General features: G+C 35.5%; 3 protein-coding genes and 2 long non-coding RNA genes across 5 annotated transcripts; all 5 read right to left on the minus strand.

Annotated features, from left to right (window-relative positions):
- Window positions 1–1130: 1130 nt before the first annotated feature.
- Window positions 1131–2915, minus strand: LOC145675398 (52 kDa repressor of the inhibitor of the protein kinase-like). The gene has a single exon (XM_081745801.1). It carries the CDS (start codon window positions 2913–2915, stop codon window positions 1131–1133), a length of 1785 nt encoding a protein of 594 aa, XP_081601927.1.
- A 39207-nt stretch (window positions 2916–42122) lies between these two features.
- On the minus strand, window positions 42123–83151 carry LOC145675399 (uncharacterized). The gene is made up of 8 exons (XM_081745803.1): window positions 81248–83151; window positions 80227–80379; window positions 79519–79791; window positions 77102–77431; window positions 75677–75912; window positions 73214–73373; window positions 71418–71473; window positions 42123–45991 (listed from the first exon to the last, which is right to left on the minus strand). The coding sequence occupies exons 1-8, from the start codon at window positions 82092–82094 to the stop codon at window positions 45137–45139; spliced, it is 2910 nt and encodes a 969-aa protein (XP_081601929.1). The 5' UTR covers window positions 82095–83151; the 3' UTR covers window positions 42123–45136.
- LOC145675684 (uncharacterized) lies at window positions 45992–55734 on the minus strand. The gene is made up of 2 exons (XR_014129182.1): window positions 55360–55734; window positions 45992–46237 (listed from the first exon to the last, which is right to left on the minus strand). It is a non-coding gene; the product is annotated as an uncharacterized LOC145675684 (long non-coding RNA).
- Window positions 83152–95372: 12221 nt separating the features above from the next.
- LOC145675864 (uncharacterized) lies at window positions 95373–109399 on the minus strand. Its single transcript, XM_081746635.1, has 3 exons — window positions 108428–109399; window positions 105877–106025; window positions 95373–95697 (listed from the first exon to the last, which is right to left on the minus strand). The coding sequence occupies exons 1-3, from the start codon at window positions 108789–108791 to the stop codon at window positions 95410–95412; spliced, it is 801 nt and encodes a 266-aa protein (XP_081602761.1). The 5' UTR covers window positions 108792–109399; the 3' UTR covers window positions 95373–95409.
- A 21475-nt stretch (window positions 109400–130874) lies between these two features.
- On the minus strand, window positions 130875–137179 carry LOC145675591 (uncharacterized). The gene is made up of 3 exons (XR_014129162.1): window positions 137078–137179; window positions 133614–133777; window positions 130875–131640 (listed from the first exon to the last, which is right to left on the minus strand). It is a non-coding gene; the product is annotated as an uncharacterized LOC145675591 (long non-coding RNA).
- Between the last annotated feature and the right edge of the window lie 7000 nt (window positions 137180–144179).

Genomic DNA, 144179 nt, shown 5'->3' on the forward strand with positions numbered 1-144179 from the left:
AAATGTAGTTATTGATATTTTCTTTTGAATTATAAATAACCTAATATATCTAAACGTTTACCTTTGTATGAAATTAGCGGTAGTATGAGTGTGACATAGTTTTACATATGGGAACCTAAGACAGTATTAAAGAATTGTAATTATTTGCTATGCAAACATTGAACAAAGTATTTGGAGATATCATTAGAAGCCATTGGTCATAAATAACGATTATTGAACATAAATTCACGCTTCAACTGAATTTAAATCTTTCCGTTTGTCCATTGTGGCTTTTCGATATTAACAAGGGTGAGTGAACCAAAACTAATGACATTGGAAACTGAATCCTGAGAATCTCCTGAGAACTTCGATTGCATCTTAATTTGATTTTTTTTTATTTTCCGATATTTATCCAAATTTCAAACAAGAATTGCAAATGCAGTATACATTGCGAATTTTATTAAGAACAATGACTCCAGAAACTATAATCTTTCTCAGCTAGGCTGGGTCTAGGTGAATCAATTTTAAGCATTTACCTGGATCCAGGTCAGTGTTGTATGGGTTGGCATGTGTTTAGCTGCAACCAGTAGCGTAGCCAGGATTTTTGTTTGGGGGGGCCTTAGTGTTGTTATATATATATATATATATATATGCGTTTGTATATGTTTGTCAAGGTAGTCATTTAGGATAAACTAGTAATAAAACGAAATATAATAAATTAGTTAATATACCGTAATAAATTTATATAATATGTTAAACTGCATTAGACAGGTAACAGAAATAACCACGAAAGTAATCCAATAAGTGAATTAAAACAGAATAAACAATGAGCAACGATCGAAGCTGCGTAATTACTAGTAAAAATGTCCTTGCCCAGTGGTAGACAAAGGTTTTGCAGGTTTCAAGTTGTTGCAATACAAGATAAGAACTCAAAAAGAAAAATAAGAACTAAAATATTCTCTAAGGGTAATACGATGGATCTGAAGTGACAAACAAACACATTGACAAAAAAAAACTTTTAAGAAGAAACATTTGAAACTGATAAGAGCACTAAAACATAAATTGAAATTATAATATCTATATGAAAAATAGTTATTAAACTACATAAATAGCCATTCTATTCGGGATAAGCATAGCCACTCGGATAACCATTACTTAAAACGTAGTCTCCTAGAGCTCTGTGCATATCGGTTAACGACAGCTTCAATGTCAATTGAAATATCTCTGTGCACTGTCATAAGTGTTAGAGCTGTCAGTCGATCTTCGTTTGTTTTGTTTCTCAAATAATTTTCAAGTCGTCTTAATATAGAGAAAGTTCTTTCCACAGAAGCTGTTTTAACAGGAAGCACTGCTAAAATTGTGAGAAGGAGCTTTATGTTTGGAAACATTTCCTCATCTATTTGTTGTAATTTCTCCACTACACATTTAGGAACACGAGCTTCTTTCTTCCAATGTGCAACCCATAAATTCCACTCGGCTTCTAGGATATTAATAATACTGTGATGAAGATCTTCTTTGTAGAACTCAATTGTAGGCAACACATCTTTAAATTCCCTACACGATGTTTTAGTAGGGAGCAAACTGTCAAGACCGAGTAAAATAAGCTTGTGATTTGAAAACCGGGATTTCAGTGCACCCAAAATTTCATCTAAAAAAGGAATAAACACTGATCTTCTATAATATTCTTCAGGTGTTTCAGCTTCTACATTAGACCGGAACCTTTGAGTCCCTACTCTTCTTGGCATGGATGGAGTAACCCCTACTTTGCTTGACATTTCCTCAGCGTTGATATATAGCTTCCGAAACTCATCTGTTGCACTTTCTCTCATGTTACTTATTGTTTCTTTTACGAGACTCACTCTTGACATAGCCGATGCTAGATCTATTTGCTCTTTCTGCAAAGCTTTGGATAATGGATATGTTGTCGAGAGAATCTTTGACATTATTGTCAGAGCAATTATAAAAGGGAAATTACACACACTTGCATGAAGAGTCTCGGCTTTTCTGGATACATCGCTTTGTGTTCCTGTATTAATTTCTTCTAGTGCTTTAACAACGGAATGAAATGAATCTTTAAATATGGCGATGGCATCGTGTCTCTCTATCCAACGAGTTTCACAATAATCATGAATTGATGAATGAGTCAGTCCATCAGCTAAAAGAATGTCTTTCAGAATTTTCGACCTTTTAGCTGACGCTCGGAAAAACGTACACACTTCAGACACAGTTGAAAAGCAATTACGAACACAAGGACATTTTGCCGCATCACTTAAGCACAAGTTTAAGCAGTGCGATGAGCAGTGTGTGTAAACAGCTTTAGGGAACTCTCTCTGAATATGGGATTGAGCTCCGTTAAATGATACTCGCATTGCTGATGCACCGTCATAGCCTTGACCTCGTAAATAAGCTAATTCAACACCCAGCTGAAGTAGATTACTCTTAATTGTTGAAGCAATAGCTGATCCTTTAACGTCATATACAGGAACAAATGTAAGAAAATCTTCGCGAAGTCTTACAGTGTCTCTGTCAATATAGCGAACACATAAAGAGAATTGTTCGATACGGCTAATATCAGTTGTTTCATCTGCCAATACACTGAAGTATTTGGCACTCCTTAATCGTTGTATTATTTTATATTGGATATGACATCCTATTATGTTTAATAGTTCATTTTGTACTGTTGGACTTACGTACATAGCATTTGCGCCCGAATTTTCTATATGATCACTTAGAAGAGAATCACCTCCTCTTGCACGGTAACGCAATAAGGCGCGGAAGTTTCCGTCATTGTGAACAGGATCCTCCAGCGTCAAACGTCCTGAATCCCTATGCCCACGAAGTGCTATTTCCTGTCTTCCGCATAATATTAAAGTCTCCACAATAACTGATAAAACAGCTTTGTTCTTCCCGGTATCACTTACATCTTTACTTTGCATTTGTTGCACAACGTCCTTTTGCTTACCGTCAAAAATTTTGAGAAAATTTTGAGCTGATGTTCGTGAATGTTCGTGTTATTTTGTTCTAGCATGTTCATCAAAAGTTTCGATTGCGTCTTTCCATTTGTTGAAAGGTTTCTTTACTAAACTTTGAAGTGTTTCATGAGAGCCACTTCCTACGCCGCCTTTGAAAAATAAAGAGCAGTATTTGCAAAAAGCGCCATTAAGTTTATCGGAATATGCCAACCAAGAATACCGCTGAAACCATCTGACTTGAAAAGTTCTTTTCTTAGACCCTATCATTTGAACATAGCATTTATGTGAAGCAGAAGGTTCCCACGTTCTTCGTAACAGCATTTCCTTTTCAACGTCTGTAATATTTGATTTTCCAATGAAAAGGCCAATGTCATTTGGAGCGTACACGTCGTCCTCGTCCTTTTCCTCAGTATAGTCACAGGGTTCTTGAATTTTTGATATGGAGGTCGCACTGCTCTCTCCACTCTGCAAAGATATAACGTGATGGCCAAATCAATTTCATGTATGTTACATCATTTGTACATAGAATGATCAACAAAAAACTAATATAATTTATCAATTTTTAAGGAAGATATTAAGGAAAATCTGCAACTGTTCCATTCAGTACGTATAATTCTAAAAAAAATCTTGGGCATGGGCAGGTGGTAGGTGGTCTTTCATTCGTAACTTTGCTCCCTGATTTTTAAAGCGAACGTACAAATTTTTAGTGAAAAAGAGGGTTTCCATCTCTCCCATGTATTCACACTTCCACCTCTCCGAACAATTGCATACATTTTCGTGAAGTTTTTAAAGTATCATATTAAACCGAATCTTACTATTTCAAAATTACAGAGGTCGAAAATAGAACAAATGATAGTTAAACATACATTGCTTGGGGGCCGTAGTCCCCCAGAACCTCAACTAATTTGACCTAGCTTTCCAAAAAACCAATATTTAAACTAACATCAGTATTTGTTTGCAAATTTTACTTTGATTCAGTTAAGAAACGCACCCGACAGAATGAATTAAATATAAAATTGAAGGGACGGAGAGTGTGGGGACCCAACTCGAATGATTTCGCTCATCTTCCAAAGGAATGTCTGATACCTAATATTCGTGTGCAAAGTTTGGTTTGATTCGGTGCAGATTTCTCGTGATATTTTTTTAATCCATGAAAACTAGTTTATATAAACTGTGGATACGACTTTTTAGTAACACACACCTTGAATTTGCATTTTTATTCTCTATTTATTTATTTTATTTTTTTTATTATAACAACGGATCATGAGGAAGCGAATAGAAAAGCCTAATTCTTCTGCTAGTGGGTTAAAATTTCCATATCAGACACTTTCTTAGATTTATATATATATTATATCCGATCATAAACAAAAGAGATGCAAAAACCAGCCTAGTTAGCCGGTCCTAAAATGTGGGAAAATGGAGGATGGATGAGCCAAGTTACTTGGCGACAGCATGTAAACATTGGAACAGAGAATGGAAACTTGACTCACGACCCACTGACCCACAGCCCATCATGACCTAAAACCAACTTGACCTACGGCACATCGTGATCTAGTATGACCTATTCTGATCCAGCATCCACGAAAACCCATAGTTATCAACTCTTACCCATGATCCACGCCCTTTTCTCCACTGACTAGAATTTACATTTGTATTAAAACAAGGATGTAAAATTATCATTAAGCGGAGTTTGAATTTCTCCAGTCAAACACTCAAGCACCGCTCTGTTACACTACCGGTAGATGTGACATTTACGATATAAATGAAATGAAACGAAATCTGTGAGTTTTACGTTCCACGGTTATGCCGGTTAGGCTAAAGGAGACGGTGATGATGAGTAATGAATGAAATGGTGGAATGAAGAAAGTGGAAGGAAACGGGAGAACCCCGAGAAGATCCACGCACACGGTGTTTGTCCGCCACAAAGTTCAGTTGGCGGGGGCTGGGATCGAATCCGGGACCCCAAGCACCAGAGGTGAACGCTCTACCACTGAGCCACCGCGGCCTCTCACATTTACGATATAAAATGGTAAAGTGTTTATCATGGGTCAAATTATTCAATTTAATTATCATATATAATTATTTCCTTGTTGAATTACTGATACTTTTCATTGCAAAATAGGATGAAATGTTAAAGTCTAAAATCAAGATAAATGTTGGTCGACGTAAAGGGGAAAAAACTAAAATTTTCAATATAATTAAGCATACCGTACAAACTTAAAATTTCCATGTAATTAGGATTAGCACAAATTATGTCTATTCTTCTCACAACTCTATAGCTATATTGTCTTGTGCTCTGAGCGCACCACATAATAAACACAATCTCCATCAATTAAAGGTAACCAAGAAAGTTCTGTCACTTTTTCACTTACCACCTTCGAACATCGATATGTCACCTAAGACGTACACGGAAGATCAAAAATAGTTCCCATCAGCATCGACAACCTTCTGCCAACGTTCTGGAAGGCCACGGATTCCATCGTGTAGAACTTGGTGGGTCGTGAAGCGAAGAAGTCAAGTGCATTTTGCACCTCTACTATGGATTAAAACTGGCTTCCTCTAAGGTGATTGTCCAAGGAATCGAACAGGTGATAATCGGACGGTGCAATGTCCGGGGAGTATGACGGATGCAATGGTGTTTCCCATCCAAGACGTAGAGTGGTGTCCCGGGTCATCCTAGCCACGTGGGGCTTAGCGTCGTCCTGTAACAGGAGGACCCCTTTATGATTCAGAAGTGCTGGTTCCAGAGTTTTGAGTTTTTCTTGAACACGTCTCAACTGCTGACAGTACACAATTGCATTGATGCTCTGACCAGCTGGTAGCAGTTACCGATGCACGACGCCGCGAGCAGTCCATCAAACACACAGAAAGACCTTCTTCTGGTGCAGTGCTGGTTTTGGCTGTTTTGAACGGGTTCATGGGATGCTAATCAATGATGACGGCGCCGTGGAGCTTTGTACTGGACCCATTTCTCATCACATGTCAACACTCTTTCCAGCAATGGCTACTTCCTCAGACGAGACACCAAAGAAACAGAGATGACTCCTTGCATTGCCTTCTGGTCCGGAGTCAAATCATGTAAGACCCATTGACCCAACTTGTAGTGCTTCCCAAGTTGATGTAGGTGGTGCTGAATGATTTCTTCACTTACTCACACTGAATTGTAGTCCAAGTTCCTCACATATCTTACCATTATTCGCCTCAATTGCTCCCTGAAGATCTTCATTTTCCACATGTGTTGGTCTTCCGGCACGTGATGAGTCTTCGAGTGTTTCGTCACCGTCTTTAAACTTGTTAAACCAGCGTTACACTGTACGCGTAGTCACGATAACCTTACCAAAGCACTGGCATATCTGGAGTGGCGTTTGACCCCAGTTTGAATCCGTACAACATACACGCCCCTATGACGCTCTGTGGAGTCCCATGTTCACTCTGTCCCTACGTAAGTTTATGGTGTAACTGAACTGTCACAACCAGATATTATGTTGGAAATATTCATACCAACAACTGACCGCCTTATCTCCATTCGCATTCAACTCACGATGTGAGGGCCAATTGAGCACAGACGTACACGAAAAGCGACAGAACTTTCTTGGTTACCTTTATATTATAATAGAAAGCAATGGATATAAAATGCGAAGTACTTTCTCAATTCTATTACAAATGTGATTGACCCGGACTGGCAAACTCACTTATCTATTTATAGGTAGATTATATTTCAGACCAGCACACGAAACTGAAGTTTTCGTGGGTAAGTTCTTAAAATTCTGACTAATCTAAGAGTGATACAAAAATGTTCCGGAATTCAACTCAGGATATTTGTTGTAAAACACTAAGGATAACTCAGAATAGATAGATTTTTTTTTTTTTTACCATTTGATAAAAATACTTACTTCCTACATCTAATACTAGATCATCTCGAAAAATATTTCTGAAGTTCAGTAAAATTTATATACCGTGGATTCAGGGGTGACGAACTTAATCCGCTCTGTAACGCTGTTCGTAAACCAAAATATTTATAAACCGAAATTATTTTCACATTGATATTAATGTAAATGCAAATAATCTGTTCTAGTCACTAAAACATGGTACTGCATATATATTTTTAAAACATTTTAAGTGCGTTTTTGTGAAGTGAAAAATATAGAATGGAAATAGCATGATTCTTTTTAAAGACAAACAAGTAACACCAACATTAAACGAAACAGCATGACAGCTAAACAAACAAACAAATTTGTGATTGTTACTATTCATCTCAGCGATTCCAAAACTATGAAGTGGACAATAATATCGATCAATTTGGACATTTTATTTTTCACACCCCCTCCTCTCATGATGAGGGACTAAACTTGGACCTAAACGGCTTCAGGATTGACCTATTCATCTCAGCAGCCCCTAAAACTTTTAATCTCGGTCAATTTGAATATTTTACTTATCACCTCCGCACTTCCCCTTCCATGCCAACGGAGGGGGGTAAACATGAACGGCTTCAAGATTATCACTATTTATCTCAACGACCCCAAAAGCTATGGATTCGACACTTATCTCGGTCTATTTGAACATTTAATTTTTATCTCCTCATGCCGATGGGGATAAATTTGCGCTTGAACTACTTCGGAATTTCTACTATGCATCACATCGAACCCAACACTAATATCGGTTTTATTCGATTATTTTTACATATCAACCCCTACCAACTTTCCATATATAGAGAGTCCTCCCCCCATTAAGGAGAATTTAAAAAAATAATAGCACATGTTCTCCTTCTTTTTAATAAAGAGTTATACTGAATTTCAGCACCCTAAGTTTAACGGCTGGTGAGACACTCATTTTTTTTCGCAAAAAATCGAACCCGCACTTCCCCTTTAGGATATGTGTTTTAATAAAAGCGATATAATAACACCCCAGTAGGGATTAGGGCCTGACTATATACCAAACGTCATTTATTTGGGTTTGACATTTGGCCATGATTATTACGCACACATAGTTACATTCATTTTTTATATAATAATTCATATATTGCAGGTGGTTAAAAAATATTTTTCTTCCAGTAATCAGCTCCTCTAAAAATGCACAGGGGCGTCCCGAAAACTAAGTAGTATGTCCTATTGCTATTATTATAGTACTATTACAAATATCAATATCCAAAAGTGCCTGAGGTTCAAATTTTTTCCATTTTCCACTTAGATCTACTCATCTCAGGTAAGTAAATAAAAACAAATGAAAAAGGAAGAAAAATTGAGACTTTGAAAGTAAAAAGTAGACAAACTCACAAGTGTTCAGAAGATGCTGAATACAATTCACTGAGGAGAGGGGTTGGTGGGTCTGAGTGGATGGTAGGTCGCCGTTGGTCACGTCCTGCTATCTACGACCCACTGACCCATTCCATCTCTGCGCTGGTAACACAAATGAGGATAGACGGCTATTGACATTTTTAAACAATTACCGAACACTTGTTTTCAACGGAATTTAAATCTGGGATCGTTTGCACAAAGGTGATTACCAATACTAAATAATAATAATAATAATAATAATAATAATAATAATAATAATAATAATAATAATAATAATAGGTGTCCGACTGACGATACGACCCGGGTTCGATTCCCGGTGGGAATAGAAGAAACTTTTTACTTCAAGCCATAAGTTCCAGAGGGCGACACAGCGGCTGGAAATTGTGGTGCGCTGACCACATGCCCTCGTAGAAAACTGCGTAGCAGACTCTGGTCCGTTGGGGTTGTTGAGTTGGAAGGTTTAGTTTTAATAATAGGAATAATAATAATAATAATAATAATAATACTTACATCTTTCTCTGAAGTGCTGGCTTCTTTAGATCTGTTTTGTTGTTTCTGGATTGCTGTTCTTGCACATTTTCTTCGGCAAAATTGATACCACTGGTGTCTGCTTTTCGTTCTATCCACTTTTCTAAAACGTTTTTTGAGTTTTTTTTTTCTGAATTATTATCTTGTTTAGATTGTTGTCCGTTGCTTTTTGGTTTTTTTGCTTGTACATTTTCCTCGCCGAAATTAACAGAATTGTCTTTCTTCCGCTTTAACCACTTTTGTAAAAGGTTTTCCGCCATGATAAACGCAAAGTTAGTTCTTATTTCTACACCTGAACTGTTCTAACTGATCAAATATCAGAGATTGCTGTGACTATTTTAGTCACACGCTACAGGTCTTTACTATTGTTTTCCACCTTCCTCTGTAAATAATTTTTCCTAAAATATTTTTTGTTTGAATATAACCAAAACAACAAAGGAAAATCTTTATTTTTACTGTTTCTTTTTTTTCTTTTTATTGCCTTGTAGGTTAAGAAACCTACCTGCTGAGCATTTATCGAAATCAATTGATCGCCGCTTAATGCCAATTGCGGCTACTAGTAGAAGTGAATAGTATTAAAGGGAACCTCGGGAAGGGTGCCCAGGTTCCTTGCTGTAGTTAATCCTATTGGGAACGGCGGTAGTTGATTCAAAATGTACGATGATAGATCACGTGTTTTGTTATTTTATCCAGGTCAATGATTTCTTGGGCTCAAATATGTCCACTCCCTCCTAACCCTTGAGCTAAGGTAAAGATTAAATGCTTTCGGAACATCCTTTTAGGATTAGAAAGGAACTGATTATTGTCAGTATTTCCTGGTTCAATCTGCAAACTTTGGCTTTGGGTCAAAGAAGATACGTGAAAACTGTGGTCATTGCTAGGTCAAACAGTACAACAATAACTTCAAGGTCACGTCACCATATGCGTAGGCCCTCCTCACTCTCTTTCCATTCTTTCCTTTGAACAGCAGGGATTCTTGGAAACTTCGATTTCCATACCTCCAATATGTAAACATTTTTAAAGAATGAATACGACGTTGGCAAACACAACTTGTATAGGATAGGAACTATTTAGTGTCATATTTTGCTTTGAAATGGAGTACATGAAAGGAAATTATTGTTTGTTCAGAGATAAAATTACAAACATCAAAGTACCAAAATACATTGTCGGAACCCTTTGGGAGGGCCCGGCCTTCCTGGGCCCTCCCTTCCCTACGCCACTGGCTGCAACAGATTTAACATTGTTTTTTTTTTTTTTACTATCAATAACCCGAGACGTCAATATGGCATAGAGATGGAAAACTCATGGTATCACAAGCCTGTGTATCAAAGTGAAGTACCTAGGTATATAAAAGTTACAACATAATTTAATAATAACGGCCGTCTGAAATTTCATGCGATTTCTCCAAACATGTCCATTAGCAAAACTTATTATCCTCCGTGATTCCTTGCATTTGAGTGCTGGTACAATCAACATATGGTACAATGGTCATAGGCGGAGGAGGTAATAGACATAACAGTGCGTTTTAAATGTCATAGTTACTTTAGAAGAGCTGGACTCCTGGTTGTCGATATACTATGAACGATTGCGGCATCTTTATATGAAAGGTGTTTCTAGTGTTTATGAAGGCAATCGGAGAAACTACGTATGACATTTTTGCTTTGTATATACTTAAACACAAACAAACTATTTGCTGTGCAAAAGAATATATTCACATAAAAAAATGCATACGTGTTACAGTTTCGCCAACTAATACTTTGGCTTGATCAGACACTATGAGATACATGAGATATGTGCAGTCTTATATACAAACAAGACCTGGGACATCATGCTTCTGATTGGCTCCTGGCAGCTGCCAATCAGAAGCAAGATGTCTCAGCTCTTGTTTGTATATAAGACTGCACATTTTTCACGTATCTCAGGAGCCAATCAGAAGCAAGATGTCTCAGCTCTCGTTTGTATATAAGACTGCACATTTCTCATGTATCTCATAGTGTCTGATAAAGCCAAAGTGTTAGTTGGCGAAACTGTAACACGTATGTAGTTTTTAATATGAATATATTGTTTTGCTCAGCAAATAGTTTGTTCGTGTTTAGAGAAGACAATTCGTCAAAATCCAAAAAAAATTGGGTGTACCACTCTTCTTTCACAAGATGTTATTTTTTTTTTCAAATCTTCAAGACTACTTATTTGTCTATTCTGACTAGTGAAGAACCATGGTACAAAAGCAAATTAGAACAATCGCCGACAAATATGGTCGATGTTATCATGCAATAGTAAAAAACGTTTAGCATGTAAACGTGTAATGGTGTGGAAATACGAACCAGTTGTCTGATCGTCGGCCGAAATAGTTTCTAACGAAAAGGATTGTTCCAATTCGCCGAATCCAATTGATGATGAGACCACTTCTAGGATTCGACTATGAAAAGGACAACAACTGATAATTTATAGAAAATTGGGGAATTAAAATGCAACATTTTCAATTCACCGTCTGAAACTAGTGGTCTTTCAAGAGGCTGGATTGTTACAACTTTGCTACAGGCCATACAAAAAGTAAATAGTCAAATTGAAGTTTTATTGGACATTATGTATCTATTAGTACGTGGTGCTAGTGACAGGGTTTCTTGTGAAGTCTTGTGTTGAGTGTCAGCCTATAGTGCCTATTGAGGAAGTTGACGCATTTGAGATACTAACGGTCCCAACCTTCCGCAGCACAAGTAGGAAATAAAATAAAGACAGAACACAAAAATAAGTACGGCTAATAGAGCAATATTATAGGAGTTCTACTACTTCGTGCATTAAGTTTGCTCGTGCTAATGACAACATAAATATATGTGAAAACAGTTGAAGCCATAGATGATACAGGATCCACATTACTATTACCAAGATTACCGGATTCCATATATAGATAATAGATAAATAAGACCAGGGAGATTGAATGTTAAGAATGTGTATTTTATGTAATGATAATTGCGTTTTCGAATGTCTTCGAAATTCTGAAAAGGGTTTCTTTGCCGGCCAGTTGATGCCAAACACTGATTCAAGCGTGTGTGTGTATTCTAAACTTGCGAAGGTTGGCTCTTTAAATTTTAGAGATGAAATTTAGATCAAGGAGCAGGTATGTATTTCTCGGTCATTAGTAATAGGACACGGGAATGATGGTAGAATAGTAAGAACATTGCTGATAATTGTATTACAGTTTCATGGTAATGATAGTTGATATGCTCCAGTTGTAGTAGGGTCTAAATTCAGTACAATCTTCTTTTGCTTGGGAAAGAGCAAGCCTGTTCCTTCATCACAGCGAAATGCGCAATACTTGCTAATTTCTTCAATTGTTGCACACTGAAATGAAGTACGAGCTCCACCGGGTGATATAACTGAGTTCCTTTGGTAGGCTGGAAGAAAGCAGAAACCTTCTTCTTTAAGATCTCATGTAGCTACAGACGTGGACAAATTATTAGCAATTTTTTGAAATTCATGCAAATTTGTTGATTTATTGCATTTCCTAAATTCTGTTGAAGAGAGCCAGTCATTTGTGAGAGACAACATGACAATGTTATCACTAAGCGACATTTATAAGTTATGTGCGAATTCTTATATGACAGGTAAGTAATGATTCATCCACTAATCTGACGCAACATGAGGACACGTGGTTTCCAGATGAGGAATATTTCAATGGAGGAAAAGCTTAGGGGACAAGTAAACTCGTATACTGTGATAAAATAGCTGATAATATTTAATTAAAAAGCCTTTCTTGATAGGAAAAGGACTTACTGGAGCAGTTACTAGTTCATTTACGAATTTCTTGTGTGCATGTAGCGTGGTTCAAGTGCGATTTTGTGTGTTTGCTTGAAGAGGATTCTTTGAATTGTTGTAAACTATGGTTTTGGAGCAATGGGTAAGAGAAAAGTTGTGTCGTCAAAGAAACGAGCGATAATTTGGACTGTTGAAGTCGAAAACCATGTTCAAGTTAGAGAATAGAGGGAACCTAGGGGTCAGTGCACCGTATGTTACAAGTTTTGCACAAAACTTTTAAGTCGTGGGAATGCACTGTCACCAAAACGTAACAGTGCTTGCGGCGAAAATTATCCCTATCAGCCTTTGCAGACAGACTGCTGGTAAGGGAATCAAGCAAAATTCGTTGAGTAACTTCTACACAACTACAGGGAATGTTCGCAAATGCTGGTGTCCATGTTTCATCGAAAACTGTTTGTCACCGACTGATTGAGAGAGGGCTGAATCCTAGGCGTCCCAGAAAGAAACAAAAACTGACTCCGGCGATGGTGAAGAAATGGTATTAGTGGGCCAAAGATAACCAGGTTTGGACTGCAGATGATTGGGGAAAGATATCTTGATATTTTATTTGTTATTTAATAATTTAATCTATCATTTATTTGATAATTTAATCTATCATTTAAATATTTTGATAGATTGCAAATGTACAGGTTGCCTGCATTGTTGGTTACTGAACGAATTCTTATGCGATTCATGTGGACTTCATAATTTTAAAGTCATTAAAACATAATTATTTATCCACAGGTTTATTCAGTGATGAGACCATAATTTCTGTAAAAGAGAACTCCCAGTGTGTAAGAAGAACCAAAGGCGAAGCCTTTAAGGCAGATTGTGTAAGACAAAGTATGAAATATACTACACGAATAATGGTATGGGGCTCATTAGTGTGAAAGGAACGGGGCGTCTCTATGTAGTAGAAGGAAACATGAAGGCAGAACAATATCAAAAAGTTATTACAGAAGATCTTTTGCCACAGTTGCGTGAATGGTTTTCATCTGGGCACCCGATTTTATTGCATGATGATGCACCATGCCACAAGGCTTAGGCTGTTTCCAAGACTGGAACAGAAAGGCGTTAGAGTCCTTCCGTGGCCTGAAAATAGCCCAGATATGAACCCCATAGAGTCTTTGTGGGCTTCCTGAAGAAAAAAGTTACGAAGGAGCACCCAACTTCAAGAAACCAGCTGATAGAAATAATGAATGATGTTTATTTATTTATTTATTACATTTTCCGCCGTAAGAACTTAGCGTTCATGGCTTCGTCAAGAGATACAGTTACTATTACAATTATTAATAATAATAATTACAAAAGAAACGCTACAATTAATAATACAATTATATATATATATATATATATATATATATATATATATATATATATATATATATATATATAATACATTATATATAATAATAATACAAAATATATACGTAACAATAAAACTAAAAGTGTATTTTTAGAGAAAATATAAATTGTATCTAGTTTTATATATTTCAAAATTCAAATAAATCTTAATATTTACATTACAAAGAAAGATCACACTGAAGATGTTCATCTAAACCATAGAAAAGATGTTTAATTAACAATAACTTGAGGCGCCTTTTAAACTGCAAGTTTGGCATTCGTTTGACACGATCTGGTAATTTATTATAAAGTTTTATTCCTATGTGGTGTAACGAATTTTGAGTTCTTGTTAGGCGGAAATTTTGTATATGAATATGATTGGTTGTTCTTGTGTTGTATTGATGTAGGTCCAACGCGTGGTGATCTAGAAATAAAGCAGTTTTGCTTTACGTTAATAAACCACATACCAGAACGAATCCAGGCACTGCACCAAGTACTGAAATACTGTAACAGTATGTAGAATGTAGTGAGATCCAAAACTATTCAGATATTAAAACATTTACATACGTATGCTTTCTTTAATTTGTGATTTTCTTCAATTTTCACCTGAAAATCCTTAAATTGCTAATAATTTGTCCACGTCTGTAATTTACATATAGCGGAAATTAAAATGCCCTGATCACGTTTCGCAAGAATTGAAGGTTGATAAGAAATGATGCAGGTGGTATTCTGATACCTGTATGATGCACTTACCAATTCATATACTTCGGCTGGACCATTATCCTTATTTATCAGCAATTTTAAAACAATGCTCACGACATCCACGAAATAAGAATATCTTGCAATGGGAACTGAATAATATTTAAATAAATCAGAAACGGGTAGAGCCAATAAATAAGAATTTTGACATAATCTATTTTGAGGTTTATTGAGGTCTAGTTTGAGTTCACATGGAGAAATCATAGAAGGTGGTATGCGTTGAGAAATGCAATGAGTATTGATTGCCTGATATTCCGAATCTTCATTATGTTGAATTAGCGAATTGTACAGTCGCATAACAGGTAGACAGGAATAAGTATTTTCTTTCAGTATCATTTTCCACTGCGTGATTTAACATTTAGGTGTGTTTAATTTGCATTCTTTTATTCAGTAATGGAGGTTTTAAGCTGAACATTGAAATTCTTACTAGCATTTACAAATGGAACTGAATTTCAATATTCTGAGAACATTTCAGATTTCATGGCCTCAACTAGTGTTAAAAACAACGTTTTTTTTCTGTGAAGTCTTTTTAATAAAAAACTTCGTTCTTTTTCATGTTTTTTTTTCAAATGTTTTTTTTCTGGCAACTATTATTTATTGATTCATGTTGCAGATTATTGAAATAATCAACAGAATTTGAGTTGAAGCCCTCGTAACATACAAATCCTTTGTTTCTTTGTACATATACGAGTAAACTTGTGTGATTATTCCTTTCGGACCCAGGTCATTTTTGGCGTTTCCCTACATTTTCAGCTTGTGACTTATTGCTCAAAAAACATTTATTTGATCGATATAGTTAAGGCCTTGTTTTCTAGAAAATGGATCTAGTTATTTTTTATGTAATTACATTGTACTGTTGCAAACGGGTAGGAAATTATTGAGGGAAGTGTAGGGGTGAAAGTTATACAAAAATTCCATAACCGAATTTCAAAATCTTTTGTATCTAGCACTACTGGTGCCATATGGGTTCAAGTCACCGAAAAAATTAATCTGGTGTATTGACAAAGTACACCGAAATCCTGAAGTAGCTGCCTTCCATTCAAGGAGGGAAAGAAAAAATTCTCTGTCATCATACACATGAAATTTTTACACTTTTTACGAATCAGAAATAAAAATCAACAGATATGCCGGGGCTACAGCATCTCTAATTATCATATTGAAACTTTTTATGTTGTGTTCTGTAGGACAAAGATAAAGCTTTCAGGTAATGGTACGTTTGTTTCAATGTAGCCAACAAGAGGGAAATAATAAAGGGGAAAGGGAATTTTTCCGAATTTTTCACCTAAAATCGGGAATTAATTGTTTTGGCTGATAACACTCCCGTCAGACAGAAGAAAACTGTCTGAAAATAAATCCTGATACGCCAAGGATATATCCTACGAGTATCATCGCGATATCTAACAAAGCAAGCATGAAATTAAAAAAAAATATATCATTCTACCTCAGAAATGCACTATTTTCTTACAATTTACAGAACATGGTTTATCATAAACATTAACTGTACTTCCCCTAATTATTCTAGTGAAACTTTTATGATGCGCTGTGTAGGCTAAGGATGAGGCCTTTAGACACTGATACATTTGTTCGAATGTAGCCAACATTAGGGGAATAATAGAGAAAAGAGAGAATTTCTTCTAAATTTTCGCTTAAAATCTGGAAATAAAATTTTCTGTAGTTGGCCACACTGCTAGCAGACAAATAGAAACTATCTTAAAATAAGCTTTGTTATCCCTGTAATAATCCTACAAGTATTGGGACGATATTTAACAAACTAAGCATGTCAATAAAAAATATCTCATTCTACCTAAAAAAAAAAAACAGTTATCTTAACACTTAGAGAACCAGGTCTACTATAAACCTCAACTGTACTTCCCCTAATTATCCTATTGAAACTTTCTATAGTGCCCGTGTAGGGCAAAAACGAGACTTTCAGATACTGGTACGTTTGTTCCGATGTAGCCAACAAGAGGGAAATAATAGAGAAAAAACCGATAATTTCCCAAAATTTCCCCCTAAAATCTGGAATTCAAATTTTCTGTAGCTGGTAATACTGTTACCAGACAGATTCAAACCATATTAAATTAAACATTGCTACACCGCTAATATATCCTACAATTATCATGGCGATATTTAAAGAAAAAGCTTTTAATTGCCAAAAATATATTATGTTAAGCAGAAAAGTAAGGAAAAATTAGAAAAATATATCTCTTACATTAGCTCTTAGCTGAAATGTCAATTTATCACTGAAGACGAGGCGATACAGAAAATCTTCATTGTTATGCAGCAACATTTCATTTGCGAAATTGGCACGTATACCGTAGTCTGTAGGCTTTAAACCTGTAGCAACTGCAAACGATAAGGACGTAGTTGCAAGCGTCTCCTTAATATTCTTCACACAGACGGTTGCACTGTAACTATACATTCAATCTTTATTAAAACACAAAAAGCTTTCTTCTCTTTAGTCTCCATCTTTGCTACTACTAGCTCTTTCAGACAGAGGAAACAGTGCATGTGCATGCGTGCGTACATAACTGTTTGAGTTGGTCTTTTATTTGGTAATAGTTATAATTGTAAGTTAATCGTAATAGATACTACAAAGTTTCAAAACCCTAATATTGATTTCGACACACCCTGCTTTGATTAAAATTGAGTCATCCTATATTCATGTCTTGTATGTACATATCAGAGCTGGCCTTAGGGAATTTGCCGCCCAGTGCAGTGGCATCATTTGCGGTATTCCCCTTTCTCCAGAAAGAACAAATCTTAAAACTCATGATTTCAAGTATGCTACTCCAGTATGAACAACAAAGGGGAGGAAGAAAAATGCACTCACACTCAGAAAGACTTAAATACTACAAATACTATCTCGTTGTGTCTGCTTTTTCCTTTAAATAATAATCTATTATGTTAGTGAAGATAAACCAAACACACCTCAAAAATGTAACCCTTTTTATAGAATTTAATATCGAGCTTCAATCTCAATATATCAATTTGCAATTGCTTTTTTATCTTTATTTCTTGGCTTTACTTCTACATCTGTTATTTTTTAAACTTGTTTCCTCTTTCAGTGATAAGAAACTTCTTTGTAACAAAGAAAAGACTAGCTATCATATCAGAACAGTGATAACTAACTAAATGGAAGAGGTGTTCGAGAATTGAGTTCTTGCATTTGAAAACAATCAAGCAATTTGTGCTGGGATTTATGTAACCATTTGCTATAGCATTGTCCATGTGACCTTAAACTAATGAAACCTAAACATGAACTTATGAACGTACTATTCAAATAGAGGCCAAATTAGTAAGTGTAACTAACATCATCATGAAGTCTGTTTCCGACAAGAAATACCGGTATTTAATTTAAATAATATACTTATGACAGATTTTGTCGAACCCTCCAAACTTGCCACTCCATGCAAATGCACGTGCTGCACATATGGTAAAGCAGGCTCTGCATATCAAAAATTCGCAAAATATCATATCTTTATCACTTACAGTTCCCGAGATATGGCTCCTTTAATCTCCCGAAATTCGAACTTTTTGGCCAATATCTGAGGAACGGTGGCCAGCTGGCTAGTAGCCATTAGACCAGTGGCAACCGGTTACCATTTGCTACCAAAATATTTACTATTCTCTTAGGTATTAATTAACACCAATACCACCTCACTATGACTAACCGTTCCCGTGATATGACTCCTTAAATCTCCGGAAATCGGCCATTTTTGGGTCAATATCTCGAAAATGGTACGAGTGACGCGAAAAATTTAACCACTTTCTCACATAGTTTTTTATGCTCTATCGAATGCATGGTTCAAAATTTGCAAATAACAGACAGACAGAGACATAGAGAATTCAGTAACAAACTTTTAAAGTTCGTTGACTAGAAACTTGCCAAATAAATATATTCTAAGCTTAGTTCGATTTTCAAGGGTAACGAAATTTTAACCTCAGATTATGCGATTTAATGATACTTGTCAATTGGTCAACAATTGCTAATGAACAATAAGAGAAAGTATGATTGTTTGTTGTAGAACAAATTTCATCTTTAATAAAGAGAGAAAGACTAGTATTTTAATTGCTTATGGGCAAGGATAGTTTTATACAGTCTAGGGTTGTTTTGGTTGTCCTAAGTTAGTAGACGTAGATAGAGTATTTATATTAGCTCGCCTTATGTTATTGGTTGGTGTCCTGAATTTTAGCATCCTCTCTAAAGCCAAGACTATATGAAACGTGGATCCATAGCTTAATGTGAGGTCCAATCCATATGAATTCCCACATGGAATCATACAGTTCTATCGCCCCGAAGGCACACCAATCATATAACCATGAGGGAGTTCTGCGCGTTAAAATATATTATATCGATTAAGTTCCAAAGTATTTTTTATTGGCACGCGATTTTCTTTGTGTAATGAATTAATTTGCGGAATCATAGCAGCTCACTTCTGGTGCGAGGATATCTCTTTCCATCCTTCGTCGTATGAGTCTTTGGCTTACAACATCGTGTCCAGACGTTTTCTCGTTTTTTTTTAAATATTACGGAATACCCAGGAATTTCCGCAACGGACTTTCTAAATACCCACCGAGGCAAAATTCTTTTGAGCTCAAGAAGGATTGGCAAAATTTTAGCAGTGATGCGGAATTCATCTGATATCATCACTGTGGTTAAGGTTCCACTAAACCAATTAGCCTATTTAAAATCATTTTCATTTAATAATCATCTCCTTTAGGCTAAACAACATAATTATGGAACGTACTACAAGAATTTAATTTTCCCCGCTTCAATCAGTTTACAGTCATTTGTCTACAACAAATAAATACTTGCCAACTAAAAGCAGTAACTAAACAAGAAATACAAAAGTTCAAGCTCGTAACTGGAATACCTATAGTTATTTCTTTGTACAGCGCCGTTTTTCATTAAATTATTACTATTCGCAAACGAAACGAATAAGAAATATATGAATATTTTGTTTCGCCATATACATCCGTACTTGTAATAAATAAAAGAAAACGAGAAAAAGGCAGGGCAACAAATCTTAAACACAAGCCTTAGAATAAGAGGGCCAACTTACTATACGGCTCAATAAATTACAGGTAATAAACACACCGCTCAGAATGTGCCGATCCCGTCAATGACACACATGTTCCACCAATTTTCCCCTTTTCTATTTCTTTTTTGTATTTTTCATTCTTTGTTCTACTTTCTTTTTTTATAAAAGTTATCGTAGAACATCTTTCCAAATCTGAGAAAAAGATAGTTCACCCCTAATTTCAATGAACTAACTTCCATTATTGGCCGTCGTATCACAAACACAAAATCTTCAAAACATATGTAGTATACCATATTGGGTAAAAATTGAATAATTTTCACAAAAGTTACAGAAAAACGTATATTTAAAATATCTGGTGACAATGTATTTTAACCTCTCACTCTAGACCGATTCTAATTTCTTGCAATAAGAATGATTGCGAGGTCCGAAATGCAATGTACAATTACTGCATCAAAACCAAATAATATTCTGAGATGTCAAAGAAGAAATTTACTTTATCATGTTATATAATCTCAACTATCGCTCGTGCCGTGCCTAAATGGGATGTAGAATGCTCTTTGACACGATATTAGTTGCTTCTGTCTATTATCCGGAATAGACAGGAATTATATAACAATCATGCGAGAGGTTGTATTATAAATCATGAACTAAACACTTACTATTAAAGTGGTCATTTATTGCCATTAATTAATGTTGAATTACGTGTATTTTGTATGTTTATGAATCGTTAGGCAACTGTTTGATCACATCAGATAGACTGCTGGTTATTCATTCATCTGAGAGCTATGTGAGCTGTAATACCACATACCTTGACGTTGATGGAATCGAACTCATGGACTCTGAGTTAGATGTCAGCGGTGAACCACAGTGGAAGGGTTTCCACTGAGAACGTGAAGTTGATCCTCTATAGCTGATGTCCCAGAACTGATCCTTCTATGGGTCTCCAGGAACTGATCTAGATTCTCTTTGACATTACCTTTTTATGTCATTTACTAGACGATGATCTTGTGGTTTCTTTCCTTACCAAATTTCGATGTTATTACATCTCTTTGCTGAAACCGTAGTTTCTACATTGTCTCTCAGTGACCAAATCTCCAAACAGTCTACGTTTGCGATTTCCACAATTTTACCCAACTTTCAGAATATGTTGGTGTTAACGTAAATTTTAAAGTTTTACAATTTCATCTTGCCTCAATGTTTGTTTACATTGTGTTGACACGTGCAGACTCGTGTCTGTATCGTTACTTCATTCAAAACAAACAACCATAAGCATAATGTAATTTTATTTGTTAATTCGTCTGTCTGCATGATTTCTCATTTCTGAATGTAATTCAATTTTAAAATATAATTTAATTTTCATCTTAAGCCAAATAAATGAATTTAACATAGAAATTTATATCTGAATTTAACGTTCCTTGACACGCCCCCTCTTCAAACTGAGGCATCCCCGATGACGTTTAGATCTTATACCTAAGATCGTTTCTCAGATATCACCCTGTATAAAATTTACACATTTATGATCTTATTATTTCATAGCACTAATTACACATATAAATTTTCGTAAATAAAAATTTCAAAATGAAAGCCAAAAATTTTAATGTTCAAATTGGAAAAAGAAAAATTTTAGTTATTAATTCTCGCTATTTTTTCCATGTTCAGTCAGTCTTTTTATAATATTACTAAAAAAATTATTCTAGATAGCATTCATCTGCATTCATGTGCCATCTAGCGTCAAAACACACAACTACGTGAGTCTTTTATGACCTCACATCCATCTGATACTTTAAAAATCTATCCATCCTAAGTCTATTCTTAGTAGATTTTTAAAAGCGAACACACAAGAAATTTTTGTATTCACAAACATTTAATATGTTAATCACACTTTTCACTTCTATAATATATTGATTTTTGTGATGTAATTAATCGCACGAACACTGAACTTGCACTCTTTGTTTTAATAATCTTGAATCACTTCAAGCTACCTAGTTGGCAACTCTGTGTCAACGTATTTCTGTGTCAATGCTGATTTTACAGATTCACTTTCTTCTTTTTTCTTCTTCTTCTCCCGTTTCCGCTTAACCTTGACTCCGTGTCCATTTCCTTTCCACGTCTCTAGACGAGTACGGCCTTAATTTACATCTTTCCACAATGTACATTAAATACAATTCCGTCATCACGTTAAGTCGTGATATATCGGTTTTCCAACACACTTTCCGATGTTTTCCAATCACTACACTAGTATTTAAGTTAAATGTGATATTACCATCCCAATCACTCTTACTATGAAACCAAAAATCTCCAATGTGATCTTAATTTTAGTGCAATTATGTGTGTGTTTTTTTTAATAATGTGTGAGACAGTGTTGTATGATTTTTTTTCTTTTTTTCAACTATTTGTACTGTGCATTTCATCGAAACTTTATTAGGTGAGTACCTAACTCTATTTTTATAACTATTTTTATTACTATTAGTTTCTATTTACTAGTTACTATTTGCATGCTTATTTATAAGTCTACATATTTCATTACATATCTACATGTTTACGTTAATATTTTTATATATGTCCCAACACATATCCGTTTATTTTAATATTATTATTATTTCAATTATTTTTATATCTTATCACTATTAACTGTAATCAAAACACATTTACTGATTCAGGGGTTTCCACTGAAGAAGATCCGCGTTTCCTCAGATCTTGGATTAGGCTGTTGTTGTTCAACTGCGGCCCTGCTCACAGTTCTTCAATAAATCCAATTTGCTTACAGTTAACTAAATTTCCATATCTATTAAACATTTTACTTGATTTACTGCTATAATTATTTTTCCTTTTCAAATTATTAATTCATTTTATTGCTATATTTATTATTATTATTATTATTATTATTTCTCAAGATCACGATTTTCTCAATACTTCAAAATGTATATTTTTTGACAAAATCGGGTTTTCAATTTATCAACGAGGTTTATATCCTATACCGTATAGATCGTACACTTCTAATCGCTTTGTCGAGCAATTATTATATACGTCCTCATTTAGGGATATATGTCATAATCATGGTTAATATACTTCAATGTTTTTGGTCGATGGCCTGTCAACTAAAAAAACGATTCAAGTTAGCGTCAAAATCTAATGTATAATTAATAATCTTAATAAAATCTTAATATAATCTTCATATTAAAATAAATATATTGCCAAATGGCCCAACTTTTGAAACGGCGTCCTTGATCAGTTATATAAACTTGATATTATAACACGTGTCCGATTGTTCTATATTTCTTTAGGGTACTTTTATAGACTGGTATTTCCACGTCTTATTTATTTCCCCTATAATAATTTATTTGTAAGCTTACTTAATAATCTTCTTTTATAACTTATTTATATATATCTATATCGCTTACTTATATTTATATATCTAACATATACTAGCTAGCTTATTGTATTCTTCTTACTATTCACATTTATAAAATATAATAATTGTCATAATCCAGGTATAATATATTAATTCTAAATTAGTTATATTCTTAATAGTCTAATCCTTGTTAAAATTGACACTATAATATTCGTATGTTAATGTGCTACCTATTCATCTATCATTTTTCTCCTATTCTCATTCTCTGTCCAGATCTTTCCTTCTCTACTCTTTCCGTCTCTTTCTCTCATTCCTTAATTAAGCGTATATGATTAGCTTTTTTAAACTCTTTATCCCATTCCTAGGTCTTTACTAGTCTAACGTGCTGCTAGATTGAAAAACCTATTTTCTCTATTTCTCTTTTTATTTAACATCTATTTTCCTTAATGTCTAAAACTCTCTTCTTTTACTACTATATCTAATTTTATTATCTAAATTTAATTATAATCAGAATTTTGTTCTCGCTAGATTATACGCTAAATAGGCTAGATTCACAGAAAAAAATATTTCCACTGCTTTACGAAGTGATAGACGAGGCATTCTTTGTGTCTCTTCTTCATCCTATCACCGAAGACTTATGTGCTTTTTTTATAAATAAAAATTCTCTTGAGAGGTGTAGACAAATCCTACTTCAGCATCTAGAGAATGTGACTTCCTACCTACTTAGATCTTGATCTTTTGAGATGTTTGCCTAATTTCACTATTACCTCATTAATTAAACTAATTTTATATCTTACTAATCGATAAACCTTAATTTCATCAATCATTTAATAATTTCGTTCTATCTCGCCTCTTTCTGATGTTATTTTCCTGCTAGCATACTTCTTATATTTCCATTCTTCTTCATGGTCACATTTCTTAGTATTATTAATTTTACTTTCCTTGAAGTTTAATGTATTAATTATTGTTAATTATTAACTTAATGTATTTTATATTCTCTATGCCATGAAGACAGTAATTTCTATGTTTATATCGAAATATTTATTTCTTTTTCTTTTTAACTTCCATATTTTAATACTAATTAGAAATAACCTTATATATTTTAATAAGAAATTACCTTCACCATTTACTAAACTTAACCTATAGTTATATCTTAATACTAATTTTAAAATAATTAACCTATTTACCTATACTACGTACTTAAATCTATAACTATTTAAATATATATATATCTGCCTATCCCCTTAAATTAATATCGAAAATTATTACTCCTAAAAATTATTTACATTTGGACGAACTTATCCTCCTATATTTACATATCAAACAGCGGTGAACTATTATCAAAACATCCAAGCATTTCGCTGGATAAATAACAATGGTGACAACAATGCTGCGTTAATGACAACATTTCTAATAGTATTAATCCTAATTCTATATTCCAGTAAGAGCGGGCGGTGCGGGTTAATTTTTAGCCTAACGACTATACTTAACATCTACTGCGTTCGCCTGGAATCGCAACAATGGTCGCTTTCACCATATCATTAGCAAATGATTTATTTCTTACAACGAACCTGTCCCGGGAATCAAACCAAGGATCGCTTTCAACCATGCCAATAGTGTGGTAATTTTACAATATAACACAGCAACATATATTTTAATAATTGAATCCTCCGGGAATCAAACCTAAGGCGCCTCCACCATCTCAACTATCGCTCGTGTCGTGCCTAAATGGGATGTAGAATGCTCTTTGACACGATATTAGTTGCTTCTGTCTATTATCCGGAATAGACAGGAATTATATAACAATCATGCGAAAGGTTGTATTATAAATCATGAACTTTATTTATTACCATTAATTACTTACTATTATTACTTACTATTAAATTGGTTATTTATTACCATTAATTAATGTTGAATTACGTGTATTGTGTATGTTTATGAATCGTTAGTCAATTGTTTGATCACATCAGATAGACTGTTGGTTATTCATTCATCTGAGAGCTATGTGAGATGTAATACCACATACCTTGACGTTGATGGAATCGAACTCATGGACTCTGAGTTAGATGTCAGCGGTGAACCACAGTGGAAGGGTTTTCACTGAGAACGTGAAGTTGATCCTCTATAGCTGATGTCCCAGAACTGATCCTTTATGGGTCTCCAGGAACTGATCGAGATTCTCTTTTACATTACCTTCTTATGTCATTTACTAGACTATGATCTTTAGCATAATGTAATGTAATTTTATAATGTAATTTTATTGTTAATTCGTCTGTCTGCATGATTTCTCATTTCTGAATGTAATTCAATTTCAAAATATAATTTAATTTTCATCTTAAGCCAAATAAATGAATTTAACATAGAAATTTATATCTGAATTTAACGTTCCTTGACAATAAATAAAGAATATTCAAACTTAAAAGGATTGTACTGCTTTTTGCCCACCAATTTAAATAGCAATCAACAAATGGCATGAGTCAAGAAAACTTAACCCACGACCTATTTCACCCGCAGCCCACTATTACCCACCACGACCCATCACCCACGGTGACGCACTCTGCTCCTCCCACCATGAACCTCTCTCCCACCACCCACCATGAAACACTCTCACCCATGATCCACTCCCTCCTCCCCACTGACTAAAGAGTTTACACTTGTTATAAAACAAGGCTGTGAAATTATGACAAATCGGAGTTTGAATTTCTACGTTCAATCGCTCGAACACCGCCCTGTTACAATACCAGTAGATCTGACTTTTACGATATAAAAGGGTAAATTGGCAACCATGGGCCAAATTGCGATCGTTTATGTAAATTAAATTAAATTTATATACATAATTATTTCCTTGTTGACTTGCAGATACCTTTCAGTAAAAAAAATAGGATGAAGTTTGAAAGTCTGAGATTAAAGTAAAGTAGACCATCGTAAAGGAAAAATACTAAAATTCCCTATATAATTAGGCATGACATACAAATTCAAAATTACTCCATAATTAAGCTTACAGTACAAATTTTATGTCCATCTTTTCACAACTTCATGGCTTGATTGCGTTATGCTCTGAATGTTGCATAAAATAAATACAAGCTTCAGCAGTTATTATAATAGAAAGCAGTACGCATAAAATGCAAAACGCTGCAGTTTTTGTTTCTCAATTTGTTTCTAAAATAATATCGATCCTTTTAAATTATTTTTACAAATCAACTCAGTACCAATTTCAATATATAGAAATACCTCCCCTTAATAAAAGAATTTTAAAAATGCTAGCGCATGTTCTGTTTGTTTTTAATAGAGTTAATATACTGAATTTCATGGCTCTAAGTTAAATGGCTTGAAAGATACTCCACTTTCTTCAAAAATTCGGACCCACCTCCTTAAATTATGTATTATAATGAAAGCGATACGCGTATGATAACTTTCAAATTGAGATTGGGGTTCTAATTATATCCCAAAAGTCGTTTCATTTGCAATATGCTATATTACAAAGCTGTGAGATATTTATAACTTTCCCAGTTCCATATTCTTTGCAATAGAACGTATTTTTTGTTAAGAAACAATTTTTCGTTAACAGGATTCGAACCTACTCTGAAGTATAGTTCTTCACGCAACTCCGATACGTCAGATACTAAACCAAGAAGAGTTCAATCTAAAAGTTGTCCATCTTTGAATATTGTTTCTTTGATGATATATAGCACGTAGAAACATGAATCTTGTATGTGTGTCACCCAGTAAGCCAGATTTTGATTTAGCTTCTCTTCTGTCTTATGTGATTACTCCTTCCCATATAGCAATTACATATTTACTTGACTGCGACCGGATAGTGAATATCTCTACTCCAAAGGATCATGTTACTGTGAATCGATGGCAAATAGATTTTCTTGTCAGGACAGATATGAGGGACGTAGAAATTCAAGGTATGTTTGGAACTTATTTTCTTTCGCCATTTAGGTTTCCATAGCCAGAAATGAACAATCACATAATGGAAAAAATATTTTGTATGTAAATAACAACTTCATGTACAAATTGGAAATGTCTTAATCGTCTGCACAAACTTGGATACAACAATAATAGCAATATAATAATAATAATAATAATAATAATAATAATAATAATAATAATAATAATAATAATAAATGCTAATTGTAAAATATGCTAGATTGATTTCCTTTTCCCCTATACTCTTGTAAAACTAGTCAATAAGAATTATCGATTAATTTTACAAGAGTAAAGGAAAAAAGGAAATCAGTCTAGTATATTTCACAATCAACATTTTTTTATTATAGACAAATGTGTATTTTATTTCAAATAATCTGGAAATTTATTTTAATATATTAATATTTGTATTCTAATTTTATTGATTAGTAAAATGTTATACTTGAAAAGATATAAATATATTTAAAATAATATTTGCCAAATTTAGCAACGTTATCAATCTTTTAATATTTTTCTTCGTATATGAACATTGAGAAATGCAAAGCGAACATTTTTTATACAAATCAAAAGATGTGTCAGCAGTTACTGGAACTATACAGAAGGCATGCCCCTACTCGAAAACTTGATTCCTAATCATTCACTCCGCACGGAGTTAAAATCAGTAAGAAAAGTGTAGCAGTTCCCATTGGCGTAAGTAGAATAATTTCCTAGGGGGGGCATGTTAACTTAGTTCTGATACAGGGAATAGATTTGAGGGAAAATCTTATATATCAATACACGCTTTACCCTCATACCTATTCTGTCAACCAATTCAAAACTTGGTTCAGTCAGTTCCTATACTCTATAGTATTTTTAAAGATACATTTGGATTGAGTGATTTTACCCGGGGCCACTCCAGAGGGATCCAAAGTTGATGGGAGGAATTTCTGGAGGAAATTTTCCTCACATTCTCCCAATTTTTCCTGTTCAAGTACATTATGGATCCCAATTAAAAGCACCTCTGGAAAGCTTGTTTCATGCTAAAGAAAATGAACTATAAACAATGACTTTCCAATGAGTACTGTTGATGCAATAGCAATTTTCTTTATTCTAACAGAGTTAATGGGTCCCAGGGCCTTACTCCGTTGTTCATGGCACCAAATTTTTTGTGCATGATCAGATTTTTTTATGTTTATCGAATGGACTAAGTTTCATTCGGAAGTTCGGATAACATGTTCATGTCCCTTCCTTGCCAATTTACTCTTAAATCTAAGAGAAACAAATAAATATACAAGCAATGACATAACCTAAAATGATAACTTTTTAAAAATCAGCTATAGGCTAGTATTATTTATTTCTATATTTAAAGTGTAAAATCTTTTAGTTTACATTTTACAATAAGTCGTTGTCGTTTACTAGAGTGGCAGCTAATTACACAAACCATTACCAACAAAGAAACGCAATCATTTTTATACATGAAAGATTTTTCTAAAAAAATAATAATGGATTGCAAAACTATCATATCGGAGAAATATAGCTGGCTAACTTCCCGTACGACTTACATACTAAAAAAACGGGGGAATTAGAAGAGAAGCAGATCAACAATACGGGAGAAGACTTCTAGACGGACTAGAGAGACAGCAACAGCAATCAAATTTGTAGTGAAAACATCCGGTTTATCTAACACAGTACCTCTAATGTTCCTGGTAAGTATAGGTAAGTTACAATACACTAAAACTCTATGTCCTATATAGTTAAAGTCAAATAAAATTAGTTCTCTTAGATTCTAACGCGCAAGTGGGAGTTGCATACAAACTCAAAATAAAAAATAATTAACTATATAAAATCTAAGCTACGCATTCATACATTGCAATATTTTTAAATATTAATATAGCCTAATTGCTTAAATTGCAGGTAGCTACACATTCTTGTGATTGTATAATGTTTTTTTCTACACCGTCAAAGAAAACTTGAACAAGACCATTTAATACCTCAAATTTACACAATCAAAGGAGTATTGTTCAAGACACTTTAACAAGAGTCTCGAATAAACTTGAAACAACTTTTACACAATCATAGAGGTATTTGAATCATGTTTTATCGAGGCTGACGAGAAAGACAGGCTACGGTGCAACGTAACACGAGCGTGACGTCATCAACTTAGTCCGACTCACTTTTCAAGCTGAAGAGTGGAATTTTAATTTTAGTTCCCTGGTTCTACCACAGGTTAATTTCAGTATTTCTTAATGTAACAGCAGTATTGTATTGTATTTATTTTCATCCTTTTTCATACATATTGTTCACAACGGGAACGTATGTGTTGGACACGTCACAAGAACACTGAATGTGTACATATGTATACATTTAAATCTACATGCAATATTAAAATAGTGTGAATTTATGTAAAAAAGAAAGATACAAGTTTTCATTATTCCTATTTAGATACTTCGATATAAAACAACATAACAGTTAATAAAACCTTACATTATAGATATACAATATATATATACTTTAAACCTTATTTACTACAGACGAGATATTCTTCTGCAGATAGAAGCAGTGCTCGAACAGGTAGTACTTGACCGCTTTATTGAAACTGGATGTTTGTTTCTTAAACTAGAAGGAAGTTTGTTATAAATATTCACAGCCATAGAAAAAGTACTATTCTTATGTACTTTTAAACGTGAGGACTCTACATGAAGATCCGACGCTTGTCTTGTATTATGCATACGAATATCTGAGTTCAACCGGAAGCTGCTTGTACCTATCTGTATATCTATTCTTACAAATTTTAAAAGTTCATATATATATATATATATATATATATATATATATATATATATATATATATATATATATAACATGGAAAAAGTAAGATTTCAAGATATTTAAATAGAGGTTTACAAGAAATTCTAGGTTTACATCCGCTCATAAACATTAACCCTTTGGGGATCCCATGGTAAAACTTGTACCATACGGGTGTTTCATGGTACATTGCGTTATAACTCTCCTATTTGAGCTTTTTCGTCCGTTTTTTTTTTTGGTTTGTTTTTCAAGTCCAGAGGCATTGTAGAAGACATTACGTATGGTTTCACACCTTCCTGCGTCGAGACATAGGAGGTGATGACGTCATAAGTCTAAAATTTATATTTTCGTGTAATACTTTTTTTGGGGGGTTATGTAAATTATTTTTGGCGAGCTTATTTTTGCACGTAGAAGATTGAAATTTTGCACAAACATGCAGTCTACCGAGTAGTATTTACCAGATTTTTTTCAGATTTCTGCGTTAAAACAGGGGCGGAACCAGAGGGTCAAAAGTTGAAAAAAGGAAAATTTTTACCAAAAAATCCCGTTTTTCCTCATTTTCCCGCCTTAGATACATGATGGAGACAAGTGAATGGTACCGTCTGAAAGGCAATTCTATTCTGAAGAGAATGATGTGCGACACATGGCCCTAGGATAATTAGAGAAGTGTCAGGGAATTTTGATCAAAATATACTTCTGTATAGGGAAATTTTGGACATTTTCGGTATCATTTTTGTGCTGGCTTATTTCTGCACCTAGAAGATTGAAATTGTGCACAAACATTCAGTCCACCAAGTAGTATTTTGCAGATTTTTTGATCAGATTTCTACGTTAAAACAGGGGGGTACAAAGGGGCTAAACGTTGAAAAAGGGAAATTTTTACCTAAAATCCCTTTCACGGGATTTTCCCGCCTTAGATACATGATGGGGGCAAGTGAATGGTGCCGCCTGAAAGGCAGTTCCCTTCTGAAGAGAATGATGGGCGAAACAAAACCCTAGAGTAATTAGGGTTGTCTCAGGGAAAGTTTAAAAATTTCTCTCTGTATACGGGAATATGGGACATTGTCGGTATATTTTTTTTGACGGGCTTACTTTCGCACCTGGAGAATTGGAATTGTGCATAAACATTCAGCCCACGGAGTAGTATTTACCAGATTCTTTTTGAGATCTCTGTGTTAAAACAGGGGGAATCCAGGGGGGCTAAAAGTTGAACAAAGGATATTTAGACCCAAAAAATCCCGTTTTTCCTCATTTTCCCGCCTTAGATACATGATGGAGACAAGTGAATGGTACCGTCTGAAAGGCAGTTCTATTCTGAAGAGAATGATGTGCGACACATGGCCCTAGGGTAATTAGAGAAGTGTCAGGGAAATTTTATCAAAATATACTTCTGTATAGGGCAATTTTGGACATTTTCGGTATTATTTTTGTCCTGGCTTATTTTTGCACCTAGAAGATTGAAATTGTGCACAAACATTCAGTCCACCAAGTAGTATTTTCCTGATTTCTTGGTCAGACTTCTGCGTTAAAACAGGGGGTACAAAGGGGCTAAAAGTTGAAGAAAGGATATTTAGACCCAAAAAATCCCGTTTTTCCTCATTTTCCCGCCTTAGATACATGATGGAGATACGTAAGTCATACCTTCTGAAAGGCAGTTCTATTTTGAAGAGAATGAAGGGCGAAACATGATCCTAGGGTAATTTGGGATGTCTCAGGAAATTTTTTACCTGCGATCATGGTGTTTTACGGTAATTTGGGGCATGGTGGGAATTCCTGATAAAATTTCTCCCGCCCTTGGTGTTCAAGATAGAAACTTGAAATTTGGCACACACATTCAGCATACCAAGTACTATTTATCCGATTTTTTTAGATGGCTACGTTCACACAGGGCCGCTCCAGAGGGGCCCAAAGTGCCTGAAAAAAAATTCCCTCCGAAATTTTCACTTTGACATCATTTTCCCCGCTCCTGGTATATGGTATGAGCATGCAAGTGGTATCATTTGAAAGCCAGCTCCATTCTGAAGAGAACGAGGTATGAACCATGATCCTAGGATAAATAGTGACGATGCAGTAGCTGATTGATGAAAGTCTAAAAAATAGCCCAAAAACCCCGGATCTCTTAAGGGTTAAAGCTCTCTTTTGTAAAACGAATATGGAATTTAGCAGTGCAGTACATCCCCAGAATATAATGCCATATTTCAATTTAGAATGAGAAAGTCCAAAATAAGTTGTGAGGAAAACATGCTGACTGACACTATTTCGTAAAAGCTTCAACACGTAACAGGTTTGAGCCAATTTAATAGATAATTTTTGAATGTGAATTTTCCAATCTAATGTATCTGACACGCATAGACAAAGAAATTTGATATCCGAGACGTAATTCAACGTTTCTCTTATCTCGTTTTTTACTCTTATCTCGAAACGGGAGAACCACGAGAAAACCCACGAGCACGATGTTTGTCCACGACAAAGTCCACACGGCGCGAGCTGGGATCGAACCAGGGACCCCAGGCACCGGAGGTGAACGCTCTACCACTGAGCCACCGTGCGTATAGATACTATTAAGTATGTCGAATTCAAGCATCATTGAAATTGTTATGTGTAAATTGAGGTAAATTAATAACTATTTTCGTCCAATAGAAAAATTCTGGGTAAAGCCAGGTTTGCTTCTGGGAAGGGGCCTAGGGCTGCTCCTATAATCGAGTAATCGATAACAATTCGATAAAATTTCAAAACCGTTTCGTCGATAAAAAATTTTAATTTTATAGAATTATCGAACTTTCGAGACTCGAATTGTTTGAGACTCTCGAAATGTTTGAGACGCTCGAAGTGTTAGAAAAATTCAACGAATTTGAGAGACTCGATTTGTTTGAAAGCAGCAAATAATGAAATATCTGGAAGAAACAATGCAATCGGTGTTATCATTGGTGTAGGCCGACATATGTACTACATATACGCATTATGTTCATTTTAAAAGTTGCCTCTCTTGAAATGAAGTAAAAGAAGAGTTTCTACCCACATGTCTTTAAGACCACTGTTGATGTATGTTCAAGGATTAAGTAGTCTGTCAGGGAAGGGAGAGAGAGAGAGAGGCAGAGAAACAAACAGACAGGACAGAGAAAGGAAGATAAAACATGCATCACCAGAAAAGGATTGGAATCCAAGATACCATGGGCCTTATCCAGAGTCATTCTGTCCCGTGATTAGTGACATATTAAAGAGTTCATCTAACATGTTTCCTGCAGCAGTCAGGCATTTAGTATGATGCTAATCATACGCCAAAACGACTCTGCATAAGGCCCCATTAATCTACAAACTGCCACTTTACCGTTTGTCAACAGGGTAGGCAGAAAAAGGAAAGTTTTTTTTTTAATCTGGTTTCGAGGATTTAAATTAAAGTTCTGGATGCAGACGGCTTCTCATATACCGTAGGTAGAGGTAAGGAAGTTCGATAAGGCTGAAGACTCATCGAACTTTGATTTTGAGAATTTATTATTCGGTACTTGAAACCCTTTGAGTATTTGAGATTGTCTAAATTCCGTGTGATATCTAGACTTCGAGTATCATTGAAACAAATTTTCTGAATTTTCGGTGCGAAGCTCACTCTAGATCGCGCTGTGTCTTTGTATGTGATTTCGTGATGTCCAAAGATAACTTTCGAACAGATTGTATGTTTTTGATGGAACTTACTGTAAAATGTTCCTCTTTGCTTTCGTCATGCACCTGTTGTTTTTGATTGCCTTACGACAAAGGGAACTCTCTCGGATTCGAGTGTTTTTTCTTACTTTGAGCGTATTCGTGATGTTATTACTTTTATTAATATTACGGTTTTTCAATATTAATATTACTACTACTTATATTACCACTATAATTTTCACTGTCCTTTTTAGATCTGACGTTTAATACGTTTCAGTAGTATATTTCAGCCTCTTTCCTTTCTTCATACTAGACTTCATAATATCTTGTGTTATGTGAAGTAGGTACATTTTACACCAAATTATTGATATGATTTAGAATAGTTCAAAATTATAAAACCCAGTTAAATTTGGACGAGCTCCTTCGTAGCTAAGCGGTTAGCGTACGCGCCCTTGGCGTGGGAGACCCGGCGGGAGCTCATGTGGTTTGGATTTGAAGTTAATCAGTAGGTCCATGTCTCATATAGCCTCGCTTCTGAACGGGACGTTAAGCTCAAAATTAACTACAATCAAAAAACGCGAATACTGCAATGGTAATAGAAAACTAAATATCATTACATTACTAAGGATATCTTTCTATCAAATATTTGCTGCATGGAAATCCGCCACGTTCGCCTTTCCTGTTTTTTTTTTTAACCACCATCTTGTTGTCCTCAATTTTCTTCTTTGCTATCATTTTGAAATGTCTACGATCATGTACTGTAGTAATACATAACGATTAGAAGTCGGTACTTGAGACCGCCTTTCTATTTTTTATGCGCCTTTCTATGAACAAACTTTCCGTTTTGCGCCATGTTGAAATGAATATAACCACGTACCGAGTAATCGCACACATTCTCCTTTCCGATAAAAAGGTTCTCAGAAGAACCCTCATTTTTGCCGTTTTCGAACATTCGTTTTGGCACACGCCGAAGCCCGCCCCTCATGAAATTATAAGCCTGTAACTGTAGTTGACTAAGGTCAGTAATCGTGTAAAGAATCACTTGATATTCAGTTTATCAGTTTAGAATATTAGCATGATTATGCTTCGTCACTTTCCCATTGCCTCCATTTTCTTTTGGCCACCATGTTGAAATGAAATGGTGCGACTGTCAACTTTTATTGTGCCGGTTCTGTTGTCTATCGCACTAAATTACGGTGTTAGTACCTGCAAAAGCGCATCGCTTTATGTGGCGCCCTTTGCATGACACAGACACACACACACACGGCATGAGCCGTTACTTTAGCCCGTCCCTTCTTATAGATTTTGCTAAAGAGGAGAGAAAATGGGTCAGAATGGATTGCTCGACGGCTTTAATGTTTGAATCCCATTTATTTGGGAAACCATGTTAACATCTAGTAGTATCCATCTCCTCTCCTATGTGGTGAAATTGATAAATTCTAAACCTTTCATATTACAGGTAAAATATCGAGCATTAATAAGCACTTTTTTCTTCACACCTGACATAATTATTATTAATTTCCGCATTGTTACGGACACTTAAGATTTCATGCCAAACTTGCTATCAAAGGGGCTTAACTTGAACTCCGAAGCTAGGGATCCTTGATTCGAATGTCATTCATGCATGCATATTTTTTATTTTTTTTTTTGCATTTTTAGCCTCGCTCGAAAGAGACGGGCCTATAACCACATCAAAAAAGAAATCATGTTTGACAAAATGAGGTAACATTCGAAAACTTTTGAATACTCGACTAATGAAGTTTCGTAATGGTTCCACAATTGATAATACTCGAAACTTCGATAATATTCAAACTTTCGTTAATACCCGAAACTTCGATAATATTCATACTTTCAATTAGTGATGGGTAGTTCCAGAACGATTCGTTCCAAAAGAATGAATCTTCTAGTGGAATGAAAGGATCGAATCTCTGAAAGGAATAGGATTGACTGGGGGAATCTAAAGACGAATTCGCTCAGCGGAAGGAAGAGACGGATTGAGACCATGGATTCGGTTAATGGAACTAGAGTACAGAAGCAGAACCAAACAATGTAAGATCAAGAGCAGACCCAGTTGATGGATTGATATAGATGGAATCAGGCAAAAGCAGTACTGCGAAACAGATGGACAATGTATGACAGAGAGAGAGAGAGAGAGGAAAAACGGGCCTACTGCGCATGCCTACAAACAGCCAAGCCTTTTTGTGATTTTTGTATCCCTTCTAAGAATATTTTGATCACGAAACTCTTCTACCAATGAAGGGAGTAGGGAGGGTGGCAAATAGCCTTATCAGAATGTTTGTTGACTTTCTTCTCTTCCACAGGTGTTCAGGATTACCAGGTCTACTGATGTTTTGCATTACAATTCGGAAAATGAGTTTTTTTTTGTGTAACCTATATTGATGCATCCTACTGTAAAATTCACAATCGATTGTTTGATTGTGTATTAATATTACAATTAAAGAGAAAGGCTATATGGAATAACCCTCTTTTATAAAGTGAGATTCAAAACATTACTCTGGCGTTTCTCAAAGGCAAGCACCGTCATTGGGATAGAAACCGGAACCATACGAATATTAACCACTTCGCTTAGCTCTAAGTTAAACTAAAAGTTTGTTTTACTACGAATAAAATAATATATCAAGATCTACCAACTCTCCCATATTATGCGGGAATCTCCCGCAACGAAGTAGCAAACTCCCGCATAGTCGAAATGGGGTAGAGGGAAAGTAATCTCTTAACATATCTTTTCTTTTAAAAATACCGTAAAATTTCACCTAAGTTATTTTTCGGGTGAAATAAAGTATACATTGAACTACAGTAATAGTGGGTACCTGTTCCCGATTCACAGGCCCACATTATGCGGGAATCTCCCGCAACGAAGTAGCAAACTCCCGCATAGTCGAAATGGGGTAGAGGGAAAGTAATCTCTTAACATATCTTTTCTTTGAAAATACCGTAAAATTTCACCTAATTTATTTTTCGGGTGAAATAAAGTATACATTGAACTACAGTAATAGTGGGTACCTGTTCCCGATCCACAGGAACCTGTTCACCATCATTAGATAATTTTGTGTTGGACACGCACAGTAGAAACTAACGGATCGAATTTAGGGCCAAGCTGTGTTTACAGGTGTGCCTGTGTGTGTGTGTGTGAGAGAGAGAGAGAGAGAGAGAGAGAGAGAGGGAAGGGGAGGGAGAATGAGTGAGTGAGAGACAGATAGTCTATCCGTCCTCAGATGGCTGCTACTGTTATAGTGTATATTTCGAAAAAAGTCACCCTGAATTCTTCTGAATTGATGTAAAACTGTTACGTATTTTAAGCCTATATTATTCGTCCAGGAAGCAATCTGCCCCCTCCAAACTACGCTTCTGGATCGCAGTAATAGATTTATTTCCGTTTTACATCTTCATCATTAAACTCTGTGATAATTTCAAAGTTTCCCCCGGATAGGCTTACCATACGTCCGGGATTCAATCCGGAAAATTGTCTGGAATTAACTAATTTCCGAAATTTAAGGGAAATAGAAGGCCATTTAATTTCACTGTGTTTGGTCAAATGGTTGACTTGCAAATTTGTCTTGTGCTGATATTTGTGAAAAAATCAGTAGCGATAAGGTGTTCTTCGGAAGAATACCCCAAAAAATAATTTAGAAAATAACTAAGACAATAATATAAAAATTTATTCTAAGTAATACTTCCTGTGTATGTGTGTGTGTGTCTGTCGAAAAAGCAGTCCCTTTCTGCACGCTATCCTTTCTCCTCACAAATACAACTTTGCAATAACTTATCAGATGATAAAAGTTGTCTGATTAGTTTGGCTGCAAGAAGAAATCATTGGCTACAAGAAACTTTCATAATATTCGTACTTTCGATAATATTCGTACTTTCGATAATACTCGAACTTTCGATAACACCCGAAACTTCGATAATACACGAAAGTTCGATAATACTCGAAATTTCGATAATACCCGAAACTTCGATAATACTAAAAATTTCGATAATACCAGAAACTTCGATAATTTCAAATGCTCAAACAGTTTCGAGTAACCAATGAAAACTCGATAAATTTTTACTCCGGAAGTTCGATAGGTCCTCAGCCTTATGGAGCACCCCTAGAGGGGGCCGGCCATTCCTGGCCTCCCTCTAGTTTTGCCTATGGCAGTTCTAGAGAACTTATATAAGACTCATTCGCTTTCCGTCAATGTTATGGATATTTTCATTGACTGTTTTTCATATTCTTCCTTGCTTCTTTGCTTAGGATTTGAGACAGTAAAGAACATGCAATGAATTTAGCACTGTGATTTGTCATGGTTTACTACTGCAGACATAAAGATATGACCCAAGATATATTTCGCAAAAATATTGATATTTTTTAAATGGAATGTGACATACACTTCTTGAGGTTCAAAATCTTTCTGACTATTTGGATTTAAAATAAGTTGAAAACGATCGAGTGTACCTCCTCAAACATAACCAAAGAATTTGCTTTTCTCTTGAGGTATCAATTATACGACGCGAGAGGAAAATTTACTTGACAAGATACGAGGCAAACGAGCTTTTTTCAACAATAGCAAATACACTTTCAGACACATCACCGTTATGACACTAAAAATGATATTAAATCTTTAAGTTTAACGTCCCACATTATGCCAGTTAGGCTAAAGGAGACAGTCACAATGAGAAATGAGTGAAATTGTGGAATAAAGAAAGTGGGAGGAACGGGAGAATCTCGAGAAAACCCACGAGCACGGAGTTTGATCACCACAAAGTCAACATGGCGCGAGCTGGGATCGTACCAGGGTCCCTAAGCGCCAGATGTCAACGCTCTACCACTAAGCCACTGGGTCCCCACCGTTACGACGCTCTTTAAAATAAGATTTCCATGCTACCTTACTAGCATCTGTTACTGTTCAACAAGATAAGATAATTGTTAGATGATTAATTGTTTGGTATAATAAAATCTCAATCGCCGGATGTTGGATAGGAATAGGTATGCATTAGTTGGCATTCACAAAATGGCGATCTGTTGGTACGGAATACTTTCCAGGCTTAAGAAAGGGTCTCGAGTTTACTATCCCATAAAATTTTAAAACTTGATTCTCCTGAAAATGGGATTTTCGGTATTTTTAAATAAAAATGGAAGTTCTTTTCACGCAGAGGTAAACATGTATTATTCAACGAGAGTATTGCTGCGTAAGTATTGACGTTTTATGGACCTGCGTCCTAATGATAGTTATTGTCAAACCATTACAAACGTCAACTATTTCTGAAATGCGACATGTAAAAACTAGCTAAAGAGAACACGACAAACCCTCATTCAAATTGTCATTTAAAAAGTTATGGTCAACTCCCCCAGAAAAAAAAACTAAATGGATTTAACCACTTTTGATCATCAGCGTCCCAATTCTACAATTTTACTTATTTCTATCTCTACCAACTGCGAACTGAGCAATTTAGGTTGAGTGCTGGAGCTAATTATATGACGTTAGTTGATATCTCCATTTAAGGTAGTTCTCCATTTTGACAGATGCATTCTGCTTTGAATGGTTCAGTTTTCTGTTTTCTGATAAATTTTACATTGAGGCGATTAACAGATATTTTGCGTGTAAGAAAAGATTTAAGAAAAGATTGCGTGTAAAATTTAATTTGACAATGATTTCCTTTTGCACATATGAATTGCATTAATTCAGTCATGAATTAATTTGGATAAATATGTTCAATGAAAAATTAGTTTTGTAAACTTTTGATTGACTCTCCATAATAGAGAGTAGGATTTTATATATTAGCTGAGCAGCTTAAGTTGAGAAGCAGAGCTAATTACGTATGTGACGCTAGCTGATATCTCCATTAGGTAGTTCTTCATTTTGACAGATGCGGACAGTTTTAAATGATTTTAGTTTTGTATTCTTTTTATGCTATAGTGTGAAGATGAGGAAGAGAGTTGAGTCGAAAGACCTCTACATTATATTTTCCTCATACATTTACACTTACATGCATTTCCTTCTTTTATTTTTCTTTCCTTTTTTCATGCTACACTTTTCACTTTTCGTCCCGTCCATGTGTGTCTTTCTCCCTCTTTCACTTTCTGAAATGCTTTCCCGATTTTGACAGTAACTTTTACGTTTCTTCAGTGGTCCAAGTGAGACGCTATGGGAAGTGATGGGCAGTGGAAATATTCCCGGTGGTAAGAAATTTAAAAATGGGAATATTACCGGGTTTTCTCTGGCCTATAAATTCCCAGGAAGGGGTTTGTTTCCGTTTCTTTACTTTATCTTCCAATTTATATGAACAATATGACTAATTACTTTATTTGAATATATTATGACCTACCACTAGAATTGAAAGAATTTGGAGGTTAAAAATTTAAATTTTTTTGACAGTACTTTATATAAGTACTGTAGACAGTAGGGCAGTAGGGAATTTGTAAACCGTAAAGGTAAGTAGAAGTGATTTATGTGAGAAAAGAAAGTGCATTGTTAATAACGAAGATAGAAAACAACGTCCCCTACGGGACTCTAACCCGCCTTCACTCGCTAACGCTCGTTCGGAAATGTTGTCTAGATTTAATATCGGTAACGTAATTTTACGTATGAAACAACATCGGAATACAATATCGCAAAAAAGTAGGTGAAAAATCTGACCCGCCAAAGGTAAAAAATCGCAAAAAGTAGCAAAGTACTAATTTGCAAATGATAAATATTTATCCGCAAATGTTGACAAAATGGTAGGACATATGTGTTCTGGCAGTTACGCAACCTAATTTGTTTATAACATTTAGAAATTGAATGTTTATAATATCAGTAGTAGAAATTTAGAAACTCCACTAACATGTACATTTAAACTGTATAGCGGTTTAAAAGTATGTGGGCCTAGTATATCATTTTTGAAACATATTTACCTTTTTAGAACATATTGTCAATAAATATCCATTTTGCGTTCTCTCTAAATAAAATAAAATATTATTAAAATAACATCGTTCAGAATATACATTCTAAAGAGTCCCTTGGGGACAACAGTTATAATATACTGTGACATAAAAACGGGTTTAACTTTGAAATCATAAAATAGTAATGCAATGCAATTTTCTTTGTGATTGTACATAAATACCCACTTTTGGGAATATTCCCAAAATATATCTTTCCGGGAATTTACCATCACTAGGTATGCGTGGTATGCCATATCGCCTCTGATTTTTCAGTGATGAAGGCATACCGCCTCTGGTTTTTCAGTAATTAAGACATACGATCACTGGAGAGTAGATGCTAAACACCTTTAATCCATCCATTTTTATACACAGTAATTGACAAAGAGCTTTGCACGTAAAAGGATTTTTTCTTATGTAGAAATAATTTGTAAGTTGACAACATTGACATATTAATTATCTTTTGCCTACCTTTTGTTTAAAAATGAGGTTCATTCGAAGAAATGCATCTAGTTTATAGTAATGAATAGTTGACTTTGTCAGCGTGGGAAAATTTCCAAAAACTTTCCCATGGGAACGTTCCCTGGGCGTTGGTTGCTTAGTTGCTAAGCTAATATACGTATGCCCATACTCTTGGACAGCTACCAGCTATAGAAACAAGATGAAACAAGCTTTTTCCTCTTCTTCGTCTTCTTATCTTGTATTCGCTAGTTATTTAAACCCCTCGCCACTCCTGTGATGAGCTTAAGCGGAATGAATGTGTTTGTGTAGATCATTTCGTTAGCAGCTATTGCAAAGGAAGAATCGTCAAATTAAAAGTGGCATCGTCAATGAATTTATTAGATAAGCTGAATGTGCCATCAATGTTACCCTTCAAAAATTGCGAGATCTGGAGATTGGCGTACCATTTTGTATTATAAACTGTGAGATAATTACAACGTTATATGGTAGGAAGGCATGTTTAACTTTTGAAGGAGGTGAAAAAGTGATTTTACCAGGACGTTGTGCTAAAAAATTGAAAACAGACAATGGTGCATTATTAACGTAGTTACAAAGTGCAATTGCATGTTTAACTTATAAAGGAATGTAGATTAATGTATCTGGACGTAACATGCACGATCTTGCATTTACTGAGTTAGTATATTCATCCTAAGTGTATGGTGGCATGTAAAAACAAGATGAAACATGAATTTTCCTCTTCAACCCTCCTTTTCATGCATGCGCAGCTATCTGTATGCATAGCAGGCCCATGCTGGGCCACCGGGAAATGTCCCGCTGCGCCCTCCGAAACATCACATTATAAATAAAGGTGCAAGTTATTTTATAACAAATTCTTACAGTTGTTATTGATAGAAAAAAAAAGGTACAGTGCACTCTTTACATAAGGCGCCCTTGCGAAACCACACCAAATATAAACGGTTTTATTTATTCTTTTATATGGCACAGTTGTGTACAATCAATACACACCATTACTCTTGAAGAATCCTTGAAGGGTACAGTGCACCCTTTACTTAAGAAGCCCTTGCGAACCCACATAAAAAATAAGTGGTTTTATTTCTTCTTCTGTATTGTACAGCTCTGTAGAATGAATTCATGCTGTTACCGTTGATAAATGAACATATGAAGGATACAGTGCGCCGTGCGAAACACATTCCGCCTTATGCAGAGTCGTTTTGACGTACGATTAGCGCCATACAAAATGTCTTACTACTACTGGAAATATATGTTAGTAAATCTCTAGTATGGTACTAATCACATTTCAAAACGACTCTAAAAAGAACCATTATAAATAAGAGATTTTAGTTGTTCTTCTGTATATCAATTCTGTACAGTAAATTCAAGTAGTGGTTATTGGTAAAGAACTTGCAAAGGGTACAGTGCGTTCTTACAACAAGCGGCCTGCAAAATATCACATTATAAATATTTTAAAAATTCTTCTGTATACCAGCTTTGTATTATACTTATACAATTGCTATTGGCAAAGAACAGGTAAACGGCACATTCACTTTCAAAAAGTGTATAATGTAAAGCCAGTAACGCAATTAATATTCAGGTTTATTTGGTAAAATAATATAGCGGCTTTTAGTGCTGCTACTCATTTATTGCAAAAAAATCATTAGCTGAGCGCAATCGAAATAGCGAAGTTTAAACAATTCAAATTTTTATATCTATTCATTTACAAATTTGATTATTTTAGTGAAGTATTCAAATAATCAGCTTATTGTACTCTTATTTCTAAAATATAGCTATATTGATTTATGGGTTACTTTTAGCTTCATTATCTTTGACAAAAATTATTACATGAACTAGAAAGTGTTTCTCTGTGTAAAGACGTTCTCACAGTTTATCTACTTACGTTACTGAACAAGTTTGGTGATTTTAATATATAAAATGGCACCCTCTATATACAGCGTTTAACTTAATTAATGTAACAAATATCGGAAGCTGATTCCTAACACCGAGATAAAACGAAAAGTACTGACTAACCTGGGTGTAAAAATGCCTCCTTTCGTTGCCTTGACCGAAAAATTGTCTGAGAAATGTAAAAACAGCCATAACTCAAGAACAAATCTTCGGATCGAAGTCGGGTATAGCGAATGTCCACTATTTTTAGTTGTAGTTTCCGTCAGAGCACAATCGAATATAGTGCAATGGCAACTCCCAAAGAAATTGGAGTATTCCTTTACTTATTTTATCAAATGTTGAATGAGGGAAACGAACAACAATCAACTACAATATTCCAACTATAAAAAATAGTAGTACATCGCTCAAGTTAGAAGAACACTTAGATTTCGAAAGAAAGAGAAATACACATCTACGATTGATCTATTTGGCACAGGACAGAATAAAATCATAAAAGAACAATTTAAATGAAACGCAGTCTGTAACGTATCATAGTTATATCTTCTAGGCTAACGGTGGCGGAGCACAAATGAATGGTTTCCTGTTTAAGTTACTAGTCTTTGAAAGTGGAAAAAGAACTTTGATCCAGCTTTGGTTTAAAACGATTGGACATAGGACTGTAGTATCCAAAATTTGAGAGTTTATATGTGAAGATTTTGTACTTGGGATTCTCCGCATGACAACAAGGATTCCTAAATATTGTGTGGATACTGCACAAAAGTAAGGTGCATTAAAAGGTTTCCTTCTCTTAATACGTAATTCCGTGGAAATGATACTTCTGTGTACAGATGCAAAAGGAATAGAAGAAATATGAGATGTTGTACACGTTGCATAACGATACAAAGAAATGCGCTGGAACAGTATACTTGATTGGTTTATCCGTATGGTGAATTTTCTTCCAGGGATACTTTCCAGTGGCTTCAGCCTCCTTGGGTGTTGGCAAACCGCCTCTTAGCTCTAAGCTAAGAAAAACTACATTGCAATTGTGATTATACCAAAATAGCGTCCTAGTGTAACCCACATACACGTTTTGTCACTACTAGAGAAATTCTCTAGAAGAAAGCTCTTAGAATCACATTCAAAATATGGAGAAAAATCTTTTTTCGTTGTTGTAATGTACCTTGGAGTTGGATGGAATACCTACGGAGGAAAGAGAATGTAGCATTTTTTTTTTTTTTTTTTTGTAAACATAGCAATACTTATGTAGCTCATACTGCTTTCAATTTACTTATGGCGTCAATTTACTTGGCTGTGTTGTGGTAGGCATATATGCAACATGTGAGTGATATACATAGCCCGATGCTTTGGTGTTGCATGTGGAATTGCTGTATAACAGGATAGGAAATGTTGCGTTCAGCGGTACAAGATTGTGGCCAGGCACAGTAGCGTAGAAGTGTAGACGTTGGTGTTTAAGTAAAATTGATTGTGTTAATCTGTATGTACCTGCGCAATAGGAGATTACCCAGTTTACGAGCTGGCATATATACACTTTATGGAGAGGCAACGGGTAATAGCCCAGAAGTGAGGCCTTTATATCGTGACCACCAAAGGAGATTAACTTTTACTGTGTTTTTCCACGTCTCCATATTCGCTTTCGAGAGATAAGGTCTCTTTAATATCCCAAACGTGAAATCGGAGGAAATTGCACCATATGGAGAGTGGAATTTGAAGCCAGCGCCGTTTGAATGATCAGAGACCGTAATGAAACTAGCAATAGTCGTGTTTGGTATGACCATATTTGTTTCCAGCCTGCCACTGTAGGAGTATTATTTTCACATGCTCTCCCAAAATTGTTATAACATGTGAACTTGAATAATGAGAGCCAGATGTGACTTCAACATGACAGAGCACCTGCACATTTTCACAGGAATATACAGACCTACCTAAATAAAACATTCCCAAATCGCTGGATTGCGAAAGATGGATATCATTCACCCTATCTCATGCTCCTTGATTTTTCTTTTGGAAAGGTATGAAACGCCTTTCGTATGTAACACGAACAACGACAGCCGAAGAATTTGTTGCTCGAGTTAATATTGCTGTGGCATTCATCTCTTAAATTTCAGTATGTTTGACCGCAGGTGGAGAGATTCGCTTCCTCGATGTTATCTTTTGTACGTCGTTTAAATGGTTAACCACATTCTTGATATGTGTGATGTTTTGCTCCTTAGACAATTAACATGCGTGCGGCCAAACTTGTGCGTTGATTAAATACGTCACCACACTCTTGGCACGTGTGAGGTATTTCCCCTTTGTGGATTAACATGTGTAACCAAACTTGAAGGATGTTTAAATCCAATACCACACTCTTGGCATGTGTGAAGTTTTGCCCCAGTTTGGGTTAACAAGTGTGTAGCAAAACTTAAACGTAGACTAAATCCTATAACACATTCTCAGTACGTGTGATGTTTTACTCTTGTGTGGATTAACATGTGTGTAGCCAAACTTGAACGTTGATTAAATGCTCGACCACACTCTTGGCACACGTAAGGTTTTTCTCCTGTGTGGATTAAAATGTGTCTAGCCAAACTTGAACGTCGATTAAATCCTTTACCACAATGTTCGCATGTGTGATGTTTTACTCCTGTGTGGATTAACATGTGTATAGCCAAATTTGAACGTTGATTAAATACTCGACCACACACTTGGCATAAGTGAGGTTTTTCTTCTGTGTGGATTAAAATGTGTCTAGCCAAAGTTGAACGTTGATTAAATCCCTCACCACATTCTTGGCAAGTGTGTTGTTTTACTCCTGTGTGAATTAACATGTGTGTAACCAAACTTGAACGTTGATTAAATGCTCGACCACACTCTTGGCATATGTAAGGTTTTTCTCCTGTGTGGATTAAAATGTGTCTAGCCAAACTTGAACGTCGATTAAATCCTTTACCACAATGTTCGCATGTGTGATGTTTTACTCCTGTGTGTAGTAACATGTGTATAGCCAAATTTGAACGTTGATTAAATGATCGACCACACTCTTGGCATATGTGTGGTTTTCCATCTGTGTGGATTAAAATGTGTCTAGCCAAAGTTGAACGTCGATGAAATTTCCTACCACAATCTTGGCAAGTGTGATGTTTTACTCCTGTGTGGATTAACATGTGTGTAGCTAAAGTAGAACGTCTACTAAATGCCCTACCACACTCTTGGCACGTGTGATGTTTTTCTTCTGTGTGCATTAACACGTTCATAGCAAAACTTGAGCATACATTAGACACAATTCCACATACTCCGCAATGTGGTATTTTTCACCTGTATGCGGTAACTTACCGCTTGACAAATTTGAACTTTGAATAAAGCGTTTATCACTCTTTTGGTACGTATGACGCTTTTCACTTTCCTGTGTCACCATATGTCTTAACAAACGTGATCTATGAATCCCTTTCCCAAACTGCATCCAAGTATGTGATTCCTCATCTGAATGAGAAATGGCTTCCTTTAATGTAATAAACGTATACTCTTCTTCGTTGAAAGCCAAAATTTTATCGCGCCTGTAACAAATTCAACAAACAAGGAAATGTGAATGGAGACAATGATTAAGTAACAAAAAAAAAATGTAATCATTCGCTATGTTTCATGATAAAATTACGCTTAATTTGTTTTATTACATGAAATATTTTAGAAATACACTGAGTAGTCTCCATATCTCTCTATTCTCAAAATAAGAGGCTGCAGTTTGTTTAACTATATCAAATTGAACAATTATTTATATCGTCGCGTTTATAAGTCTTTGACCAGATAATGGCGGCTGCTTTGAAACAAATGCACAGTATGAGAATTATATCTGTCTAATCTGTAGTTTCGAGTGAAAAAAAAAAAAAAAAAAACTTACTATCCAAAGGTGTAAGAACAACTCAACTTCTTAATATAAACTGTATAGAAGATCATTCACTTATATCATCATAAGAGGAACACAAAATGTTTCTGATAAGAAGAAAAAAATAACACCTCTTTACAAGCTGAGATAGAGAAACTTAACGTAACCAGACTAAAGACGAATCATTTACAGCGTAATGATCGCGGTTCAGTGGTCTAGGCGTTTGATCAGTAATCTGGAGGTTCTTCAATCGAACACACGTCGAGGAATTTTTTACTTTAGAAATTTTGTTGGCGATTGATGGGCGATAACACACATTTTATTACATTCAAATTTTTGAATACTAGTTTGTATCAACACTTGAACTCTCAAATCTTCAGGAATAATAGTAGTAATAATAATAATTATCTCAAAGAATATTTAAAAATGAGACTTATTATCGCTCTGGTCTTACCATTACAAAGAGAAACGTGATATTAGGCAAAAAATATTTCGGTTTTGTGTAATGTTGCCCATGAAAAGACGAATTTCTCATCTCGATTCTAAACAAAGCAAACAAAATCGGGATAACTTAACATTTTAATTCAAGATGGGGCAAGGCTAAGTCACACTATCGTCATGCTTTGTAGATGAGAATCGAGACAGAGATGAAAAGTATCGTAAACATTTCTCGTCTTATCTCGATTCTCGAAATTGAGTAAGGCACTCTTTAAGCAACAATTGCTCTGTAGAATGAATCTTATACATTATTTTGTTACTTTGTATGTCAGAGTTCACTTAATTATGGTTTGTGTATATATTTTTGTAGCAAAGCCTTTATAATTAGATCTGCAAATTCCACAAGTTAATTTATTACAAGCTTTAGTGTTCAATTATATTCAGTTCATTTTATTACGATTATTTTCCTGAAAACGTACAGTAAAATATTTTCTACACGAAATTTTAGCGGAAGGCTTTCGTTTAAATTTGAGTAGCTGTAAAGGTGTTTCATGAAGGTACGTAACCCCTTCCCCAAAACACCTAAATTTAAGGTTTTGCCAACTTTAAGACTTTTAATAGCATTATTATTATTATTACTGAAGTGTTGTTAATTTAATGATACAACCTGTTCCACCCAGCTCCCGCCTAGTGCGCATTGTGCTGAACAAACAACGTTCATAGGTTTTCTTCGTGTTCTCTCACTTCCCACTTTCTTTATTCCAATATTTCTTTCATTCTCGTCATCGACGTCTTTTGTAGCTTAGCCGGCATAACCATTACTTAAAAACAAATTTTCTTACGGCTCTTGTGAGTTCAGAATGCAAATAAACATACTTAAGTTACGAAAATGAAAATAAATTCTTTGGAACCCTATATAACGATGAATTGAGTTATGAGAGATACTGTGCCAAGAAAAGATAAGAAAAAGGTGTCAGCTACTGAATAATGTGAAAATCGAACCTTCGGATACATTAAGAAAAGCTATGTAGAATTTGTCTTCATCACAATAACGTTTCGAAGTAACACCCTTTCTTTGATTAAAAGACATTGGATTATGTATGCGTTATATTGATAAATTATGAAAATATACAAAAAAAAAAAAATATATATATATATATATAGTTGTGATTTATCAAATTTCTTGAACGAATATACGGAACTTGTTGTAAATGCCGAACGAAAACATTATTGTTTTTTTAAGTAAGATTGGAAGAACACTTAGTAACAATTACACAATGATGTTTCAGGCAAATTTATGACATACTAGGCCTCAACAGTAACCCGTTTGTATTAATGAATTGTTTCGAAACAAGCAAAGTTTTCAGACAGTAGAAATCGAGATTGTATCTTGTGACGTCACGTAATTACTTTTTCCCTGTGAAGGAAGTCGTTTCAACTCTAACTTGTAAGAACGAGAGAAATTGACAATTCTTAATTTTATTATATATCAGAAATATAAACATTCTAAATTATATTTTTTTTGCATGTCCTCGAAGAATCGAACCGCGGACCACCAAGACCAACCACTCACAATGACCCAGAAGTGTGTATGTTCTGCACACAAAACTACATATATAACAGATTTAATTATCATACTCTCCATTAGTTTCAAAGCAGTCGCCATTATCTGGTCAAAGACTTACGTCCGTGACGATACATACGATATCAGAGTTGACTCAGGTACATAAAAAAATACTTATTTCGTGCTATGGCAAATAAACATTTCATAATTATAACTGAAAATAAAAAAAAAACGTTGTCATTAACACTTTATATATCATAACTTTTTGTTAGAAAATTTAAAAATCGGAAGAGCTTTTTGCAATTGCAACTACAAGAATCTGTCACTATGATTACAAAAAAAACAAAGGGACGATATAACAACTTTCAAAATTTTGCACAAGATACGTGATTTCATTAAGTATACCAATTTCTAGTTGCGTTTTTATAGTGTCTGATACCTTGAGATAGTAAAATCTTGCGTATATTGATATGTAGCTACGTAGTTACGTCTGATACATTCTAATTAAATAAATACTTTCGAGAAGCATAGAGTTTTCAATTTCTTGTAATCTTTATGTACATACTTGAAATACATGATAGTATGATTCCAGAATTCCACGTTAAGGTAATATGAACAACCATTAGCACATTCGTTACTCTTAGATTATTACTAGTTCTTTTATTACTAGTGTTCAATTTAAAAATTGAAATTATTCCAGAAAGTCGCACTTCGGTGTCTGTAACCTTCTCAGTTCTGTAAAGATAAATGCTGAAATCAGAAATGGCTAGTATGAAACGCTCACGGTTTGAATGGAGAGTGGTCGGAGGAGATGGACCTACTCTTGAGAAGCTGAATCGGTTGTAAGAGACCGTATCTCGTTATCTCTAGTCGTCCTTATTGTACAGAAATCATTATTGAAATGACCAGTTTAGAAAATTTTAACAACTTCCGATTTCGTAACGTACTGTTGGTTGTGATATGTCCACTATAGACCCTCAATCATTTGCACAAACCGTTTGTTAATGTCTGTTTCGGTTTCCATTCTACGATGACAAATATTAAGACCACAAATGATTAATTTAAACCGCTTCGCTTTGAATAGGGCTTAGTGGAAAATGTGGAACCTTATCTTAGAACGCTCAGCTGATTATAAAAACGCACCTCCATAACTCTTACCGCGATTATCATGTAGAAATAATTATTGAAACCTAAATTAATATTAAATTTGAGCCACTTCTTCTATTGGTAGAGTGTTGTAGAGTCATTTTATGTTCGAAGCTCAATTGTTTTTTGAAGGACGTCTTGCTATGTTTCCGTACTCTGGCGATAAAAGTTCAAATTGGAAGTGGCTACTATAAACTGGATTGGTTTGATTAAGATTTCAATACAAAAGATGCAACCTATGCTTCCGATGTATCATCCCATGCAAAAAGTCGCTTCCTTATAGCTTTTACACTGCTCCTTCTACGGAGAACAATTTTTAAACCAGCAGTACTAGTAATATCCAGGATAGTAGCAATATGTTGTTTTGAGACGCTGAATTCTTGACAGAAAACCGTTTCTCCTTTCCTGTTACCGTCTTCGTTCTACAGCAATAAACGATGAAACCGGTACTGAAACTGGCAGCAATACAGAACTTGGAAAAGTGCCCATTTTGACAGAGCGTCTACCCAGTCATTATGTGTCGTGTATAGACACAGGATCATTTCGAAGAATCACTTCTCGTTTTCGTTTACCGTTCCGTTCTACGGTTTCATTAGCTAAGTCTGAAACTAATGGCTAGTGTGACCGTCTGCCCGGCCACAAAACTATGTTTTGGACGACCAGTGTATTTCTTTTTAACTTTTATTCATGCAACGAAATTATTATTTTACTCAACTAAAAGCTATTTCTCTTTTGGTGAGAATTTCAACTCGTTCTGTGTATGCAGGTGTTCTTCAGTCGTTCTTATCGCTTCTCACGATAGAACAAAGAAGTTGTTTTTCAATGCAACGCTCATCGTCTCAACAGAGTATTTCGTCGTAGCAAACATATTTTTTCTTTCTGTAAAATAGTTTCCAAATTATAGTCTTCGTCACCACGACTGTTTTGCATATACGTTTTTCTTAACTACATTTATTAACATTGGGAATATTTTTGGATACGAAGTTGATATAGTGTATGAATGATATTGTATTTATCGTGTTCTCATGCTTTCGTATTACGTCATCCTTCCTACCGTGAGAACAAGCGTTCCTATCCTGTAGGAGTCGTAGGTGGAATGACTCATACACACAATTACCAATATTTGCTTCTTTCCACTGAACAGTTTTACCTATAACAGCAGTGCATAAAAATCTATAACCATGGGAAGAATTCATTAGTTAAGACTGCTACACTTTTTCAACTATTATTTCGAAGCTCCTTTCCCACGGGATCAAATTAAATGTTGCCAGTATTCTTTATTATAAAATCAACACAGTGGCATTGTCTATGTATGCGGCAAACATTAACATTCTCTTTATTATTTTACATGGTGCATTGTCAACCCTGAGTATCGAAACGGGTTATTCCCAAGTGTGAGCAGAAGCGAGAAGTTGGCAAAAGGAATCCGTTGTAGGAGGCGTGTGTAAAAGTTTGCTGGAAGAGTAGGCAGTGCAAGACATCGTATAGAAGGATAGTATGAAGAATTTTCAGTGCTACATTAATATACATATAGGATGTGAAACAAGATAAATATCTTCCGGAGATGTAGTGTCTTTTAAGAATCAAGATACCTCAATCAGCAGTATTCCCCCCTTTTCCCCTCGTCAGTATCACATAGTGAAAATCTTAGCGTAATACGAAAAGTGAATATATAGTGTTAGTGATACTCAAACAAGGGCTATGTTGCTAGTGTTCATATAGAGTGCGTGCATATTTACATTTACCGTACAGTGTTAAAAGTTTATTCTTCACTTTGCTTATTTGATTGCCGCAGAGCAATATCTTTTGTTTGAGCATTTAGCTCTGCCAAGTGAGAATTTTGTGTGTTGTTAATATATATATATATATTGTTCCGTACCCACATATATCTATACTCAATAAATAGGAATTTACCTAAGTAAATATCACAGTCTTCATTCATGTGTGTGTGAATTCCTGCGAGCAGACGGCTTGCCAGTTACGTGTATGTATGCGTGTGCATACGCAAAAGTAAGTATAACACAACCTGAGTCTCAAAAGCATCAACGTGGCTCATGTCAAATCACTGTTCACATTTCAACATTATCAATTTGCGCCCAACAGAATATGAGCCTGGACCAGGATTGTTATCAGCTGTTTTCTTAGGGAGTTCTTCGTGAGCCAGCACCCAAGGGAAACGGTAGGTAGCACTAGTCTGAAGAAATTTTAGTTTCACTACACGGTTAGTGGAGGAAATTGAATCTCCTCGAGGAACGCTAAAAAATTTATAAGGAACATCATCATGAAAGCATTAATTCTGCAAAAAATTACTTTTGAAATTGGATGCAATATTAAATTTGAACCATCTTCGTTTTCGGTAAAATACATTGGATAATAGTAAAATTGTGTTAAGGGGCAGAATCGTTTGCAAACAAATACTTCTCGCTATATTACAATATTCGCCTTACGGCGATAAACGTTGAAGTTCGAAATGGTTAACTTGAACCAATTCAGGTTTGAATAGAGTTAACTAAGAAGGAACCTATTCTTTGGAAGCTGAACCAATTGCAAGAAAACTTTTCTCTGTATTTTATAACCATTTTGCTCTGATACTCTTTCTAACCGTGACAGACGCACGGACGAGCAAATTCGTTCTCACGAATAATGAACTCACAATTGCTCATTCACGAAAAAATAAGATAGCAGGAACACATGCGCAATACTCAAATTCACATTAATGAAAAATGTTCCTTTCCACACACACGTCAATTTATTAAAGCGATCACATTTGTTATTATTACAAACAAGACTAACCAATAAACGCCCTCTTTTACCATACGTCGGAAATATCTTCAGGCTTCGACCACAACCATGACAGGTTTTCTCTAACTCAATTAAACCACGCAGTGCTGCAAAGCGATATGAGTTCATATCCGAATCTAATACAAACTTATTTAAAAACGGCAAGTTCAAATTCTTTGTATTAAGTTCATGCTACGGTTTCTCAGTCGCACTTGCTAACTCGATCGTCACCATGAAACGAAAATCCAAATACCCGCTCACCGCATTCCACACATACAAGCAGACAGAACATGTGACGTCACACTAACAAATTACCATTTGACTGTACAGAGACACCTAGTGAGAAAAATATGAACTACAACCAATGTTTCAAAAAGGACGTCACACTAACGGCACGAACACTTCCAACAGGTGACTCAGGCAGATACAGTTCCACGAAGAGACTGAAGCAACAAGAACCGATTAAAGTTACTGTATGAGTGTAATTAACTACTTGCCTTAAAAAAAAAAAAAAAGAAAAAAAAGGAAAGAAAAAAATCATGCAATTTTGGGTTGGCTTCTGCCTGAAAGTTACAAACCCCGTAAATCTTCCACTGGTTACGGTTCGAATGATATTATTGGACAAAAGGAATAACCAAAACAAATCAGTTCACGAGGATCAATTTTTCTGTTCGTGAGTTGGCAATTCTGTGGGACATATGCTAAAATATTAGAATGTGCTTCCTGATTCGGTACCAGAAATACATAATTTTCTTCACAAATATCGATAATTCAAAATAAGTACTGATACTGGTACCATCATTCTAATATCAATATTAATAAAATGCATGCAGTTTTGTGTAGAAAGTAAAATGTTTAAATACTGAAGGGAAAACATTGCACAGAAACGTATAATCAACATAATTTTTCGTATGTTTTGCAAAGTAACCCCACCTAAGAAACGTTTCATATTTCAATTTCAACAATTATATCAAAGTCTTATTATGCACACTAGTATTCTACGAAATTGACTTAACTTTGACGGAAATTCATTTAAAATTTGGCGGTCTTTACAGTGACTGCTTTCCATACCAGTACAACAACGAACCCTCCCGCTAATTAGAAATGATGCTAACCCCCAACATTATAGCCAAAATACTGTTACATGTTCTATCTTACAGGTACTTGAAACTTTCTGTTTACTGTTCATGGCTTTACCGACAGAGGAATGTGAAACTCTTTTCATATTTTCTGGGAAGTATTGCCCGATTTTCAAAGTAATCCCGTGTTACGGTAGCTAGTAACCACTGTAAGCGAAATGAAGTATCAAAATTCAATGTGGCAAATCATGATACGGAACCACAAAAATGTTTGGGAATGAAGGAATCCATATAACTAAGAAATTACCTCCGTAATATATTGTGTTACTTTGGAACACAAATATAGAAGCAAAGAAAGCTTTTCAGGACGTTACCTATAAAATATTTAGGAACGTACAAGAACACATTCAACACGTAAGACATGTAAGTTTATCCTAAATACAGAATTTTGCGCTATCCTCGTTTACGAACATTCTGCGTAATGCCTTAATCTGCATAGCTATCCTATTTTTACCGGCCACCTAGCACATTCTGGTTAGCGTTGTTTTAATTAATTAATATATCATGTATGTTTACTAGGCCCCTAAGGTGATCCTATATTGAGAAATCGAGGTCCATACCCTAGAAATAATCGCTGGGAATGTAAAAAGTCGACTTCCTTGAAAAAATGAGTGCAGCTATGAAATGGACTGATGTATGGACCTCTACAAATAATGAACATCCATTGTTGGTTAAAATATTCTTTATCTTGTATTTTACTTATGTCTTTCGAAGCCCGCCGGAAAAATCAGGCTAGACCCATTTGAGCTAAACCCTAAATAAAATCACAAACGTCCATAGTTTATGTTCGAATATAATACATTACAGGTTTACATTTGTGAAATTTTAGGATAATTACCATTCTCATTATTTGTTATTTCACATAAGTCTCTATATAAATAAAACAATATCGTCGAGCACCCATATTTTAAATATGTGCAACAATTAGTGAGAAATGTGTAACCAATAATAAAGAAATAATTATTTTATCAAGATATGAACCACATAAGAATTGCATGGATGGTATCAATCTTATTATTATTTTTATTTGGTATACAGCTAGTCTATGTGTGCCATGTCATTTCCAAAATGTAGGCTACTAACTTACGTTCATGATATCTCCCATACCTAATTATTTATCGTGAGGTATTGCTTTTAACCAACAAAATTTCCGAAACCATGTAACCGTATTGTCAATCTCAACCGTTCAATTAACCGTTCAATTAGTTAATGAAAAATTGAACATTACCTTTCTGGCCGAACTGAATTTAAACTTTTTGTTGTTAATTGTTGGGAGTCATTAGAATACGACGCGCAAGTCTCCTGAACCACTATTTTTTTTAGCGTTTCTATATTACTTTCAAATGCAGGATCTTCTTCTAGTGCTAATTCTGGTTTTGGCTTAAGTTTAGAGTTGCCCCTCCAGTACAGAGTTGCCCTTGGACTTTGCAACATACAAAAAACAGTGCTTAAAGTATTAAAAATTGTTACATTTCACTTAACTTCAGTACTCCGTGGGCTTCAAACAATTTTAAAAGGTTTTCTTCATTATTTTTGCGCATCAGTTACACCTGTTCGCCATATTCGCCATATTTTACAACTACCATGCTGCTGAAACCTTCCGCGAATGCTTCCGCATCCGGCAAATAGTACTAACTTCCATATATCTTTTCTCGTATTAAACATAACTCTTCTGCCGAATTTACTTTCCTAAACATCAAATAAAAACTTCAAATTATCATTTCTTACCTCATTTCTCCTGTAAATTTTCCTGATTTTTATAAAAAGCGGAGGGGTAACTCTAAACTTAACCCCTGGTTTTACCCTATCAACGTTTAGTTTCAAATCCAAAGAGCATATAGCTGTATCCTTGTCCACTGATACCTCTTCTTCCGTTGTAGATAATATTATCTCTTTGTTATCATTCATTAGTTCGTATGTCCACCCTTTCCCTTCGAGCGGATCTTCATGAGGTAAGTCATAAGCAGTTTCTTCTTTGCACGTCAATTGCAACTTAACAGACGCCTCAAAGGCCATTGTGAATTGAAATATAATAAGAAATTAACACTGTTCTTATACTTCCCTTATATTTTATGTTGCAAGAGTTAAGGAAAAGATTTCACTTCACTTCACTGCTAATGAATAATATTTTACAAAGAGAGCTTGCCACCGTCTTGAATAGGACCTATCGGCAATTTACAGAAGTAATAACAAAAAAGTAAGATAGATCAAATAGGGTAGAGAATAAACTCTTTAAAATTTAAGAAATAGGAAAGTGACAAAAGAGAGCACTATGAACTACAGGGAAACATGCGATTTTTAGAGAGATAAAAGAGCAAAAAATTGAGAAGAGAAATCGACGCCGTGAATAGAATAGAATCCAAGTAGAAACGTCCCGAACGATAATTTGCATACAAGTGACAGTAGAACTGGGAACGATAGATAGAGTAGACAGGACATGAAAAAACTAAATTATTACCTGTACCAAGGTCCACTCCGCAGTCATAGCGGGGAAACGGACGTTGACGGAGGCGATAGAGGCGAAAGGGAGTAGTTGCGACATGAAGACAGAATTGTAGTAAGATACGAATTTGAAAGTGGAGAGGGAGGTGGAAAGAAACCAAGGATTGGAGGGGAGAGGGGTAGGGTGATGCCACTACCATTAGCTGTAGGACCTTGGAAGTTATAATGTTTCCAACGCTGTAGATGACGAGAGTGGGAATGGGAGCGGAAAGAGGAGGGGGTGAGTATGAGAGAAATCGGGTGACCGAACATATTGCCGACACGTGCAGTGCGGTCTGCTGATTCATTGCCCACGACACCCACGTGACTTTTCACTGATAAAAAGAAAGTAGAAAAGCCAGAAGTGTTACGTAGAGCTACCAACACTTTGATCCCTAAAATAATACTATCAGTTTTAGAAGTCCAAAGGTATGATTACAATGTGAAAAGAAGGGATTTGGAATTCGTTACAAGACATACTATAGCATAGGAATGGTGAAGAAAGTGAAGGAGGGCAGCAGCTACAGAGTAAACTTCTGCTTGAAAATAGTAGTAGAAGAGGGCAATTTGTAACTGAAATGTTGATTGAGAAAAGAATCATAGAAACCCGAACCGACACAGTCACGTGATTTAGAGCCATCTGTATATAAATAGCGCGGGTGTTGGAGGGGAAGTGAGAAAGCCAGGAATGGAAAAGCGAAACATAAATGCTGGGATATTGGAGACAAATCGAAGAGGGAGGGTAAAGGGGAAGATCGATATTGAGATCTAAGGGTGAAGGAAAATAATCATACAAATAAGGCAAAGGATTCCGAGATCGAGAAAGTATTAGTTAGCAGAGGGGAAAGAGTGGTATAACTAATAAATAAAGGGAAGGAAGGAATGATAGGGACAATGATGAGATGGTATATGTAGGTATGATAATAATTGCAGTTTGGGGAGGAAAACAGTGTAAGTACTGGGGAAGCGAGAAAGGCAGAAGGATCACTGAGGAATTTAACATATATTGTGAGAGGAGGAACACGTGCTTCCGTAGAGCTGTGGCGGCAGTATTGGGAGGGAGGAAAAGGGTACGATATTGAAGGGATTGGTTGGTGTTAATACGCTTGACAGGTTTCGGGGAAAGGAGGAATATGCCATAGGTAATCACAGGGAGGTAACTTGACAGAGTAGGGTCAGAAGGTGACAAATGACAACACTCCAACTGGGGTTACTGATTATTCGGAGAAGATGAATATAACAGTCAGTTTTAGTTTGTAGGTATCGAAGGTGTGGAGTTCAACGCAAAGAGGAATCCAAGTACATGCCCAAATATTTAACAGATGTAACCTGAGGTATTGAAACTCCACGGATGAGTAAATGGAAAGGGGAAGTTGAACGTTTCCGGGTAAACTCCACAAGGTGTGTTTTAGTCTAGTTAATTGAAAAATTATATTTATCACACCAATGAGCAAAGGATGTGAGAGCCGTAATAAGAAGGTTCGAGGCTAGGGAAGAAGAGGCTGGAGTACACACGACAATATCATCTGCAAAGCACAAAACACGAACAGTAGTACCAAGATGACGCATTTGACGAGCGATATATAAATTAAATAAAACAGAACCTTGAGAAGTAAGTCGGGAGGAAGTATATTGGTGACCAATGCGGATGTAAACAATACCATTAATGAGTAAATTATGTATGACACGAATAAATTTAGGAGGATGATCAAGTTGCCAAAGTTCGTCTAAAATATAATAAAAAGAAACAGTATCATACCCTCGTTCAAGATCTAAAAACACTGCGAACAGAGATTTACGTTGAATGAAGGCCAACCAGACATCAGAAACCAAAGTAGTGAGACAGTCATAAGTACAGCGCCCCATACGAAATCCAAACTGATATTGGGACAGAAGATTATGGTGTTCCACAAAGCATTGTATTCGATTTTTAAGAAGATGCTCAAAGACTTTTAAAACACAGGAAGAAAGAGCTATAGAACGGTAATGATTAGATACTCCAGGGGTTTTATTTGGTTTTAAGATAGGAAGAACTGCATATTCCTTCCAGAGGGGAGGAATATGTTCAGTGGTCCAGACGGTACTGTAGAGATGTAAAAGCTCGGATAGATGGGGAGGAGGCAGATGTTGAAGGTGATTAAACGAGACACCGTATTTACCGGGTGCGGTGGATTTAGGTTTTAAAAGGGCTATGGTTAATTCACGTAGGGAAAATGGCGAATCCGGAGGCGTAACAGTAGGATCTTGAAAGAAAAGAGAAAACCAAATGGGATGTAACATAGTCGTTCCCGGGGCTAATTGGGCATGAAATAGGAAAACCCATGAGAAAAAATATGTATCCCAGATGTAATGGAACAACCGGACGAGTAAGGGAGTGGTAAAAGGACCAACGTTTAGAAGGTTTAGTACCGGAAGTAAGAGTAGAACAGAAACGTCCCCTGGCTAAACGACGGGGGAGGAGGATATGACGTTTGGCAACAACTTGTGCACGTTGGTAAAGAAGAAAATTAGCTGTGGAACTGGTTTGGAGTTAGGTTTTCTCAGAATGGAAACGTTGATTTATCCATTTTTGACATTCAGAGGTCCACCACGATGGAGCGGAACGGCGAGTGGGAGAAGGGGAAATAGAAGGGTATTGGGGTGATTGGCGGGTGCTGATAGCAATTTTATGGCGAAAATGGATTGCTTGGTCGTGGGAAGAGGTGGAAGGCGGTGTTGGTGGTAAATGTTGGAGAATAGTTTGATAGTGAGCTCAGTCTAAAGAGTTGGATAGGCGAGTAAATGATGGAGGTGAAAAAGGTAAAGCCGAAGACAAAGACGGAGAAGGAGGGGGAGAAGGCATGGATAGGAAGGGGAAATGACTACTGCCGAAAGCGTCAGCGAAGACTTCCCAACGGAGGAGTCGACTGAGAGAAGCAGAGCAGAGAGACAGATCATGAGCGGATGGAGATTCGGAAGAACGGGGAATACGAGTAGGGTTGCCATGATTTAGAAGATAACAAGAGGAATGAAAGTAAGCATCACAAAATTCATTAGCGGCCGTATTGGCGAATGTAGCCCCCCAGAGGGGATGATTTCAATTAAGGTCACCACCAAGTTACCACGGAGAGGGTAAAGATTGAAAAAGAGAGATCCAATCAGATGCGAGCAGATGAAGATAAGGAGGTACATACATATTGATGAAGGTAACAGAGCCAACCCGAACAGCTTTAAAACTTTTATATTTTCGTTCTCCATCTTTATAAAAACAACACCAATGAAAGTAAAATAGACTACCAGTACCATTGCACTCGTAGTTCACTCACGCAATGTATTGATTTGGAGCGTTCAAAATCTTCCAGGTGCTTGCAGTCAGTACACATGATTTCCCTAATGCTATCCTCATCTTCCAAAGACAGCAAGTGGCACTATATTTTCTTATGTAAATAAACAAATCAAATTGTATCTATGAATGTATTTGCAAGTTTACCAGCATAAAGATCGTAAGACGAAACGGGAAAATGCACATCGAGACTTCCCGTTCCGCCTTACACTAAGGTGAAAAGTGATAACAGGTTTTACATGCAAATTTCATTGCTAGAGGCCATAAGGCGAAACGGGAAAAGGCGAACAGTGCAGGAATTGTCGGTCACTGACATCGTTCATGCTCCATTGTTCCATTCTGAGAAATTCACTTACAGGAAACAAATATTTGTCTCCGAAAAAATATACATATTGTAGCGGAGTACGGTTTTAAGATTTTATTTTGGTGATGGTTGTTAGGAGGTTGTTAATATATTGTAGTTACTCATCCGAAATGTAACTCGAAAAAAGTAACGCAAACTAGGTACGTTACTTAAAAATTTGTAACGCGTTACCGTTACAGTTACTTTGGAAAAAATGTAACGGGTTACTAGGAAACGTTACTAAAAAGTAACGCGTTACTTGCGTTACGTTACTTCATAAGACTGGTAAATATGTATAGAAAAGCACACACAACTCTCGTCATCACGGGACACACATAACACGATGCACTCGCCGTAACGGCCACTCTACTCGATATTTAAACGATACTCTCCCGGCAACTATAGACTGTATTTCCAATCAAATATAGGATCAGGTTTTAATATGATACAGAATAATTGCTTATTGGGAAAAAAATATTTCCTCTTCATCTTCACAACTATAATGCCCAAACTAACAAAGATCATTTGAAATTTATAATGGGCATTATGCAGAGTCATTTTGACGTTTAATTAGCTTAATACTAAGAGTATGACTAACGAATGGTTATCAAAAGTGTATTCAGAAACTCTGATTAGCACATAGTAGAGGACTCAGTTAGTAACTCGTTACTAATTAATTTAAATTAGCCTGGACCATATTCTAGCAATAGTTTAACTGATTAAATTGTATTCAAAATTGAGTGTGAGGTTGTGCTGGTGTAAACAGCAAGAGCTCAAGAAGAACAACTATACAAGATTGTTATTGATTTTTATGGTCAAGTGCTTCAAGAATTAATAAAAATGTTCAGTTGTGCGGGTTGGAAAATGTTGTATAGGCCTATATATAGGTTTCTCTGAAACAAACCACTAAATTGTAAACACAAACGAGTTAGAACAATTTGCCCGTTTGTTGTGACATAGTCTACCAGATGTTAGCTATTTGTAATGATAGTCGTACTGTATTGTAGAAGGTGTTGGTCATTTTTAGGCACATCACATTATGCAAAGCTTACAGATTTTGTTTAGGTACACCACATTTTCCAAATTTACAGCTAATGTTGAACACTGAACGGATAGACATATTTCTGAGGAACAAATTCTGCAAATGACTGATATAATAATACAGTAGATTTTAAGTTCGGAAGTGTAGCATTACTAGTGTAAAAAAATTGCGGTAGGCCCACAGGTTTACTATACGAATCCACAGATTGTAAAATGTACGGAAAAATTTGGGGAAGTCTTTAACTTGCCCATTTTATGACGAGACCAGAACCCAAAGAACCCCTGCGGGGCTTCTAACCCGTTCCTACTCCTACTCCTATTAGTACTTATACTATGGTATGCATCCGTATAGCAAAACTGCACGTAAAGTGCTATAGTACGGTTTAAATATAAAAAGTAAGTGCATATAAAAAGGACGCCATTACTCGAGCAGATGGTTCTACCTAATTTTGACATATTTCGTACATTTTGAACTTTGTATTTCTTTAGCGAAGCATGAGGTATGAGAAAGTGTGGACGGCTCAGAAAGTGTTTCAGTCCAGAGGACTTTCCAGGAGGGCTCAGAAAGTGTGGACGTATGACAAGAAGTAGTGCATAAAACGAACCAATTTGTGGTAGGTGACCACTAAAATCCACGAGGTAAGCGTGCACTTTGTGTAGAACATCTATAGGAACCAATACTTAACCCTTAGGTAGGCCTATGTGGACTTACTATACTGTTTTTGAAACATTTACTTTCATAAGCCATATTGTAAATAAAAATTCATTTACGCGTACTCTCTAAATATAATAGAATACCATAACATCGTTCAGAATATACATTTTAAAGACTCCTCTGGGGACAACAGTAATAACATACTGTCATATAAAAACGTATTTATCTCTGAAATCATAATATAGGTAATTCAATTTTCTTTGTGATTGTACATACATTCCCGGAAAATTCCCAGGGAATATTCCCGAAAAATATCTTCCCGGGAACTTACCCTTCACTATTCGAAGGCCAGTTTTTGGTGTGGGTATATCCAAAATGTTAGTTGGTTGTTGCAGCTAGATACATCGTGAACGCGTGTAGGGATAAAGTGAGCATGGGGAGCTCCACAGAGTGTGTATGCTCTGCGAGTTCAAACTGGGGTCAAAGACTGCTGCAGCGGGGCGGAGGATATGCCAGGCCTTTGGTGAGAATGTCGTGAGTACGAACGGGGGCTGAGTGTTAGAGCGTTCACCTCTGGTACTTAGGCCCCGGGTTCGATCCCAGCTCCGCCAAGCGAACTTCTTGGTGGACAAACTCCGTGTGCGTGGGTTTCCTCGAGGTTTTCCCGTTTCCTCCCTCTTTCTTCATTCAACTATTTCAATCATTTCTCATCTCCGTCTCCTTTACCCTTATCGGCATAATCGTGGGACCGAGAACTCAGATTTCGTGAGTACACTGATAGTGCAGCGCTGGTTTAACAAGTCTGAGGACGGTAACGAAACACTCGAAAACGCACCACGTGCCGGAGCACCGACAGATATAAAAGTTAAGATATTCAGGGAGCAATTGATGCGAATAGTGGCCAGATATATGAGGAACTGGGTGAAATCATTCGGCACCACCTCCATCAAATTGAGATGCACTACAAGTAGGGTCGATGGGACCCATATGATTTGATTCTGGGCCATTAGGTAGCGCAAGCAGACACCTGAGTTTATTGCTGTCTCGTCTTAGGCAGGAGCCATTTGTGCACAGGGTGTTGTAATAAAAAGTGGATCCTGTACGAAGGTGCACGGTGCCGTTATCATTGGTTAGCATCCCATGAACCGATTCCAGACCAACCGAAATCAGCAATCCATCAGGAAAATGTCTTCCTGTGTGTTTCGTGGACTGCTTTAGCTGCCGTGCTTCCCGGACATTTTACCGTCCAATTATCATCTACTCCATTCCTTGGACAATCAGCTTAGAGAGTGCCAATTTAAATCCCTAATATAGGTGCAAAACTGCGATTTATACCTTCTTTGGTTCACTGCCTACCAAGTTCTACCGTGATAGAATCCATGGCGTTCCAGAACGTTGGCGGAAGGTCGCCGATGTTTTTAGTTACTATTTTTGTTCTTTGAGGTACGTCTTAGATGACATATCGATGTTCGAAATCGGTGGATAAAAAGCGACAGAACTTTCTTGGTTACCTTTATATGTTGGTGGGTTCACAAAACTAGCAAATTCGTCTTGCAATACTTCATTAATTTCTCATCATCACCATTTCCTTTAGCCTAGCTGCCATATACGTGGGACGTAAATCTTGGAGTTTTCGTGTTACGATACAGAGCGTTCTTTTCTTTGCCAAATGTATTTGTAGTAAGCTAATGATCTTTTTTATTCCTTGGTTTGTGCCTATATCGCGTTTTTCGTTTGAGTTTGTGCTTTCAGAATTATAAACATCTTTCTAATTGTCTTAAGACCTATTGAGCTCAAACTTTTCATGCCGTTTTCTATTGGAATTAAGTCTGAAATGTCAGATAGTTCAGTAACATTTACGCATCTTTATGAACGTATCGAAAATCATATCTTTACTTTGTTAATGTTTCTTCTAGGCATTATTTCTGGTTTGGAAATTCCAACCTCGCAATTTCACTGCAATTTCAACGAATTTTGCGGTGTTTCTTATAGCAGCTAAACATTGAATTGTTCCTAAAACTCTTTAACAGGTATCTCTCTATTGCGCTTCATAGCTTCAGTCAGATGTGCAAAGGGACGCACCTGTAGTAAGCCGTGCATATTTTGATGACTGGTCAAGAAAATCAACTTTCACACATGTGTCGAGACTAACTACTGATTGGACGGTGACCATTCGTGTAGCCAATAAGAACCATTATTTTAGATGTAGTTTGTTCGGTCCTCCAGTAACTTTCGACCTGAAGTATTTACTGATGACCAAACAAATCCTTAAAACAATAAGATATCTATGGTTTATTATTTCACGTATATAAGCTTCTCTAGCTTTCAAAACGAAAAATTAAGAGAGGTTTTAATTTGCAGTTACCAGCTACGTTCCTGTCAACCATTATTGCTTCTCAGCATTTATAAACCTTCAAGCCTAGAAAGTTATTTTCTTCATTCACAATGAAAAGTTTTAGACATCTTCCAGAATAGGCCAGTCTCATTCCCATGAACTATTATACCACAGCTATGGTCAAATAGTCTTTCAACGCAACAAATTCCGATTCGAGAGGTAGAAATTGTCATTTGCTCTGTAATTTTCCACGCTATACTAATAACAAAACTCTCAAATTTTTAAATACATGGACAATGAAGTTCATGTGTATCAGTCACTTTCTTCAATGCATATGTGTGAATTATCCATAAAATCGGATTGTCTACGTTTATCAAACTTATGAGCACAAATTTTCCATAATTGACGCAATGGCTCAGTTCTAGAGCGTTCCATCCACCTCTGGTGCATGGGGTCCATGGTTCGATCCGAGATCGCGCCAACTGAAATTTGTGCTGGATAAACACCGTATGCGTGGGTTTTCTCGGGGTTCTCCAGTTTCATCCCACTTTCTTCATTCCATCATTTCATTCATTTCTCATCATCATCGTCTCCTTTACCCTAACCAGCATAATTGTAGGACGCATAACTCAAAGATTTAATTTTGTATCATTTCCGTAATTTAACCCGAGAAAACTAACGTGTCGTAAATTTTACGAGCGAGTTGTATTATTTTGACGTTCCTTCCCCTTCGCCCGGCGAAAATGGACTAGTCCACTGAGTTCCGTTTTCTACTAAGCCTGCATTGTTGGGCAGTATTTACTTTGCTTAGTTTCCAGCTGTATTTCTATATGAACTCGTTAGCCGGTCGTAAGATTTACGATACATTAGGAATAACGCTTGGATTTTTTAATATTGTTTACTATTATTTTCTACTTCTTGAGTGAACTTACAGATACATTCTAATGCAAGTGTTGGTTTTATTTTATAGTATTTATTCAAGGAAAGTTAAAAAAAATGAATCGAACAAATATTAATGACAGTGACCTTATCAAGACTGGAGGCTTTGATGCACTGGACCAAATGTGTCGTGCAGCCGTAAGACGAAACGATGGGCCTTGTGTGCCTTCTTTGGGATGATAAACATAACCTTGGTTAATGCCTACTTAATTTCTGTTCACAACGTTATGAAAATGGGTCAAAAGCCTCTTTCTAGAAGAAAATTCGCCATGAAAATTCACGGCAGTCTTATTGAGGCATGGCTCTAAAGAACGGATTCAATATTCAAATTTGTCCCGGAAACTCCGGCAATTCCTTGCTGATATCCTGAGAATACCGGTGCCAGAGAAGAGTGTCGTCCAGTCCAAAAACTAGCCTCGCACAATTTGTGGCATTTGCTCATCAGCCAAGACGAGAATGACGTCAATGTATTGCTTCCGCTGCAACAGGCCGATCTGCGGAGAACATTGCGGGAAATGCTGTGTGTACTGCGCGGAAAAAGTTTGAACAACCAAACTGGCTGCAAAAATGTTCACTCATATGTATTCTTACCAACTGTAATCATGAAAATCCCAGTTAGTAAAAAGATATATATGTAGCTAAGTTTTTGTAACCAGTCGTAAATTTTACGATACGTTAGCTTTAACGTAACTTTTTGAACATGTTAGCTTTCCAGGGTTAAAGAGAGAATGTTGATGAAAAGAAGTACATTTTCTTATAAGTGTAGTATTTCCATCACTCTTTTGTGCCACAATCTTTCACTGAACGTAATAAGATTAGATAAATTCACTCTTCAGTCCCTTTGTAAGGAGGGTTTTGGATGTTGGACGTTTCTCGTTTTATCTTGTTGTATTAATACTGTTTTTTCTTTCATTTTTTTCGATACCAAGGTACAATTAATATTAATATGCATTCTATAGTAACAAAGTTTAAAAATTAGCGTTATTTTTCGACTATTGAAGACTTATTTATCTACACGTTCATAGTCAATTTTGTGCGTCAATGGAATAGAGATATGGCAAATTCTGTCATTTGTTACGAAAATTCCCTTGATCTCATTTTAAGAAACATTGTAAAAAAATTTGGGATTTTCAAATGGTTGGCATCACCGCATTAGGCTTGGCTGGGTGTGACTCATGTAGCATAAAATTTCGGACACTAGCTCCATCTTGTGCGCAAAAGGCTCACTACTTTATAGAGTACTTGATTATGTTTTATGCAGGTTTGTTGTTCCCGTGGTATTGATGGATAACTTTTGGGACATATTCTCGAGAACTAAATAAATAATGAGGTTGGGATCAAGTTTGTCATTTGGTGTATGAGTTGTTTGCGCAAGCTTTAGATTCCAGAGTTATGGACAATTATGCTCGGTTCCATAAACCGAGGATTAATCTGTGGATAGTGATAATACCTAAGCTAATAATCGAAGTGAGAATTAAGTTTTACACCAACACTTATCTGAAGATTATATGGACAAATCGTCGGAGATTAATGCATGATTAACATTGTGATAAGGTGTGAGTGGAGTGGGTGAATATGCTTGAAGAAGATGATATGGATGTTCTAGATGATTTTGAAGCGCTGAAAGACAGAATATGCTATCCGTGAGTGACAGTCAAAATTCTTTTGAATATTTCAACGGTGAAGAATTGTGACGCTGAGTTCAAAAATATGGTTGCATTGCTCTTTATTGAAGGAACTGAAAAAGATTATTTTGATTAATATGCATTTTAAAAGACATTTTTTCTCTCTTGACTTGCCACAAGCTAGCAACAGAGAAAGGAAATACGTAAAACCTTCTGAAGGTGATTAATGTTGCTTTTGTTGCGCAATTTTGTAGAAAGTTTACTTGTCGAAGGTTACTCATAGTCATCCTACAGGATACATAATCATGATTTTGGCAACGTGACACGCATTAATATGTTGAAATCGGTTAAATATAAGTAATCTATAGATAAGTTTAGAAATCATGCTATTAAATTCTTCCGGCTGTGACAGTACACGTGTGTACATGTGTGTCACGCCACGTATCTTGGGTGCGGCAGTCTCTAAGAGCCAATAAGAGTGCAAAATAGCAATAAGATTCCATATTTGTGGAGATGATAAAACGGATGAACTGACTGATACGAGGCTTGGGTGTGTCCCTCGAAAATAATATAAAAGGACCTCAAGGTCTCAAACGGTTGTTGAGAAGTTACGAGGTGCAGATGTTCGAGACGTCGGTTGTGAGCAGACAGAATCATCGTCAATGTTCCTAACAGTTACAAGAATACTACCATAAGGTATGTATAAGCCCTTGTTGCATCATAAAATTCAAGTTTAGAGATGTCATGAAGTACTTCAAAATGATTTGTCTACCTACCGTAAAATTTTCAAGGTTAAGAACTGCTGTCGCATGTTCGTATATTATCTTCCATCTCCAATAACTTAAATATCTGAATATCTGGCCTGTTATCAATCTATATTAAGGTATCAAACTATCAAATGAACTATCAGATATCAAATTACTCTTGTTAAATCACTAAATTAAATGTTGTTATATATTACCATTTTAGTTGTGTAATAAACTTACTTTTTATAAATAATGTTGTCATTTCCCTAAATTAAACTACTCTTTTCAATGAAAATCACGGTGTAATTTAAGTATGCTTCTTTCGTGACACCCGCAAAGATATAGGTGAGCAGTTCTCAATAAAATGTGGAAATTAACGAACTAAGTAAACAGAAAGAGATTGCACATCGTCACAGAATTTTGTATTTGTTTTTGCTTGTCAAAGTATTCTGTCTTGGATATATTACAGGTTTTGGAAACAGATTAACATAGAATTCTTCACGTAATACACCGATCCCGCACTTGATTAACTGTTATTTATACTAGGAATTCTTAGCAACAGGAAACTTTTTCTTTCATTTTTCACTAATTAACAATAATTAAATTATGTTTTAGGATATTCAGTAGTTCAGTACTCAACCTTCGTAATGGTGAAGCATAAACGCTATTTTAAAGAGTAAACTGATGACAATATATAGCTACTATGTAGGCATAATCGAAACTTTTATCTACAAAGATAGTACGTTTGCATCTAATTTGCTCAGGAGATCGGATTAAAATCGTTGGATCAATTATAGTTTAAGGTGGACACGGTTCACTGTTCCGATGAACTGTGTTTTTCTATCGATTCTGTTAATTTTTCGTTATTGTCTGTGAATACAAGGGCATATTCTAGTAGAAAAAGCAAATATCGTTTGAATTTAAAAGGAAATGTTAAATACAAACAAATTTGGCCGTGACTACATTAACCGTTTCACTTTTTTTAAATGTGAACATTCTTTTTAGATGTACGACTCCTTTAATGTGGGATATTTCTGACATCTGTACACTGTTTTGGATGCCAAACACAATCTCCTAGTTACATCTAATCCGATGGGAGAACAACATGTATTTCTTTTAGAATTTTCTAAAAACAAATTGCCGACGATGTCTGAATTATTCACATCTGACACATGTATCACGTTGGTAGTCGAAGGGTTAGAATAAAATACAGCCAAAACCGTTGTTGATTGTGTTTCCAACAAACTGTTTTGTTATATGGTATACGTAATATTTTTAAAAAAATATCTTTTGGATTCAAACAGTTCGTGTTCAAGTTACATGTTCGTTTATACGTACAGGTCAAGTTTTGGCACCCTACTTGAAATAAACGTTGAAAAATTATAATAGAAGTAGAGGGAATTAAAAAGAATCAGCCAATATCTCAGTTTGTTATGAGCTCGTAAATTTAGGATGCTGAAATTCAGTATATAAACACCTCATTAAAAACAAGGGGACACATCATTTCCTGTTTTAGAAAATATCAATTTAAAGGAAGAAACAGCGTTTCCAATAATTTATTTCAACACATTGAAATCGACGATGGCTGTTGTTTGTAATCTTGTCAGGGGTAACGGTTGGACAGTTTGGAATGAGTTATTGAACAGAGTTTCTATCTAAAGCTGGGATTTTATCATGTAACTTTTCTTAAAGGGCGTATCTTAAGGTGCAAGAGGCTTTTAAATTCCTGACAAAAATAGAATATATTATGGAGTTTTTATCATTATACTTCAATTGATATGCTTATACTAAGGGAGAGAGGAAGGTCAAATGCTTTCCGTGAACCTAATTCTCCCCGTACAAAGAACGGGCATTTTAGCTAATATGGAATAAAAAGTAATTTGACTACATTCCGTTTGTTTTTGTAGTACATAATTGCGTATTAACATTAACAGATAATGAAATGCCTTTCCCCATTTGTTAATTAATTGGAAATCGAGAATGTTTCGCTGGTCGATTAGCGTTCGCGCTTTATGGATACAAGATCCTCATTCGATTCCTAGGGAAAGTTTAAGTGGTTTGGACCCCACGTTAACGTGTGAGTCTACGTATCGCTTAGTCATGCTGCGGTAACAACCCTATTAGTGAAGGGGCAATTCCCAGAAGGTTTCCCTTGAAGATGGGAAGTACTAAAGAATACTTCTATCTTCTCAACACTAACGGTAGTCAGACCGTGGAACTCCCTAATTCTTCTTTTTATTTATTTATTTATTTCAATTTCCGCCGTAAGAACTTAGCGTTCATGGCTTCGTCAACAGATACAGTTACCATTACAATTAATAATAATCATAATTACAAGAAAAAACGCTACAATTAATAATACAATTCTTTAAAAAATATATATAATAATAATAATACAAAATATATCGTAACAATAAAACTAAAAGTGTATTTTTAGAGAAAATATAAATTGTATGTTGTTTTATATATTTCAAAATTCAAATAAATCTTAATATTTACATTACAAAGAAAGATCACACTGAAGATATTCATCTAAACCATAGAAAAGATGTTTACCCTAATAGCATTCAATATCCTCAGGATGTCCAATGGGATGTCCCGATGGGATATTTGCGATGTCCATGCGACATCCCACGATATCAGCAGGACGTCCTGTAGCTGTTGATCAGATGGCCGAATGTCCGCTTCATGGATATCCCATGGACGTCCCGCGAGACGTCCGTGTGATGTCTGCGAGACGTGATTTGTACATCGCGATGGGACGTCCGGTGGATGTCACATGGATATCTCAAATCGCCTAGCTGGACGGAGAAGGGAGGGAGCACCCTTTGCCCTTCCTTATTTTACTAAACGAAGATATAAATGTCCTTTATGAGGCTTGAATACCCTGCTTCCGAGAGACGGGCTTTCCATCGTCAAGAGTCCTAGTTGAATGTCCATCCAACTATGACTCCTAATATGAAGTCCGTCACTCGGAAGCAGGACATTTCCCGCACCATAAAGGAAATTTAATTAGATCTTCATTTAGTAATAAAAGAAAAGACAAAGGGTGCAAACAATGTAATTTCTGTAATACTTATATAATTAATTTGGACGTAGCATTCTAGTGGACGTACTAATTCAGAACAGAGAAAAAAGTTTCTAAGAAAACTGACTTAACCATACCAGCTTCGTGGAAATGTGGTGTTATTATATAATATACGAAAAAATAAAAAAAATAATTGCGGGTTCAAAATATATGTCGTGATAAACCACGAAAGCAGCTCTGCAACCATACGCCCAATGCATTTCCATGGCTGAGCGAGAATAGTGAACGTTTTCTTAAATTTTAGTTTAGTGTCGACAGGATTTTAGTTTGCGAACTATCAGTCACCGGTACAGAATCCTTTAAGCTGCGCAACAAAGTTACAGATAATTAATGAAGAGAAACGGAACAATCAACTATCAGAAGATTATATATATATGTACAGTATGTAATACTTATTAATTGAAAAATTGATTAAAATTTTGTTTTCAATTTCATAATTTACATTGAGGCTAAAAACCAAGTACAGTAGATTTTCTTTATTTCAATAAATGCTAAAACTATGCTAAATTACTGTGTACAGTCATTGCTTCCACATAGTATTATTTACATATGCAAATAATGATACAAACACAAAATATGGCATACATCACAAAAGGTTTTTCAGTATAAAAATAAATGCAACATGAATCCAAGAGGCTGGTTCTCAACCTTTTCAATTCAACACCTCCATTACCAAATTTGTTGAAAAAAATGCAAAATTCTGAGTGAGTTTCAAAACTTTTACAAAAAAGCAGTTACATACAGTACCACTACGCACTGAATTTCATAAAAAGTCTTGTAATTCAAGTTTAATCCATATAAATCATACACTTCCATAAAAATAAAAAAGAGGATATGTAACCTTATAAAAGGTTATCCCAATGTCTTTGCCTTGAGCGACGTTAAAAAAAAATGATTCAACATAATCTGTTTGTGACTAAGTTGTAAGAAGAAGAAGACCGACTTTTAGAATAAATAACCTGGGTATTATTATCACTCAAACACATTTCTTGAAAAACTGTTGTCTGTTGTTCCTACAATAAAAAAAAAAAAAAAAAAAAAATCACCGTTAACTGCAGATTTCACAGATCGTTAAATCTGCATGACAGAACATCAAAACAATGCGTTTTTAGTTTTATTTTACACTTTTTCTTGCATAACTAATCATTGTTAGTGTTGTTGTTCTGCCTGAGAGCCCGCTCTTTAGCATGACGAAGCCACTTCTTTATTACATCTGATATCTCTGCATCTGTTGATGCCTTGCAATGCTTGTGATACCGCGCAGTGCCTGCAATAATAAAAACAAACTATTAAGTAAATGATTATGTACAATATAAAACATGTTCAGAAAAAGGGGTTACAAACTTTCAGGGCAGATCAAAAGAAAGTAAAGAAGGCGTAGTCTCGGAGATAAAAGCTGCCGAAAACGTGGGAAACAACTTCAGAAACTATTTAACGTTATGGTACTAATTAGTGTTGTGCAAAGCTTACACTTGAAGTCATACCTACATTAGTTAGAAAATGCGTGTTTCAAATCTGTACAATGCGTTCGGACGGGATTACTCCGAAAGGCGATACAGAATTTATTTAAGGAGTTCCTTACGCACGCATTAGAGTTTTGGAATATATATATATTTCCAAATCGAGCAGGTATGACTGAGTGCGAAAGCTTAAACCGCACTCTGTACGTTGAATAGTTTATGAAATTCGATTTCCCATATTGTCGGCAGCTCATATCTCCGAAACGAACCGCAAAAGACATGTTTAGTGCGGCTTTTTCCTTCTTTTGATGCAATCTTTCTGCCCTGAAACTTTGTGACCCTTTTTCCTGAACATCTTTGTACTTAGTACAAATCTAATAATTGTCTACAATAAGAATGAGAATTTAACACAATTGTCGATCTTGTAATATTTGAAATTTTTGAACTTCCTTTTTAACATTAACTCTCGTTATCCAGGTTATTTCCAAGAGATCCGGACGTAGTCATCAGATGAAACTTTTCTTAAGAAACAATACCATTGAGCACTTTCCCAAGGTATTGTTAAGTATGTATCTTACTCCCATAAACGGAGTTCAGGAATAGGAATATTGCTGCTGTCCATGAAGTGCACGTAAACATAGATATATGACATACAAAGCATGGATATAAAACATTGATACATTATTAACTTTCGGGAATAATCCTCCCTTCTGTTGAATGAAGTTCGAGAGTCACACGGATTTAAAAAGTCATAATAACTAAGTGGACTAAGACGTGAAAACAATGAACTGCACTACTTTGTCACTGTTCAGTGTTTTCTTTACATTTGTTTGTTGCCTTCTTAAGCGTAAATAACAGTGGCAATATTTTTTTACATCAGTTGTTTAGTTCAGCTAGTTTCCTTAATTATTTTAATCCACTTGATTTTCCGACTTTATTCAACTGAAGAAGGAAAATTGGCTATTTTAATTTTATATAATGGAAATTGGCTATCCATTTTTCCTTAAGCTTTGTCTTCATACAATACTTCCCATAATTTCTTCTTTAGCTTCCATTGTTCATTTTAAGCCAACTTAAGCTTTTATGATGTCAATTAATGTGATTGACAAATCATTTTTTGTTTGTTTGTAAATATTACATTATTTAAACGGTATAAACATTTTGAAGGCTTCTTAACTGTCAGTCTTGGCTCGAAGTGAAGCAAACTCTATGAATAAGCTCTGTTAATTGGACCAAGACCACAGGAATGTTGAGTTTTTATTTCAAGAGTTTGCTCACGAATGAGAGCTTACTCATCTCATTCATAAGGAAAATGAGCAGACTCTGTTTTAGGACCCACTGTCTTATAAGGAATTTTACTTTTACTTGTAAATCTCTGCTTTTACTTTAACATTCCTATGATACCCACTGTAACAAACTTTAGGCATCTTAAACTGAGCCATCAATATAGATTGTAGAAACTGATGTACTTGCGAATTTAAATATACCGAACCTCTATAGGTGCCGGTATCGTCAAAATTAATGAACCATAAATACTTTGTACTTACTCATGATTACTTCACACAAACGTAGATTCTGAAAAACATGCTTCCCTTTGGCTCCAAGCCAACTGAATCTTGATGCAACTTCATTGTCCATTGTACGCTTCAAAAGGTTGACAACAATGGAGTCGAGATTATGCCCGCCAATCCTTTGAAGTTCATTCACCTGTAAGTAACACAGTATGTCTTACACGGGATGTACCGAACCTTATATTCCCAACAAGGAAACTATCACAAAGACAATAAATAGATTAGTATAAAAGGAAAAATAATACCGGTACTGTAAAAATTTAGTATCGGAAACCAGCAGAGAAATGATACTAGTACTTTTGTGCCTTGTAAAAGTCTGTCCCCAAAACACATGACAATGATGTGAACACGAAGTGTTTACTATGTCTGAAGCTATTCTTTTTACAAGATTTAAAAAAACTTGAAGACAAAACGATCGAGAGTTTAGATCCAACAGCAGAACTTATTAAGCCTGCACTATTAAACTATGGTTCACGCGACGTTCTTACAAAACTGTAGTCTAATGGACTACTGCTTTTTTATTACCTACTTCTCATATATATTTTTATTATGTATTAGGATTAGTTCAGAGGGCTGCAAAGACTAGTAATAAAGCGTGGGATTCATGTACAACTGGTCCCAAGTTCGATTCCCGCTCAAAGTACCCTATTTCTCTGGAGTCTTCACAAAAACTGGGTAGCCAAGTAGGCCTAAATAAAGAGATGATCTAGAAAGTTGCCGGCTAAGCCTGTTGGTGAGCAAGATGAGGAAACACTGCTGATCACAGGCCCGTTATTCAAGTGGACGCAGATCAAGTGGACGTAGATCAAGTGATCACTAGAAGATAGCATTGGAAAAACTCAGGACCGCAAGGGTCTGTAACGCCAACGTTTATCAGGGTGTCTACTATATCAGACAAAATTCCCAGACTTTTATTCCCTGAAAATTACTGAATTATGAAACAATCGAAACAAAATTTGGGTCAAAAAATTGGTATTTACAATACCTTAGTTGTGAAAGGTTCTAGAACACTGGCTCTCCTTTCAACCCACCACTCAGAGGATAAGTTTCAAGGGAACTGACTCTGAAGGACTGAATTCTCTTATAAATAGGTTGATTTCTCCACGATATCAATAAGACAACTCAATCTTGGAGAGTCAGTTCCCTCGAAAGTTGCCTTGTGTGTAGTGACCAGTTAAATAAATTCCGATAAAGGTAATAACTGAAATCCATTAACCGATCAAAATTTCACCCTTTGGAAAAAATCTGCGCACAAAACATCGAAATTTTGCCTTTTACATTCAGACGAAACATGATCGTGTATTGTCTATCATCAATGCATTCTGGTGAAGTGATGTCTAGGCATACACTTACGTCACAAAAAATCTCGATGTAATTGCCCTTGTTAAATTGTTTACGTACTTCTACGCAAGATTACTCTTGAATCCTATATGGCAGTTACAGGCGGGTATTTTAAAACAATTGGAGCAAGGAAGCAAGCAATAATGGGTCTTCGCGTTCCGCAGATGATAAAAACGAATTAAAAAAAAAAACCAGCGGTTTGTGAGATTTGTAAACGGTACACTTTTATTTTTAATTGGACAGTAGAAAGTAATTTAATTAGTGTCCGAGTTTTACATTCGGAAGAATATTGGTTCGTTGTCCGGGGCAGTCATCATCGGTGCAGATTAGGCTTGTTTGTATTCGGAAGGTGGTTGGTTCGATATCCGCGGATAGTTTGTACGATTTTCTCTGTTTCACAAGGTAAATATAAAGAACCTGCTTGGCGCAAATGAGACCTTTGGTGTGGGAGATGTGGGTTCAATTCCGTATTTGTGTACTTCGTCCCTTTTAATTCTGATAGAGAGGGTGCCTCCTTCCCCATTATATTGTAAGTTTTACCAACGGAAAAGCGTAGTTATTTCTGTGTTTTTCTTTATTGTTTAAGGTCGTTTTAATTTTCATCATAGTTTTTGTAATTTTGGGGTGGGGGTATCGGGGAAGCCCTCCCCCGTTGTGATTTTATTCCGCTTTTGCCTCAAATATTGTTACTTTTACACATGAAAAAGTACAGAAGAGTGAAACGTGCATGAAAACCAAAAGGGCAGAAAAGAGTTCTCTGCGGTTCTATGGATTAGTAGCACGTCAACCATATTTTCCAACGTGGTCTCTCATTGCATCATTAAGATTAATTTCTGGAATAGTTAATATTCGTTTACAAATTGAATGTCGGGGTTCAACAACCAGAGATGCAGAGGTGGGCCCGGTATCTAAGTGAAAATATCTTATTTTATTTGTAGTAACTGCTGTAGGAACTGTAGAAACTGCTTTTTTTTTTAAAAAAAAAAAAAAAAAAAAAACAACTGCACCCCATCAAACGGTCCTGTGCCGTTCTACCTAGAGAGAAATATACCTGTCTCTTGATGCTCTGTTACAAAAGGAGTATTTTAAAGGACTTACTAGCTTTATTCTGTAATCTTTATCCTGTAGTTTGGATTCTATGGCACCCATTTGTTCAACAGAAGTTATGGGGAAGTAACTGGACAAAATCGAGGCTTCCTGTACATCCAATTCAACAGTCTCTTTCTTTTCGTCTATTTTGTTCTCAATCCTGGCCAAAGATTGACACATATCGTTTATAGTGTATTTGATACTAGCCATTGTTCGCAACATCTGCTGGTGAAATCCAGTGCACCCTAGCAAAAAGAAAAATACAGTAAATTCTTACTAGTTGGTAATGAAAATTACTTTTACATGCAATACACTTCAAATAAAAAAATTACAGCTAGCCAGTAGAGTGCAAGATAATGTATGAAGTACATATACATCATATGGAAAACAATATCGAATCTGAAAAGATTTCCCTAACTAAGTAACCTTACCCAGTTTCACGCCGACTTGCATGGAACTTGGAATTTAAAATATATATTAATTTTTGCCGAATATTTTGTTGCTTCATCGTTCAGTAACAGCGAAATATAGAGCCCAAGAAAACAATAACATGATATTTAGGAAACATTAATGAACTATTGAGAAAAGGTACGTTTTATTATTACAAAGTCTTGAAGCATATGAAAGAAAAGAATATACATCAGAAAAATCTATTACTCCAAGTAGCGCGATTGACCCTGGGTTAATCCTATCTTAACATAAGTTCCAAATCCTAATGTAATATTTACGTCGCTTTTTTGTTTATATATATATATATATATATATATATATATATAAAGACAGCATAACAACCTCTTTAAGTGTGACTACTTTTCTAGAAATACAAGGAACCTAACATATATTTTCCTTAAAGAAATCTATATTTGAAGTAAAGCATAAATGTTTAGTAGCATTAGCATTTCTAAAGTATAGCATAGCACAAATGTCTCCAGTGGATAAGCTCGCCTTGTAATCAAGGTGTCCCGGGCTCAATTCCAGGTTGGGAACAAAAGGTTCGGATCCCTCGTTCAACTGTAGTTCCTGTCCTTACGACGTCAACATCCCATGGAACGCAATGGCAAATCACCATATGGATTCACCTTACCCACGAACCTTTGGGTCAGACCTGTCTTCGGGCAGAACACCACATCATCATCATCAGTAGCATAGAATTAATATCATTTCACATTCCTAGAATTACCCTGAGGAAGAAGATATTTTGACTAATTGTCCGTATGTTACCCCACCCACTACAAATAAAAAGGAATATACCGTATGGAGGGACTCTTGTCATAGAATTGTTGATAACTGGTTGAAAATAAAGGTTACTATTGACATTTCGTGCGTTAGAAACATTTTTACTGTAAAAGCATATTAAGTATTATAAAAACTATAAATGGAAACTTACAAACGAATTGAATTTAAGATCTAATATTATATATTACTGGAACTAACCTTCGTGTTCTTGGACAGCAGTACTCTCATCTGAGGTGACTGGGCTCCGCTTAGGAGTTTTTGCCATTCCAGGATCATCCACATTGGTGCTCGTCACGACCTTTTTAGAAAAGAGATTCGGTACCGGTGGCAAAGTCTTCTTTATTGTAGAAACACTTTGCTTAACCGCTTCACTAAGGGCAATATCTTCGTCCGAAGATGATGATTGCTGTTTTCTAGCTCGTATGCGACGTTTCTTTTTCTGTATCTCAAAAGATTCTTCATTACCAGTATCAACTTCGGTCTGGTCTCTCGCGAGTTCTAATTTCTCCATCCCACGCTCGTAAGAATCTAGAATGAATATTGAAACAAATTAGAGAGTACTAATATCGCTTCTAATCATGTTCGTCAGTAAAATTATATACAATGTCAGAATTGCTTCGAGTTAAGCAGAAGCGAATGCAAGACCATTTTGAACTGACTCAACGTGTGTTCACCTGTTTGGCTTTATTCCCAGACTGTCGCTTAGACCACTTGGGACTTCGCTCCAGCAACTCACTGATTTCTGCTATAGATTCGAAAAATAGTACTTCTTATAGAGGTTTCAATTTTTTCCATTTAATGTTTTTAAGTTGACCCCAGGGCCATAATGACGGGAAGGTAGGGGGCAGCTTTACAGAATTAAAACCCATTTTTGAACCCACCTTTTATTTTTATCCATTTCTACCTTCAGTTGCACTTTTTACCCATTAGGTCTACTGTGCCCGACTTTTGCCTCTAGGGGCACTATGTTGCGGCCCCCGAGAATTTTGCTTACGAAACTGAAATCTGTTATCGTCAAAATTCTGCTTTCGTACATGTTTCCCTCAGATCCATTTTTTCATCCATTTTTAACATGCACTTTGTATACATATGTGTATACAGAAAAGGAGACATTTATTTCTGACAAATCTTCATATAAAGTTTCATAGTAGCAAAAATATTGATTGGTTCAGTAGTTTTCGCGCCAAATCATAACAAAAACGAGTGTAGATGCCAATCGTAGGAGCTACTACCGCTTCAGCTCAACAAGCAGCCAGAAGCTTTTTTTTTTTTTATATGACCACTATGTAACCATCACTATGATTATTTTTTAAAAAATTACGTTTGGTAACATTCAACGCCTCATTATTATGAAAATTCAAAGAGCCCCGAGGCACCGTGAATGAAAACCGTAACCTTCAAACAACCAAAAATTGAAATATCCACATTCCTGGACGTTGAACCGTAGTGCATCATGCTTTTAATCATGAACTCCAGGCGAGACAAACAAAAGTTTAAACCAATCGGTATTACGTTCTTGATTTTTTTTAGAAAATAAGTTTCGTATACGATGTCACAAATATCCAATGATCAGTATATCACTGATGCAGTTGAATAAGCAATAAATAGATTTAAACCATGTTATTAGAAACTATCCGCCACTTAGGACAGACCAAATCGTAAGTAAAATATTCTTTGTCTCTACTTTCTGTAATTTACGTTGGTGTTACCTTGCTTCATTATAAGGCGCCATATTTTATCTAAATAAAATGTTACAATAAAATTTTGATAGTTTCCCCCGTAGCGTCATGGTCAGAGCGTTCGCTCTAAGTGAGTAAAATAAAGTATTACATCTGTATGGATAAACTTTGTTAACAGGTTATTACATGGGTGTTTTTCAATGTAAGAATGCAAAAATGCAAGAATGTCATAGCGAGGAATTGATCCACAAGTGATAGGTTTTTGACAGCAAATATATCACCTTGGAATTTACTATTAGTCTCACCAAGCACGCTCAATTATTGCAAACACAACTTAGTTTACACTCTCATTTTTATTATTACGATTACCAAGGATCTTCCATTCACCAAAATTAAACTATACTAATTTTACAGTTTTTCTGTAACATCTTCAAAACAGATAAAGAAATTGAACAGTGTAAACCCAGTGCGCTAGACAATATTATTTGGCATTTTTACGAATCACCTAGCACCTAGCTTTTTACGAATCATCTAGCCGTCCCTTTGCAGCTTATAGGTGTATCTCACAAATCCATGCCGCATCTATTAATAACTACACAGCAAAACGAGATAGATGAGTCGTGATAACGGTATGACATGCACAATAATATTGACTATTGTACTACATTTCCATTTTTCAAGTTATTTTTTATCGATTTTGAGAATATTAAAGAAATACTGTAAAATTAGTATAGTTTAATTTTGCTGTATGAAAGACCCTTAATATCTACAATAATATAAAAAATCATACTTTTTGTTTGTGACAGATATTATTGTAAAATTGTACGCTTGACATTTTTTCTTTTCAGTTTCAATAAATTCAAATTAAAAAAAATCCATAAAAAAAATGGAAGTCTATATAATTAAGAAAGTGGAAGAAAATATTAAAATACTCACATGATTGACCAATAATTTCATAAACCCTATGGATACTCCAGTCTTCCTTTGGTTCTAATTTCTCCTCTACTGCCTTATAGTATTTTGTAAAACTGCTGTAGTTCGGCCAATAGCATTTTCTTTTCCCATCTAGTAACCAATTAACCGGCACTAGTTGTATCCCGTCGGAGAATTCAACAACATAATACTGTGCCTCTGGAATCTTTTCTTCAGACATTTTGCACTGACGGTATGGAATTCTATAACAGGTAAAAACGAATAACACAGATGTATAAAGAGTTTAAGCATGCAAAAATATGATGATTTTTTCCCCCATAACTGTACAGCTGAACGTATCAGCAACTTTTGTTTATGAGTTCAGTTTGCTTCTCGCAGAAAACTGTTAACGAATCAGTTGAAACCATTTCAGCTCTAACCTAACCTAAGAAATGTTTACAAGATTTAATCATATATTTCATAGCAAAAACAGTAGTGCAACTTGGTTTTGATAGCCCAACTACCTCCAATCACTTCAAGGTGAACTGAATATTTCACAAAAAAAGGCATTATATTTTCAGCAGGTTAAAGAATGTAATAATGGAAAAACAACCCAAGATTTTTCGTCAATTGGAATCTTGATGCATTTTGCTTTTATATCGTCACATGTGAGAGAGATTGCATCGGATGTTAACGAAGTGACAACTACAATCCCAAACATGGAAGACTTACATGGCACATCATATAAATCTCTTTGATCCATGTATTTTCTCCCAAGTATTCTCACAGAAGAACCAACTTGTATATCATGAACTTGCACAATTTCACCTGAACGAGTAATGCATACGTTATTCGGTTGTGTTGCTTTCAATTGTCCTGGAAAAACTGAAAAAGATTCACGAGCAGATTGCTTCTTTGGTGCGGAAAGACTGGTTTTACGATTTTCACATACTAAAGTGTTTTGATTCGTCTTTTCTAAAGCAAATAATTATGTGTATCTTCGATGAACTTGCTGTAGTGGTTGCCTTGCGAACTAACTTCTTTAATGTTTGCATAAAATTTTCGAACTTGAAAGCACTGAACATATCAAGATTACCAAATTGCAAAGCATCGTCACCAAGGTGTAGAAGTCCATGTATGTTATGCGTCACATGTTCCCTTCCGTACAAAGCAGGAAAATTTTTTACAAAAGCACGTAACAATTCGGATGCATACTTGCAATGTGTAAGTACGTGCGTTTTGCTAACCATTATGGTCATCGCAACATGAAGAATCAGAAAATGTATATATATATCCTCCCGAACTACTCCTTTCAAGCACACAACACCAGTATACAGCAAGAACTGTCTAAACTCGGTGGCCTTCCACTGGCGCACGAACCGCAATGATCTCGGCTTTCTAGCGAACTCTTCTGGAACGTATTTATCCAAAGAAATGAGATTTGATGATAACTTCTCGCATTCAGCGTGACGTAATCGTACTTGTAACGGACCATCCAACCATAAGAAAATAATTTTGCGCATAACACCTAAGCATACTAAATGCATGTAATCTAAGGGCACATGCTTTACCATATCAAAGTCTGGAATTTCTTCTATAATTGAGATTCCTGTATGGTAATCTTCATATGTATGCTTTCTAAAATCTTTATTACATCGTTTAGGCGCATCACTATCAAGGAAACACTCTACCATTGACAAATTCACCATCCACCAAGCATTTAGTGCAGCTTGAATACCCTGTGTGTCCTTTTATGCACAGAATGTAAGATTTTGCCGGTGCATCACAGGTAGGGCACTTAATCGTACTGGCAAAGTTTTGCCATTAATCTCATATCCACTATTTATAAGGTCTTTCGTTTCTGTTATGAAAGCTCTTAGGTATTCATTGCTGTTGGAAGGTTTATTTTCACCATGGTAGAGCCCCACTATTGCAACACATGTTGAAGTAGTTGTGGAACACAGAATAGGCCAAAAAGAGCTCTGAGAAGATCTGGACAAAGGAAGTCCATCAATGGCAACCACTAAGTTAATTTCAGCTTGTTCTACAAAAGTTTCATCATTCGACGTAAGCATACTCAACGCATTCCTTAAACCGAAATGAATGTATTTTCCGGGTGGCACTTCAACTAATGAAGAGACAGAAGGCGTACTTAATAAAGTTCGCGGATCCATTGGAAGATATGAATGACACGGATGGTTTCTTAAAATTTTTAATAGATCGCCAACAGCGTCGTGGCATATGTTTCTTCGTAAAGCCCACTGAGCTAACTGGTTGGCGAGGTCATTTTCACCTGATTTAACGACAGTCGCATCGTCCTCCATTGATTTATCTTTACATTCTGAATATTCATAGAGCGGTGACACACTGGCACTATCGTCATCACTTTCCGACGAAGGTATCATTTCTTCGTTTAGGCTTTTCTCAGTCAAGTCTGCAGACATGAGGGACAGATCTTCTGTAGCCTGTTCTTCCTTCTCATAGCTAGGTTTTTCGTATTCGCTCGGAGCACTGTTCAGCATCTGTCCAGCTAAGTTTCGAATCATCCGCCTTTTATGCCTAGTTGTAACTTGGCTTACAGGTTTCCTTCTTTTCTCCATGGATATTTGCTTTATCTGCAAACAAAAATTAATAAAAGTGGGAAAACCTTAAGGCCAATTTCAAGGACGAAATTCAAACACTGACGCAAAAACAGAGCTCGAAATGGACCGGGGGGGGGGCACGGTGGCTCAGTGGTAGAGCGATCACCTCTGGTGCTCGGGGTCCCAGGTTCGATCCCAGGGATTGCCATGTGAGCTTGTGGTGGACAACACAGTGCTCGTGGGTTTTCTCGGGTTTCTCCCGTTTCCTCCCACTTTCTCATTCCACCAATTTTTTCTTCATCATTCTCCTTCATCGTCCCCTTTAGCCCTATCGCTGGCACAATCGTCGGACGTTAAATTACCCCTTTTCCTTTTTTTCAAAATGGCCCGGAGCGGACCGGACGGCGTTCCGGTTCGTGAAATGCGGGAACCATTCCGTTCCGTCTCGTGAGAAGATTCAATGAACCACACAAAAACTCATACAAATTGAAGCACACTTCAGAAAGTATCTAGCGTTCCGTTTCGTGAAACTTTCCATTTCGAGCCCTGTGTAAAAAAGAATTATTGGGCCATAGAGTGAATCGTTATATTAGGTTAGTCTGGTCAATGGAACAGAACAATGCTATCGGAAATAGCAATATATAGAAAATTTAACACGAAACCTATCAAATACGCATGAATAGTAAGTACACAAATTATAAACAAATATTTTGACTTTTGATTTTTTTTTTTTAAACTATAATCGGTTCAGCAGCTCCTTAAAGTAATATAAGTAGTATACATATTAAGATTACATAAAATAAATTTCTCTGATCATTGGATGACATCATATAGTGTAGCGATTATGACGACACCGCATTCGATGCTGTCTCGTATTATTGGCCTGTCCCGATACTTTTGCTTAACCCTGAATACATTACCCCTGCTGCCTCCTGACCCTGAGTGGACGCCGAAAGTGGGATGTTCCGGCTGAGGATTGAACCCAGGACCACGCTAACAAGAAACCAAAACTACAATCACTAGACTACGGAACACTTCTAATGAAATATGCAGCAAAATAAATATTATAAAATATAACCTTACGCTTTTTAGAAATGCCTATTTTCGATATTTAATCACTGAAAATTGCCAATATTAATTGACAAGTGACTGCCAGTGACAGTGTCTGGCTACGTTTAAAAAAAAAAAAAAACACATACACACACACACACACACTACTAATTTTAAACCCAGCTATTGTAACCAGTGCCACCCCACTGCACAACAGTGTTAAGCTGTTCTAACATTTTCAATGCTCATCAGTTCCAGAGCAAATATATTTGTCCGGCTAAATCCCATTTCCAGAACAATGTGCGGCAAGAAGGAGAGGAGGGGGCACTCGGAGAGGGCTTGTTACTGCACGACAACGCACGCCTACATACAGCCAAACGGAACGGAACACATCCCCGGTGGTTTAACTAGTAAATTCACTATCACCCTCCGTATAGCCCGGACGTAGAAGTTTCGGATTCCCCCTGAAGAACACCTCCATTTTCATACACTGAAAGAGGCACCACAGGTACACTGACCTATTAGGGAACCTTGAGTAACATTACTTTGAACAGGGCATGGATGATGTGGTGCCACGTTGGAATAATTGTTTAGACAACAATGGTTCCTTCTTCGAATAATTGTACCCCAAACACAGTAGTTTTATTTTTTGAATCATCCTGGTAGTATCGTAGAATGCATCGAGTGAACTCATTTTCACCTTACACCGTGTTTTTGTAGAGTGAGTTTTTTTTATTTATTTATTTTTTATTTTTTCAAATCCTAGATGATGCTGTTCTTTCCGTTTACAGCAGGCTGAGGCAGTTTTCAGCTTTTGGAAAAGGGGTTTATTTGCTTTTTGAATAATGTTCACATTCTTCGTTTTAATTTAACTGTCTACACTAATTCCTCGATTGTTCACACTTCGCTTGGAAACTGTATGTATGCGAATGATTTTGTGCTCCAAACCGTGTGCTTTCATATAACAATTTTGTCAATAGTTAAAATACTGCGAAAATAATACCTTTTTGAAAGCTTCTTTTAAACGTAGACCCTTTATTGCACTTTCGCAGGTTTTCCACAAAAAAAAAAAAAAAAAAAAAAAGTTTTTTGTGTAATCAGTTTTGGAAATTTGTCCATTATTTTTAGCCCCGCTTCCTTTTCAAATTCAGAAATTCCGCAGTTCAGTTTGCTGTACTGCCACGCGCTTACCCCACTACTAAATGCGGACAAAATTACCTTTCCAAGGGTGAAGAAGTCATTGCTGTATCTTTTAACGGTTCTAGTTATGGTCTATTTCTTGTACTTTCGTAGGTTTAATTTTGTATACACGTCTTTAAATGTGAATAGCCTTGCTCCGAATGCATTGTTTTAATAAATAATTTGGGATTGTTCATTGCACACATGAGCCATTCACATATGTTTGTGTGAACGACATTGCTCATGGTCACTTGACACATGTTCCGACCAGTGACAGTTCCAGATCAGAACTGCAAGGAGCGGGCTACACAAGCCGTACCTCGTGTTGAAGATCGTGGCATACTAAAAAGAACCTTTATTTCCACCACAGGCTATGCTATATGGGGAATGATGCAGATATCTAGTATAGCATTTTTATTTTTTTTAAGTACAAGGGCCAAATGGCAGGATTTTAAAATGTGCAGGCTAGTGACTGATGCAACATTAATTTTATATTCTTAAGTACAAGGACTAAAATGTTACTAAATATAACTCCCCGTGTTCACATTATCAGATAGCACTACCAAATATAGTCCAGTGTCCAGGTGAAATATGTTTTAAGTAATTGTCAGTGAAGTCAATAGAGGAGATTTATAAGTAATTATGGTCAATGTGCCGTTGCGGGGGTCCAATGTTTTACGTGCGAAATTTACATTTTTTCCACTTCTCTTGATAGATTAGGTTAACATTGCTTTACTAATAGTAATAATAGTAAATAGTCATACTTATGACACAACGAATGACATTTACTAATTTTGGCCCTGTACTTAAGAAATACGTCAGGATATTAAAAGCCAATCATACTGGGAGGCACAAAGTGGACTTTTACCGGACGGTGTTTTCCTGCTTCACTGAATATCGAGACAGATATTCCGCCAAATATCCTTCGCTAATTGCCCAGAACTCCTTCTTTCATACAGTATCGGGTGATGCAAATAATCGTTCTTTCGTTCCTAGTGATGTACACAACGCTTAAAAAGAGGGTGCAGTGTGTGTACATACAGTTTTGGCAAAGTGTCCTTGCAATCAAAACACCCGACTCTGCACGCTCTGTGTGTGCTATTTCCTTCTTTCGCTCCAGGTGATGTCTAAAATTCTGAAAGTGGGGTATACAGCCCGGTGTTTTGAATGCAAGGACACTTTACCAGGACCGTGTATGTACTCTTGTACTCAAAGATACACCATCTGCACTGCCCTTTTAAGCATTGTTAACATCATTAGGAACAAAAGAGCGATAATTTGCATCATAGTGGACTTCTGGGCAATTACCTATCTTTCCATGGGTTCCTCTTTTTTTTTCCAATTCACCTTACATCACCACCAACTCTTCCTTCCGGTGGATCATACTGTTTTTCTGCTAGTTTTGGACCCCCGTAACGGCACAAGGACCGTAATTATTAGCAGAATCTTAATCTAACCTACCCAACCTAACCCACCAAAAGAATCGTATTGCAGAAGCAAACAGAACGTAATATAGTCTAACAGCACGAAATTTTCAAAAAAAAAAAAAAAAAAATAGAAATGTCGATAAATTTGGTAGAGCCATCTGCTAATAAAGTAGTGCCGATACCATGTTTCAGAAATAATTTTGGCCCTTGGGCGTAAAAATATGCTAACATTATTACCATTGCACGATTATTAACATTATCAACATGTGCAGTGGTCTGCACATTCTAAAATCTTGCCAGTCGGCAAATTATTACAAAGAACAAAATTGTCACGAAAGTATAATGTACTATTTCTAAACCAATAATTTTCACTGACCGGCATTAATATGTTTTTACTGCTGCTCCCACAGCCCGCTTCTTGCTGTTCATTGAACTGGAACTGTTACAGATAGGAACATATCATATCACTGTGTATTTTCTTTAAAGTGGTACACAAAAGGGCCTACATCCCATTTGTCGCATTACAAGTAACATTTTTTTTTTTTTTTTTATCGCTACAGTAAACAGACATAACTTTAACTAACCTAGTCAGAAATCACAGTTTACGGTATCAAAAACTACTTTTTTCTCTCTCTCTGACGTATTCGATTCATTCGGGAGGATTGAACTGCATAAATCTTTAAAAATCACTGCAAGTTATATTATCTAGCCTTGAATCGAGCTATGTTGCATAAACTATCACATCAAATACCTCAATTTTGCTTCGCTTATTTGCATCAGCCACTTCTGTTGTTTCTCGGAACTGCCCGTGAAAATACACGCTAAGCAATCAAATTATTGCACATTTACACTTGATGTGTATTAAACTATTTGCAACAATACGTATTGAATAAACTAAACTTACTTAACCTATATTCTTCCGCCGATTTTAATTGGTTACAAGCGACCAAAACATTTACTACACTGACTCACTTCCATCACCGCCCGCCTTGCGCAGTGCATCATGGAAACAACTGCTTTACGTTTGGCGGTCGTCTGCTGAAACAGTGAACGATCGCGCCGCGCTGGAAGTTTCTTCAAACATAGTATGAAATTATTATATAGTGATTGAACTTTATTATCATTATTAATTATCTGTATTACTTCGATATTGCAGAATTATACAATACGATGGACCAAGTAATTATATAATACTTTTCTATTATTATATTATTATTTAATAAACAACAACAATAATAAATAATAATAATATAATAGAAAAGTATTATATAATTATTGTATTTACTCTTTGAAGAAGTATTTTATAATAATAATAATAATAATAACAATAATAATGATAATAATAATAATATCAACAACCGCGGGATTATCCTGCCAGGATATCCACAGGATATCGCTCTACTGACAAAGCCGGGATTATCCCGATAGGATATCCTCAGGTTATCCTGACTATGTCCCAATATCCCATACGACATAGTGACATCAATGGGACTTGTTCAGAACATCCCATGGATATCGGATGCTATTAGGGTAAGTAACAGTAACTTGAGGTGCCTTTTAAACTGCAAGTTTGGCATTCGTTTGACACGATCTGGTAATTTATTATAAAGTTTTATTCCTATGTGGTGTAACGAATTTTGAGTTCTTGTTAGGCGGAAATTTTGTATATGAATATGATTGGTTGTTCTTGTGTTGTATTGGTGTAGGTCCGAATTGAGTTGAAAGTTACTTTTATTCATATGTATGAATAATGTTGTTTCGAGAATGTATATACACGGCAATGGTAATATTTTAAGTTTCTGAAACAGTGGTCTACTTGGTGTATGAAATGGAACTGATAACATTATTCGTAACATTTTCTTCTGCATTGTAAATACTTTCTTCGCATAACAGGTATTACCCCAGAAAATGATTCCATACGATAGAACTGACTGGATCAATCCGAAATAAATTGTTTTCAAGGTTTCTGTAGTTAGAATCTTACTAACTTTACGTATAAGATATATTTTCGCGCTTAGTTTCCTCAACAAATCATTCACGTGATCATCTCATGTTAACTTAGAGTCTAATTTTAACCCTAAAAATTTACAAGTTTCAGATACCTGTATGAGTTCCCCGTCTATACGTATTTGATGTCTATTTAGAGAGTTCAGTTTTCCTTCATTGAAACTCATTATAGTTGTTTTCGCTGTATTTAGGTTAAGTTGGTTTGCTTTTATCCATTCTGTAATTTTATCTGTCGTGTTCTTAAATATGAAATCCTCGGTGCAAATGTTATTTGGAATTTCAACTAAAATGTTTGTATCATCCGCAAAAAGTACGCTTTTGTTTGGAACTATATAATCGGGAAGATCGTTAATGTATATAAGGAAAAGTATGGGACCTAATATTGATCCTTGTGGAACTCCCTGCCTAATGTTTCTTACCTCTGACTTGGTTGCACCTATTTCTACATATTGCATGCGGTTAGTCAAATAGGACTGGAACCATAAATTAGCATGACCTCTAATACCATAACTACGCAATTTATTCAATAAAATTTTGTGATTAACAAGGTCAAAGGCTTTTGTGAGATCCAGAAAAATTCCATATATTTTATTTCTTCTTTCTCCCGCTTTATATATATCACTTAGAAAAGCAACTACAGCATTGTTAATTGATTTGTACTTCCTAAACCCGAATTGGCTCTTCGTGAAGATATTATTCTTTTCCAAAAAGGGCACCAATCTGTTATACATAACTTTTCTAAAATTTTGAAGAAAACAGATAGAGATAGGACGATAATTTCCTGGGTCAGCAGTTGATCCTTTTTTGTGTATAGGTCTTATTTTAGCAAGTTTAAGATCTTCTGGAAATGTTCCCGTTTCAAGAGAGGAATTGCATATATCAGTCAACGGTATAAGAAAATATTCGGCACACATTTTAAGCAAATAATAAGGAATATCGTCGGGCCCTGAAGATCTTTTCATCTTCATTTTTCTAATAATCGATCTTATTTCTAACTCTGTGGTAGGTATTAAGTATATAGATACAGAATTACTAGATAATTTTATGTTGTTCGTCTTTTCAGACTCAGAACTTGAGTATGTTTTCGCAACGTTGGCAAAAAAATCATTAAGTAGGTTTGCAATACGGTGTTTATTTGATATTTCTTGGCCATGGTGTATTACTTTTTTAATTCCTATATTTTGCGGTTTTGATGCGGTTGATTCTTCGTTTACTACTTGCCATAGTGTTTTGTTCTTGTTATCAGATTTAGATATCCTATTTGATGTGTGCATTTTCTTTGCTTCTTTTATTACTCCTTTAAGAATATTTCTATATTTATTAAAATATTCTTTTAGTTTCCTATTATTCGTCCTTTTCACAATTGTATGTAGTTGTTTCTTTCTCATGCAGGAATTAACTATGCCTCGTATTATCCAGTTGCATCTAGTTTTGTGAGAATATACCTTTATCTTCTTAAGTAGAAAGGCTATTTCGAAATAGTGCCTAACGGTATTAATGAACTGTCTGTATTTATTGTTTACGTCATTTTCTAGTAACGTGTCCGTCCAGTCTTCCTTGCTAAGAAGATATTGGAAGTACTTAACGTTCGTTTCATGAAAGTTTCTTGCCCACTTACATTCTTTTCTATCAATTTTCCGATCTTGGGGTTGAAGTGTTATGTTTATTTGAACTGCATTATGGTCGGAGAGTGATGTGTTAAGATTATTTGCCTTAAAGGAAGTAGTTTCATTATCTATTATAATTTGATCTATACAAGATTCTGAGTTTTCTGTAATGCGGCTTGGAGTGTTTATAGTGTGTTGTAGGCCGAAGGATTGCAAAGTGTTTGATAATAATGTTAGGTGATTTGATGGTGTCAGGAAATCAATGTTTAGGTCGCCACATAATACGATTGGTTTACTTTCTTTCTTAACTAGAGTTAACAGTTGTTCTAATTTTTCAACAAAACGGGGAAAGGAGCTGTCAGGTGTTCTACACATGACAATTATAATGAACTTATATCCTAATTTTTCGATTTCTATCACTGCATGCTCAAATGTCTGTTCCTCATTTAGATACATGCTGTTGTTTTTTTTTAGCTTATACTTTAATATTTTTCTCACAAACATTAAAACACCACCGCACCTACTGAAGGTCCGGCAAAATCCACCAACACATATATAATTTGGTAGGACTGTATACTCTATTTCACCTTCCCTCAACCAGTGTTCGGTAATACAAATTACATCTGGGTTCATCAGCTCACTGTCGTTTCTAATTAGTATGTCTAGTTCATCTATTTTATTTTATTTATGGCAAAGTATCTGAAAGGCTGTACAATAATTGTACGTCAAAAATTCCTTTAATCATAAAATTTATTGTAAGAAACGAAATAGGCAACTAGAATTTTTTTAAAAATCCATTTTCAGTTTTTTTAACAAAACACTTTTAATTAAATTTTTTTAGAAAAACAAGACCCATTTAGTAAAATTCATTCTTTACTTCTGACTTCTGAACTTGAGGTACTATCCCAGTATTTGCCTCCCGTGTTTCCGGGGAAACAGAAATAAACTTCAGTCAGAAGGCCTGGTTCAAATTTGAACCCTGAGCGTAAGAGAGGATTTTGTTTCCATCCTGTGTTATATAAAGTTATCAACCTCTTTGTTACTCTAAGAAATTTTGTACTTCCTTCTTTCTGGAGATTGAAATATAAGCGAATGTCAATGGTGCTGAGTGCGTCCCAGGAAATGAGGATTATTCTTTACGGATTCCTTGTGTGTTTTTTTTTTTCTTTTTGTTACTTTTAAGTTTAATTCAATGTCTAATGATTATGCACAGATTCTAACGAGTTGAGTTGATTTTAGTTTAGCGTCCCTTTCAGCAGCGAGGCTATATGAGACGTGGACCTAGTGATTAACGTGGAATCCGAACCACATGAGCTCCCGCCGGGAATCGAACCCGGGTCTCCCACGCCAAAGGCGCGTACGCTAACCGCTTAGCCATGGAGGAGCTCACAGATTCTAACGAATACAATGATTATGAAGTGGATGATAATGGTGGCACGATCAAAGTAGTAAGAAACAGAAGATCCTCGAGAAAACGCATGCAGAGTGTGTTTGTCCACTACAAAGTGCAATTGGCGCGAGATATAATTAAGTAGAAACCTGCGCCAAAGGTGAATCATCCGGGCTTCTCAAGCGAATTACGTATTTTTATGTATAGAATAGAGCATCAACACTTATATAGTATTTTAAGTAGGTATATGGCTTTAAATATACGTTCAAAAATTAACAAAATCCATTGGGCTTTACAGAAAAAAAAAGAAGAAGAAAGGGTTTTTCACAATCCTGCTACAAATAATCAGTTTCGACTCCTTGTATTTCCGGAATCGAGCTTGTGCTTTTTTTCAAATTTTATTGCGATTAATTTATCCAATAGTACTATTTGCCATTAAAAAAAATCAAATACAAAGTCCATAAAATAGACAAAATTTACCATCACTTTTTATTGTAAAACTTGAAAATGCAAGTTTCCTTAGAGTGAAACTGTAGTAATTGGCAATGGAGAATGAAATAGAAAAAGAAATATATATTCTGACTTGCGATTCTTCACGGATTACAAGACCTCCATACTTGCTCTTGGCTTTGACGATTGTCTAACTTTGTGGAAGTTCGATGTGCAAATGTGTATGTTTTAAAAATCTTAGATACTTGAATGTTAAATATTTTTCTTGAGTCTGGAATTTTTGCCCACAAAATGCAGTGTTTCATTATAAGCTTTGTTAGTAATATTTAATATACAGGCCTATATATCGCACTTCGGTCAAATGTTTTTTTTTTTTTTTTTTTTGTTTTCTTATATACAATCCTGTCATAGTGAGGAAACGAAGTTGTGTGCTTCAAGATCATGTTAAACTAATACAGTTATACCATTACCACCAAGAAAATTTCTATGGAGCACATGAATTAAGCTGAAGCGCTGGTGGTCATATGTGATCACAGCATCCTTCGCCCAAACGTAAATGATAAGCGAAGATGTTTGAACTTTCTGTTATTTTGAAGCACCCAATTTCTAGTCCTTTTCTGTAGCTATAGATAGTGTAATTTACGTGATATCATACAACAGTCTTTTCGCTGTACACATGGGAAAGAAAATATTTGACAGTTTGCAAATTTTCTTTTGTCAATAACTCGGGAGCAAATGACTTAATTTAGATCTTTTTGTTGCTATCCTTATTATAGTTATAACTTGACAACCTGCCAAAGTCGGTACTCTAATAGGTTATCTTTTGTTGGGTTATTAGATAAAAAATGTCAAATGAAGAATACTTTCTTTCTTGAAGGTACGAACAGTACTCCAATAACATGCAAGTAGAAGACAAACCGCCTGTCTTTATCTGCAGATGGCTTTGTCATTCGAAGCACTTTTCTTATTTGCGACGCAGTATTTTCAGGTCAGAGCGAGTATACTAGTGAGTGGGGTCATCTCAGCTGACAAGTGTTCAGACTAGAACTAATACGTTGTTAGTTTTGAGGCGCATTGTAATTTAATGTGTGTTAGAAGTTATATTTGTTCTTTATATATTATTTTTTTTATTGTTTTCTGTAGATATTTTCCAAGCAGATTCGGGCAACATCCAAGGACTCCACAAATCTACAGTCAGCAGAATAGTGAAGAGAGTTGCACCTATTCTTACAGAAATGTGTCCTATTTACGTGCTGTCTCCTGGCACTCGGGAAGATCGTACTCAAATAATACCATTATTTTTTTTCAAATCGCAGGATTCCATGGAGTAATGGGAATGGTAGATGGCACACAAATTCCGATCCATTCGCCAGGAACCAACAACGTAGAATTATACAGAGAAAGAAAGAGTTATTTTTCTATCATTATTCAGGTAGTTGCTAATCCTAAGGGAGAAGTTCGAGACATTGTTGCAAATTGGCCAGGGTCAACCTAGGATTTTCGATAATTCTTGCGTGTGTTCCCTAATGGAACGAGTTAAAACAGGAAACATGCTCGTGGTGAACAATAAATATCAATGTTGTCGATATTTTGAACCTTTTCCTTCGCCCTCAGACTGCGGCTGAAGAAGGATACAAAGGTGGACATATTAGAACTAGAAACAACGTTGAGCGTTTGTTTAATACATGTAACTAACAGTTTTCTTGTCTGCGAACCAAACTACGTTTAAAATTGGAAACAGCTTTAGCCGTAGTTGTTTCTTCTGCTGTTTTACACAATATAGCAGTACACACTAGACTCGGTAATATTTGTGGTGAACACGATTATTTTAATGTCGATGGAGAAATTTTGCCTCCAAACCTGCCAATATATGCTGTTTTGGAGGATAATGCAATGTGAAATGCTATCGTGAACTCTGTTTGTGAAATGCATCCCTTATGTAAGTCGTAAATAAAAAAAAAAAAAAAAAAAAGGGGAGCAAAGTGGCTAGCTAGCAAGTGGCGCGATTTGGACGAAAACTTAGGTGAAGCAAAATAACTCAATTTTTAAAATTAAAGGTAATCTAACATTAGGGAACGTAATTAATTTTCTTGATTTCAATAGATATTCAATAGCCTAGGATAAGTATGATGACAATAAAGAAAATGATATGTATGTTTGTTGATCTCCACAGAGAACCAAACACCCAACGCCTCCTTGCAAGAAAAGCACGCGCCTTACTATTCAATAATTATGAAAGACTACATCATAAATATGCCCCAAACAAAAACTGAAGTTATGTCCTAGCTTTTGCAGCAAATGGTTTTCGTGTAATCAAATTAAAAAAAAAAAATACATAAAATTCAACGAATTTGGTTAAAGCATCTGTTCAATTAAAAATTTGGCGTTCAGTAAGCTAACGCTCTAGTCCACCGCTAAAATAATAGTTTGATATTTGAACGATAGGTAAATGCCTTTCTTCACATTTTTAGTGTATTTGTAAACTATAATTGTAAGAGTTATGCAATTGCACATCATTTGAAACAAAAATTGTTTCTCTAATAACTGAAATTTGGTGCTGGTGATATAACTCATTTTGAACCAAAATCAGATACAAAAAAAGAATCATATTTTAATATAATTTAATAGAATATTGTCATTTATGAATGGCTAATTAGTACTTCAAAGTATTTATACCCGTCTGACAATTTAAAATGTGACACAGATGTACCGTAGGGTTATGAATAATAGGTATTTAAATTGATCACATAATAGGTCCTCTGTAATTTCTTAATTTAATTTTCAGTTTAGCGTCCCTTTCATCAACGAGGCTATATGAGATGTGGACCTACGGCTTAACGTGAAATTTGACCCACATGAGATTCCACTGGGAATACAACCTGAATCACACATGAAAAAGACGCGTATGATAACCGCTTATCCACAAATGAGCTCCTGTAATTCCGTTACCCAGTGGAGATAAGTCCCTTAGTTTTCAAGCTAGGACATTTATTTTCTTCTTTAATATTATGAAGTGCTTCGTTATGACGTTGTTTTGTGACTTACGTAGTAGCGTCACCAGGTCTTGCTGGAGGAACTTATTACACCCAAGCAATGCAACGAAAATGTGGTACATACGTGTTAATAATACATTAACTAACAGGCTTATAGACACTGTGTTTTAAACTGGCTTTCTTGATATCTACATTTTTGGTCCTCTTAGAATGAACATTAATCAAAAAAGTAATATTAGAGAATTGTGTATTACATACCAAAATTAAAAATGTCACACAGTGGAAATTTCATTTCTCTCACTTTAACTCCGAGACTGATATTTTATTATGATTCCAAATTAATTGATATGAATGAAGGAAATTAACAATTGTGAAAGGTTTCGTAGAGTTAAGATAGTAAGAGAAACCCAAGAAATCTCACGTAAACGATATCGATTCACCACAGAACCCACTTGGCACAAGCCTGGACCGAATGATGAACTCTATGCACTAGAGCTTTACTAGTGAGCCACCGCTGAAATTCATCCCGTATAGTTAGCGACAAATGTTCTTTCCGTTTGGTGAAATTTTTTTTGGGAACAACACTGATGTGGCTGACCCCCAATTGCACCTTGTCTCGCAAGCACAGCAAATTACATTCTTTTTAACACACTGAAGACTGTACTGAAATTGCCTTCCCATTCTGAAGTTATTATCGGAACTAATTTCATCAAAGGAAAGAACTTCCGTCCCTGACTTTACAACAAATAACATTTAACATAATTTAATATTGATGTAGTTGCACATTGAAAAATATTCTATAACTTATGTATTACATTACATAATATATTTAGTTCATTACGCATTTAATTGGCAACTCTGTCTGTGTAAAATTCATCTATGCTCGGAAATATGTTTAATACACACACTAGTTCCGGGACACCACCAAAGGCATCCTCTCAACTCTGGACAAGAGATTATTTCGTGTCCGGTAATTAACAAAGACATGAACTGCGAAACCAGTCTACCATATCCTCCGGTAAGAGTAAAAATTTTGTCTTCGGAGTTACCTAGTTTGAAAATTATATGGATTAAGATGAACTACCATTTAGACGCTTGCCGTTCAATTAACAGTACAAACGTTGAACTTCGTTAGTTTTCTTAATCTGAAATATATAGTGATAAGGTTTTCACATCACTGAAACAAATCTTGCTATCTCTGAATTCTTATGTTTATTTACATTTTTATCATTACGAACATGATTTCGAAATACAATTACACATGCTTGCTCTTTGCTTCTGAATCTGTAATAAAGCCATTCTTTCATTGTGTTCTGCCATCAGAGCTTTATGCAACTCATTCTGTTGTCTTAGTGCTAACATTTTCTGCCTTAGGGCTACCTTCTCGCGTTTAACTTGAATATTAATTAATAATAATCTTCTTGCTTCTATTTTTGATAGGTATGTCTGGCTCCTTTTATAAAACATTTTATTTTGGTGCTTTGGGGTCACCTTCCTCGTTAATCGATCCTTCGTTTTCTGGAACAGAAACAAAAAAATGTTGAAACTGAAACTTTATTTTACTAGTTTGGTATACATCTTTCATAATTATAAAACCTAAATGTTGCGAAGGGTGTTGTGACATTTTGATTTGACCAATGTAACTTTCTAAATTATACAGGCTGGCCCCGATCAGTATACAGTATCGTACTGATCAACTCATTGCATTTTAAATCATTTCTTACTGTTATGTTTCAGGTAAACTTAGTTTCTTTATTATTTGTTCTTAATGTGTTTTTACTTACATCTAATCTCGAAAGAACCGAAGCAAATAAACCTATGAACTAGAATGTTATACTTGATGAATGCAGTAGCTATATATCGGGTGTTCTAGAAAAGGCGCCGGCGAACATAATACCGACAAAGTTTTGGAATGATTCCTGTTACCAATATACGACAAAAAGTATAGATCAACCTGGGAGCAAAAATGCTTCTTTTCAGAGTTACAGGCGCCCGAAAACATGAAAAAGTGAATTTGAACACCCATAAATTCAAAACTATGAAACCTATCGTAGTCGGATCAAGACTTCAATCGGGAACTAATATGTGCGCTATTCAAAGATATGTGTTTCAGAATCCTGAGGTACTCACATAATTTTTGTAGAGGGAGTTTGGCTAAAGGCATATAATCTTAAGTACTCACAAACTACCTGCATAAAAGTTGTTCCGGAAGTACCGTAGGATTCTGAAACTTTGATATTTGTTTCTGAAACTTTGATATTTGTATAGAGCACATACAAGTTCCTAGGTGAAGTCCTGACACGACTACGGTAGGTCACATAGTTTTGGAGCTATGGGCATTTAAAGTTCATTTTTTCATGTTCCTGGCAGCTTATAGCTCTGAAAGGAATCATTTGTGCACCCAGGTTGGTCCATATTTCTTATCAGAAATCACCTACCAAACGTTGTCGGTGTTGTTTTCAAACACCCTGTATATACTTGTATACCGTTCGACTTCTTGTCTGGAGTCACAAATTGCACTATATGGCAACGTCGGAAATAAAGAGCCATAGATTACAGCTAGCAATCTGTTAAATAGTTATTTCGATTCTTTCCAGATCGCACCAAAAATTGGTATTGATTGATACTAGTATCATTTATTAGTGTAGCAATCGATTCAACTGCTTCTTGAATTCGTAGAGTATGTTAATGGCTCCAAGTTAATCTACGACGTTGCCACACTGTGAAATTTTGATTTTGAATTTAACGTCCCGTTCAGCAGCGAGGCTGTATGAGACGTGCGCCTACTGATTAACGTGGAATCCAAACCAAATGAACTCGCGCCGGGAATCGAACCCGGGCCTCCCGCGCCAAAGGCGCGTATGCTAAACGCTTAGCCCCGGAGGAGCTCTATCGTGAAATTTTGATTCGACATAGCGGCTGGAGGAGGCCCCGGAAGGCAAATCATCATGTAACATTTTCGTTTTATTTTGGTGTGTTTAATAGTTTTCTGTGGGCGCCATTTTTAGAACAACCGATATATATATGGAAAAACTACTTTTGTACCTCTCTCTGTGTCTCTGTTTATCCATGTTTCGAAGAGGGAGAGACTAGTAGCTGAATGCACTACATAGTCTCTTTTTTCCTTCATCACAACCTAAATGTATTGATGGAATGCATTATATTTGTTTTTTTCTTTATCGTCAATACTATCACCGTGAAAATGTTCTATAAAATTTCGGATTCGTATAATGTGGCAAACTAAATCATTAATAGCCGGAATAATTGGAAAATCCTGTTCACTGCAATCTTTCATCATTTCGACAAAGAAAGGGGGAAGAAAAACAGAAAATAACCAATTTGACGGAAACCATATTACTGTAAAACTGCGCGGTTTCGTTGTGTCATGTTATTGTCACGTTTCTCTATGAGTAGGGCCAGTTGGTAATAGCATCTTGTAAAACGCATTGTTAAACTAAATTCCTTACCTGTAATAAACTAAAAGGTAAGAATTAACAACAGTAAACGTGGGGTAGTTAATTCTTACTGGTAATTTAGCAGGATTCCAGACACAATCCTTACGTCAAATTTTCTCCAGAAGGCTTATCAGTTGACAACAGTAATAATGACAGATGTGAGACAAAGTCGGCCAGGCTCTATGTTTAAAGATTCCACTTAGTATTCGCCTGGTAAAACTGAGAACATGGAAAAACCTCAGTCAGGGTAATCACTCACTAGATTTGAATCTGGGACAATAATAATAATTGTATATATTTATAAATGAAGGAGACCCGGGTTCGATTCCCGGCGGGAGCTCATGTGGTTCGGATTCCACGTTAATCAGTAGCTCCACGTCTCATAACCTCGCTGCTGAACGTGACGTTAAACTCAAAATCAACTCAACTCATATTTATAAATGAAAGTGGCTATGTTTGTAACTTCATAACTGTTGAATCTCAAGACCGATTTCGATAAAATTTTCAACATAGATGACTGGGACTGGGATGCGTTTTATCATTTCAGATTGACAGTACAACGTAGCAGAGGGATATATATGGGGTATATATGGGATATATATGGGGATATGGGGTATATATATATAAATGATTGAATATGACCAATGTTAATGTCGAATCCACAGTTTTCGGGATCGCTGAGATGAACAATGACACATCCGATTCCGTTCAAATTCAGCCTCTACAACTTCGGGGAGTATATATATACAGATAGATAGATAGAATGATAGATAGAGTGACTGGTAATTCGATGCATTCCTTGCAATGGGATATGCTACAAGTACTTTGTAACATTTTTACAAATATGAAACGGGGATCGCAAATCGATAGTTTCTAATCACTTTGTACATGTATGACCGTGTAACGTGGGTTCCTGTCACCACAGCAAGGCGCGTCGCCAGGTAACGGAACGAGGAGAAGGTCTCTAAATATAGAGACTAGCTGCGAATATACTGAATAAGCAGTCGCGGAAAGAAGACAAGGAGTGGTCCTCCAGCTTGGGGGTTTCGGTAAGGCTAACAATCTCATCCTTTCAAAAAAGAAATGGCACTTGTTCAGAAGCATTCACAGAAGCCTCGGACAAGGACTGATAACTTCGCACGACCTCAGCAAAAGAAGATGGGCATGAGATGTGGAACATGGAATATTAGAAGTTTTTATAGGGCAGGCGTGTTAAAATCCGTAACGAGTGAGTTAGGGAAATACATGATGGATCTAGTAGGAGTTCAGGAAGGTAGGTGGGAAGGAATAGAACGGTGAATTCCGGAAATATTACGTCCTTTTACGAGGAAGGAAATAAAAATCACCAATTAGGAACAGGGTTTTTAATTCACAAACAAATAATATCAATAATTAACCTATATCTTCCCATTGCCCCAAAAGTAGGGCGGTTTACTTTTTCATGCTATTCTTTTCCCAACATTTAAAAGTAGTTATTTTACTAATAGATGGTTTTGGTATCTAGCAACACTAAACCTGCAATTTCAGCTTGTCATTTATTTATTAACTGCTTATGGAAAGAGGTAAATTTGGCGTAAATTCAACAAAATAGCGAGTCGGAAAAGATGAGTTACTTTTTCTACCTTTTTGTGTTTTAACTTTAATTAATTTCATTTGCTTTATATATCAGGTCCTTTGATATTCAAAGAAATATACAATTTGTACGAATATTATAGTTTTATATTGTTAATTGACATAAAGTTCAGACGCTTCAATAATGGGGCAATGGGGACTGTAGGCATGGTGGGATTATAATCTGCAGAAGTTGTTGATTTACATATTTCTATCTGATACTTGCAATCTGGATGTAATAGAAAACCATATTTAAAATATTTCCCTCTTATATTTGCATTGTCCACGTTCGGGATAAATTCGACGCACACACAGCAAGGAAATATTGGGCAATATTTCGTACCTCCTAACGCAAACATTGCGAAAAGAAATTATAATATCTACGTCAATTACAAAATTCTAAGGCCAAAACTGCTATTGAATGACCACCAATTTTTCTAATAAAGTTTCATTTCGTTACGGACCTTTATTATTTGAAATTCTAATTAATTGGGTTCGATTTCGTGTAAACAGTATTCATTCTGAAGGCGTCATTCACTAATTCGGTACTTAGATATCATATGCATTGTATTTCTTATATATTATGTGGTTCTCACTCCACAGCTTTTGCGTCCATGCAATACAAATTTTGCCTTTTTAGTTTCCGGTAATCGATATATCAGCTATAGATACTTCTTACATTGATTGCATTGCTTTTAAATTCGCAACTTTTGCGTTGACTTATGTGGAAAGTTCTCCCTTATTTTATTTGTGTGTGTGTGACTCAAGGTATCTTACACGTGGGTAATACCGATACAAAATCGAATATTGCAATATAATTTTCTATTTACATCCAGATTGCAAGTATCAGGTAAAGTTATGCTAACCAACAACTTCTGCAAATTATACTCCCAGAATGACTACAGTTCCTACTGCTCCATCATTGAGGCATGTCAGTTTCTATGTAAGTTAGAAATATGCAGCTATAATATTCGTAGAAGATATACAGTATTTTGATTTTAAATATGAAGGGACCGAATATAACAAAGGAAAAATGAAATTGATCAAAGTAAAAATACTAAAAGGTACAGAAGCAGCTCACCTATAAGTATGCCTTTTCCTTTGTTAATTACATATTCTTAATATTTCTTTGCTCCAGTTTATAAACTATACAATATAAAGTGCTAAATAAAACAAAACGTCAAAATTCACTCTATTTCTTTGAATCTAAGTACGTACTAAAGTGTAGCTAGCCTTTACTGGTACTTTTTATGTCACCTACCCACCGATGCCCTTTGCCCCATTTATGGGGTGGTATACTGCACACAGGTAAACGGTCACAAAAACTAATTGTAACTTTCTTGCTGTTACTCGGACTCTAAATAGACCAAGTAAAGCGTAAAACTAAAAAAAAATATCAAGAAAAAATAATTTGGGAAGATTGGTGTTAAGCACGTTGAATTTGTTACTGACTGACTTTCTTTTAATACTCTTAATAGTCGGTGGTGTGATATTATTTATTTAAATGTACATTCATGTCCAAAATTATTGTCACATGTCTATAAATATGTTGTACGAATATAATTTGATAACAAATTCGCTCGGTATTTCTTATAATGTTAGTATGTGTATAATCGGCAAAGACATAAATGTGGAAAATTTCATGTCAAAAGAGTAGTAAATAAGAAGATAAAACAAAAATAAAACTTCCTTGTCCATTTAGCAACATTTTGTTTTACTCATTCTAATTTTCGTATTTATAATTCTTTTCCTATGAAATTTACCACAAATAAACATATCCCGATTATACACATAGTATCAATATTAAAAGTACCCTGCAAAATGATTATCAAATTAAATTCGCACAAGAAGATAGTTATAGATATGCGACAATCATTTTGGATATGAGTGTGCATGCCCAAACAGTAGATAAGGATGACGATATAAAAGACAGTTTTTACGAAGAAGTGGAACGGATATTTGACCAGCTCCCACGACACGATATGATAATTCTATTAGGGGATTTCAATGCGAAAGTAGGAAGAGTTGATATTTTCAAACTGATTATAGGGAACGAAAGTCTGCATAAGGAAAGTAATGACAACGGTGAACTTTACTACATAAAAAAACCTAATAGTGAAGAGTACAAAATTCCCACATCGCAACGTTCATAAATACACTTAACCGTCACCAGACAGAAAAAGAAACATAATCAAATTGATCACGTTTTAGTAGATAGAACAAGACAACCTTGCATAATTGATGTCCGGTCGTTTAGAGGGGCTGATTGTGACACTGATCACTTCCTGGTAGCAGCGATAATAAGAAAGAGATTACCGTTGAACAAATGAAATATTGAATGTCTGAAAATTGAGAGATTTAATTGAAAGAAATTACAAGAGAACAGGTAAGAGAGAGATACCAGATTGAAATTTCGAATTGATTCTCAGTTTTAGAAGAACCAAAGTGTATTAGTGTTTGAGAATTCTTGGGTTGAAATTAGAGATAGCATTAAAATTTCAGCAAAAGAAAAATTGTTACACGCAGACATACGTAGGAAAAAAACCATGGTTCAACCAGGAGTTCATTAAACTACCAGAGAAGAGAAAACAGGCAAAATTACGTTGGCTACAAAATCCGAATAAAATAACTACTCAAAACTTCGTAGGCATCAGGCGGGAAACTTCCAAAACTTTTAGAACAAAGATACGCAATTAATTGAAAGTTAAATTAAGGAACTTGAAGATAATAGTAAAAAGAAAAAAAAAAACATTCGGGACATCTACAAGGGGATCAACGAATTTAAGAAAAACTATCAACCTCGTGCTTATATATTTAAGAAAGCTGACGGACAGTTCTCACAGATACAGATAGCATCTTAAATAGATGGAAAGAATTCATTGACGATTTGCTTAAGACGCAGCCGAAAACTAGTATGCATGGAGAAAGGGAGACACACTGCAGAACCGTATATTCCAGAATCGAACCGAACAGAAGACGCTATAAAGAAGTTAATGAAACACAAATCTCCGGTGAAGACGAAATTACGGCTGAGTTAATTATGGCTGCAGGCGAAAACTTTTAGAACAAGATTCCTTTTAGAACCTTTAGAACAACAAAACTAATTCTCCTTATCTGAAACAAGGAAGAATTGCCAGAAGAGTGGAAAAATCAATTACAGTTCCAATTAACAAGAAAGACGACAAAACTAACTGTAATAAGTACTGACATTTCAATTCTCTCAACATCCTATAAAATCCTATCAAACATTCTACTTGCAAAATTGACCCCATACGCAGATAAAATTATTGGAAATTATCAGTGCGGATTTATGCGAAATAGATCAAACATCGACCAAATATTTAACATTCGCCACAAACTCGAAAAGAAGGGGGAACACAATACAACAATTTATTGATACAACTATTTATTGATTTTAGATAGCCCTACGACTCGGTTAGAAGAGAAACATTATACAACGTCCTTACAGAATTTGGATTACCGGAAAAGCCCACTAGACTAATAAAATTGATTAAATGAATCCCAAAGTAAAGGAAAATATTTGTCCATGAGCTTTAAGATCGAGAATGGCCTGAAACAAGGAGATGCGTTGTCGCCATTATTTTTTAACTTTGTCCTGGAATACGCGATAAGGAATAATTAAAGATAGCAATCAGGGCGTAGAGTTTAACAGTGTTTACCAGGTTATTGCATATGCTGTTTTCCAGGCGTGTTTACCAGGTTATGTAAATTTAATAGGGGATGATAGGAGAATAATAGTAATGCAGAGGTCCTATTAAACTCCAGCAGTGACTTGCTTTTAGAAGTAAATGCAGAGAGAACTAAATACATGGAAGTACGTCGGGACAGTAATAAGGCAATTTATGAATACGTTAAAATATTAAATAACATTTTTGATGAAGTGGATAGTTTCAAATATCTAGGATCAATATTAACAAACGAAAATCATATTCACGAAGAAATTAAATGTCGATTAAAAGCAGGAAATTCGTATTATTGCTCAGTTCAAAATCTCTTGTCCTCGCGAATTCTGTCGAGGAATTTGAAGCATAAAATATATAAAGGATAATCTTGCCTGTTGTTCTGTATGGTTATGGAACATAGTCTCTTACTCTCAGGAAAGAACTTAGACTGAAAGTATTTGAGAACAAAATCATGAGGCGAATATTCGGACCCAAAATGAATGGGAAATTACGGAAACTTCATAATGAGAAACTACATAATTTATACGGTGTACCAAATGTTGTTAGGGTCACCAAATCTAGGAGCCTTAGGTGTGCAGGCCATGTAGCTAGGATGGAAGAAAGTAGAAACGCTTTCAAGGTATTGACTGGAAAGTCAATCGGAAAACGACCATAAGGGACACCTAGGCGCAGATGGGAGGACAATATTAAGATGGATCTCGCAGAAATAGGAATACAAAGTAGAAACTGGATCCAGTTAGCTAAGGACAGAAATCAGTGGAGAGCTTTTGTGAACGTGGCATTGAACATTCAAGTTCGATAGACCACAGAGTTAATTAGTTAGTTAGTTTGCATATGTACGGTTTCTTTGAAAAGCCGACTAACGAAAAGTGCGCGAGAAAGTTTTACCTTGACCCGGTTCCATATGTCGCAGATCGATGAAATTTTAGATGTGTCATTCTGCTTAGCTGTGTATGTCATGTGTTAATGTACAGCTCGTAACTGTACTGTTGCTGTGTTATAGGTGCAAACGTGAAGCAAGGTGTAGTCGAAAATCCATTACTGCACCTCAGAAAGCAGCGTGGCAACATCGCAGAAGTACTTACCAGTAGGAAATTACACCTGGTTGGGAAGAGATGAAATGAAGATGGTGTGCGGTCCAGTAAAAACACGAACTATGACGGACCGTCTAATTGTATGCCCTGCATTGGAGCAATGAACGGGTGAGTTGTTTTCCAGGAGGCGGACACGTTTTGTCAGCATGTCACGCTCTGGGATTTTTTTTTTTTTTGGTTACAGAATCCCGGAACGCACACGGCAGTGAGGCACGGTATATCCAGGTAATTATGGTTTCCTTTGCCCGGAAAGCAAGCAGTAGTACCCTATGCTGTTTCCAAATAAATCGTCTGGTCGCGCAGAGTTGTAAATGGACATCCTTTGTTGATGGTACATGGGCACCCTGTCAGGGGTTTGATTAGGTTTTGTTTTGTTTTCTTTACTCCCACCAGGCGAATGTTGGGACGGGGCCTTCACGAATGACAGACCCATAAAAGAACGATGTGACCCCGAAGTTGGAGCTCCGACCACTTCCTTGAGTCATTTTCTTCCATAAATAAATAAATAAGAAAAGAAATAGCATAGGAACACATCTCTTTAATTACTCAAATCTTATGAATTTCCAAGGTCTACACTTTTACCTTTTCCCTTGTGTGAAGCTTATAAGTTTAGGCTGTCATTGTAACAGTTCGTACGGCAATGGTCGTAATTTAGCTTTGAGTTATGAGAACGATGTATTCGATTACTATTTATTTTTATTTATTTATGTACTTACGCAAGGGACTAGCTCAAGGAAGGGTTCGGATCTTCTACTCCTGAGACAAATCAGTCTTTTAAGGGGGTCTAGGATTTGGGAGGGAACTGGCTCTGGCGTTCTGCAAGGTATCATCCAGGCCTTCACCTGGTGGGAGTGAGAGAAACCAGGAAAACCTATTCAAAGCAATGACAGCGTGCCGACGTACCATCACCAAAGGAAGAACGTGTTTAACTCTGAGCGACCAGTGAGGATCACGTTTATTTTTGATTAGCATGGGCTATTGCTACCTGCTTTGCAGGCAAATGGTACTACAATTACCTGGATATACCATGCCTAAACGCTTCGTGTGTTGTAGGATTCTGTGAAATCCCAGAGCGTAGCATATTGACAAAAGCTGTCCGCCTGCTAGAAAAAAGCTCACCCATTCACTACTCGAATGCAGGCGAGACATATGCACGACTCCTGGGTATAAAATCCGCCATAGTTCGCATTTTCCTCTGAAGCGCACACCATCTTCACTTCACCCCTTTCCAAAAACGTAGTCATCTCCTACGGGCAAGTACTTTTGCGATGTTGGCACGCTGCGTCCTGAGGTGCAGTAATGGAGTTGGACCACTACACTTTACTTCACATTCGGACATATAAGCACCAACGGTGGAAAGTTTCGAGTAGTAATTTAGCACATGAACCTCACATCAACGTAAAATTATACTGCTCGCTAGCCGGAAAATGTCAAAGAAATCATACATGTGCAAATTACTCAGAAACTAATGTTTGCGACCCCCAGTTCATATGTTTGGGAATGTTCCAAAGTACTGGCAGAATACCTCGTTGCACGGAATGCATCGAATTATCAATCACCCTGGATATCTATCTATCTGTCTATATATATATATAAATGATCGATATTAGTGTCGAATTAAAATACAGCACTTTTTACGGGTACCAACCACATAAGATAAGGAGTTCTGCATTTCAAGTTTTCATTTTGACCCTGCGAAGCGGGTAATCTACGATACTAATATTAATAGTAATAATAATACACCTTGTAGAAAGCCATTTCTCATTCCAAGATGCCTTGAAAATAAAATTTATTAGTTAATAAAGAAATAAGTAACTACACAAACGTACGTACTTCTATTGCTTCCTGCATGCAACTTTCCTGCTCATTTTGTGTGGTAGAGAGAGAATTTTCTGAGATGGTAGGTGTAACTTCAATAGCTTTCTTAACTGCAATATTGTTTGGAAGCTGCTCAGTCGTTGCTGTAGTTGTTTCAAGCGTACCTAAAGGAAGAAAGAGTGACATTTCTGACATTAATATGCAATTATTACAATGAAATTATTAAAAGTGAGCTAACCTAATATGCTCTACCCTATTTTTGAAAATAATGGCTAAACATTAAATGTAAGGTGAGTAAATGTTACCGAACCTACTCTACATTTGGAAATAATAGAAGAACATTGAGCTATGGTTATCTAGCTTCATCTACACTACTCTACCCTACCATACGCTACCCTATTCTTCTGTTTCTCCGATATCCTATCCTAGCCTACTTGACACACTGGATTTAAGACAAGACTATTTGTGTGTAAAATAAAAAGGCCATTCCCGTGAAAACAATCATTACTTGAAACAGAGGTGTGATGTCTGAAGGTTTTTATTTTCTTTTATTGCATTTTTTTTTTAATTTTTAAACATTTCGCCTGTAATATCTGGACCCGAGATATAGTAGATTATCCATAATAGAGAACTGTGCGCTTTTATATATTTTGAAATATCCGACCCACGTTGATAATACTTACACAGTTTTCACATATAATAATCATATGGGTGCTGGTCAACCTTTGTTACACTACATCTTGAAAAGTTTTCACGTAAAATTCAATACTCTTCATGAAATGACATATTAACAAGAAATAAATTTCTGCATGCGACAGGATTAAATACAAAGAAATACAGCTATATTTTAGGTTTACATGTGTAGGATTACTTAAGTGCTCTACAACGAATAAGTAAGTGCGTTCACGTCTGTATTAGAGGTACTGCTTTACCTTTGGCACACCACGTTTTGAAAAATTCATGAGTAAAATTCAATACTATGCAACAAAAGACATTTATCAGGAAAACTTTTTGCAGGCGACACAATACAAAGAAATACAGCCATATTATAAGTTTGCGAGTGAAGAATCACCACAATTGTTTTAGGACGAATAAAATAAGTGAGATCATATGAAAGACGACCGTATTTTATACTATTCACCACCGGCGGTGTATTTCTCCACAGTGAACAAAAACTTTATATTACGTTTACAAATGGAACGCTATTAGTATGTAATTATGACTAGTGCAACTGAAACTCGCATCATTGAAAACAATAATGTTTTTCAATACCTTTGCTTGCAGTGTCATGATTTTCAGTGTCGCTCATGCGCCTGTTACATTCAGATGTATTTCGTGCCATCGCGTGGTCCAACCAAAGTTGGTATACTATGACTTGGCTACATAGCAATTGTGCATTTTGTGACCACCTAACACAAGTTGGTCTATAATTTATAAATGATGAAAAGGAACCAGTTTGTAATGTAGAAATTTAGTAGAAATAGAGATGAAGTACTATAAATAAACCCCGATCTACCGTTAGTAATACACGTCGGTCTCCTTCCCTCCTTTGTCTCGAATTTCTGAAGAGGTACTCGGACTTCACTTACATGTGAATTAACGCATGAAATTTCGAGAAATGGGTAGGAAGAGAGATCCTATGTGGTAATGTTACGTGCAAAATGATAAAGATAATTCAGTATCTTTCAAATATTGTGAACATAAATATTTATGCGCACATGTTGATAAAATTGTGAGATATGTGTCTTCTGGAGTTACAGTACCAACCTAATTTGTTTACAGCATTTAAAAATTTAATATGTTTATAATATCAGTAGTAGAGTCAAAGTTAGAAAATCCTCTCACATATAAATTTAAACTGGTTAGCAATTTCAAAGTATATGGAATAACTATATCATTTTTTTTAGACATAAATACTTCCACAGAACATATTGTAAGTAAATATACATTTATGCGTACTTTCTGAATGTAATAAAATAACATAATATCGTTGAGAATATACATTTTAAAGACTCCTCTGCGGACAATAGTAAAAATATAGTGTGGCATAAAAACGAACTGAACCTTGAAATCATAATGTAGTAAAAGAATTGACTTTTCTTTGATATTGTACATAAATTCATGAAAAAAATCCACTTTTGGGAATCTTCTCAGGGAATATTCCCGAAAAATATCTTGCGGGGAATTTGCAAAACACTACCACCGGAAGCTCCTCGTGCTATTGCATGGACTCACCATCATCGCACTGTTTGGCCTCAGTTCGACAGTATCCGTCTGTTTGTGACCACCTAGCACAGGTTGCTTTGTATTTTTACTGTAGCTTTTATGTCATACATCCAGAAGCACTATTTATACGGGAATCGTAAAAGAATTGTAATTTCTCATTAATTACTTCTGGTGCCCTCTTCAATTATATGCCGAGTGAGATATTTTCATGCCGTCCAGCGCAAATCTTTTACGGAGTAGTTAGAAGCAAATTAGTGAAAGAATTATAGTTTTCACTTCTTGCCAAATCCTGACGTGCACGATTATATTCTAAACTTAAGGGACTTCTTAAATCACTTACCTGTGAAATCAGAATCGAACCGATTCTGCAGCTTCTCAAACTGTCCGGGTAAGATAGATTTAAGTTTCTCGGATGTATCATCAACGCTTCTTTGTGGAGGTTCTCCTCCTGTAGCATCAGCAAACTGCTTTCTAGCTTTGGCCTTTAAATTCTTCACGTACAACTTAATATTAACAACATCACGCTTTGTCACTCCGGGAAGAGAATTAAACTCCGAACTTAAAGCTTGCCATGCAGCTTTCTTTTTAGTATTTGATACAGCATCTGTTTTTTTATTCCCAAGGATACTTTTGTATTTGTCCATGAGCATTAGCACATACTCACTTTCCTGAGGAGTGAAATTCCTAGCTCGCTTACTCTCCATATTAAGAAACAATCATTACTACAGGAATCACTATGTCTAAATAAATATTATTCTCCTACCACTCTATATGTGAATCGGTTTCCAGTTGTTTCTGGTACATTTTAGCCAATCAAACGTAAAATATTACATGACGTCATGTCGGTAACGCATAGTTTCATATAACAGCTGAAAATTGGTGGATAAGTTAATCCTTTGTCATAAACCATTGCTGCAACGATGTAGGATTAAAATCAAAATATAAAAATAATCAACGGATTATGTTATCTGATCCTAATCATTGTTTGGTGCAACTGAAGATCTATATTATCTATATTAGTATATAAATCTCAGTAATAACCCGTCGAAAATAAGCAATTATAAGTGCTTAGCCAAATAGGAAAATCTATAATATTGTTTGTACGCCGTCAAAGAAAGCTTGAACAAGACCGTTCTATAACTCAAATTTACACGTTCAAAGGAATATTATTCAAGACACTTAAACAAGAGTCTCGAATGAACTTGAAACAGCGTTTGGACGATCATACGGGTATTCAATCACTCTTCACTTCTTCACACTGCGCCAAATGTGGCACACAGAGTTGCCTCCGATTCAATCACTCTGTATGTACTTGATAGGTGGAGTCCAAATCAATTGACCAATACTACCGCAACAAATGAAAGCCAAACTGTGTACTGATCTATTTCCTGACTTGTGCATGAATAACTATATTAGCATTTCTTTTCTAACTTTCTGCAGACATTTGAAATTTAATAGATTATTTTAAATCATTTAGAAAACAGATCAATTGATATTGTAGTAACGCCATTAAGGGACTAAGTATTTTGTCCCTTTTTTCCTTTCGAATGGAACTGCTCGAAACAAAAGTAATGATACATTACCTAAAATACTCGTTACTGACCAGATTTTGACCACTCCTCAGCAAATACAAATACACCAAGTCAAATGAAACTCGGCCCAAATAATATTGATAACAGAGTCTTACAATACCGAAAGAATAGAACTAATCGAATCAAAATTAAAAGTACAATACCTACATTAAACGTTACTGACCAGAATTTGACCACTCCTCACACAAATCCTAATAGACCAGCTGAAACCAAACTCGACACAAATAATTTCGATAACAGTCTCTAGCAATACCCAAGAAAAGGAAATACACCAATCAAAAATACCCGATACCTACAATACCCGTTATTGGCCAGATTTTGACCACTCCTCACACAAATTCCAATAGACTAACTCAAACCACACTCAATACAAACCATTTTGGTAACAGTCTCTAACAATACCCAAACAACGGAACTGCTCGAATCAAAAGTAACGGTACATCACCTTTAATACCCATTATTGAAAAAAATTGACCCCCCTTCAAAGAAATACTACATGATTAACTCAAACCAAACACGACAGAAGCAATTATTATAAGGGTCTCTAATACCACCTAGAGAATGGAACTGATCGAACAGAAGTAACGGTACATTACCTACAATCATGGGTGGCGATTAGGGGGCGCAAGAGAGGGCAGTCCCCCCACTGTTTGAAGTGTGGCCCTAATTTATATAGTTTCATTTGGAAATGTAAACAGGGTGTCCACACAATTTAGAAAAAAATATCTCTGACATTTCCCTGACTTTCCATGACGAAAATTCCAAATTTCCCTAACCCCTGAATAACTCAAAAATATAGAAAAAAGAAAGAATCCCCAGCCTCCACTTCCCCATAATAGTTGGCCTTATTTTTTTTCCCCTTCTGTTTCTTTCTTTTTATAATTTTCTTTCCAAAGGAATGTAAATTTACAAACATGTGCTTTAAGCCGATATTGATTAGACCTACTTACTTAAATATTATATTTAAAATGTAAAGTTACAAACGAAAGTGTGCAGTATACGTACTTAAGATATGAAAAAAATTACACATTATATGCTTACACATTATAATACCAATTACACAGCATTATAACATTGCCTATAGTAATAAACAATTCATACATGATTTTACTGATTATTAAAAAAAAACACACACACATTGTGTAACACATACTTTTGCTGGTGCAGTTGTTAAATGCAACCAATTTAGAAATTTGTTTTCATCCTTTCTCGCATAGTTTTCTTCTCATTGATCTAAATATCCTTCTTGTCTTCAAAAATTTTTTCTCTTCTTCCTCCAGCTCTTTTAGTTGTTGCTGAATCTTCCGTTTCTCTCTCCTTTTCTCGTCTCCAGCATTTCTCTTTTCTTTTCCAAATACACCTGATATTGTCTCATTGAACTCCTCACCGAATTTTCATACCTCTTGTAATTATTAATCCTGATGATCCACCTATCACACAATCATATATGATTCGTTGTGCCACCAGAGATTCTTCTTGTAAGTTGTCAACAATGAGAATTTTATTTATTGTGAAACCACTTTCATAAAATGCGTTTCCGTAAAAGAAGATAAAACACAATTTCATAACTGACCATAAGTCAACGAAGTTCCAATACCTTCTCTATCATTGGCTATGAATTCATTCGAGTGTTCTTTAAATTCTTCAGTCTGAGCTTTTCCTGTGAGCTGGAGATATTATATCTTCGCGTTCTCAGCCACTTGTCCAGATATTCTCTTGGTACCATGCAATTCTTCTAGATCAGCGTCTACCCTTTTGAACAAATATGCCAGGATGCAGTTAAATGTATTCTTCACAGAAAATTAGTTTCAACAACTATATCAGAGAACACTGACTCCCTCAATATCATCATTGAGAACACCACAATTTGCAACCCCACCCAGTAACAGTAAAGAAATCAACCCTATTTCATAAATTCAGTAATTGAACAATGGACCTAAATCGCTTTTTCCCTGACTTTCCCTAACCAATCTGCCATTTCCCTCACTTCACCTGATACATTTTTAGTTCGCAGACCTTTCCCTGACTTTCACTTATTTTCCAGAATGTGGACACCCTGGTAAAGGTTTTGTATGTATTACTGTTTCATAGAAAAAAAATGCCATATGATATTTGCCGTTGCGTGATACGTATTGGTTATTTGTCCTCCCGTGGAGTTAAGAAATCTCCAGGAATTGGGTTTTAATTGCAATTCAAAGCATTTAATATTGCAATTGCATATTTCTTTAAATATCATTGCATATGTTTGCAGTACTTACTGTATTTCATTTTCTAACAGTAAAAACATTTATTTAATGGCATGTGTGAAATCAAAAGTATAAGTTGTTCATTAATTCACAGTTTCAATATAACTTTTGCCAAACAAGCGTCATTATTCATTACTATGATTAATATTATCCATTCTATTTATTTGTTTTGCAAATTTATTAAACAATCTGATCACACAATTTTCCAGACAGAGTTTTAAGATTTTCATGAGCAAGAAGTCAAATCTCTTCTTACACTTTCGTTGTTATAGAGTATAAAGGGCTAGTACCTACCAGTATTGCTCTTATGTACTTACTTAATAAAATAGAAATACGATATACGGTATTTTAAGTGAAAAAGATAGTATCCTATTAGTTATACAACCTTTCATCGTACAGTGTTAGAAACAACCAGGAAATCTAACATTGATATAATTAGGTACAATTGTTCATATCATGTCTTGCCCCCCCCCCTTTAACGCCCAACCGCCGCCACTGCCTACAATACCCAGTACTGACCAGATTTTGATCACTCCTCACACAAACACAAATACACCAACTCAAATGAAACTCAAAACAAATAATATTGAAAAGAGTCTCTAGCAACACCTAAAGAATGAAACTGGTCCAATCAAAAGTAACAGTACAATACCTAAAATATCCCTAAGTGACCAGATATTGACCAATACTCACCCAAATACTAATACATCAATCAAACCAAACTGCGCACAAATAATTTCGATAACAGTTGCTGACAATACCCAAACAAAAGAACTGGTCAGTACAAAGGTAACGTTACATCACATAAATTACCCGTTACTGACCAAAATTTGACCACCCATTACACAAATATTAAATAATCAACTCAAACCAAACTCGACATAAACATTTTTATAAGAGTCTCCAAGAACATCTAAAGAATGGAACTGGTCGTTTCAAAAGTAACGGTACATTACATACAATATCAGTCACTGACCAGATTTTGACCACCCCTCACACAAATACAAAATACAACAACTCAAATGAAATTCGGCACAAATAATTTCGAAAACAGTTTCTAAGAACGCCTAAGGAAAGAAACTACGCGAATCGAAAGTAATGGTACAATACGTACAATACCCGTTACTCACCAAAATTGGACCAGCCCTCACACAAATATTAAATGACCAACTCAAACCAAACTAGACACAGAAAAATTTGATAAGAGTCTCTAGCAACAACTAAAGAATGGTACTGGTCGAAAAAATACAAACTTTACATTAGCTACAATATCCGTCACTGACCAGATTTTGATCACTCCTCACACAAATACTAATACACCAACTCAAATGAAACTCAACACAGATAATATTGATAACAGTCTCTAACAATTCGAAAAGAATGAAACTGGTCGAAACAAAATTAATAGTACAATAACTAAAATATCCCTAAGTGACCAGATTTTGACCACTCCTCACACAAATACTAATACACCAATTCAAACCGAGCTGCACACAAATAATTTCGATCACATTTTCTAGCAACACCGAGAGAAAGGAACTACGCGAATCAAAAGTAACAGTACAACACCTAACACACCTGTTACTGACCAGATCTTGAACATATCTCAAAAAGAATTACTATATACCAACTCAAACCAAACTCGACAAAAACAATTTTGATAACAATCTCTAACAATACCCAAACAATGGAACTGGTCGGATCAAAAGTAACAGTACATCACTTAAAATACCCATTACTGACAAAAATTTGATCAGCCCTCACACAAATACAAAATACACCAACTAAAATGAAACTCGGCACAAATAATATTAATAACAGTCTCTAACAATACGGAAGGAATTTAACTGGTCGGATCAAAAGTAATAGTACAATACCTAAAATACCTCTAAGTGACCAGATTTTGACCACTCCTCACACAAATACTAATACACCAATTCAAACCAAACTGGACACAGATAATTTCGATAAGAGTTCCTAACAACACCAGAGAAAGGAACTACGCGAATGAAAAGTAACAGTACAATACCTAACATATCCGTTACTGACCAATCTTTGACCACTCCTTACACAAATTCTAATATACCAACTCAAATCAAACTCGACAAAAACAATTTTGATAACAGTCTCTAACAATACCCAAACAATGGAACTGGTCGGATCAAAAGTAACGGTACAACACCTAAAATATCTGTTACTGACCAAAATTTGATCAGCCTCACACAAATATTAAATGACCAAATCAAATCAAACTCGACACAAAAGTTTTTGAAAAGAGTCTCTAACAACACCTAAAGAATGGTACTTGACGAATAAAAAGTAATAGTAACTACCTAAAATATCACTAAGTGAGCAGACCTTGACCACTACGCACACAAATTCCAACAGACCAACTGAAAACTAACTCAACACAAATAATATTCGTAACAGTTTCTAACAACACCGAAAGAATGGAACTAGTCGAATCAAAAATAATGTTACAATACCTACAATACCCGTTACTGAACAGATTTTGATCACTTGTCACGCAAATTCCAATAGACCAACTCAAACCAAACTCGACACAAATAATTTTGATAACAGTCTCTAGCAATACCCAAAGAAAGAACTACGCGAATCAAAAGTAACGGTAGGATACCTACAGTGCCCCTTTATAGGCCAGATTTTGACCACTCCTCACACAAATTCCAATAGACCAACTCAAGCCAAATTCGACCCAAATAATTTCGATAATAATCTCTCGCAATACCCAAAGAAAGGAACTACACGAATCGAAAATAACGGTACGATACTTTCAACACCCGTTACTGTCCAAAATTTGATAACCCCTGACAGGAATACTAAATGACCAAGTGAAACCAAACTCGACAGAAAAGTTTTTGATAAGAGTGTCTAACAGCACCTAAGGAATGGAACTTCTCGAAACAAAAGTAACGGTACATTACCTACAATATCAGTCATTGACCAGATTTTGACCACTCCTCACACAAATGCAAATACACCAAGTCAAATGAAACTCAACACAAATAATATTGATAAGAGTCTCTAACAATATATTTGTGTGAGGGTTGATGGAATTTTGGTCAGTAACGGGAATTTTAGGTGATGTACCGTTATTTTAGATCCGACCAGTTCTATTCTTTGGGTATTGTTAGAGAGTGTTATCAAAATAGTTTGTGCCGAGTTTGGTTTGAGTTAGTCAATTGTAATTTGTGTGAGGAATGGTCAAAATCTGATCAGTAACGGGTATTGTAGGTATTGTAAGGTGACTTTTGATTCGCGTACTTCCTTTCTTTGGATATTCTTAGAGACTGTTATCAACATTATTTGTGTCGATTTTGGATTTAATTGGTCTTTTACTATTTGTGTGATGAGTGGTCAAAATCTGCTCACTTAGGGTTATTGTAAGTATAGTACTTTTACTTTTGATTCTACCAGTTCCATTCTTTCGGAATTGTTACAGACTGTTATCAATATTTTTTGTGTTGAGTTAAATTTCAGTTGGTATATTTGTGTTTGTGTGAAGAGTGGTAAAAATCTGATCAGTAACAGGTATCATACCGTTACTTCTCATTTGAGTAGTTCCTTTCTTTAGGTATTGCTAGAGACTGTTATCGAAATTATTTGTGTCGAGTTTGGTTTGAGTTGGTATATTGGAATTTGTGTGGGGAGTGGTCAAATTCTTGTCAGTACCGGGTATTGTAGGGATTGTACTTTTACTTTTGATTCGACTAGTTCCATTCTTTCGGTGTTGTTAGAGACTGTTATCAAAATTTTTTGTGTCGTGTTTGGTTTGTGTTGGTCATTTAATATTTCTGGGAGGAGTGGTCAAATTTTGGTCAGTAACGGGTATCTTAGGTGATGTACCGTTACTTTTTACTCGACCAGTTCCGTTGTTTAGGTACTGTTAGAGACTGTTATCAAAGTGGTTTGTGTCTAGTTTGGTTTGAGTTGGTCTATTGAAATTTGTGTGAAGATTGATCAAAATCTGGTCAGTAACGTTCATTGTAGGTGTCGTACCGTTACTTTTGATTCGTGTAGTTCCTTTCTTTGGGTGTTGCTAAAGACTGTTATCGAAATTATTTGTGTCGTGTTTGGTATGAGTTGGTGTATTAGTATTTGTGTGAGAAGTGGTCAAAGTCTGGTCATTAGTGGGTTTGGTAGGTATTGTACTTTTACTCTTGATTCGACTAGCTCCAGTCGTTTGGTATTATTAGAGACTGTTGTCAATATCTCATTTGAGTTAGTGTGTTTGTATTTGTGTGAGGAGTGGTGAAAATCTGGCCAGTGACCGATATTGTAGCTAATGTACCGTTAATTTTGATCCGACAATTTCCTTTCTTTAGGTGTTGTTAGAGACTCTAATCAAAATCTTTTGTGCCGAGGTTGGTTCGAGTTGAACATTTAATATTTGTGGGAGGGGTGGTGAAATTTTGGTCAGTAACGGGTATTTTAGGTAATGTACCGTTACTTTTGATTCGGCCAGCTCCATTGTTTGGGTATTATTAGAGACTGTTGTAAATTTTATTTGTGCCGAGTTTCAGTTGAGTTGGTGTATTTGTGTTTGAGTGAGGAGTGGTCAAAATCTGGTCAGTAATGGGTATTTTAGAAAATGTACCGTTACTTTTGTTTCGAGCAGTTCCATTCCTAAGGTGTTATTAGAGACTCTTATCAATTTTTTTGTGTCAAGTTTGGTTCTAGTTGATCATTTAATATTTGTGTGAGGAGTGGTCAAAGTCTGGTTAGTAACGGGTATTGTATATATTCCACCGTTACTTTTGATTTGTCTAGTTCCTTTCTTTGGGTATTGCTAGAGACTCTTATCGAAATTATTTGTGTCGTGTTTAGTTGAGTTGATCTATTGGAATTAGTGTGAGTAATGATCATATCTGGTCACTTAGGGGTATTTTAGGTATTGTAACATTAATTTTGATTCGACCAGTTCCATTCTTTCGGAATTGTTAGAGACTCTTATCAATATTATTTGTGTTTGAGTTACATCTGAGTTGGTGTATTTGTGCTTGTGTCAGAAGTAGTAAAATTCTGGTCAGTAATGGGTATTGTTGGTAATGTACCGTTACCTTTCTTTCGATCAGTCCCATTCCTTAGGTGTTGTTAGAGACTCTTATCATTTTTTTGTGTCGAGTTTTGGTTTGGATTGGCCTATTAGTGTTTGTCTGAGGAGAGGTCAAAATCTGGTCAGTAATGAGTATTGTAGATATTGTACTATTGCTTTCAATTCGACTAGTTCCATTCTTTCGGAATTGTTAGAGACTATTATCGAAATTATTAGTGTCGTGTTTAGTTGAGTTGATCTATTGGAATTAGTGTGAGTAATGGTCATATCTGGTCACTTAGGGGTACTTTAGGTATTGTACCATTACTTTTGATTCGACCAGTTCCATTCCTTCGGTATTGTTAGAGACTGTTATCAGTATTATTTGTGCCGAGTTTCATTTAGGTTGGTCATTTAATATTTGTGAATACTGCACAAATTTTGGTCAGTAGCGGGTATTTTAGGTGATGTATCCTTACTTTTGATCCGACCAGTTCCATTGTTTATGTATTGTTACAGAGTTTTATCAAAATTGTTTATTTCGAGTTTGTTCTGAGTTGGTCTATTAGAATTTGTGTGAGGAGTTGTCAAAATCTGGTCAGTAACGGGTATAGTAGGTGTTGTAGTGTTAGTTTTGATTCGACCACTTCCATTCTTTTGGTATTGTTAGAGACTATTATCAATATTATTTGTGCCGAGTTTCATTTGAGTTGATGAATTTTTGTTTGTGTGAGGAGTGGTCAAAATCAGGTCAGTAACGGATATTGTAGGTAATTACCGTTACTTTTGTTTCGAGGAGTTCCATTCTTTATGTGTTGTTAGAGACCGTCATCAAAATTACTTGTGTCGAGTTTGGTTTGAGTTGGTCAATTAGTATTTGTGTGAGGGATGGTTAAATTCTGGTCTGGATTTTAGACACATACCCCACTACCCTAGAAAAACTACCCACTTCTGTTCGATACTTCCTTGACTACTTGAACAACACTTTCAACTAATTTCTTCCGTAAATCATCCTACTTTTTGCTAATTTATTCCCTCAATAATGAACAAATACCCTACTTTTTAATGTATATGGAAATGAAACTTAAAAAATCATATTATTAGTTAAAGTACAGTCAAATATTTTTTAAATTTTTTAAACTCCAAATTCTTTAAAACCTTATAATAACGTAATTAATCATTTGGTTCTTATAATTTAGAAGATAAAAAAATGGAAATAAATTCCTTCCCGGGAATTTATAGGCCAGAGAAAAACCCAGGAATATTCCAATTTTTAAAACTCCTTCCCACCTAGAATATTCCCACTGCCCATCACTATATGTGTTATTTATGCTATTGCATCGAAGATTGTTTAAAGAAAAGGCTGTAAACAGAGGAACCAAACCAAGGAATGATAATATTTTTCAGATATTGGACTTACAGACTTTCTTCAAAAACCTATCCCAATTTCGGTACTGGTTGTAGCATTCCTTGCAGCCGTTACTAAAAACAATCGGTACTATTAACTATAACTAACGTAATAAAAATATTTTAGTCCGAAGTCAAGTATACGGTGTTGCTGGGCGCTTATAGAAAAGATGCCTCAAGAAGTTTTTCAATTACAAATTTCTTGACAAAAAATAATTTAATCAAAATTATTCTCAAATCTAGGAAATGACCAATTCGATTATTTAAACCAAATACCTCAATAAATTCTAAGAAAATACAATTTATTATTCTTATTTTCTCTCAAGAAAAAAGCTCAATTCACAAACTAATGTAAATCTAATATCAATAACAAATTCCTCAACAGTAGTAATTAACAGTAACACTAAAAACAAAAAATAATGCTCGATTAAATACACAATTGAATGGGTTTATATTCCACACTTCTTATCTGAAACTAGTCATCTCAAACCAATCAAATTTAGGTTTAATTTTTATTAATTTTGGGTACTAATTTCTCCGCTTCAAGAAAATGCAGTAATTCAACAAATTCTACCCGTTAAATTCAACCGTAATCCATTTAAACATTAAAACCTATTCCGGGAATCACTTCGCAGTCAAACTTAGTTAATTTATACTGACAATTACGACAATCAAACTGACTCTATGAATCCTATCCAATTCTATCGCCAAATTTTAAGAATTAATAATCTAATTGCATTAACAGAAAGACCAAAGTAAGTTTGTTTTCCGCCTCCCTATTGAAAAATCTAATAAACCATCAGAAACCTATTTTCAAAAAGACTAGGCACAAATCCTATGGACAAATTTCAGTTTTTACAAATACGATTCAAAAGAGGAAAACGGATCCAAAGAAAATCCAAGAAGAATTTAATAAAATTGTACTTACCATGTTTTACTGCTGGCCATCAGGATCCCCTAATTCTGCACTGAATACCTCTCTGTACAACTACAATTGCTTCAAATAACGACTTGGACTGGACCATGAGAAATTCAATAAATTTAATCTTTCTAAATCCCACAATCCTCGATTTCAAATTCGCAAGAAATATTTAAATTAAGAAACTCGTCGATAAACAAGAGAGCTAAATTAACGTAAAATAATTTTTGTTTCTTGTAATTCCGGCAATCCACGGTGACTATAGTACCCAGTAAATAACTCCGATTCGATCTTTCCTGTAGGAATCCTAGACTTCAACCCAAGTTCGCAATCGCGAAATGCCCGTAACGAAAACACAAGACACGGCTGTATGACGTCACGCGGCTGGGTTCTTGAAGCAGGAAAAGACCTTGAATTTACACCACATGATTCTCACAATAGCTACTAGTGAGAATGAAAAAATGTATATATTCGAGTTCTAATCACAATACAAACAATGCTTTTTATTAGTTTTACATTTTTCTTTTTCAAATGCCCTTTTCTTATTTACTTTTATTAATACTTCGGAATAGTTATTTTCTAGTTTTCATTTCCATTGTTTATTCATTCTTCAGCCGCACCATTGACAATATACACAGGCTGTCCAAAATTCCAGTGGCGTATCCTGTTCTTGAGATACCATCGCCAGAGATCTCCTACCTTCGAGAGAAAAATTCCACAAGAATTTTTCCATTCCAAAATAGCTCAGGACTCTATGTTGGCTGAAAAACTCATAAAAAAGGATAATAATAGGACGCATTAGTTAAGTTTTACTTCAAGTTTTCCATAAATATAAGTAACAATTTAATTCCATGCTAAAATTCTCCACTATTTTTTTACAAATTCAAATTTCTATTCAACTCTTTATAAGATATTTAATTTACATCAAAAATAATATTCGCATTTTAAAAATATTTAAAAATTATTTTGTTTCATCTTACTTACTCTTAATTTTGTACTTTATCTATTTTTGTGTACTATTTTGCGCAAAACAATTTGAAAGTTAATTCAAAACATTACTTTCGATTTTACTTCAACAAATTTACAGTTAAAATATTTTAACACTTTAAAATATTATAAATAATACATTTATAATAGAAATATTCCTTTAAAAATCGTTACAATTCAAGTTCATTTATTGATTAGTTTACCTTATTCGACACAGTTTTATAATAACAACCAAATTTTCCGGAAGTCAATTCCTACCGTTGTTTCCATTTCTTCTAGGGAAATATTTCTTTATCTCGGAATGATGAACTCGTCTGAAGAAATCTCTCGAATTTTCCAAATCAGAGGCCAACACTGTATTCGGAGTCAGAAATTTCCGAATAATATATGGACCTTCCTACTTCACACTCAATGACTCCGATAACTTTTCAGACACGGAAGATTTAATATAATATTTAATCAAAATCTAATCGTCGACATTTAATACAACTGGACCTCTTATTTTAGATAATAATTTCTTTCTATTCATCCATGACTTCTCCATATTGACAAAATCTCGAGTCCAGATTTCAGAGTTATTAAAATTCATAATTTCTTGGTTACTAATCTTCCATCGAGATTCTAGTGAGGTGTTAATCTGACGTCCATAAAATATCTCGTATGGTATAGACTTGTTCCAAATATTCGCAATGTTCGCAAATATTGAGAGCGAACTGTAACTAAGGAATAAACCGCGATCAGCTGGATTGCTTATCCGAACAATAAGCGCGAAGTGAATATTTGAAGGTTTTGACGAATCTCTCTGAGATGTTAGCCTCAGCGTGGTACGGACTTATTCTTATATGCTCAATAACCAGGCCAAATAGAAACGTCTTAAAATGATTTGCTATAAATACAGATGCATTGTCAGTAGAAACTGACTCTGGTAAACCGAGTTTACTAAACACTTCAAGAGGGTGATTAGAAATTGATTGTGAATTTAAATGCCTTACTTTCTCAAGGAAGGCAAAACGTGAAGCAATATATACTCCAATCAGGATAAATTTGTATCCATTGGAAGTAGTGATAGGACCAATTATATCGATCATTATATTTTCAAATACTAGTAGCAAATTTTGAAATTAAAGGTACCATTTTCTTTTGATTATTATCTTTCACCAGCTGATATTTGGGACAAGTTTTAACATATTCCTTCACATCTTCAACTATCGTATCCCACGTATAGCGTCGCATTACCTTTTTTAGTGTACGAGAAATTCCTGAGTGTCCCCCGGTTAAATGTTGATCATGGAAGAATTCAATTATCAATCGCTGCTAATTTCTAGGGATCACAATTTTATCCGGGAAAGTTAAAGCTCTACATTTTCTCATTAAAATTTCATTACTCATAATATAATTTCTCACATTCTCACCGTATTCAATTCTTTCCATGATGTTTCTCAATTCCTCATCTTCTCTCTGCAAAACCTCTATTGGTTCTTTTACGAGAGGATGATTACATCTATTAGCTATTTTTAAATTTTTCCTCATAATAGCAAAGCCCACTGGACTGTCCTTTTCCATAAACTCAAGGGGATCATAAACACCTGTTAAAAAGCCCAACTACATTCTCGTCAGTTCTAATATGTTTAACATGAAATTTAACTGACAAAGTGTTTCTACTAATGGGCTATATTTAAGGAGTCGCGTGGAATTCCCAAGTGTTCAAGAAAGGGCTTTATTTTCAGTGAAGACAGCGAAGTCATGGACTAGGTTGTGGCGAAATCTATAAATAGTTTTACAAAACTAATAAACTATTTCGTATATACTTCTATGTCGGTCAGCTTCAGTTACTTTTTTACTAAAGAAAGCAATGGGAACTAAGTTATTATGCTAATCTAATTGTGACAATAGTCCTACAATAGCTTTTCCTGACCCACCAATATGGAGAAAAAACTGCCTAGAGAGATCAGGCGTCTTCAAAACAACATTTTCAATCAATAATTCCTTCAATTTGTTTAAAATTTTCTGGTGTTCATGAGTCCAAACAAAAGGTTTTTTGGGCGATTTCAATTCCCTGATTGGTGCCATTATTTCTTTCAACCCAGTAGCAAACCTCGCATAGCAAGAAAAAAGGCCACAAATTTTTTGAACAACACTTCTGTTACGAGGGGGATATTCTTAATTGCTGCAATTCTCAATGGATCAAGCTCAATTGTTTCCCCATCTGCTATAAATCCTACATACTTAATCCGTTTTCTAAAGAAAACATTTTGTCTGGTGAAATAGTAACACCATGTTTTTTTAATCTTTCTAAAACTAATTTAAGTACTCTTTTATATTCTTCCAACGTATCAGTAGTTATCAAAAGATCATCGAAGTAAATCCTTACGCCTTGGTCTTTCATATCACCCAATATTTTCTCCATTGCTCGAGCTAAAATACAACTACCAAACTTTACACCGACTGACACTAGAGTATATAGATAACTTCCACGAGGATTTACAATCGTAGTGATCTCTCTGGAGCTGTTATGAAGGGAAATTTGAAAATATGCTTTGGTCAAATCTAACGAAGAAAACCTACGTTTCCTCGCTAAACTAGACAAGCATTTTTCCAGATTAGGCAAAGGATAAATATCGTCACATATCAGCTTATTAGCATTACAAAAATTTACTACGATACGATGGGTACCATTTTTATTTCTTACTAAAAATACTACTTCCATAATTAGAGTGATTCACCTCCACTAATATACCCTGTGAAACAAGATCTTCTATACAATTATGAAAAAATTCTTTACTTTTAGCAACCGGAAAGGGAGGTTCTTTAAATGGTTTTTGTTCTTTAAGATATAATTTCGCTTCAAAGTTAATAATACAAGCCACTTTATCATTGATAACATCCGAAAAGTTAAAACCCAATTCACTGATAAACTCCAAAACTTCTGGATCATCACAACAATCTAAATCCTCCGAATTCCCTAAATTACTTTTATTTTTATTCTATGAATTGACGTTCGAAATCACATTACCATCAGTAAGCAAAAGCTGTTTATTATTTTTCTTTATCAAATCCTGAAAGTTCTTTGATTGCTCTAAGTCAATATCAGAAGTGGTAGAGTCACTTTCAATTGTGTCCTCTTGCACTGCTGCAATACATTCCCTCATTTTTGAACCTTCTTTTATTTCCTTTTTAAAGCCTTCCTCTTCTTTTTCTTATCAGACGTTTTCGAGGAATTACCATAATTTGAACCGTCTTCAGGAAAAGTGGCAAGTCCTTGTTCTGCATGATTCGCATTCCACCAAATATTCGGTCCATCCTCCATCAGATATCCCATATCCACCATTGGATTAACAACTGGTCTATCTTCTTCATTTCTGTCAAATGTCATTTCAATCGCACCACCTTGACCCGAAGAATAACTTGTAATAACTGAAGAATAACTCGGATTAAGTAAAGCATGTAATTCTTCAGTACCCTCAGAAATATTTGGTACTCCTGAAGAATCCATCTTTTCAAAAGTTCTCTAAGTCCTCTTAATTGTTCTCGAGATGACATGGTGATTTCCAAACGTTGTCTTTCAATTTCTGCTAATTCATTATCACACTGAACACCAATCTCTTTTTCGCCTTTGGCCTGCATGAATTGGCCTGCATGACCTCCTGATGTAATCCCTTTCACAACAGAAATATCTTGAAAAAATAAAGTATTTTTCCAACATCCATCTTCACCATTTTCTTCAAACTCATTTCGATGCCCGGCACCATATCCAGATTTAAATCCCGAAGTGGTTGACGAAGACCTTTCATTTCATTTAAAGGGAAAATCCCCAAATTGCAAAAGAACCGATTTCCTGTTGTTACGTAGCAACAACCTCTGTTGAGCAAAGTCAACTAAAGATGAAGTATTTTTCAAAAATGGTGTCCCCAATAAACATTCGCATGGTAAATCTGAAACCGCTAAAAAACCTTACCAGCTCAAACCATGCTGATAAATTTATAGTAATAGTTATTTCGCTCTCACCTACATAGGTTAATCCAAGATATGCACGAATATTTAATGGTTTGGTTTCTACACGATTGTGCGCCACCCCAGAACGCTCAACTAATTCTTTGGTAATGAGGTTATATGAAGATCCGCTGTCAATACAAATATTTACGCGTTTATTATTAATCCCACTCACAAAGGTTGCCACAACATAATCAAGCTGAGCAGGAACGACAGCAGACCGGTTAAAAATATCTTTACGAGCATTGGACTTCATCAGTGAATCTCGCTTTTTCCTTTCAGAATTTAACTTTCACATTATTTTCTAATTTCCTACCCTGAAGATTTCCAGTCGAGACTTTCGATTGAACCGCTGAAGCAACACTAGCATTAAATGAATTAGTTTTTACTCCTAATTTCCTATTATATTCAAGTTAATTCCTAAAAATTTTCGCATATTTTTCAGCTCTTTCTCTAAGTTCCAGAATATTTTCAGGAGTGTAAGTATTTAACATTTTAAATCTGACTGCCGGATTCATACCATCGAGTATAATGTTAACAAGCTGAAATTCAGCTCTATTCCCATCTAAAACTAATGAAGTAAATATCATTAACAAAATGATCAACCGCCTCATTTATTCTCTTATTTCTAAATAACCTATAAGCAATCAAAGTATGTGTAACAGTTTTGAAATAAATTTATGAAAAATCCTGGCTCTAAATAACTCCCAAGAAGCATTTACTTGAATAGCTCGCTAAACTTCTATTAAAAAGTTTCCCCTTACAATTACTTAACAGCGAACAATACACTAAACTCATAGAATAATTGGAGTTTTCATTAATTTCTTCAAGTGCCAACAAAATTTCAAAAACTAACAAACTGTTCTTACCATCAATGTTTTTAAAATTCTTCAGTTTGGAATGTATCTGTTCAGTTGTTTTCGTAAAAAGAAATTGATCACACAAATGTTTTGAAAAAAATTCAGGAAAACCTTGATTTAAGTTCAGTTGCTCTTTCCTCGTTAGACTACCTTGGCCTATAGACCTTTCACCTACATGTCCGATTAATCCTAACCGATTATTTCCTACGGGAGTAGAATTCCTAATCGCAGTAACTCTTTTATAATAATTTCCTATCCTTTGATAATTTGTGCATTTAGATTGACTCGAACTCTGAGTACTGCTAACATTTGGCAAGTCAAAACAAAACTGTCTAATCGGCACGACATTTTCCAGACAATCAATAGCTGTAGAGTTTCTTAAAGCATGAGTGTTTCTTTGTTCGATTCCCACCTGAACATTCAATCCTAAAGGTTCACGTGTCTCAAGTATATTCGCCCTTATCACCCCTCTGATTGGAGGCATCCCGGCTTCAAACCTAATTCCATTAAACAAGTGATTAGTCTGGGTAGGAGGGTGAACCAACCTACTAATATTACTAACTTGTGGTTCCTCCAAACTTGAACCGTTATTTCCTATTCCAAGCTCATTCATGGAATTCCTATTACTTTCCGAGCTAAAGTAACTTCTGTTTACAAATAATAATGAGTATCGATTAGGAGGTGTTAAACTCATATTCATTACACCACAATTACTATAAACAAATCCTATTTGATCTAAGGTTACTAAATTTTCACTCAAGTCTTCTTCCGGTATATTAATGCATACATCATTATCAAAAGACATGATTTTTTATAAACAATTACAAATATATAATAATAGATAAGAATATAAATAATCAAGAATTTCTAACTACACTAACTACAGGAAAAATTAAGCCAGAACCATCAACAACACGAATCTCGTGGTCAACACCACAGCTTCAAAAAATTATCTGTTATAGTGGGCAACCCTGCAGCGATCAAGAACTCCTGTCGTCTCGTGGGCAACACGGCAACAATTGACCACCGAAAACCTTATTTAATTCCAAATATGTTGTAATAATCAGACTTAAATTTACAAAAATAATGAAAATAATCACTATTCTCCACTAGCATGCAATACTAATACAAACCTACTAATCAAGTACCATGTACTTGAATACAACGGAAAAGTAGGTGGAGTTAAAGTCTAGGATCTTGTAGCACTCCTTCCAGCCGTTACTCAAAACAATCGGTACTATTAACTATAACTAACGTAATAAAAATATTTTAGTCCGAAGTCAAGTATACGGTGTAGCAGGGCGCTTATAGAAAAGATGCCTCAAGTTTTTTAATTACAAATTTCTTGACAAAAAATACAGGGTGTCCGAGAAGTCCATCCCTGATTACAGAAATTGATAACTCAGGCTAGAAATAAGATAGAAATATGAAACTGGAGTAGAATTGTTTACAAACTATAAAAGTTTTTGTCTGTGTTAGGTTTGTTCTGTTTTACCAAGTCTCAATTTTTTTTGTTTTAGGTTTGTAGTACGTAAGTAAGAAGCCCAAGAACCCATGTCAACCAACCAGAAGGCACAGTGTGTCCTGTGGTACCATGAGACATGATCACCAACCACGGTGCAGAGACAGTTCTATCGCCATTTCATTTTTTACCAATATGATTCAAAAAAGAAAAACGAATCCAAAGAAAATCAAAGAATTTAATAAAACTGTACTTAAACTCACTAATTAACTCTGTGGCCTATGGAACCCGCAGGTTCAGTCCCGCGTTCACAAAAGCTCTCCACTGACTTCTATCCTTAGCTAATTGCATCCAGTTTCTACTTTGTATTCCTATCTCTGCGAGATCCATCTTAATATTATTTTCCCATTTGCGCCTAGGTCTTCCTAATGGTCGTTTTCCTATGGGTCTTCCAGTCAAGACTTTGAAAGTGTTTCTACTTTCTTCCATTCTAGCTACATGACCTGCCGACCTAGACCTCCTAGACTTGACGACCCTAACAATGTTGGGTAAACCGTATAAACTATGTAGTTCCTCGTCATGAAGTTTCCGCCATTCCCCATTCTCGTTCCTCTTGGGTCCGAATATTCTTCTCAGGATCCTGTTCTCAAATAATTTCAGTTTATGTTCTTCCCTCAGAGTAAGTGACCATGTTTCGCAACCATACAGAACAACAGGCATGATTATCGTTTTATATATTTTAAGCTTCAAATTCTTTGACAGAATTCGCAACGACAAGAGATTTTGAAACGAATAGTAACACGAATTCCCTGGTTTTAGTCGACATCACTTAAAATATAGAATAAAACTGTACTTACCAAGTTTTACTGCTGGGCATCAGGAACTTCTAATTCTGCACTGAATACCTCTCTGTACAACTACAATTGCTTCAAATAACGACTTGGACTGGACCAGGAGAAATTCAATAAATTTAATCTTCCTAAATCCCACAATCCTCGATTTCAAACTCTCAAGAAATATTTAAATTAACAAACTCGTCGATAAACGAGAAAGCGAAATTAACGAAAAATAATTTTTGTTACTTGTAATTCCGGCAATGCACGGTGACTATAGTACCCACTAAATAACTCCGATTCGATATCTCCTGTAGCAGTCCTTGACTTCAACTCAAGTTCGCAACCGCGAACTGCCCGTAACGAAAACACAAGACGCAGCTGTATGACGTCACACGGCTGCGCTCTTGAAGCAGAAAAAGACCTTGAATTTACAGCACTTCGTTCTTTACAATAGCTACTTGTGAGAAAGAAAAAAAACAAAATATATACATTCGAGTACTAATCACAATACAAACAATGCTTTTTTTATTATTTTTACATTTTCTTTTTCCTTTTTTTTAAATGTCCTTTTCATATTTACTTTTATTAATACTTCAAAATCAGGCCCGTAGTCACGGGGGGGCTAGGGCGGGCTCAGCCCCCCCTAAATTTTTTGCAGCCCCCCTAACTAAAATCATAGTTCGAATTAACGGGGGATGCCGGGGAAATTCACCTTCGGTAAAAATTTATGTCCGGCTCGTATCACAGAAGTAACATAAATTTTCGCCTTCTACATTTACAGCAACAATACATAAGCATCCCCCTCTCGTTCGAAAATTTAATTCGAACTGACTGAAATGTTGGAAGAAATTGTATTTCCAAATGTACTTTAGAGTGCTGAATTAAAATGTACTTTCATTATCCTCATTTAAAGTATTGGACTATTTATGCGCTACGCTTCTTTTGAATTGCTAATATTTATTTGAGCGTGAGTCTGTTTATATATATATATATATATATATATATATATATATATATATATATATATATATTAGGGTTATGCTTAATTTTCGATTTCCGAATTTCTTTGCTCCCAACCCCTAAATTGGTCCCATGTCGGACCAAATTAATCTGTAAAAAAAATTGGCTCAATCGAAGAATATTTAACCGACCCCCAAGCGACCTAAACATCTGAATGCATTTACAATGTATAGTATATGGCGAAAGTTTGTAATAAACTCTTGTAACTTAAAAATGGCTGAGGGAAAGGAATCATATCTTGGATAGAGGTTGTAGAAGTAGATCCATACCTGATACTGAGTAGTGACCAAGATGAGGCATATCTTTACGTCCACCATCTTGGATTCGGGCACAAACCCAAGCAGCACACCGACGTCGAAAAGACGTGGTTTTTTTGGTGTAAAACACCGTAAAATACACTGAACATGACGTGATTTACACGTCTTTTCCCACGTGGAAATGTCCGGGAATATGACGTGATTTTTATGACGTCTTTTACACGTCATAGAATATGACGTGATTTTTATGACGTCTTTTATACGTCATAGAATATGACGTGATTTCTATGACGTCTTTTACACGTCTGAGGGGCTTCTCGAAATGAGGCAGCGAGAAGCAAAGGGGTGTAAGTGACACTTGCAATAAAGTATGGATGACTCAAAAATGGATTCTGCACAGCTAAATATACAAACTGAATGGCGAAGCCCGACGCAGTCCAATAGAATGTCTACCCGTGAATGCTCTACGCCGAACTTCATTATGCAGTTTGTATATTTTGCTGTGCAGAATCCATTTTAGACACATACATACTCTATTGAAAATGTCACTTACAACTCCTTTGCTTCTCGCTGTCTCAAATGTGATGAAGGTCTGACAGGATTGTTTAGTTCCAAATGTCAAAACCATTAGAAATTGATGTGCATCCGCAGTTTTGACATTAGGAATCTCAATCCATGTACTACCTCGTTTATTCGCCACACTTTTCAGGCTATTTCTCACCCCCTATTCAACCGATTTGCACCAAAGTTAAGGTTTAGGCTACTAGGGCTACCTAGTTTTGCCCCTGTAAATTTGAAACAGATCGGTTGAATAGTAGTTGAAACAAATAACCCTTAAACTCTGACGGATAATGGAGATCCTACTATACATGGATTGAGATTTCTAAAGTCAACACTGGATACACATTAATTTATGATGATTTGGACATATGAAACTGAATAATAATAATAATAATATCTACTCTAAAACACATAGCTTACAACACATTTCTTAAAACATGATCAATAAGAAAAAAATCATACTTTTTCTTTCTTCTTAACTCCGCTTTTTTTTTTTTTTTTTTTTTTTTGACAGTGCTGAACTGGTCTCTAACCGTAACACTTTTCTTGGATAAAAAAAGTCGACGAATAAAAACTGGACAACGATTATTATAAGTAAAAACAATAATGAAAATAAATTTATCCTTGTGACTGCTGCTTGATTTTTCACCATCACTATACATACAATTGTGTTGTAATGTGCATAATAATTTACAAGATTCTATATCAGATAAGTAAGACCACTGGGTTATTGTAACAAATAACTGATCAGGATAGACCCTAGGAACCCTAAGGTCTTGCCACAGCGAAATGCATCACCACCCTCTCTCGAAAGCACACATTGGGGAACGTCAAAATATTGTCGTCTATTTGATTGGTCTGTACCAAGATTTTGGAGATTTCGCTTCTCCGAAGGTTCGTATTATCTATGGATTGGGGATTTGCATATCCAATTGACCACCTCTAGTCTTGTTGATTTCTATTCTTTTTAGTATTTGGATAGTAGCCTATTGAAGAATATATATTCGCCTCTTAATGTGTGGTATATTTACCTAATATTAAGAAGCGAATATACATTAGGTGTCAAGGAATAATTATATACGTAGTGCTACAGGAAAGAAACGGCAGCGCTTGCTCCACGAAAGGATAAATTTAAAGGCATACATTAAAAAGAAAACCGAGACGCGTTGGAAAAATTAAAAAAAAACTCGAATGTAACTCACCCTTGTCAAAAAAAAAAAAAAAAACCTACATGACTTTTAATGAGAAAAGACGAAACATGGCAGAAACAAAGAATGAAATGGAAAAATAAAGAATCATTGTACTTACAGTACTAAGAAGAATCCACTCATTTCGGCACTGGAATTTATTCATGTGCATTTACTGGTACCTTTTTCTTAATGAAATTACCGTACAACACGTGCTTCCATAAATTTTATAGCTATCCATTATTGCGCTAGTATGCACAAACATACACACAAACACAAACACCCACATCCACACACTCACACTCACAAGCACAATGGGTTTTATTGACAGTGCAAAATTTAGGACTAAACATTTATAACTCCAATTTAAGACATCTTTACTTTGGAGGTGAAAAGTCGAAAAAGAAAGTACATCTTAAAATTAATTAATCTCTGAGGGATGAAAGCGAAAAAACATAACCATTAATTTGAATTCTATATTTATTAGTTCTATGTACAATGTGCACATTTTTTCGTATAAAATATTATTCATACTATTTGTAATGCAGAAAGAAACACTAATTGTCCCTATTATTTGTAATACAAACAAGAAATATGTAGACAATGCATATCTGTTGGTTATAATCTAAAACTTACAGAGATCTTTTAATAATATAAAATAAAAATAATTAAATTTTCCTATTGATTTCGTATGAAGGAAACCACATTTCATAGTTATTAAAAGTACAGAAATGCAGCATCATATCAAAAAATCCTCACGTGCTTAAGTAGGTTAAAAAGGGGGACTGCGATAAGTATCCCACTTCGTCTATTATTTCAGTAGCAGTTTCTTCCATCTTTTAGTTTTCGAAAGAGATGCCTTTACACTGATTTCCAACAAAGCGAGGAGCAGCAGGTCAATATGTTTCGAGAATGCTAAATCCTTTTCATCCTCAAACAACAAGGCAGATGGAAATGAATATCTTTCTAATAACGTTTTGAAGATTTGTCACAATTGTTCATTTGAAGATCTTATTGATGCTTTATTTTTACTTACGACTATGTCTTTAAGACTAGTTTGCACAACGGGAATTTCGCCCTTTTTCTGCGGTAGTCGAATTTCATCTCCAGCTCTTTGGAAACCAAGCATTGGAGAAAGGTCACTTTTCCTCCCAATGATGACAGATAGGAACACTGAAACAGAAAAATAAAAATAAAAATCATGAACAATCATAGTGCAATGTTTCAGGTAGAGAGAAAAAGGAAAAAAATAATTACAATACCTCATGTGTAACTACAATCAATACGCAATAAAACGATTGGTTACTGTACTCGATTGCATGAAGTCACTTATTCTCAATAATCCACTTTTAACGACCTTCCATACAGCGAAATTAAACTACCCTACCATTAATTAAAGTTATTCTGTAATACATTAACTTTTGATTTTATTGCAGCTGTTAACTCTGATTGTTCAGGAGGATCAAAGAAGTTGGAAGGATATAGGACTTTATATATACACGTACATGAGAAATAATCCTGAAACGCTCATAGAAGGCTACATTACGTATGTGCTCATAATATAAAATGCCACTCCAAGACCAACTTTAGGATGTGAGCTAAAAGTGACGATCAAGTATATCGATACGATATCATAACTGATGCAAAAAAAAAATCTTTGAGTTTTATGTCCCACGATTATGTCGTCTAGGCTAAAGGAGACGGTGATGATGAAGAATGAATGAAATGGTGGGTTGAAGAAAGTGGGAGGAAACGGGAGAACCCCGAGGAAACCCACGCACACGGTGTTTGTCCACCACAAAGTTCACTTGGCGGGGACTAGGATCATAACTGATGCAGACCAGCATGGTATGAAAGAAAGAACTTTCTAATAATAAAATAATATAGCTACTCATTTATCAAACACAACTAGACAACGATAGAAATTATTATCTTTCACTACTGCTATGTAACCTACAAAAAGAAGTTAAAATTCAGCATTTAAATATCGTGACAGAACTACGCTATCGGATGCAGCAATCTGACAAGCTGCATACAGTTGGAACTAAGCAGTAGAGGTATTCTTCTACTGTCATAAGAAATTTCATCCTGATTGGATACGATTTAGTAAGTTAAATTTATGATGCAAGTTGAAACATGTATTAGCATTTCAAAATATGGCAAAAAATAAAGTGAAAATTACAAACAAAATGGTGTATAACTTTTGTATTCCGAAAGATTCCAAACTGAGAGCATAACGCTGGCTCCCTCACTTGTTACTCGAGTATTTTAAAAAGTAAGACTTCTAGAACCAGAATTCTGTCACAATCAGTAGGATGAAAATCGTCACATTATTTGTTTCGAGCATTGAAACATTGGTTAGAAGTTGTGGTAGTTATAATAATAATAATAATAATAATAATAATAATAATAATAACAATAATAATAATAATAATAATAATAATAATAATAATAATAATAATAATAATAATAATAATAATAAATATACTTCCCTTTGGTGAAAATTATATATTTTACCCCTCTGTTGAGAAATATATTTTCGGGAGGAGTACTTTTACCCATTCAAAAAAAAAAAAAGCGCGAACACAATAACATGTGATATATTCCATATTAGAGCTTTCCTTATATATAAGTACTTAAGTCAAATAAAATAATTGCTGAAGTAATAAAAATCATTAAATAAGGAAATCTTTAAAAATCTAAAATAATAAATAAATTAATAGTGTGTGTCTGAAGAAGACAAGGGTAGTTGCTGAAACTGTTACATTTAAATAAAAGTGGGGCAGTGGTGGCTCGGTGATAAGAGCGTTCACCTCTTGTGTCTGGAGCCCCTGGTTCGATCCCAGCTCACGCCAAGCGGCTCTGTGTTGGACAAACACGGTGTGCGTGGGTTTTCTTGGAGTTCTCCAATTTTTTCCCACATTCTTCATTCCACCATTTAATTCATTTCTCATCATCACCGTCTCCCTTAGCCTCAGTGCCTGATCGTGGAACGTTAAATCGAATACTTCATTTACATAAAAGTATTGCCTTGTTCAGCAATTATTTTATTTTAGTTAAGTACTAATAAAATATTACTATTTTCTTTTCTTCTTGCTCGGCATTTTCTTACATGTGTATTATAAAATAACATGTCTAAAACTCACCTGTCACACCTTCGGTGTGTAGGTCGTCCTCCAGTGATTATTTCCAGAGCAGCTCGACGAGCAGAAAGGGGTGAGAGTCACGGCTTCAAGTTCAGTTAAGAAAGATTCCGTGCTAGGTGGTCTGCTGATCAATTCATCATTTGTAGGAGCATTGGTCACACACTCTGGAAAGTGGGAATACATGCAAGTCTTATCTTTGCAAATAACATGTATTGACAGCTAGGCCTATTACAACGACTAAATACATTTAACATGAAATGTAGCAGTTTAATTTCATGTAAACAGTAAAGTGAGCTTTTTATCATATTTTGTATTAAAAAAAAAAAAAAACCTAAGAGCATATAGAAAGGAAAATGAGTTGGCAAGAAAATATCAGCCATAAATTTCACATGCTTTCTGTTCTGGATATTTTCAGCGTAAAGGACGGTGTGAGGAAGAAATATTTTACAAGAATACCATGCTACAAGAAAAACAATTACATCCCATTCATTCTGAATATACGTTTTCATAATTATCTTTAAAAGTTAAATTTAAATAAATTACAGGTCGTAATGAACAGAAAAGATTACCCAAACTGTTCTAATGAAACAATTTCTTGTTTTGGACATACATTACCAATACTGGTACAATTTCGTTCGAAATTAAATTTATATATAACCCAGAGTCCGAAATCGTGCTAATCTCAGTGCGGGAATGGTTACTTCTTAAATGGAAAGATACGTAAAATAAATATTGACAAACTTGTGGACAGATAGATTTTATGGATTATTGTCTGCCCGTTGTTAACAAAGCAGGGATCGGATTTGAGAACGCAAAATATCGCATCTTGAAAACAAAGAACACCAATGACTACCTGCGTTTACGAAGGTGGACATTTTCTGAGCAAAGACACCAAGGCAAGTAATTTCTTGCTATGTACTGCTTCATTTAAATTCTGCAATGTAAAAAAAAATCTTAAATTTATAATACAAGCTTGATAAAATCAAGAGCTCCAACTCTGGGATGGGTTTTATTAAAAAAAATATATCCTACTCTGGGAGGGGCAGTCGTCACCTCTGGATCCGCCCCTGTTGTGTACACAGCTTCCTTCTGGCGGCAGCAGATATGTAAGCCCCGAAACAATGAGGTATGTTTCTTTTTACTGATGGGGCTGCAATGCCCCAGTGATAGGGCGTTCACTTCTAATGCGTGGGGTCCCTGGTTCGATCCCAGCTCGTGCCAAGTGGGCTTTGTGGTGGACAAACACCATGTGCCTGGGTTTTCACGACATTCTCCCGTTTTCGCCCACTTTCTTCATACCACCATTTTTCACTTTTCATTATCACCATCTTCCTTAGCCTCGGTGCATTATCCTGGGGCGTGAAACTAAATATTTAATTTCATTTCTTTTTAATGATGAGGATGTGGTGTTCTACTTGAAAGCAGGTTTTTGACACAAAGAGACTTCCCTTGTTATTGCATGCATAAATATTAGGGGGATATTACCTATGTCAATAGCTCGCTAAAATACATCTGACTGGGACCACCACCAGCCCCCAACCACGGACCATTAATAAGACATTTGGTTTCCTTTGAATCGTTTTACGATTAGCAGTGGAACTTATAATAATGTAGTCATGTAGAAGATACTTAACTGAGTTGGAATATATTTTCTTGAAATTTAGTGGCAACATTGATCAGTATCCATCATCACATGCTGGCACAGGAGCCTAGAATGCGATGGAGCTCTCTACTCAATTAATGAACAAAATATTCGAACACTGTCAAAAACCCGTTACATTATTATGATTCCCACACCCAATTCTGTGGCACAGCTACGGTAGCCAAGTGTCTTGTGAGGGTACGTAGGTGCGACAGGACGGTGGTCGCAGTTTGAGAGTGCTCTCAACTGGGGTAATATCCTCCCACTGATTATGCACATATACAATGAGAGCACTACTTTAACAAACGAGTCTATCAACTATACATCGATTTTGTGGATTTTTTCACTAGATTTAAGGCACTAGTGTTACAAAGGCTAAACAAAACATAACTGAGTGAGCCAAGGGGTTAGAACTTCCATCGGTCAGAACTTTGAAGTCATACACGATTTATATCAGCTGGCCACTAAAATGCAGGAATGCTATATAACCGAGTCAGTAGGAGCACAGCAAGAGGGCCCGAGCAGCAGCGACGGGACACGTTCGTAGGGAGCAGGCGCGTCAGCGACGGGAAGTACACGTATAAACGAGGATCGTGGAAGAGCACACTTACATATACGATACTTTCACTGATCACTTATGCTGTACACTGACAGTAATTGTTTTTTTTTTCACACCCATTCCTTCACTAAAAATGTTTCTCATAATATTTTACCTACAAATTTTCTATTTGGTAGAACCGTGTGCTCGAGTGAAGCAGAATTTTGAGTGATGGTGAAAGCATTGTAAGCGTAAGTGTGCTTTTCAACTATCCTTGTTTACGTGTATAGTCTCCGTCGTTGACGTGCCTGCTCCCTACGGACGCACCCCCTCGTTGCCGCTCGGGCCCTCTTGTTGTGCTCGTGTCCGGACTCGAACAGAATGCATTTGTGCTGTTTAGTGGGCACCTAGCAAAAGTTCATTCGTGTTTTATGCACTGTGCTTAATATGCCATACGTCTACTCTGTATTTATACTAACCCCCGTGAAGTAAATCTGCAACTAGTAATGGAGCTCCTCACTTAGTGCATGAAAGCTCTAACCTAACCTGAAAATGTAATGTGTCAAAATTTGGTAGAACCGTCTGTTCCAGTAATGCCTCCAAAAGCATACACTTACTGTGATCTAGGCGTATGAGACCCGGGTTCGATTCCCGGCGGGAGCTGATGTTCGGATTCATGTTAATCAGTAGGCCCACGTCTTATATAGTCTTGCTGCTAAACAGGACGTTAAACTCAAAATCAACTCCACTTACTGTCATCTCGTTCTTTGCTTGTATCCAGCCGTCTTTCGCCTTGGCAAATAGTTCCACAATGCGTGCAGCTTTATTATATGGATCAATTGTATAAGTAGTAGTAGTAGGAACAGGTTAGAAGACCCGCGGAGGTTGGTTGCTCCTGTTCTCGACATGAAATGGACAAATTAAAGACTTGTCCAATTTTTTTCGTACATTTTACACTCCGTATAGTAAAACTGCACCCCAGAATGACATACTTTCCCATGCATACTCACTCCCATATACGGTTTATTAAGTTTAAACACATACATTATCATTTTACTACCTTCACTATTGATATTTTATATAGTATTCTACCTAAAAATATTTAATTTGGTAGAGGTGTCTGCTAAAGTTAACCTAATGGAGGTATCCTCGTTCTTTCTACGGTATTTTAATACACTGTAATAAGAAACAATAGGCAACGCTGTATGAGAGGAGCTAATACTCAATCTGCTGAATTTTACACAGAATATACCTAGACAGGAATAGGATAGGAATTATACTTACTGTCTTAAAGCTGACTTCTTCACTTAAACACAGAAAACCATCATAACACCACAAAGTTCCATGGCAATTCTGAAATGGCTCACGATTCCCAGCATGCACTGCTCAAACTGCAGTTAAAATACGGGGAACGTCCGCGCTTGCAGCACTTAAAAAAGACGTTTATTTTTGGTGATGTTCGACACGTGATTCTTTGTACCATTCTGGCACGTGATAAACACGTACAATTTAGGTCATTTTTCGCACGTCATTTTTGTTACCATTTTGGTACGTGATAAAGACGTTCCAAATTTTCAAAAGACGTCATTTTGAATTCGAACCCCAAAAAAAGACGTGTTAATGACGTGACTGTGCTACCTGGGAAATTTTAAATAGAAATTACCTCGTATGCTATATTATTTTGAGGTAGCTTTTGACGACAAACAGACGTCTGCCTTTATTTTCCACTTATCTCTGAACATGTAATAATTATCAACTATGAAAAATAAAAGCTCCGAAGTAATAAAACTTAATATTCTGTGAGTTTATATCTCTGTACGGGCTGCAGATTTATAAGATTGTTGAATAGTTTCCCTTATTTGAATTGAACCATAAAGTAAAGAAAGAAATGCACATGCCCATCTACTTGGAAAAAAGATGTGAACTTTCAACGTGGGTTGAATATATTGAAAAACATTGTGATGGTGAATGATGATGCAGAGAGAGGTGTGAAACTGATACAAGAATACGGGAACATTTTAACAAAGGACGAAAAAGAGAAAACCTACATATTGCAGATAGTCAGTGAACAGAGAAAAAAGTATCCAGATGCTACACAAATTGGCTTAATGATGCAGTAGAATTTGGCTAGTTATCCACAGCCTTCAGCTTTCTTTTATTTCTGAAGATGCATCGAAGTTCACTTGAAGAATGAGAATTGTAGTGTAGCAGCAACTTGACTATTTGTTAAGTAACTTAGAATAATATATCTTTAAACTAAAGATAAGTTCGATTCACTTAATCTTTATCGGGGGTGAATAATTAGATACTTATAAAAAATAATTTAATAATTGTTGCCAATTTTTGGTCCCAGAATCAAATGTTCAAGCAGATCATTAGACGTAAGCCTAATCATGCAAAGTTACTATTTTGTAAATGAATACCTTGCAGTCTTCTGGTATGTAAACAAAAAATGCAGCGGACTAAACGGAGGTAGTAGTTGCACTTATGGGAAAAACAGAATTTTCAATTAAAAATTGAACCTTATTGGATGATAATATGTATAATGCTTTATAAATTTGAAATTTCACCTTTGACTTAAAACAGGGTGCGTTGGGGAGTTTAGCGTCTCTCCTCAGCAGGGAGGCTATAAAGAAACGGGACCTATAGCTTAAAGTAACATCCAAATCATTATCGGTTTGAATCCGAGGACTCCCAGTACGGCTTGAACCCGAAACCAGACGCGACGAAGGCGAGCGCTGTACCAATGAGGCTACGGGGTAGCCCACAAAAGTAACAATTTGTTAATGTAGTTTCATTTTGAAGAAGAGATATCTTCAATAGAAATAAGTAAATAGCTGTTTAAATAATTAGTTCTTAACTTAAACATTTTAGTGCCTACGAAAGCAACTGATCTCGAATTCTTATTTGTACAATGTAAGAAGAATTTCATTTATACTTTGATATGAATTGTACTACACAAAGAAAATTTAATGAACTGTTACTACTCTTATCAATTTCGTTTCGAGAAAGAAGGTAACTGCGCTAGAACAGGTAACTTTCTTGGAGTTATTTCTTATTTGAATGCTCGAGTACCAGATTATAACAGATTATTTTTACTTAAACATGACTTTAGTAGCAATCATCCTAAATGATTGTTGATAGTATGTTCCAAAGAGTCTAGAGCAGTGGTTCTCAAACTGGAGTCCGCAGACCCCAGGGGTCCGCGTGCTCTGGCTACGGGGTCCACGACGTCTAAAAATTGAAATGTGTTGTGATAAAATGGAACTCACAGCTGTTATGCAAAAAGTATTTTTTCAGTTACTAAAAAGAAAGCAATCAGAAATTATACGTTTGTAAATTTGAATATTTTCTTTACTAAATTTCTGCCCTGAAGCCTGTCAACCTTTATATAGAACTACTTCAGGTGAGAGGAATTCCTTCTTTGTTAGGGCATTTTTTCAAAAGGAGTTGTACATTAACTGCACCGTGCCGAAACCTCGATCTGGACACAATTGTTTTAAGATTGGCAGCGTCCAAAACAAGGAGACTTATAATGTGATTGTGTTGTTAGTGATTGTTCAAATGTACAACTTGTTTCTATTATAGTGTGCCAACATGAGGAGTGTATATATGCGTGGTGTGTTTGTGTTTCTTAATCTTATGAAATTTACAAATTTGTAGATAGCAAAAACCCATAAACATTATTTCTTTCGAACATCACCATAAAAAAAGATCAAAAAATGTTTAGAAGTACAAGTGTAAAATAAAGCGCGTGATATTTAAAGAAATATAAAGTTTCATATCTAAGGAGATGTAAATAATAATGCAGGTAAAATGTTAATTTCATTTTTCCAATATGCATATACTTGTTTAGGCCATATGTATTTCAAAATATTGATTTAAGATTCTGAGACCCTTCTCTGTAGAATCTCTTTGAAGATAGTATTAAATCTCATTACTCTCTAGATGTTTTCAAGTTTCACAAATATTTTTCAGTCATTAAAAAATAAAAAAACGTATTTCCTGTACTAATTCTTTGGAAATTTTAATGATTGGTTCGTTCGGCCAACTATTTTTTTAACAAATATTTTTTTTTTAAATTTCCTTGAAGATGAGAAAACGGAAGAAATATTTTGTTGCCATAACAAATAAAATAAAAAGGAGACACATGGTATTCTAGCTTTCAGGTACAGTTGTACTAACGCTATAGGGGAAAATTTTAATAATAATTTCTTCACGCTGTAGTTTTAGTTTTAAGAGCATAAGAAATTATTCATCATTACACACAGAGACAGACATTATATATATATATATATATATATATATATATATATATATATATATATATATATATTGTATAATGTCTGTGTCTCTCTCTGTGTGTGCCCACCCTAATTTACATTTAGCCCCCCCTAAATTTGGAGGCTGGCTACGGGCCTGTTCAAAATAGTTATTTTTGTTTGGTTGTCATTTCCATTGTTTATTCATTCTTCAGCCGCACCATTGACAACATACACAGGCTGTCCAAAATTACAGTGGTGTATCCTGTTCTTGAGATACCATCGCCACATGGTTTAGGATAGCTTCTCAAACAAATAATAATTTTAATCTTCAAATGTGTAAGTGCATATGAAAGAGAATTGTCTGGGATAAAATTTCTACTGTCGGAACATGCTTGTATAATGTAGGAAACAAGTATTTTAGGCTATTTTGTAGCTTTGGGACATTCAATACACATTCGGTTATGTTAGATTAATAACATTAAATTGAGATAATATTGCCGAGCGAGTGTTAACAAGTGAAGGCGGGTTAGGGCACGTTGTTCTCTGTCTTTGTTAGTGTAAGCCACATTACTAAACAATTACCGTATTTTATGTTTAGAAGTTAAATGTTACCAGTATCAAATCATTACAAGGGCTATAGTTGAGTTCAAATGACTGAATATTGCATCAAAGTTTTGTTTCACTATTATTATTTACGCATTATTCTTCTTATTATGTTTCTGGCACTATAACCTCGTCAATGACGCGCTGCACTCTACGGACGTACTCTCGTGTGGGCCCTCTTCTACGCTCCTGTACTTACAGTGTTAAATAGCATTCTCGATTTTAGTAATTTTTCTGACTTTCATATATTAGCATAAGTCTGGATGTGAATTTGTACCTTACGGGAAAACCCCCATAAAATTAATCAAAACGCATGAACTCAACTTTTTACCTTAAGAAATAACTTCTAAAGAACTGCGTGTAAATTTCGTGATAAAGTAGTTGCATATATTATAATAGCATAGCTTGTAATCATTCCCAGCATACCAAAGTTTGCGGGCGTATTATCAGTCTGTACGTAATTATTTGTTATTATCCCAGATTAATAATAGTACAAAACTTCTTATTGAAGCAAGAAAATTCATATATATATATATATATATATATATATATATATATATATATATATATATATATATATATATATATATATGGGATTTTCTTTGTTAATCTACACTCGATATTATTGTATATTAAATTCTTTTATTAATAATATTATACCTATCACTTAATCAAAATTTAACAATAAACATGCAAGCACTGCACTAAATAGGCTAAATTGTTTATATTATCGACAAAAATACTAACAATATCTTCCAGTGCGGATATTTGTTTTTATTATAATTATAATGCATACTTTCAATATAAGAAAAATGTTGAAAAGAGTAATAAAAAGATATTTATTGAACAACTGGTGCTCAGTCTCAGAACTCCATCATAGTGGTTTTGTATTTTCCTGCAATCGGGTGCTGATTGGCTATTTAGTGCTCTCGAATTGGATTGTTTAGAACAGTGGTTCTCAAACTTTCCGACAACGCGGACCCCCTGTGCATTTGGTATGTGATCTGCGAACCTCCGTGAAGTTGCCGCCATAGGATTATTAATGATCTCTTCTAGTGTAATCGTTAATGCTTCGTTAGTGCTTCTTAGAACACCAACTCCCAACATTAGTGCTTCAATAATTTGGACGCTAGAAGCAAAAGAATTTGGAGGGAACTTCACGTTAGCGCCCCCAGGAAGCACAAACGATTAAACCAAATGCAATCGTTCGTGCTTCTAGAAAACGCTAATAATTTCGTTACTGCTTCACTATTAGTGTAGATATGGCCAATTACATGTCACGAAAAGTCCATAAGTAACACATGGGGAATTTTTCATTCGGTCAAATTCCCGCCAAATTCAAAAGGGCTAATGATATCTTCTAGTTCAATCGTTAGTGCTTCGTTAGTGCTTCTTAGAACACCAACTCCCAACATTAGTGCTTCAATAGTTTGGACGCTAGAAACAGGAACTTCAAGGCGGCATCTTCACGTTAGCCCCCAGAAAGCAGTAACGATTAAATCTAGAGCAATCGATGGTGCATCGTTATTGCTTCCAGAAAACACTAATAGTTTCGTCAGTGCTTTAATATTAGTGTGCCTATTTTCAAACCTCCGAGAAGTTGGCTCTCCATAGGACGACTAACGATCTCTTCTAGTGCAATCGTTAGTGCTTCGTTAGTGCTCCTTAGAACACCAACTGACCACATTAGTGCTACAATAGTTTGGACGCTAGAAGCAAAACACTTTTGGAGTACAACTTCACGTTAGCCACCATGAAACATTAACAATTGGACCTGGTGCAATCGTTATTGCTTCCAGAAAACTCTAATGGTTTCGTTTTGCTTTGCTTTGCTATTAGTATAGATATGCCCACTTATATGTCACAAACAAAGATGTCCAAACTCATGAGGACGGCGCTCACGAGTTCGAAACTTACGCTCACTGGAGCTCAACCTCACGAAGTGAGCGTGAAATCAGGCTGGTGAGGGAGCGTGAGGTTGAGTGAGCGTGAGGTCAGACTGGTGATGTGAGCGTGGGGTTGAGTGGGCGTGAGGTAAGACTTGTGATGTGAACGTGAGGTTGTGTGAGCATGAGGTCGAAATGAGTTTGTGAGCTGATGTCGAAATGAGATTGTGAGCGTGAGGTTGAGTGAGGTTAGGTCAAAGTGCTCACTTCTGATTACGATACTCCCATAAATACGTGGGGAATATTTCATTCGGTAAAATTCCCGACAAATTCAAAAGATATTCTAATGATATATTTAATACAATCGTTAGTGCTTCGTTAGTGCTTCCTAGAGCAGTAACTCTTAACATTAGTGCTGCAATAGTTTGGACAGTAGAAGCAAAAAAAAAAAAAACTTTGAAGGACAAACGTGAAGTTAGACCCCCAGGAAGCACCAACAATCAATCCTAGTGCAATTGATAATAAATTGTTGTGCTTCTAGAAAACACTAATAGTTTCGTTAGCGCTTCAGTATTAGTTACGAATCTCACGTAAGAAAAATATTGGGAATTTTTCGTTGGGTTAAACTTCTAGTGCAATCGTTAATACTTCTTAGAGCACCAAATCCGAACATTAATGCTTCAATAGTTTCGATGCTAGGAGCAAAAAGAAAAAAATGAGGGCTAACTTCACGTTAGTTCCCCAGAAAGTACTAACGACAAAATCTAGTGCAATCGATAGTGCATCGTCAGGACTTGTAGAAATCAGTAATAGTTTTGTTTGTGTTTCTCTATTAGTTCAGTTTTGGGAGTTGACTTTCATTGTTTCTAATTTTTTCGAATGAAAATGTAATCTTTTTCCCTTGGTTCATATATATATACAGACATTTTATTATTTTTTCTTCTGCATTGTTTTACGATACGATAAAAATTAACTACAATCCTTTGCTGATTTAGTATCTTTAATTCTGTTGTTGAGTATGTAAAATGGTGTTTACGGGTTTTGGAACATAACGTTAATTGATCTTTTACAATAGTGTTATTTATTTGTGAACTTTAGGCTTCACGATTCAAAGTTGTATACGAAGATGAAAATGCTATGAAAACTGTAATTATAACAAGGTAAGTGTCTTTACAGTTAGTTAATGTGGAGTAATTATTTAATGTGAATAACTGTTATTGATTAAGCTTTTGCACACAAATTCTTGAACAATTGTAATAAAGAGATTCCTGTTGTCATCCCAGTTACCCTAGCAGACATCTGCTATGTTAAATACAAATTGTTAACAGGGTTGCCAGCAAGATACGAAATTTAATACCATACAGTGTTCTACTAATTATTCGATATACATAAACCAAATAAAAAGAAAGAAGGCACACATTCAATAATTATAAATGCAGCAACTCAACGGTGATATGCATACACGACTCCAAAAGTGCATTACCACCTGCAATTTTCCATTTCCTGCAATAGCAGGCAACCCAAAAAGCTCGGTGGTTGGGTTGGTTGCAAATTCGAAAGGCGTTGGAGTAAACCTCAAGTTTGTCACAAATATATCAGTGTGGCAAACTGCAAATAAGAGAATAAAACAAA

The sequence above is a fragment of the Thermobia domestica genome, chromosome 18 (assembly GCF_964235325.1).
Source record: "Thermobia domestica chromosome 18, izTheDome1.hap1.1, whole genome shotgun sequence".
NCBI classification, from domain to species: domain Eukaryota; kingdom Metazoa; phylum Arthropoda; class Insecta; order Zygentoma; family Lepismatidae; genus Thermobia; species Thermobia domestica.

Coding starts and splice junctions, on each gene's coding strand:
- LOC145675398 (XM_081745801.1), bottom strand. CDS start 2,915: ATGCAAAGTAAAGATGTAAGTGATACCGGGAAGAACAAAGCTGTTTTA.
- LOC145675399 (XM_081745803.1), bottom strand. CDS start 82,094: ATGGAGAAAAGAAGGAAACCTGTAAGCCAAGTTACAACTAGGCATAAA. Junction 71,474..73,213: donor TTTGTGTGAAGTAATCATGA/GTAAGTACAAAG, acceptor TTATTATTGCAG/GCACTGCGCGGTATCACAAG. Junction 45,992..71,417: donor CAGATGCAGAGATATCAGAT/GTAATAAAGAAG, acceptor TACAGGTGAAAA/ATACCACATTGCGGAGTATG.
- LOC145675864 (XM_081746635.1), bottom strand. CDS start 108,791: ATGGAGAGTAAGCGAGCTAGGAATTTCACTCCTCAGGAAAGTGAGTAT. Junction 106,026..108,427: donor GTTCGATTCTGATTTCACAG/GTAAGTGATTTA, acceptor TTCTTCCTTTAG/GTACGCTTGAAACAACTACA. Junction 95,698..105,876: donor GCATGCAGGAAGCAATAGAA/GTACGTACGTTT, acceptor TTTCTGTTCCAG/AAAACGAAGGATCGATTAAC.